At 33.0% G+C, this 144,179-nt stretch overlaps 2 protein-coding genes and 1 pseudogene across 2 annotated transcripts; 2 read left to right on the top strand and 1 right to left on the bottom strand.

Annotated features, from left to right (window-relative positions):
* Positions 1 to 4,356: 4,356 nt before the first annotated feature.
* Positions 4,357 to 4,474, bottom strand: LOC145268869 (5S ribosomal RNA; annotated as a pseudogene).
* A 21,533-nt stretch (positions 4,475 to 26,007) lies between these two features.
* On the top strand, positions 26,008 to 53,236 carry LOC145268623 (regulator of G-protein signaling 1-like). Its single transcript, XM_080124096.1, has 4 exons — positions 26,008 to 26,144; positions 36,765 to 36,831; positions 40,801 to 40,967; positions 52,674 to 53,236. Exons 2-4 carry the CDS (start codon positions 36,777 to 36,779, stop codon positions 52,836 to 52,838), a joined length of 387 nt encoding a protein of 128 aa, XP_079980222.1. The 5' UTR covers positions 26,008 to 26,144; positions 36,765 to 36,776; the 3' UTR covers positions 52,839 to 53,236.
* A 30,206-nt stretch (positions 53,237 to 83,442) lies between these two features.
* LOC145268627 (regulator of G-protein signaling 1-like) lies at positions 83,443 to 122,751 on the top strand. The gene is made up of 5 exons (XM_080124101.1): positions 83,443 to 83,505; positions 85,396 to 85,562; positions 89,103 to 89,264; positions 114,646 to 114,810; positions 122,287 to 122,751. The coding sequence occupies exons 1-5, from the start codon at positions 83,451 to 83,453 to the stop codon at positions 122,449 to 122,451; spliced, it is 714 nt and encodes a 237-aa protein (XP_079980227.1). The 5' UTR covers positions 83,443 to 83,450; the 3' UTR covers positions 122,452 to 122,751.
* Positions 122,752 to 144,179: the final 21,428 nt, after the last annotated feature.

The following is a 144,179-nucleotide window of genomic DNA, read 5'->3' as shown; positions in this document are numbered from 1 at the left end:
AACAACAGCACTTAGCTGGATACTCCACCAAATCAGACGTAATGTGGTTCTAAAATATATTAAAATAAACCGAAGCCCGCAAGAAAAATAAACTACGAGTGTAATTCCTCCTATACTTTTATTCCGCTCAAATAAAGCAGGGGAAATTGTAAATTGCATTGTTATGATTGAACTTATGCATTCATAACCTGAAAGTTTCATCTCTCTGTTTCAGATATTGACAGTGTGAAACTAAAAAATAGTGTTGTAGTGAACTACCTGTGTTACCTACGAATGAACTGATCCATACACAATGAATATCGGAAGAGAAAGCTGCAAAGCAGAAGTCGATATTCGGTGGAAAAACCAAAGTTGTTCATCGGCTGTACAAATAACCCTCATTTTTGTATGTTCCTGTAAACACATCTTGTTACTTTATTCTCGTGTTCTGCTTTCCTTGTGCCCCCTTAATCAGGGTCATAACAGAAAGCAACCCCTCTCATGGGCGTGCGTCAGAAGTAGAGATGCGTCATTGAATCCCTCCATGCAGAAAACATTGAACTGATCAATATCTACCGGCGCCTGTTGAACATTTACTACGCCAAAGCAGTTAATGTCAGCCCAGCTAGGAGATGGGTTTGTCGATTTCAAAATGGCGATAGAGATGTAAGTGACAGCACATGCTCCAGATTTTTATGGCGTAGGCAGAAAAAAGGCTGACATTTAGAATATGTTTGACTGTGTAGAATAATAATTTAGAATATGTTTGACTGTGTAGAATAATAATTTAGAATATGTTTGACTGTGTAGAATAATAATTTAGAATATGTTTGACTGTGTAGAATAATAATTTAGAATATGTTTGACTGTGTAGAATAATAATTTAGAATATGTTTGACTGTGTAGAATAATAATTTAGAATATGTTTGACTGTGTAGAATAATAATTTAGAATATGTTTGACTGTGTAGAATAATAATTTAGAATATGTTTGACTGTGTAGAATAATAATTTAGAATATGTTTGACTGTGTAGAATAATAATTTAGAATATGTTTGACTGTGTAGAATAATAATTTAGAATATGTTTGACTGTGTAGAATAATAATTTAGAATATGTTTGACTGTGTAGAATAATAATTTAGAATATGTTTGACTGTGTAGAATAATAATTTAGAATATGTTTGACTGTGTAGAATAATAATTTAGAATATGTTTGACTGTGTAGAATAATAATTTAGAATATGTTTGACTGTGTAGAATAATAATTTAGAATATGTTTGACTGTGTAGAATAATAATTTAGAATATGTTTGACTGTGTAGAATAATAATTTAGAATATGTTTGACTGTGTAGAATAATAATTTAGAATATGTTTGACTGTGTAGAATAATAATTTAGAATATGTTTGACTGTGTAGAATAATAATTTAGAATATGTTTGACTGTGTAAAATAATAATTTAGAATATGTTTGACTGTGTAGAATAATAATTTAGAATATGTTTGACTGTGTAGAATAATAATAAATTCTGGCGAACAAGCTGTCAAAAAAACGGGCCCCAACTCTAATTAATCCCCGTTTCTTAGTGTTTTGTTCGAATGAAATGAAACTTTGGTCATAACTTGTTTATTATATTGAAAACATCACATCAAAATACAAACTCTTTGGCCTTTTTCTCCGTTCTACATCATATTTTCTAGATGGCCTCCATTTAGCTTTTGTTTTTTTTTTTGGGGGGGGGCACCCTGTATAAATGAACATTTTTTTAAATCCCAGAATGCTGTACATTTATTTTAATTAATTAAAAGTAAAAATGATTTTTTTTTTATGATTTTCATTTTTATTTAATAAAAAAATGTTACAGCAATTAATCGGTTTTGAACAATTTCCATTTTAACCTTACTAAATAATGCTTTCAAATAATGTGGTTAACTGCTAATTAGACTTATTGGTCCATTGTAGAAAAGGGAAATTTCTAATACTACACCGGTTAATGCATTCATTTCCTATGAAGTAGATAATTGGTTCTTCCGATATCTTTATAGTTAGATCACTTACTAGAAAGACACCGGGTACTTAAAGGACTACGTGAAGGTTGTCAATATCCTAAGTGAAAGGGTTTCTGTGGAACGAACTGGTATCGAACTTGGGACAGTCAGGTTGTCACTCAGTTTGAGATATATAAAAGACCTCAAATTAACGCTCAGATATCTATTATCTGATAACGGAATCGTGTTTGCCTCTGAAAAGTGTTTCTTCATCTCTGAGAACTCATCGAAGTAAATTAATCACAGTAGTGAGCCGAAGTCTTGTGATGCCCTGGTGATCCCGTATGCCAATCCATTTTTTTTTGTATGCCCCAAAGACTCAAGTATGAATCCTGGTTATGAAAACATTAGAAAAAAACGTTGTTTGAATATGATTGGACTTCTCCGTTTCCCCTTCTTATTTTGAACGCCACAGAGAAAGAAAGAGAGTATCTTATACAAACTCGTAACATTTTACGTACGTTCGTATTGTAACTTTACCTCCCTACACGTGCATATACGTTTGCCTTTTTTTATATCAGTGTGTGAGTGTGTGCGTGAAGTCGTTTATACGTGAATTCAAGTGTGTATGTCGGTTGCCGTTTATGTTTTATTTTACTTCAGTCAAAGTTCTCAGAAGTCAAGGGGCCCACAACCTGGGGCTAACACTTGAAATCTATATGAGATACATAGATATTCGAATGTTCAATTAAAGTTCTTTATCTCTCAAACACTGAGTTAGTAAAGAAATTGAGAACAGTTTTCCTCTCCTCAATTAACCATTTCCATATGTTGAAGTACATCTTTAATTTTGGTCTCTTGGTCTTACTGGATTCCAGGACAAGAATTTATCAAGTCTGGTGGAGTATCCAGCTTTATGCTCTTACTTGAAGTAACATCACTTGGATAAGGTGCACCATTCCTAATAAAATCTAATGTGAGTTAACCATAGTGAGAAGATCTTATTTGGGCTGCGAATATTATGTGCTTTTGAATATTTGGTCAGGGTCTACTTTAAAAAAATAGTATCACCATGCCAGGTTTTTCTGACAAACCCCTGTATAGAGAGACCTTAGACACTCGAGGGCAGTGTCTAGTAGGCATTCAAGAGTGTATATCTGTAGGTGTCAACTGTGAGTAGACATTTGTTTCCGATTGCCTGGAAGGTAGAGGAAGCACAAGGTAAGAGTGTGTTTATTGTCCCTCTTGTTTCTGGCGTTATTCACCATGTCGCTGCACGCCACTTCGTAGGTGACACGCAATAAATAAATAAATAAATAAATAAATAAATAAAGGAGGTCATATTATACAGGATGGAATGATAAAAGCATCGCCATAAAGAAAACAACAATACAACTATATTTTAAAACTTTTATTGAAAAAAATCAATTTAGGTAACTTGATTATGTAATAGAGCTGACATCTATTCAATGTATCCGCCTTTAGCTTCAATCACTGCCTCAATACAAGCCCGGAACTGGGAGCATGCCTTTTTCACAAGCGCATGTGAGAGTTCGGCGAATACTCTGCGGATAGCAGCGATCAGACTAGTTTGGTGGTGTGGGGGGGTTCATGTTGGTGATGTTCTCAACGTATGACCAAACGAAATAGTCTTAACGAGGGAGGAGAGGGAGGCAGTGAGAGAAAAGTACAAAGTCGTAGCACTTCTTCTGAAGCTAAGCTTGGGTCTTTTGGACTTGTGGGATTGCGCCGAGTCATGATGCCGCACCCAGGGTCTGCCATCGGCCACCTGATCGCACCAAGAAATCACCACACTCTTCAGTATATCCAGGTACACTTTGGTGTTGACTTTCAAGCCAACTTCAAAGATGTGAGGTGGTATTATATGGTCCTTAATTGAGACCACACCAATGACCGTAACCATGGCCGGAAACTTCATTGAGCTGTATCCTCAAACATTGAACCATCCGGATTTGCATTTTGATGATGCTGGCAATGGTCTTGTTGTCATAACTTGGATTGAGTTGTACAGCAGCGCATCTTCGATCTTTCTCGTTGAACATTGTGTCACTTTCAGGCATAATGGAATTTTCCTATCGCTTTTGAGATTTGTACACAATTGGCCAACTAGTAGATAGTCTGCAACAACAAAAAAAAAATGATTTTCATGAAAGGGAAATGGAATCATGCCGTCTTTTCTATGGCGACAATTTTACGTTTCAACCTGTACGTTAACTTCCTAAACTATTGCATAAAATATTATACATTCGTGTCGTCGTCATAAATTCGAGTTATTTTCGTCTGTTGAAAAACTGAATCGGCACTGACTAAGTGATGTGGCAAAGAGCAGTGCTAAACGACTAAAACCAATGCAGGAATAAGCGGAGAGTACATACAGCCCCTGGAATTCTCAAGTTGTCACCTATTTTAGTACTGACCAGGCTCAACGTTGCTTAACTTCAGTGATCTAACGGGAACTGGTGTATCAATGTGATTACGTCGCATAACTCTGATGCCAATGTGTATATAAAACATATATTTAAAAAAGCAGTCATAAAAACATAAACCTTGTTTACTTGAGAGAGAGAAAGAGAGACAGACAGACAGACAGATAGATTAATCTTTTGTTTCGCCTAATCCTGCCACACAGTGCAACCTATCTCATTATGGTTATTTGACGTGGTTTCAAGTGAGGGCCACATCATGCCACCTCACATCTTCGAAGTCGGCTTGAAAGTCAACACCAAACACGTCTTATCTGCTTTAAGTCTCGCCAATCACAGAGGGCGACAAACTTCCTCCTGAAATCACGTGGTTTCGCGACTTTTAGTCAGATGGCACCTCTAACCTTTCCATTCTTACACGGCCTTCGTTTTGTAACAGTCATGCTTGGAGGGTTGGTCTACTGTGACGTCTGTTTGCCGGATAATTATAAAACCTTCTACGATTTAATTTATTTTTTGCAAACAAGTTTTCGCACGGGCATGGCCTTCGCTGCGTTTACGTCAACGCAATAAAATTCTATGCGCATATTTTAAAGTATTTTGTTTTTGTTTCCATTAGAAATTCTCTCACACGGACAAGAAATAAACGAGAAACGAACGCACGTAAACAACAGAAATAATACTAGCGTTTATCAAAAATGAGGGGGAAAATAACATATGCTTCTCCAATGTTCACAGTAATGTCTATATAAAGGTAGGTATTTGTATACAGTAATGTCTATATAAAGGTAGGTATTTATATACAGTAGTGATGGGACGATTCTAATATTTTTCCCGATTCCGATACAATTACCGATTCCGCACCTTATTTCCGATTCCAATAAAATTACCGATTCCGATTCCGATTCTTATACATCCTTAAATATTTAACTATAAAGTTGTTATTTTTCCTGATTACCATAAGAAAACACGTGTATAATATGCACATATTTTATCAAACATAAAAACACTTGTGTGTGGGGGGGTGATTTATAGATTTTAGCTTTATTCGTAGTTTAAAATCAATAAATATTTATTATTTTATTATTACTAATAGCAGTGAAAGGTTTTGTTTTAAACAGAATCAAATAAAAAAGATAATTAAAAGAATCGTTTTTGGCATCGGAAAATATACATAAATTTTTTCCGATACCGATTCCGATACCCCAAAAAGTTCTGATTTTTCCGATACCCGATTCTGATTCCGATTAATCGTCCCAACACTAATAAAGTCAAACTTCACTCCGTGAACGTCTCGGAACTGGAGTCATTCGGATTTCAAACAAAAAATCTAAACCGAACATGTATCGGTTTTTTAACCAAATTTCGATCCTTGAACCATGTGGACGGAAAAAATAATTATGCTTCGTCAGTGTTTGTGCTAATGTCGTATAATAGGCCGATCGTTGTGACAAGTGCAATATATTGGGAATTGGAGCTCATTGTTTTTAGATTAGAATTTATTAGCACAGCCAGGTTTTTTGTTTATAAAAAAAAGTGTCATGAATAAATTAGAGAGTTGGATCGAACAGGAAAAGCAATCGTTGCCATGACGTGATGTGGTGGATCGCTACGTCACATAACGATTCATTGAATATGATTTGGGCGGAAGATGCGAGTAAGAGAGTCTGTTTTGAGGAGTTAGAGTGAGTATATCGAAAAAGTCTGTCTCTGATTCCCCGAGAGAATAGATCGTGGAGGCGACAAGATAGAAATAAATGGCGGCTAAAACTATAGCAAAATAGAGACCAAAAAAAAAACTTCTTTTAAGGATGAGAAACGATGACTAAATAAACCTGAATTGTCCAGAAATAAATGAGCCTTGTGTCTGTGGCTGTGCATTGAGAGAGATTTTGTTCCATATGTGATGAACGGCAGAATACAAACCACTCAAGGACACGACCAAGAGGGGCCAGAGCAGGATATAAAAGGTACGTTCGGTATCATTTTTATAAACCTCCAAAATGGTCGATGTGCCGTAATTAGGAACATTGACGCAATGCGACACTAAACATTATCTATACAAAGTGAAATATATGTATATATTTCTATATATACTGTTAGATATGAGCATATGTATATAAAAATTGTTGATATTTACTTAAAAACACGCACGCACACACACACACACATACACACATATATATATATGTGTGTGTGTGTGTGTGTTTTTAAGTAAGTATCAACAATTTTTATACCTTTAGACACTAGTCTTAACATCAGTGTAGGAGGTGTTAATTACTGCTGGTTAGGAGATTCGTCCCCAGTCACAAAGTCACCCTTGACTTCGAATACCGGCGACTTCTCTCCTAACTAACACATTAATGGAAGAAAACTAAGTATATGCGAATGCTATATCGGTGGGTATTCACAGTAAACAATCATGAGAGTATTCAACGACAGGCAGTCGGAATGGTACGTTTTCGCTAAAGTTAACTGTTTTTACCTCGATTGCCTAAAAAGACTCAACTTTAATTTTTAAAGGATATTTATAACTATAATATTTTAAAATGACTTCTAACAATTTTTTATACCCAAAGACATTAGTTTTCATATCTATGCGGTCATCAGTGTGGAAATGATAATTACTGCTTGTCATGAAATTTGAACCTTATCAACAAAGCCACTTTACTTCGTATGGTAGCTTCCAGCCGAAAAAAACGTACATGGGCATATACAGATGCACTTATATACCCAAAGTATTAATTTATAAATTTATATATATTATAACAAAATAGACCTTATAGGAAATTAGACAGACGTAGTTCAAATATAATTAAGAGACATTTTTTATGAACATGATAAAATCGCGATGCTATGTAGTTGAAAATTTTATATATACAAAATTATTTTCATAAACTAATGAATTCGTAATATATATTCAAGGCAACATGGTGAGGAGCATGTACACAATTTATATACATGCTCTTTGTAAAAAATTGCGTTCATGTGAATTTATATACATGCTCTTTCTTAGATTGGAGGTCTTCCTCTAGGGTTTCTGCCGTTTCCTTAGATATGTGTTCATTTGTTTTTTTCCGGAAGTTTGTACAAGCATTTAAAATTGTCGTATACTCTTGAAAATTCAGTATATTATTGTTATACATATGATATTACTGACCAATTTTTATTTCGGGTTAAGAGTAACAGCTATTGAAAGAATTGGAATATACCCTACTTAAGCCTGATTGTCACAGTTTGGGAATTACAAAAATGCAATCTGGACGTGAGGGCATTTTAGAAGAACGATATGCAATAAAATTCTGTTTTAAACAGAAGAAAATGCCACAGAAACGCATGGGATGCTTCAGACTGCTTTTAAACTATCTTGCATGAATCGAGCATCAGTTTTTTGAGTGGCATAAAAATTCAAAGAAGGCAGGGAGTCTGTGAGGAAAGATGAAAGGTGTGGGAAGAGTAAGGAAGCCAGAACACTAAAGTTTTTTGATGGATAAGGACCATTGCGTGTCCATAAGTATAAAGGTACAGTTTGATGTCCGTGTGGAACTGTACACACAATTATTCGCGAGGAACTTAACATGCAGAAGATTTGCGTATAGTTTGTTACAAGTGTGTTCCGTCCTTTTCAAAGACTATTTGACCTAGATGGTGATCAAGGCCATTCTATCTATAGTCCAGACCTCACTCTACTTATAGTCCAGTATCCTCATGCTACTTATAGACATTGCTTCCTGTGACTTTTGATTATTTCCTATGCTCAAGAAAACATTAGAGGCTATCGTTATTAGATATTTGAGGAGATGATAAAAGAAGCTGTGATGGGGGTCATTGACTCGCTCAAACAAGAAGACTTCCAGAGCCTTCCAAAAGGAGTTAGAACCGTACAACAGGTGCATTGAAGCCAGAGGAGATTACTTCGAATGAGACTAGAGTTTCATGTGTGTACTATTAATAAAAGTGCCAAAACGGAAAATGTCTGGAAATTTATTGAAAGCACCTCGTTGTATATATATATATATATATATATATATATATATATATATATATATATATATATATATATATATATACAGTTGTGCCCGATATTATTCATACCCCCCCTTGAAAATTGAGTTTATTAGGTGTAACTTTGTTAGAATTTATTGTTTACGTCCATATTGATACATATTCTTAATAAACCTCTTCTGATCATTTTCGTCATTTTAAAATCTCGGGATACTTGTAATAAAAGAAATATACAGCTATTTATAAAATCTGCAATGTTCAAAAATAATCATACCCCCTTATTTTTTCAGTATTAATCTAGTTTCTGACTGTTTGTTTCCTGTTTGATTCTTATTTTGAATGCTTTTATACAACCTTTGATTAATTTCATTTCATTTTTTGCATTTTTCAGAAATTAAAATGATATCAACTGAAAACCAATAAAAGAATAAAAATTATTAGAATGGGGAAGAAAAAAGAGCTTAGTAATGATCTTAGGAATAAAATTGCGAATTCACATAATGATGGTTTAGGTTAAAAGTCAATTTCCAAGAAATTTGAGGTCCCTACAGCAACAGTACAGAGCATCATCAAAAAATTCCAGAGCCACCACACAACAAACAACTTGATTGGTAGAGGAAGGAAAAGGAAACTGTCTGCTAGAGCCACCAGGAATATTGTAAGAAGTGTTAATGCAAATCCAACCACCACTAATAAGGAAACTTTAGAAAATCTGGAGTCTTCTGGCATAAAAATATCAAGGCAAACATTGCAAAGGACTCTGCATGAAAATGGTCTGAAAGGAAGAAGACCAAGAAGGACTCCATTGCACACCGGAAAACACCTTGCAGCACGTCTAAAGTTTACTAGGAACCATGTGAATTCTCCAGAGTCCGTTTTCTCAAGTATTTTGTGGACTCACGAAACAAAAATTGAATTGTTTGGCCATATGGATGCTTCTTACGTTTGGAGGAAGAAAGGAGAAGCATACAACCCAAAGAACACCATACCCACGGTGAAACATGGTGGTGGTAGCCTAATGTTTTGGGGCTCCTTTTCGGCTAGTGGTCCAGGTAGTTTGGTCAAGATAGATGGAACCATGAAGAAGGAGCGATATTTGGAGATACTCCAGAAAAACATTAGACAGGATGCGGAGAAGCTCCATTTAGGACCAAACTGGGTCCTTCAACAGGATAATGATCCAAAACATACTGCCAAAATAGTCAAGAAATGGGTTGAGGATAATCAAATTAATGTTTTGGAATGGCCTAGCCAGAGTCCCGACCTGAACCCTATCGAAAACCTATGGCACATATTGAAAACTGAGGTTAAAAAGCGGAAACCTAGAAATTTGAGGGATTTGGAGAACTACTGCATTGAAGAATGGTCAAAAATCAGTGTTGATGCTTGTAAAAACCTTGTTGATAAATATCCAAAACGGTTACAGGCAGTTATTAAGAATAAAGGGCATGCTATTGACTATTAGTAAGAGAGGTATGAATAATTTTGAACTAGTGCCATTATTGTTTTTCTTTGTATAATGTTTCAAACTTGCATAATTTATTTATTTGTTGAGTTTAAATTAAATGCTTATGCTTGATTTATTGTTTGAAATCCCTTTAATATTGTCTACCTTCTGGTTTGAGCAATTATCTTATAGAAATCTCAAAGATCCGAGGGGTATGAATAATATCGGGCACAAGTGTATATATAAAGCTGAACGTCTGTGGGTGTGTGTTGTCACGAATAGGCTCCTATGGTTGACTATTATAGAAAACTGATCACATATAACGATAGATGTATCGATACACAGGAATGGGTACGTTAGATCTACATAACGATGATTCATTAAAATTGTGGGGTCTGCGTACGCGCCTGGCCCACAAATTATGGAAATAAAAAATTTTAAAATTAAAAAAAAAGTTTACAAGTGGCCCCAAAGTATGGAAATAAAAAATTAAAAAAAAAAAACGTTTACAAGGGATTTTGATATAGATGTACATAATAATCCTTTGATAAGTATGTTTTAACTTAAATAGGGATGGTATAATAAAATTGTGGGGTCTGCGTTCACGTCATATCTATCTGCGTAAGTATACTTTGATAATTATGTTTCAGTTTGAAGAAATATGGTATAATAAAATTATGGGGTGTTCGTTCGCGCCTGACTTCCATAGAATGGAAATATGTCACAAAGTTTAACAAGGTTTTTTAACATAGATCCACAGAATATTGTGATAAGTGTTTCAATGTGAACAGGTATGGTATAATAAATTATGGGGTTTATCTATTTTATTTTTTACTGTTATCATATTTTGCTTTGGTTTTGATACCCCCAAATTCGAAGCTATCTCTTTACACCCTTCCTTTTCATAACCTATCATACTTTCATAAATCAGAGTTCATTTTCTGTAGGCTGTTTTTGAACCCAGTCAACGACGGGCACTTTTGCTAGTATATATATATATATATATATATATATATATATATATATATATATATATATATATATATATATATATATATATATATATATGTGTGTGTTTTTATTTGTTTTTTGTTAGCGATACTCTTTGAACGAATTCAATTATTTATACGAAGTGCATTTTTACCTAAATGCGAGTTGGGAATAATTTTCCCTTTGATCAATTTGGTACCCCCTAAATGGGAGAGGCATATATATATTATTTTTAAAATATAATGATCCACTGACACGTGTTTCGTCGTCTACGACTCATCAGAGTGGCTGAATCTAGCGAGATTCGAAATCAGGACCCCATGATAAGAAGCCTAAACCTCTACCTCGGGACCACCTCGCTTGACTACTAAATGTATCAAGCGAGGTGGTCCCGTGGTAGAGGTTTAGGCTTCTTATCATGGGGTCCTGATTTCGAATCTCGCTAGATTCAGCCACTCTGATGAGTCGTGGACGACGAAACACGTGTCAGTGGATAATTATATTTTAATAATTATATTTTAAAAATAATATATATATATATATATATATATATATATATATATATATATATATATATATATATATAGGGGAAACGATAAAGTTGTCGCCATAGAAAAGACGACATGATTCCATTTCCTTTTGATGAAAACCAGTTTTCTTTTTTTGTTGCAGACCATCTACTGGTTGACCAGTTGTGTACAAATGCAAAGAACGATAAAAGCATTCCATTCTGTCTTAAAGTTTAAAAGGGATATCAAAAATGCGTTGCTGTACAACTCATGCTCTCTACCGATCCAAGTTATGACAACAGGACCATTGCCCGCACCCTCAAAATGCAAATTTGGATGGTTCAACGCTTGAGGGTACAACTCAACAAAGTTATGGTTTTTGGTGTGGTTTCAAGTAAGGGCCTCATCATGCCACCTCACATCTTTAGAAATCGGCTTGAATGTAAACACCAAAGTGTACCTGGATATGCAATTTCAAATAGGCCCAGGCTTGGCTTCAGGAGGAGTGCTACGATTTTGTACTCTTCTCTCCCTGCCCACCCCATCTTCGGTCTGAATTGGTGGACTACTTCGTTTGATCATGCGTTGAGGACATCACCAACATGACCTCCCACAATACCAAAGCCAGTCTGATCGCGGCCATCTGCTTAGTATGCGCCGATCTCCCGCCGGCGCTTGTGGAAAAATCATGCTCCCAGTTCCGGGTCTGTATTGAGGCAGTTATTGAGGCTGAAGGCGGCTACATTGAATAGCTCTACTAAATAATCAAATTACTTGAATTGATTTTTTGATAAAAGTTTTAAAATAAAGCTGTAGTGTTGTTTTCTTTAGAGCGTGATGGCCATAACCCTTTAATTGTTGTTCTCTCTTCCGTAAACATGTCATGAACTCGTCGTGTCAGTGATCTGTGAGACGTGAGGCATGTAGCGCTATCTTATTGGAAAAAAAATTGCATTTTGTCTTGTGGTGTCAGTTGGTCGTTAAGAGAAAGATTAGAGAAATTGGGCTACTTTGAAGTGGGCCCCTTAATACGAAAGAAATTTATTAGAGAAAGAGTAGGGAATTGGGCTACTTTTAAGTGAGCCACCCTGAAATATTCGAAAAAAGAAAAATAAATAGATACTTATACTACATCTCAGCAAGGAACAGGAGGATCTGTATGAGTACATAATGAACCACAGAAATAGAAAAAGGTCTAAGGCTACACATTGATTCACGTCTGCGTTTCCGTAGTCTTAAAACAGCAGCTTGGCTAACAAGTTGGTTGTCACATATCATCGTCCGTTTGCATACGTGAAATGTGTTATGTTCCGATCTCTCTATAAGGAGCTTATCTGTCCAAAGCTAAAATATGAGACATCAGTATGGCTACCGCGATATATACGTGACAGTGGAACCATAGAAGCGGTGCAAAGAGCTACGAAATTAGTTCCAGATCTGCTTGATCTGTTTTTACGAGTGAAGCAACTGGATCTTTCAATTTCCGTCGAATTAGAAGAGGGTGAAATATATCTACATGGGGAATATAACGTAGACTGTCTCAACAAGATTTTAGAACCCTTGGGCAATGGGCATTCCTTGTGTTTGGATAAGCGGCGACATCGGAAGAGGTAGATTGTTCTGTTCGAGCACACTTCTTCGAACGTGTGGAAGCAGCTGTCGGTATCTGCAGAGCCACTCAATAGCTTCAAAGTCAGAGTAGACAAACATTGGAGGAATCAGCCGCTTCGCTTTGACTACAAATCTAGATATGATGTGTATTGAGAGATTATAATCTCGAGTGTCGGTATGCGTTCCTTTTCACCGTATATTGTTTTTATTGTATTGTATTGTATTGCATTGTATTGTATTGCATTGCATTGTATTGTATTGCATTGTATTATATTGCATTGCATTGTATTGTATTGCATTGCATTGTATTGCATTGTATTGTATTGTATTGCATTGTATTGTATTGCATTGTATTGTATTGCATTGTATTGTATTGCATTGTATTGTATTGTATTGCATTGTATTGTATTGCATTGTATTGCATTGCATTGTATTGTATTGCATTGTATTGTATTGTATTGTATTGCATTGTATTGTATTGTTTTGTTTTGTTCATCAGTCGTCCCAATACGATTTTATTTGTTTGTTTTTCACGTTACCTGTTTTTCTTCATTGCTCTTGGCTCTTTTAATAACTCATAATTTTATATTTTATAACACTCTGGTTAAAAGTAAAGAGTTTGACCTCATGCATCGTGCGGCTCGTGTTAGGGAAGAAAAAAAGTGAAAATAAAAATGGCCGCCCCCTGGTATTTATGGACTGAAAATCACGTGATGTGACGAGAGGGGGGAGGGGGAATGCAAATGAGATGTGGTTGGGTCTCTCTATAAAAAAACCGTCTTCTTTATTTTGGGCGTCAGTGTGGAAAGTGCAGAGAAGAAGAGAACAGTTGGAGTTGGATTTGAGTTTGAGACTTTTGATCTGAGGTTGAGTTCAAATTTAACGTCTCAACTTTGATGATATATGTCTGAGTATATGATGTGCGTGTCTGTATATATATATATGTATATATATATATATATATATATATATATATATATATATATAATTATAAAATACCTACAGACAATAGTGTTTCATACTTTCGGGAATCGTCAGTGCAGAGTATCACGATTAAAATCGGTCAATAGATTCGAACCCGGCAACGAAGCCATCTTTGACTCCATTAATAAATGGTCGAATCCATTCGGCCACCGTTAACCACGAGAAATATTGTTGAAATATTATGACCTCCTCGATTAGAATCTTTCTTTTCGAGGAGGTAATAAAGTTGCCTTTAATTATCTCTGACATCACTAAGAGCGAAATGAATATAATTAAAAGATGTAGAAATACGGTTTTAATCAGTAAAACGAACAGTGGACCAAAAAGAGCCAGGTGGACCCCTTTGATGTGTCCATGGGTGCCTGGACTCAACAGAAATGATAGACCTTGTGAGCATGTACATTTTATATAATATTAATAAGAATATTGAAGTGGACACCATATGTCTATACAGGAATGATAGCTTTATGGTCGTAAAAAACTCAAACGGCCCAAAATGCGAAAACATATTAAAAAAAAACATCCTTAGAGAATTTAAAAGAATTAATCTTGAAGTTGATATTAACTGTTATATTAAAGTAGTGCATTTCGTTGATGTAATCTTCAATCTATAAAAAGAATCCTACGAGTCACATAGAAAAAATAATGCTAATCCATTATATGTTCACTCGTATCCAATCACCCGAAATCGGTGATTAAACATATCTCAAAATCTATTAGCAAATGAATTAGTGACAACTCCTCTAACAAAGAAATCTTCGATGCCCATAAAAGCTTTCATAATAAATCCCTAGTAGTGAATATAAAAAGACTTAAATAGAATATACCGAGACCTTATCTAATAAAAAAATAACTCTAAAAACAGCAGGAAAAGAAAAAACATTTGGTTTACCCCTTCCTATAACCTCATGGCTAAAACAAACATAAGAAAAACATTATCAAAGTACATTTTCCACCAGGAAACATGCTCCATAAGATTTTTTACAAAAACGCTCTCAAACTAAGTTATAGTTGTAGTGATAATCTTCAAAAAAATTATCAAAAAACACACTAGTAAAATATTTAATAGCAACCAATAATATAATATGCCAGATCATATAGTTGTTTAAACAAGCTGAGTGCCCACTTAAAGGCAATTGCTTGATTACATCTGTAGTATACAAAGCAACTACTGAGGAAAACCATAATGTAAGTGAATATTATATTGTCATGGCTGGTAACACCTTTAAAGATAGATTTTCTGGTCATAAATGTTCTTTTAATAATCCAAAATATAGGAACCACTCGCCACATATTATGAAAATTCAAAAGAGCAAAACCTAACACCAGTTGTGAAATTGGGCATTCTAGGGAAAGCAAGCACATGTAAATCTCTCAACTCACCTTGCTACATGTGCTTAAGTGATTTTTTTTTATTTCCAATGTCAAAGATTGATAAGCTCCTAAATAAAAAAAATGAAATCTGTATAAACTGCAGACACCACAAATCCCACCGTTTTAACCATTTTGATATCCTTTCATAATTGTGAACTATTTTTATTTCATATGAACTATAAAGTGGGCTATATTATGTGTTTTTACACGTCATAAGTACAGTAGACTTTGTTACATACCTAGCATTTTTAGCCTCTACTAGAATTTGCTGCAATTTAACCTCCATGACGCACACATCTACCCATTCTTCTATTAGAACCCTTACTATCTTTTATACCTCCTATCGTTTACTTTTTTATTTTTCTTATTCTATAGTTGTTTTTTATTCTTTTAACTTCAAGTAGATAACCCTCCTCAGCTTTATTATTATTAATTTCAATACCTTCCCACGATTAATTTCTACTATCTGCGTATTATCACCACTAAATCTTTTAATCAAATTTTCTGACTTTAACTTACTAGCATTTTGAAACTCAAACGTGGTAATTTTTAATTCTACCCTTATTGAAATACAATTGCATTTTATTATTATTATTATTTTTAATCTATATTTTATTTTATACTTAATTCTTATATTTATGGTTGCATCGTGTTTTTACTCTTACTTTTTTTTTAATTACATTTTCACCCCATACAAGGCACATTGCCACTTTGGTATAGGGGGCTACTAACAGGGGCAACAACTACTGGGGTACTATGTAGGGATTTGGGCAGCAAGATGTTGGTTCACGTTGCACTTGAACTTCTGCACGTCAGTACAGTTGGGGAAGCAGGGACCTGGAATGGAATTCCAGTCTAGCGGTTCTGGGAAAGAAACTACTGGAGTAGAAAGATCTTTTACATCAATGGATCTCTACAGTGTGGCGGTGGGATTTTGCAGCCTGTCGGGTCTGTCGAGGGTGTTCACGTCGTGGGGGCACAAGTGCTTGCAGTTCGTCAGAGCATTCACCACTATAATACTTGTAGAAACAGGCAGATGGGTGCAACGTTTCGTCGATGGGACAGAGGCTGAAGCTTAGATGCCAGTTCAGGGCCTATCAGGTTGGCGACTCTCTTTTGGACCTTGTCAAGGAGCGAGAGACTAGTAGCAGATGCACCAGCCTAAATATGACAGCAATACTCCATACATGGGCGAATGGTTGCCTTATAGAGGTACAGGATACTTTCGGGTGTTAGTAGTTTTCTAGCACGGTAGAGAGAGTCCTTACTTATTTGATAGCCGCTTACTTCCATTTTATTTCCATACTTTTGATATTTTTTGTTATTCTAATCATTAATCATTTTTACCTTTATTTTCATTGGTATATTCTAGTCGATTTCCTATAAAATATTTAACATATTTTTATTACTTCCCAAATATTATTCAGTTTTATTAACTGTCACTATAACTCTGCTATTTACTACTATTTTCTAATTAATATTTTATTTTATTTTTTTTATTATTTCCTGTCCTTATTTATCTAAATACTAGCAGGGGTGCCCGGCGTTGCTCGGGTGTTTGGAGGTGTATGCTGTGCAAAAAAAGCAAAAAAACAAAAAAATAGTTAATTTTTTTAAATTTGACCCCTATTATGACCCCTTAAAATTTATAGTTTCGGGCTCAAATCACTTTATTAAGTTAGATCCAGGTTCAAGGAACCTATATCTAAAATTTCAAGTGTCTAGACCCAAAATTGTCGGAGGAGTTTGGTAGAGTTCTTAAAGGTCAAATCGTTGAAATTTGACCCCTTAACAGCCAAATTTCTGGCGGACACCCGTCACATCGATTTTCCCAAATCTCAGTACCCGCTATTTCAAATTGCGAGTCTATAGACTAAAAATTGACAGAGTTATTGCGTAGGGAAATGTACACAGACAGACAGACACACAGACACACAGACACACAGACAGACACACAGACACGTTCACTTTTATAGATATATAGACTTTATCTCTTTTTATATTTTCCGGATCATTAAGGGCATTTTTCATAATTTTATTATTATTATTATTATTATTATTATTATTATTATTATTATTATTATTATCATTATTATTATTATTATTATTATTATTATTAGTGTTGTTGTTGTTGTTGTTTTCTATTACTAGTATTTTTATTCTTTAATTTTAATTTTAAATTTCATCATGATAAATATTACTCATTATTAACACGACTGAAGAAAATGTAACTAACAATCTATGCATACGGATTTTTTATATCTTATTAATTGAAATAAATATATTTTATATATGCATATGTATGTTTGTGTGTGCATGCATCTGTTAGCGCATTAATACGTATATGCATGTGTGTGTATATGTTTAGATATAATTCTATGTGTATACATATATATGTGTCTCTCCCTCTCTCTTTTTAACTAACTTCTTCCTTTTTCACATTTCTTGTTTTAACACCATCCCCTCCCCTCTTTCCTAGATAACTCAACTACGTTCATCCTCCTTCCACATCTTAGGACGCTATAACCACACTGACCCCCCTTTCTTTTTTTTTGTTTTTCTTTTCTTGTTTTTTTCTTGTTTTTTTTCTCTTAAGTTTTGTTGTCATTTTCTGTTGTCGCTTTCAATGTAAGGAACCTAATTAACATTTTTTTTTTTTCTTCAATTCTCCCATTTGATGACCAGACTTCTTCAGTGGAACACAAACTTTATTACGTCGCCTTACAAAGACTTGTGGTCCTGGCCGCCACTTGTCTGAAACATTAGCATGTTCAGTGTAGCGACTATGTAATATTGTCTATGTAAATAAAATTTATATATATATATATATATATATATGTGTGTGTGTGTGTGTGTGTGTGTGTGTGTGTGTGTGGCATTTTGTTTATGTGTGTGTAAGTTCATTCCCTATGGACTCTGAAACAGCTGTTCTGAGAGTGTTCTTTTATAGGGAGGAATTTATTTCCTCATTTTCCTAAAGGAATAATCTGAAAAAAATACATGTAGTTCTTTGTATAATAACGTTCTCTTAAAAGGCAAAAAGTCCGGAAAAATCTTCCTACTTCCTTCTTTGAGCCTGGTCCGAATAGAAGTGTTCTTTTCTTTGACTTAGAAAAACTGCAGCTTGAAACGCATCCATTTTCTTCACGCCTTATAAGAACGTTAGTATACTACACTACACGCTATGCACTATGTGTATTTTTTTTTTCAGATTATTCCTCCAGGAAAATAAGGAAATAAATTCCTCGTTATGAAGGAACACTTTCCGAACATTATTTTAGATAATGGGGTATCTTTGTCTGCAGATATTTCAATTAATCTACATTAGAGGACTTTTATTTTAAAATAGACGACATTACAGAATGAGAGCTTAAATTGCAAACAAAGGGAGAAAACTCTTTTCGACTTTGTTAAAGTATTGCGACCTTTATAAAAAAAATCATACGTTGGTTGAAATCTCATATCACAGCAGTAAGTAAAAAAGGGTCTTCTTAACCCGTTTTTCTTTCTATCTATCTTTCGTAATTGTTACCACGCAAAGGACTTTCTTTGTAGCTGACAACTACATCTTAGCAGCAGACAACTCGTGAATGTTTTGGTGGGTCCTAAGGTTCTCCTTTTTCTTTTCCTAATAAAATTGTTTCTTTTTTTTCTATCCACCAAGTCTTTTCTTTACTCATTTTTGTTGCTTTTCTTTATCTTTGTATTGGTAACGCTTGTATACGTCGAAGTGACCTTCATTATTGGAAGTGATGCTAATAATGGAAATTGACAGGATTATAATAATCTTGGTACCGCTTCGCATTGCTATCTACTTGCTGCGAATCAATTTTGGTATGACATCTACACTTACATTGCAATCTACATATCTTGAATCTAATTTGCTACACGATCTACATCTCATATTGCAACCAACACGGTACAAAAGCATGGAAAACTTCTAATTGATTTCAAAGAATGTGACAGGAACCCTAACCTAAACTCTAATTTTAACTCTTACCATAACCCTAACCATAACCCTAACCATAACCCCTAACTAACTTTTAATTCTCGCCTTTACCTTAACTTTCAAAGAAAAAGCCATGTTAAACCATAGCATTTAACGAGAAATCGCCGAAGTCTTAGTAATCTATTCTTTGTAGATATCAAGCCAAAAACAGAATGCAAATATTTTTTTATTTTTTTCTGTGAATTAATTTTGGTATAATATCTACATTTATATTGCAATCTACGTTTCATTATCCTATTTTATTATGCGGTTTACATCTCATGTTCAGATCAACACGATACTAAAGGAAGGAAAACATTTCTCTTAATTGGTGTTGTTTAATAGCCTCTAACCCTAACCATAACCCCATAACCTCTAACCCTAACACTAACCCTAGTTTAACCCTCACCGTTATGCCATAGTTCAAGAACGAAATCGTGCAATCGTTCGGTCAATTATTCAATACAAGTCGTTGAAGTCTATCCTTATTTTCATAACAAGTGCTCGACTAACCTATCTATCTATCTATCTATCTATCTATCTATCTATCTATCTATCTATCTTTCTATCTATCTCCCGTTTAGACCGCCCTCTCTTTTTCTTCCTGTATATATCTATACTCCTATAAATTTGTTAGTTTCTTTTGTGTATTGATGTTCATATTAAACCCCTTTTTTCTATGGTCCGCCATTGCCAAACTTTCACAAAAACACTCATCTAGCTACAACCACTATCAACAATTTCCTTCACTCACTATCTGTACCTAAATCTAAACGCAAATTCCATGAACAAAGCTTCTTTCTTAGAACTGCCCGCCTGTGGAACTCTGTATCCGCTGACCTGCTTTCCAGCTGACTACAATATGGATGCCTTCAAGTCCAATGTAAACAAGTTCTTATTGATCCGCCCTCCTAATTAATTAATTTTACCCCATTTCCACCACTAACTATTAATATGCTGTTGTCTCAGTGACATTCATTAACCCTTATCCTCGAGTGGCTTTCGGGCCTTGATAAGTCGTGACTTCCATGTAAAAGCAGTCTCAGTAATCAATTTCTCGTACATATCAGGCCAAAGTGAAATGTAAGTAGTTTTTCCATTGTAGACATCAAGCCAATGTTTATATTAACCTCTTTCGTAAAATCAATTGTTTCAAATGTAAGTGTTAAACAAAAAATACATCCGTACCAAGTCAATATACAACAGAACGTACAGGCATTCTAAAAGTAATGTCTCCTATTTTTTCATTCTGTTCGAATTAATCAGCTGGGATTGTAAATTTATGACGTAAGTGTTTCATCTCTCTGTTGCAGATATGTGAGACTCTAAGAAAGCAACCCTCGTCATGGACGTGCGTCAGAAGCAGAAATGAGTCATTGAATTTTTGGCAGAAGTGCATTGAGAATAGTGGCGAATAAAAAATTATGGAGCACAAAGTGTCGCTCATTTTAATGGTAACACTCCCGTCTTTGTAGCCCTTTTACATTTTTATTTTAAAAATAGGAGGATTTATTTATGAAACGCCCCTCATAGTTTATTTTTTTTATGGGTAACCTGCTAGTGCATTATGAATTGCAATATAATTCAGTCGTGCATATATATTTATATAGTTTCCGGTTGATTTAATAACATTACACTGAATGGACTTAATTGTATTAGGTTGAAGGCCAGGTGAAGGGCGAGGATTTGCTAATTAAGTACTGTGTGTTACGTCAAACGACGGTTGATCTCGTAACTTTTATAATAATGTCCCTCTTTATCTGCTTCTTGATATTTATGTATGTGTTGGTTTTAGTATTTTTGGTCTCGATCTCCCTATTTTTATCTCTTTTTTAGTGTCTATACTTTTATCTATCTATCTAATCTATTTTTCTCTTTCTCTATAAATATTTCTATCTATTCATCTTTAGCTCCTTATCTGTATCTATATATTTTCTATCCATTCATCTATGGTCCTGGATATGACCTTAAACTATATCCAGTGGTGAGGCCCCAGCTTGCGGGCTTTGGGAAGTGTGGAGACACCCTTTAATTGGCATTGCTCCCAGGTCCACTCTGACCCAGATTGGTAGTACCTGTTAGGGTCTCAACTATGGGTTAAATAGAAACCGACTTGAAAACAACAAATATATTCTATTAAAAATGTTTTCTTCAAAATCTTTGGATTCGGCATTAAATAATCTGAAAAGGGTTGATATGCTGTAAAACAAAAACAACCAACCAACCATTCACTTATCCATATATTTCCATCTGTGTGTGTTTAGATATCTTTATATCTATATATCTCTCTTCCATTTAGATTCCCTCTATTTCTCCCGATATATATATATATATATATATATATATATATATATATATATATATATAGGGATTGTAAAATCCCCGAAACAGTGTTTCATGGTAAACAACTGATGATCCCTGCTAGTTGGTGCAGTGATTGCAGGTGGTTAAATGACTTACTGACTAGATGGTTTTCTAACGAATGATAAAAATATTTTTGTATAGTTTTAAAGGTTAAAAATTTCAAAGACTATATATATATATATATATATATATATATATATATATATACTCTTATTTATAGTATTCTGAATTTTACTAGGCTTATATAATTGAAATTTTGGTTCATATACCAATTAGTTTTAAGTTAAAATGAGATTACTTGAACTGTAAGCTACAAAATTGTCATATTTCATAATTAAGCATTCATTACAAAGTTTTTTAACAAAATCAAGACATCAAGGAATAGATTGATGGCACCAAATAGTGTATTTCATCGTTAGTTACAATTGTTTAAAGACTATTCGGACAAATTCAAACATTATGTCGTTTGAAAATTTTCACAAGAACAGACGTATTAAATAAAAAACATTTTAACAATGAACAATGTGGAATCCATTTCCCTTATAAGTAAAAACATGGGTAAATATTTTACCTACGTCTCATCCTTCCCTAGTTTTAGCCTTGTAGCAAACATGTCTTCAGAGCTCAGCAAGCATTAACGTCAAAGGAAAAAGTAAATCGTAAACTAAACGTTTTGATTTTGATTGTTGATGGTTGCGCACGAGTCATTTTCCTTTTTACTGCTTAAATCATTATTATATGTTGGGTCCAGTATAATATCCTATATAATAATTTGACCGCAGAAATTCAGCTTCAGAACAAAATATCGTAGGTTTGCAACACCAAATGCCACATACAAATTTAATACATCTAGCCTATAAGCCACTACCATATGTAGCTTTCGACCATCATCATAGACACATTCAGCTGTGATATTAAAATGTATCTGAAAATAGTTTGTCAGTTTTATTCGATTTCAGAATTTTTTACATTTATTCCGACCCAACTGAGTCTCACAAAACAGTCATACTCAACGGATGCATGGATTTGCAGGATGATTGTCCCCCACCTTGGAATGGTGCAACCCATTTTTCAAGGTTAAGGTCAAAAGTTAAGTTTATAGCCTATGTATATATACTCTCTTAGATCCCACGTAATTGGACCAACTCTGGTATGGTGATGGTCCCCCACTTGGTGATAGTGCAAATTATTTTGTAAGGTTAAGGTCGAAGACCAAGGTCATAGCTTACATATATACTTTCCTACAGCCCACACCACTGAATAGATATTGACAAAACCTGGCAGGATGATAGTCTCCGACCTAGAGATAATGCAACCATTTTTAAGGCTGAAGGTCAAAGTTAAGGGCGGAACTTTGTTGTACACACGGGTTCTTGCAAAACTGGTACACGAGCATCTTTGCCAGTACATATATATATATATATATATATATATATATATATATATATATATGTGTGTGTGTGTGTGTGTGTGTGTGTGTGTGTGTGTGTGTGTGGTATAAACCCATTTATTTATACCAGCATTATTAGTTATTATTGTGGCAGTAGGTAAGACTCAATATACGGCATAATCGGGTTGACACACTGGGTCTCGTCAGATCACGGAAGTTAAGTAACGTTGAGCCTGGTTAGTACCAGATGGGTGACCAATCGAGAATTCTAGGCATTGTATGTGCTCTCCGCTTATCTCGGCATTTGTTTCCAGTCGTCCTGTACATACACTTCACTTGCCACTGGTATTTAACAATGTCGACTCAGGAGATTTCACGCACAGGCACCCTTTCGTGGGTATCCATAGTCTGTCAGTCTGAAGGAGCCCTATAGGTAAGACTCAAGCAATGCGTTCAGGTAGAAAAAAATATAGAAATAATAGAAAAATTGAATATAAAGAAAAGGTTGTCGAAATTTCCCGACTGTTAGTCAGTCTGTAGTTTCGTGTTGGGTTTTTACACTTGGAGAGTTTGTTTTTTTTATAATGATCAGAAGAGTCCATTACGAATGAATGAGTAAGTCCCTAGAACACCCTCATCAACCTTTACTCCGCAAGTGGTACTAGTATCTTTCCCATTTTGTATCGATACTTAAAGGATCCGTGAACTTTTTTTTTTCTTTCCGATCAATGGCATTCTTGAACTGCTTGTGGTGGTTCCATGTCGAAAGTGTCCCATATCGTTTCATTGACTTGTTTTTCATAAGATGCATATTTTCTTCTTCCGAGAAGATGTCTTTTATGTGTGAATTTAGAATGTTGTTGTTTTTGTATGTTGTGTACAATTTTTTTTTTCTTCTGAATCATAACGCTTCTTAGGCAGAGTAATTGTGTCTGCTTTTGCAACAGTTTTTCAAATACGAATCTTATTGTTCACTGGAACATAGTCTCCGCTCGAAGTACTGCTAATGTATCAGCATTAGGTGTAATCTTATACACTAGTAGAAACTGTTGCCGTTTTTGTTGGTGTGCTGCATAGTTTCTTGAATGCACGTTTCAAAATGTCGAAGAAACGCTCCACCAGCCCGTTTGATCGCGGTTGGCACTTGGGAGTCCTGGCATATTTGATTTGAAAATTCTCACAGAACTCGTAAACTGAGTCTTGTTGTCACTTACTGAGCAGTCGAAAACTCCAAACTGGGCAAATAATTCATGGGGAAAATTAATAATCACCCACGTAGTAGATCTCTTACATGTGAGCAGTTCTGGCCATTTTGTGTAGCTGTCCACTACAATTAGATGATACCAATCTTGCAGTGCCCCTGCGAAATCTATATGAATTCTAGACCAGGATTAGTCTGTTTTGGACTATGACTTAAAAGCGATTGGCGTGCCTTTGTAGTCAAACGATGAATTGACTATGCTTTAGACATCTTTATCTATTATCGGCCAATATATGTAACTACGCGTGAAGCTCTTTATTGTGTTTATACCTGGATGATCCATATGAAAGTCACAAAATTGATTTGGGAGAGAGAGAGAGAGAGGAGAGAGACAGAGAGAGGAAAGAGAGAGAGACTGGTGCTCTCATAACTAATTATTTAGTTATTTGATTAACTTCCTAACTTAACTAAAATCAGTGACGCAAGGACGGGGACATTGAAATAACATTTTCTACTTTGATTTGTAAGAGTTTCTACGTTATTGGCGGCATCTCACTCGTACGTCTTCCACAAAGATACTGATCAGAAAATCTCTGTTTTCTCTCGATTGAAAACGTCATTTTTCATCTCCTCATATATCTGTTTTTTATTGTGTTGTGGAAATAATTGTATATGTGAATCTATTTCTCTCTGTGTGCATGCGTATATATATATATATATATATATATATATATATATATATATATATATATATATATATATATATTAAATACACATTCCAACATATATATATTTATATATAGTTAATACAAGCTTGATAGAAGTGAAATCTTACGACCATGCTATCGGATGCTATGTTCCAGAGCGTACAAGAACTCGACATAGTAGCAAGTACTTTCGACTCATATGAATCGTCCGCAGACACAAATAAATAACAATGAATTATGAAAGTTTGATGAAAAAAAAACATTTAAAACCATTTTAAGATTACCTCTCTACTCTCGTACGTGGTTTGGTTGATGATAGTTTTATCTACTTGGATAATAGTGCTTCGAGGATGAGGGGGGAGGAGCGAAACTTATAGTTTGAAACATCAAAGATGGAAGTGTTTTGAAGTAGTATTTTACGGAAGTCTTTTAGAAATTTTGTATGCTGTTAAGTGTTGGAGGGTGAAGCTTTGTGGGAGGTAAGGCTGCCTTAAATTGTGAGCATGTATAGTTACGTATACGTTTGCATAGTTGCATGTACAGAATTCACTCCTAAACTAATTAACCGATCATTATGGTTTTAAACAGGGATGATTAGCGGAAGGAATGATAATATGGTTTGAAACAGATTTTTATCTTAAAGATAAAAAACATCACCTTTCAAACAAAAGAGTTTCATTTAATTCTCAGCTAGAACTGAAACATGTCTGAATGTGTGTAAAAAAAGGTTGTTATGCGTAAAACTGTATATAAAATAGGTAACTCTATTTATTATTTTGGACTGTTATATAAACGCAGTAAGGATTCAATGGATTAACTACTATGAACACAATCTCATCAAACTTTATATATATATATATATATATATATATATATATATATATATATATATATATATATATATATATACGTGGGTGGGTGTGTATTGGCACTACATTCATAGAATAAAATAAGGACAGATTAAAGAATGCAACGGTCGGACCTTCTCGTTAATCAGCCTTAAAAGGATAATCTCGTCTTTAATGCAGCAAATCTTCGTTGAAAATCGCAAATCTGTGCGTATGTGTGTAAAAAGCTATAAATCTTGAAGGTTTTACGTACACAACCCACACCAACAGCATCTAACGATAGAGGAAGGGTTCTTTCTTGCTAACAACAAAACTGTAAGTACGAAAACCATTTCTTATCGCTTGTATTTAGTTTCATTATTCGGACTACTGTTCTCATCTTAGATGTTACCCTGTACCACAACGGATAAAATTGCTCAGTTTTAAACTAAACTAACTGACCAACTATAGTTGAGGGCGACCAAAAGACTCCCTTTTCATTAGCTGATGCACCGAGATGTAGGGGAGGGTGCCACGCCAATCTCAGGATTTTTCCATTTGCACTTGATAATTTTCTTATAATGCTGGGCATCAAGTACCAATTTTGAAGTTTTTGGTATGACTCGATCGAGGGTTGAACCCCGGTCTCCTGGCCCGTTGCCGAACACTCTTACTATTATGCCAAATGAATCGGTTAGGCTAAGTAATAATCAGTTCTAATTGACACTCTTCTGATGGTTGACGATTCAATCTTCAATACAGCCAATACTAAAAATATAATTACGTATTATTTAACTACTCCTGGTTGACGGAACGGGAGCAATCTAGCCCCATGGATTAAACAAAATGCGTTTTTCGAAATTTCGTATAAAATCCCGAGTTCGACAAGATACATCTAAAGAAGGTCGGTGGATACATCGGCTGAAACTTCATGAGAATAACATCCAAGTTGAGAACAGTAGTCACATGGTCACTTGGACGTAAGGGTCCATTATGTTGGACCATGTTTAGGGGAGATGAGCAAGTTGTTGATATACGTTACATTTAAACTTCTGCATGTCAGTACAGTCACGGAAGGTTCTTACATCAAGTGGTTTCATGTCTTGTCTGGATCGATTTCCATAAAAAATATTCGTGATTAAGCGGCTTCCAAATAATTTACCATTCCAGAAAGTACCTGACTACTGGTACAATTATATACTTTCAGAGGAGTTTGATACATTCTAATCTTTTAATCGAATGTGCTCCGATGAACTCATAGAACTCGTGCACTTTTGACGTACATACTGCAGACAAGCACCCAAATCTCACTATTCACTGCTAAGGTCCCTAGATACAAGAAAGCCTTCTATTCTAATAGTTTCTTTCCTCCTAGACTTTGGAAACCCGTCCCTGTTTTCTACTTCCCTGATTGTACTGACATGCAGAAATTTAAATGTAATGTGAACAAACATCTCGCTACTCAAGTCGCCACAATCCTCTGTTAGACATGATCTCAATTAGTTGCTCTTTGCGTCCAAGTGGCTATATGCCTTGTTTGAGGATAAAAAAAAGTTAAAAAATGAAGTACTATTCCCACATCTGGGGAGGTACTGCTTAGAACATTCTTTCTAGTCTTGACTCATTATAAAAGCGACTTCACAATCCAGAACATGGATGATTTCTTCTGTGTTTTAAAGTTTTTTTCTTTTTCTTTTGTTTTCTTTTTTCACAAAAGACACGTTGCTAATCTTTCCATACTCTATCGTTATTCAATAGTGAGCGTTTAAGTCAACTCTAATCTCAGATTCCTTAACGTGGGACATTCACAGCAAGAACACGAACGTGTCTATCTACTACGATTGTAAAGAACTTACCTCACTTCCTCTCTGTACCTAAATCTAAACGAAATTTGCATGAACAGAGTTTCTTTCCAAGAGATTTCATCAATGGAACACATTATCACAAATTATTTTCGTTGGTCTATAATGTTCAAAGTTAAAAAAAGCATTTTAGTTCGTATTATTTGGACTACTGTTCTTACCTGGAGAACAATTTTCACAACATTTCAGTCGATGTAACCTCCGACCTTCTTCATGTGTATCTTGTCAAACTCGAGAATGCTTCTGTCGAACTATAATTTCGACGGAATTTTAATACTCTAACAACTGCGTCACGGGTCCTGCGCAATGGTTAGGGTATTTGGAAAAGTCAATTGTAAAAGTGATATTCTCCTGAAGGTTGCAGGTTCAATTCTCAGTGTGGGCAACCGAAAAATACAATTGCGAATTATTTGGGACCTATATTCAGTCATGGTTGACGAACAAGAGCATGATACCCCCATAAATTAAATAAAGGATTCCATTCGAAATTCCATCCAAATTCTAAAGTTCGACAAGACATACTTGAAGAAGGTCGGAGGTTACATCGACCAAAACATTGTGAAAATAAAACTCAAGATGAGAACAGTCGTGCAAAGAATCCAAATAATCCAAATAACCAATCCTCATCTCAAAAATTCATAAACGTAACATTTTCGTTGATCTATATTTCTGTGAGTCTGTCAGGTTCTAGTTTGATTAAGTATTTTACTTGGTCTGTCATATTTAAGTTTGAAATAGAATATTCGTCTATCCGCAATGCTTAAGTTTTAAATGGCATTTTCGTCTAACTTGAAACTGCATTTATGTTGGTCTGTCACACACTTAAGGTTGAAAAAGATTTTTGTTGATTTGTCATGAGTTATTTGAATTAGCATGTTTGTTGGTCTGTCATACTTTAATTTTAAATGGTATGTTTTTATTCTGTGACGCTTAAGTTTGAAAAAGCTTTTTTCGTTCGTATGTTATACTTCCGTTTGAAAAATGTTTTTATTTGTCTGTCAGCTGAATTTTTCCGTTGGTCTGTCACACTTAAATTTGAAATAGGTTTTTCCTTGGTCCATTACACTTAAGTGCCTAAATGTTTTTAGTTAGTGTATCACGCTTAATATAAAAATATTTTTTATATATATGTCACACTTAAGTTTGAAAAAGATTTTTCATTATTTTGTCGTGTTATCGTTTGAAATAGCATTTTCCTTGCTCTACAATGCTTTAGTTAAAAAAAAAACAGTATTTGCGTTGGTCTGTCACGCTAAAGTCTGAAATAAAAATTTCGTCAGTATTGGAACTTCCACTTGCAGAGTTTCTTTCCTAGAACTACCCTTTGTAGAAGACGTTGCCGCGGGGCTGCTTCATAGCTGACTACAATAACATTATCGCTTTTACATAAACAAATTCTAGTTTAGTCGTCCCCTTTAGTAATCAATGTCTCTAACAGTTACAAATCCCCTTTGTATTTCAAAGTTTACACATGTCCAACCAAATAACCTTTATCCTTGTGGCATATTGTGGTTTGTAAAAAAAATGACAGCTTTAGTTTGAAAAATCAGTTTTGTTTGTCTGTAATGGTTAAGTCTGTAATAGAATTTTCGTTATCTCTCACGATTAGCTTATAATGACGTTTTCATTAATATTATTTGGCTGTCACTATTTAGCGTCTAATAATATTTTCGTTTGTTTGCCATGCTATAGCTTGTTATATCATTTTATTTTATCTGTCACGCTTGAGTTTGGAGTAGTATTTTAGTTCATTTGTCACGCGTTAGCTATAATAGCATTTTCGTTTGTCTCTAATTAATTAGTTCACGAGCAGTTCAGCCCGGCTTTGCTCGGGTCCTATATACTGTTCATAACTCCATGGGCATATATATATATATATATATATATATATATATATATATATATATATATATATATATATATATATATATATATATATTAAAATGTTTGACTCATGTCCAAGTAACCTACATCTAAAATTTTAAGTGTTTAGACATAAAATTGATCGAGAAGTTTGGTAGACTCTCCAAAGGTCAACTCATTTTAACTTAGACTTCTTGGCAGCCAAAATTTTGGCCAAAAACCGATTAAATAGCTTGCCCTATGTCTGAATACACTTTATGTAAAATTTCAAATGTTTAGACCAAAAATTGGCTGAGTAATTTGGTAGAGACCACAAAGGTCAAATTTTTTAAAACTTTGACCCCAATTTTGACCCCTTAACATTTATTGTTTTGGACTCAAATCAAATTAAAAAGTTTGGTTGAGTTTTCAAAGGTTAAAATGCTGAACTTTGACCTCTTGATAGTCAAATATCTGGTCGAAAACAGATTAAAAAGATTTTCCCAAATCTCAATATCCCTTATGTACAATCTCGAGTCTGTAGAATGAAAATTGACAAAGTAGTACACACACACACACACACAATTTCACTTTTATAGATATATAGATAGTAGCCATTTTTTGCGACGCTTTATCTTATAATAGCATTTCGTTTGTCTATCACACTTAAGTTCAAATAGCATTTTCTTTGGGTGTTACGCTTTTGTTTGTAAAATCAGTTTCGTTTGTTTGTCATGCTTAAGTTTGAAACAGAATTTTCGTTTATCTTTGATGCTTTATTTTTAATGGTAATGCCATTTGTTTGTGACTTTAGGTAAAGATAAGATTTTCATAGATCTGTGATGATTTAGATAGTAATTCGAGACATCTCTCATTGTGTTCCTCTTAGGAAAACAAGAAATACTGAAGGAAAATAAAGATAGAGTGGGAGAGAGAGAACTGAGCACTTTTGTACAGGGAAAGTCGTTTTTTGTCGCTGACATTTTTTGCGAGACATTCAAAGCTCGCTTAAACGACGTTGCATACAATACGTTATTTCGACCGCCCCTGATGGCACAACCACGGTAGGCTCATCGATAAGACAGTTTGTTTTGTTTTGTTTTGTTTTTTTTTTCTGTTTGTTTTTTTTTTGTTTATTTTTTTTTTTTTTTGCTCAACCAAAACCCTTACACACACCTCCACTTTCTTTTCCGCCTTCGCGTCACGGGTTCGAGCCTGCCTGCCTACTACAACATTTTTTTTTCTTTTTGCTCAGCACACGCCTTCAAACACCCGGGCAACACCGGGAACCCAGGCTAGTAAGTAGTAAAATAAAACTTAGTGTTTTCAAAAATCTTGTAAAGACTAATGCAACTACATTTCAATTTATTCAAGTTTTAAAATAGGTTATTACTTCTGGGCCACTACTTCTGGTTTAATGTTTCTTTTTATGTGTATACATGCCCGATATAAAAAGTTTAGGGAATCTACATAAAATCTAAAATTAGTAAGATTATGGAAACCTTTAAATAAACCTTTCGGGGACTATGGAGCTGATTTCGTCAGTGAAAGAGATCGAGTTTCTTAAGCATAATTTGGAAAGCAAATTGTGATTTCAATGTAGGCCTTCCCGTCGGTATTTTCTTTCAAACTTATTTAACGTTTCTTTGGCTTCTCTTCGAATTATAGAATGGAGGGGGCGGAGACAACCCCCCCCCCGGAAAGGGGTAATTTTAGTAAGGCTTTAGAGATATCCTTCATTTGATTTGGATGGTTTCAGTAGCGATAAATTTAAGATTATAGTCTTACATGATTTAGTAAGTCGTAGAGAGTAACCCAAAACGTACTAAACATCCTAGATAGAGCAGGAATGTTTAAACGCGGCGTTGCTTTGGGGAAACACCTTCCTTGTCATTTGGTAACTTGGTGTTGCACAGGAGCCATCTATTTATTAATACGATAACGCGTTATTTTGTGTGTCACGCTTACATCTTTTTTTCTTCCGAGTGACTGTCCTTTAATTGTTATGACCTTTCATTTCTTGTAATAAATAATTTTACCAAGAATTCTTCATTCAAGTTTTTTTTTTTCGTTTGTCACGAATAGGCTCCTGTATTGTTGACTACTATAGAAAACTGATCACATATAATGATAGAAGATGTATCGAGACACAGGAATGGGTATGCTTGATCTGGCATAATAATGATTCATTAAAATTGTGGGGTCTGTATACGCATCTCGTCCATGGAAATAAAAAATTTTAAAATTTAAAAAAAAAAACGTTTACAAGTGTTTTTGATATAGATGTACATAATAATACTTTGATAACTATATTTTAACTTAAACAGGGATGGTATAATAAAGTTGTGGGGTCTGCGTTCGCGCCTAGCTTCGATAGAATGGAAATAGGCACACACTTTAATAAAGACTATTCATATCTATCTGCGTAAGTATACTTTGATAATTATGTTTCAGTTTGAAGAAATATGGTATAATAAAATTATGGGGTGTTCGTTCGCGCCTGACCTCCATAGAATGAAAATATGTCACAAAGTTTAACAAGGTTTTTTAATATAGATCCACAGATATTGTGATAAGTGTTTCAGTGTGAACAGGTATGGTATAATAAATTATGGCGTCTATCTATTTATTTTTACTTCTATCGTATTTTGCTTTGGTTTTGATACCCCCAAATTCGGAGCTATCTGTTTACAACCCTTCCTTTTCATAACCTATCATACTTTCATAAATCAGAGTCCATTTTCTGTAGGCTGTTTTTGAACACAGTCAACGACGGGTACTTTTGCTAGTATATATATATATATATATATATATATATATATATATATATATATATATATATATATATAGTTATCCGCATAAGTACTGTTTCGCTGTTTTACAGCTCATCAGTGTGGCTAGATAGGCAACTGCCTCAAGCCACGATCGAAACCCGACCGCCCAAATGACATTCAAAACTTCTCACTATTTTGCTATACGGCTGTTGCTGTGTGGGTAATTAATTAACGATATTTATATATATATATATATATATATATATATATATATATATATATATATATATATATATATATATACCGGGTGACCCAAAATAAACGTGCCCCAATTCTAATTAGGCTCCGTTTCTTAGTGTTTTGTCCGAATGAAATGAAACTTTGTTCATAACTAGTTAATTATATTCAAAAATCAGATCAAAAGACTAGGGTCTTTGGCCTTTTTTCTCAGTTCTACAGCATATGTTCTAGATGGCCTTCTTTTGCTTTTTTTATTTTTTTTGGGGGGGGGGTGACCCTGTGTATATATATATATATTCTTCATAAGTTTTGGTTTCGGTTTCGATTCAAACTGATGCATCCAAGTCATATATATAAATATATATATATATATATATATATATATATATATATATATATATATATATATATATATATATATTGAAATCACAACTTTATAATATATAAGAGTCGGTTGAAAATTGATTATATAATGTCATATTTAAGCGTATTTTACGACCGGGCTACGCTGGGCATACCTTATGGCTTAGGTAACTACTTTTGCAGTTTTAACAAAAGAGCTACAGTAATATAAGCGCCTCTCCATTTACGCTAAAAATCCACGGAATGCTAACATCAATATATTACATATGAAAGTGTCCGCTGTGGAATTTCCCACAAATTCCGCTAGTAATAAAGTTTTATATTTGGTAGGTGGTACAAGTTACTCCAAAGTGTTCAATATCATAGACAAAGCACGTGTGTTTCTTTGGCGTCTCGTGAAGTCATGAATATCCTAGATAGAGCAATTCTACACAGAGTAAGCGTTTTTAAAAGAAATATTTTTACTGTATTTAGTCATAGTGTTAAATAGGAAAGTACTCTGCGTTGCTCAGCTGTCAGTGTTCAATATCCTAGATAAGGCAAGCGTGTGCAATAATAAAGTATTGTATTTTCACTGTGGTATAAGAATGATGGTGAAGGGAAGACGAGATTCTCAGTTTTGCCCGGGAATAAACTAAAACAAATATATGTTTCATTATATTATTGAGGACGAGGGATTGATAAGTGACATGGTTTGTCCCAGAATAAATTAAAACACATATTTTCAGGAAGAGGTTAAGGAAGAAACTTGGTGTTGTCTGAGAGCAATAACTTTAAAAGTGAAATCTCACGTAAATGAGTTACATTATTATTAATAGTATTATAATTGTTATTATTATTATTATTATTATTAGTAGTAGTAGTAGTAGTAGTAGTAGTAGTAGTAGTAGTAGTAGTAGTAGTAGCACCATCATTATTATTATTATTAATATTACCGTTTTTATTGTTCTCATTATTATTTGTACTCACTAGGAGTTTTAACACAGACCATCACCAATAACTTCTCTCTCTCGCTCAACCTCTCTCAACATGTTGTGAGGTAAGAGTTGAACACTCCCTGACCACACCTCTCCTGAATCGGCACTGCTTGAGTCCAGTGGCAAGGAGAAGTCCACGACGACTGGCAACAATGCCGAGATAATCAGAGAGCACATACAACACCTAGAATTTCCAAATGATCACCCACCTGGAGTTCAGGTGACAACAAGTCTCCCCAGATTTTCGGTACTCTCCATCTCTTTCGATAACCTTTGCAAATGAATTTGCGTTATTGCAACAGCTGTTTACCATTGATATATCGTTGGCAACGGCCATTGGCCTTGACTTGAATTTGGGTGGCAATGTGCCTCCCAATGTCCCAGTCCTCTTTGCACTTATCTAGTGATAGTCTGGTTAGTGCTTTTTCTCTTTGGTTATTCCATCCTCCTTGACCCTTCACGATTATTTGGTGTGGTGCCAGTTGATGCCGACACTACAACTTTTTACGGGATGGGATTTAATTATTATTATACGGTTTCCGTTTTCGTGATTCCATTTCGTGTTCGTCCATCTTTATGTTTCACTCCTATTGCAATTTCTATGTGACCGGTTAACGTTTGTAGCACATGTGTATTAGTTTGGGCGTTAAAGGATTTTCCTTGATATTCCATTCGTTTTAGTATTGTTATCCATTGTATTTTCTTATTCAGTCCCGTGATTCAATCCCTCTCGTACTTTTTTTCGAAGTTTGTAAGGATTGTTCCTATTAGTGGTGTTATCTTTTTTTCTTCAGCTCCCGTATTCCACTCGGTTCTCTGGCCATTTCTGTGTATTTGTTTCGCTTTTCTGTCTCCTTCATATTCACCCTGTGGCCTGCTGAAACAGCGAAATCTCCGATCTGGTAGGGCATTTCTTTCTTGTTAACTATTATGACATCAGGTCTTTTATCTTGGATGTATTTATCTGTGATTTCTGTTTTCAAGTAGTGCTATCGGTTTGCGATTGTACTATTTGTGTGGGTATTCAATATGCAGTTAATGGCATAATTCCCAGGGAACTACCTTCCACGCTTCATCATGTTTATTCATATATTACTTTTAGGCTAGTTTGCTGCTTATTATATGGGTTATCGTTTCGTCTCTTTATCCACAGTCTGTATTTGCTATTTTATTGTGTTTATATATATATATATATATATATATATATATATATATATATATAGTAAGTTATAAAATGTATATGGCGATTAAGCTACACTGAATATTCCGCGTTTCATCCACTCTAGGACTCTTCAGGCTTATGCGCGAATTTTGTTTGTTTTTTATTAATGTTAGTTTATATATAAATATATATATGTGTACACACATATATGCATATATATATATACACATATATATAGACATAAATATATGTGTGATTGTTTATGTATATTCATGTTTATTTTATTTATTTATTTGTTTATTTTCTATTGTTTTGTTAGTTTTAAAACTATTTTGTATCGCTATCCTAGAGTAAATTTTATCTTGTTAACACAGTTGTTTACTATTTCTCTTCTACAGTTTAATAAATGTTGGGGTTCTTTAAAGTACAGGATAGCAAATTTTTCATGAAAGGCATAATCTACATGGCTCGTCTAGGTCCCTACACGTGGTAGCTTGTCTTATTATTTTCCATTCGACTAGCGGCGAATGTCCGCTTTCCTTGAGTTCCCAGTATTTATTTTTGAAATTTTTAAATCTAAGGAAGTCATACCTACATAACATTTCTTGTTATTCGGAATAACTCGGTACTATGACCACAAAAGTACATTAAACAATTAAAAAAAAACACCGTATAAAAACAACACTAGCGAATAAATACTGGGAACTCAAGGAAAGCGGACATTCGCCGGTAGTCGAATGGAAAATAATAAGACAAGCTACTACGTGTAGACATTTAGACGACCCATGTAGATTATGCCTTCATGAAAAATTTGCTATCCTGTACTTTAAAGAACCCCAACATGCTCATTGGCTGATAGGAAGGGTGCGGTGGATACTAGAAAGCTGATTGGCTAACTAAAATCTCAATAGAAGATGTGCATATAAAAACGATATACAACCACAGAATTCGCGCATAAGCCTGAAGAGTCCTAGAGTGGATGAAACGCGGAATATTCAGTGTAGCCTAATCGCCATATACATTTTATAACTTACTGACTAGCTCTACCTACGTATTGAGCACTTTTGAAGTAAATACTTAAAGTTTACACATAAATCTATACTTTCGTATATTAATTTTATGTGAGTAAATTAAGTAGTTATATATATATATATATATATATATATATATAAAGACAAGAAAAAAATATATATATAAATTAAGTTATAAAATATATATGGCGATTAAGCTACACTGAATATTCCGCGTTTCATCCACTCCAGCACTCTTCAGGCTTATGCGCGAATTTTGTGGTTGTTTGTCGCTTTAATAGACGCATCTTCTATTGAGATTTTAGTTAGCCAATCAATTTTCTCGTATGCACCGTGCCCTTCTTATCAGCCAATGAGCATGCACTTATCGGTCAAAGGCCTATTTGACCTCTGGTTGACCTGTTCCTTTGTGTGACAAACAACCACAAAATTCGAGCATAAGCCTGAAGAGTCCTAGAGTGGATGAAACGCGGAATAGTCAGTGTAGCTTACTCGCCATATATATTTTATAACTTACTAACTAGTTCTACCTACGTATTGAGCACTTTTGAAGTAAATACTTAAAGTTTACGCATAAATTTATACTTTCGTTTATTAATTTTATGTGAGTAAATTAAGTAGTTATATATATATATATATATATATATATATATATATATATATATATATATATATATACATACTTATCACTTATCTCAATTTCAGATCTGATCAACCATGCCAAACCCAGGCGCCTGGAGTCGTTCGCTGGAGCTTCTGCTGAAAGATGAGGGTTCGTAATTTTTTTCAATTCTGTCACGTGAGCACAAGCTGCACATGATTCTCCAATTGTACAATAGTTTTTCGCTGTATTTTCTGTCTGTCGCCCCCCCCCTCCTCTCTCTCTCTCTCTCTCTCTCTCTCTCTCTCTCTCTCTCTCTCTCTCTCTCTCTCTCTCTTGGAAAAAAATGCTGGCTATATATATCCGTTTTTTTTCCATTTCATGAGCCCTCTCTCTCTCTCTCTCTCTCTCTCTCTTTCTCTATCTCTCTCTCTCTCTCTCTCTCTCTCTCTCTCTCTCTCTGTTTGAACGTTCTGTTCAAGTATAAAAAGAAATTTGCTATAGATTGGTTACTTACCCATACAAAAAACCTGCTAGTAAAGAATCATGCCCACTCAATTTAAAAAATGGCTGTAGTTAAAAATCGTATCTACCGAGCCAAACGCAATTCATCCACTAACGAAATATTTTATAATGCACTCTCTAACATAGAACAAACCTTTATTAATAACTTCTCAAATTATATCGTCGATCAACAGATTAAACACCGTAATGCCGCCATTACAAAAATAACATTAATAATAATTCTGATTTCGTTTGCCAACGTCTCTCTGGAAAGAGGTGGAATTCATTTCCAGAGGATTTCTCTTAATCCCGGCTTCAAACCAGAAGCTTCAAAGATGAAGGGTTTTCCTAAGGATGTTGGTGGTACATATAATATACTGTAAATATACTTTGGCTAATACACTTCTTATTGATCTATCTTTGTTTGTTGAGTCTTCATTTGTATTGCCTTATACGTTATTTGGTTCAACCTGCAAGCATAAAAGTTGGCGACGAAGATGAACGTCAAACATAACATTCTCCATAAAGTAGATGTGTTGACGCCGCGTTGCACGTTAGCAAAAGAGACCAATGTGCCTAGTAATAGTGTTGTGTGCTAGACAAGAAATTCAGTGTAGCACGAGAGCCAAGTGGTACATGTTAAATCCAATAGTGTTCAATATTCCTGATGGAGTAGGTTATGTAATTATATAGTGTTTCACTGTGAATGTGATATATAATATTATACTTAGCAAGTTGTATATATAATGCTTAATGCCCTGGACAGAACATGTGAATGTAAGAATATATTATTCTTAGTAAACGATGTACGGCTTAATCACGTTAAAACACCGGTTCCCGAAGTTAAGCAACATTGAACCTGGTCAGTACTAAATGGGTGACCATTTGGGACTTTCAGGTGCTGTATTTGTTCTCTGCTTATCTCGACATTGTTTCCAGTCATCTTGGACTTTTCCTTGCCACTGGACTCAAACATTGCCGATTCAGGAGAGTTGTTGTTGGGGATTGCGCAACCCTTGCCTCACAATTACACGCGCAGCTGCCCCTACAGGGGGTGTCCTTTGTCTTTCGAGACTGAACGGAGGCATGCTGAATCGTAAAGTGCTCAATAAGCGAGAGAGAGAGCAGATGTGTAAATATAAATTATTACACTTGTTCAATGGTATATGCCGAATCAGAAGTGATCAATATTCCTTTATTGATCTGGTGTGTCTAATACTACAGTGTTACATTCAAGGAGTGGTATATGCTGAATCGATAGGAGCACAATCCATTGATAGATCAAGTGTGTGCAAAAATACAGTATGACATTTATGTGGTATATGATTAAAAATGTTGTTTTCTACGAGAAGCGTTACAGAAGTAATACATTCTACTTTTTATTCTGCCCGAATGGATTTTTTTATGGAAATCGCTAGATCAAGGCATGGAGCCTGTTGATATAAAGAACTAAAAAATAAAAAAAAAAAGTTGATTATTGCCTTAGTCTTGAAATGGCCAAAACTGTAGGTAGAAAGAAAAACAGTGAGGAAGAAGAGAATTCCAGAACCTTGCAATCCTTTGAAAGAAGCTACTGGAATAAGAAGTTGTATTACAATGAGGTATTAAAACAACGAATTGATGGAGACCAATAGACCAATGAGTCAAACGAGCTGGAACAAAGGAAGCATGGGAAATAAGACAATTCTGAGAAACGCATGCCATAATATTATTTATAGAAAAGACTGAGACTAGCGACATCACGTCTCTGGGAGAGAGAGAGTGAGAGAGAGAGAGAGAGAAAGAAAGAAAGTGTGAGGTAAATCAAATTACAGATACGGTTCTGCAGTTTATCAAGAATGTTCAAACGGGACACAGATTCCAAATATGACAACAGTACTCCAAACATGGTCTGATAATAGATTTGTAGAGACAGAAAATAGCCTCGGGTGTGAGAAAGTATTTATGAGGTGAAACCAAAGTTAGGGTTGGCACGCGTATCCTCATATTCTAGACTGTCATGCTGGACTTAGGGTCAATGTTGGGGTTAAAGAAGAGCATGTTTTCGTCCGCCGCCAAGTAATTAATTTTGAAATCATTTTGGATATTTGTTTTGAAAAAAAAATTTACAAACAAAAGTGAGTAAACTGGATAGTTTCTCTCTAAGCCTTCCCTAACAAGACTATTCGTTTGAACAAGCTTTCTATCAGTTATTTATATTGTTCCTATTTGTTTTGCCTCCCTACGAGACCGGGTTAGACACCAGGTTCATTTTTTAATGTGGCGAAAAAATTGTCTCGTGAGGGATTTCTCCTCCACTGAGAGAGAACTGGAAATTGAAGTGCAGCAACTGAAGAACAGATACTACACTTTAAGTTATATATTTTTATTCACTCCTAAGGTTTACAAACAAAACAGAATCTATCTATATATCTATAAAAGTGAAAATGTCTGTCTGTCTGTCTGTCTGTCTGTGTGTGTGTGTCTGTGTGTGTGTGTCTGTGTGCATTTCCCTACGCAATAACTCTGTCAATTTTTAGTCTACAAACTCAAAATTTGATATACAGGGTACTGAGATTTGGGAAAATCGATGTGATTGATTTTCAGCCAGAAATTTGGCTGTTAAGGGGTCAAAGTTCAACGATTTGACCATAAATGTTAAGGGGTCATAATAGGGGTCAAAGTTAAAAAATTGACCGCTTTTTTTTTTTTTTTGCTCAGCACACACCTCCAAACACCCGAGCAACGCCGGGCCGAAATATTAGTATATCTATAAAATTGAAAATGTCTGTCTGTGTGTGTGTGTGTCTGTGTGTATGTGTCTGTGTACATTTCCCTACGCAATAACTCTGTCAATTTTCAGTCTACAAACTCGAAATTTGAGATACAGGGTACTGAAATTAGGAAAAATCTTTGTAATTGGTTTCCGACCAGACATTTTGCTATTAAGGGGTCAAAGTTCAATGATTTGACCTTTAAGAACTCTACCAAACTCCTCCGACAACTTTGGGTCTAAACACTTGAAATTTTAGATATAGGTTCCTTGGACATGGATCCAACTTAATAACTTGATTTGAGCCCAAAAAAATAAATGTTAAGGGATCATAATAGGGGTCAAAGTTAAAAAATTGACCGCTTTTCTTTTTTTTTTTTTTTTGCTTAACATACACCTCCAAATACCCGGGCAACGCCGGGCTGAAATGCTAGTAAACAAAAAATTAGGCAAAACACGACTCAAAATTTTGGGAGGGCGTTTTTATAGTCATCTTCGTCACTATACATTTGCTTGTCTATGCTGATCCGAGCTAAAGCTCACCACAATACCTCAAACACACCGGGGGTCGTCCTACCAAAGATTCACAAATCACATCGTGTGTGTGAGTTTTTTTTTTTTTATTAAAAAATAAAATAAATTGATAATCATAAAATTTTATAAAAAGTCGTTTGTTTAATTTTATTTCATTGACTTAGGATGGGGGGGGGTCCAAAAAATATTTTTAAAAATAATAATAATAAAAAGCACTTTGATCTTGACCCGAAGGGGAAGAACATTAGAATATAATTTCTTATATTGTTATGGAATCATGTTTGTCCATTCTTCTTTGAGTGTCGCTTACGTGGTCAGTCTCATGTTCTTGCTTTTCTTATTTATTTTAGAGGGCATCAAGTTTTACCGCAATTATTTGAAATCCCAGAACTGTGATGAGAGTATTGATTTTTGGAAGGTTGTCGAAGAATATCGATCGAACACCCAAAAGGACCAACTTGAAAAACAGTCGAACCACATTTTCAAAATGTTCATATCCAACAATGGCCGACGTACTGTAAGTAAAATTTGCCTTGATAAATTTTCTTGAACAATTTCTTAAGCATTTCTATAAAGAGGATTATCAAACATTTATTTGGATCACGGCAGCCGGGTCTGATTGTACTGGCTGTCAAGTGTATGATTTTAAACCAGCATGTACTTATGCAAGCAAACAGATATAGAACAAATGAAGTATGCATGGTCTCCCGTGAGTGCACAGTGAATGAGACATAAAAAATGACTAAGTTCAGCATTTGCCTCTTCCCTCATTTAGCTCCAAAAGTCCCCAGGGGATGTAAAATCCTGGTGAAAATGAACAAACGGTGCAATTTTAGGCATTAACATATGTAAATTTGAGTTCTACGCCATGCAAAAAAAGAAATGATTAAGTCCATCATTTGCTTCTTCCCCCATTTAGCCCCAAAAGACCCCAAGGCCTTAACATATTTAAATTTTAGTTCAGCACCATGCAACACGGAAAGGTTTGGACAAATATGGTAAAATAGTCCCAGAAATCGAGTGTTTTTATTAGCCCTAAAAGAGCTCCTGGCGCACATCCAAGAGTTATCGCAAAGTATAGACAAACAAAATTATATAGAAATCAGTTTGTTACAACTTTACAGAAACTTTTTACAAAAATCCACCGCATCAATTTTTTAATAAGCACAAAAGTGTCAATTTAAGCCATTTTAACCCGAAAGGCACCTCTAGGGGGGGGGGCAACCGAAGTTTTCCCGGAAACTTTGTTCTGTTACTTATCATGTTTGATGTTTGTGCAAAATTTCAAAAATTCCAAGGCGTAGTTATTGAGAAAAATGTGGACAGACGAACGGACGAACGGACGAGGGTAAATTTGCGGATCCACCCTACTTTTGTCGGGAAACCAAAAATGTATTAATGGATCTGAGAAATTTTGACACATTTTAATTATAGAACAGTAATGATGTTTTCATATATATATATATATATATATATATATATATATATATTCATATATATATATATATTCATATATATATATGTATTCATATATATATATATATATATATTCATATATATATTCATATATATATATATATATTCATATATATATATATATTCATATATATATATATATATATATATATATTCATATATATATATATATATATATATATATTCATATATATATATATATATTCATATATATATATATATATATATATATATATATATATATATATATATATATATATATATATATATATACTAGCTGGACGCCCGGCGTTTCTCGGTCGTACAATATGCTTAAACATTATATTTTAATTTATGCAGATTGCGTATGTAATGATTATAGAATCAGTCTCCTATCAAATATTATATATTACAGGGAATAATTTGCCCGGTGGACTAGTTCGCAAAAAAATAAAAATAGATAAGAATAATAATGTTAATATCTTTCATCAAATTCCGTTTGTGTTTGTTTACAATATCATGTCAGCTGATATTTGAGATTGACGACGAACGCCCTGGAAAAGTTACTGATGATAAATGTTTAGTTTTAAAATATGCAAACAAAGAAATGATTTGCTGCGATTTAAATTGGTACCTCTTCTTTTACCGTAAATTGAACTCATTAATAAGAAAAAATTAAAATAAAATGGTGAGGTACATCCGAGTTGAACAGTGGATCATTCGATCCGTAGTCCAATGCTTTACCACTGAGTTATATCTCCAGATGACAATAAATCTGTTTTTTAAGAAGAAATGATTTGCTGAGATTGTCTTTATTTTTTCTTGACTGGTGTAACGTAAAATATTCCCCCTGTAAAAATTTTGGCCAATCAACTCTGGTGTTCTGACTTCCTTATTCCTCCTCCAACACTTTTCATAATCCCTCACAAACCCCTTCCCTTTTTTGAATCACTTATGTCACTCAAAAACTGATGTTCGATTCATGCAAGATGGTCCAAAAGCAGTCTGAAGCATTCCATACATTTTTGTTGCATTTATTTTTTCAAGTTTAAAACAGAATTTTGTTGCATATCTTTCTTCTAAAGTTTCCTCATGTCCAGATTGCATTTTTGAAATTCACCAGCTGTAATAATCAGACTTTATTAGGGTGTATTCCAATTCCTGTTGTAGCTGTTCATTTGAACCTGAAATCAGAAAAATTGGTCAGTCATCTCATAAGATGTACAACAATAACATACTGAATTTTCAAAATTCTACGACAATTTTTAATGCCTGTATAAAAAGTCTGGAAATTTATTGAAAGCACCTCGTAGGTTAGTTTATCTATTCCAGGATTTCCTTTCAGATTCCAGCTATTTTCAGCATTACCGTTTGTTATCTGTCTCAGTCTCTTACTCATGTTCTTTTGGACTGTTCCTTGTCTATTATTATCATCATCGCGACCTTTATTATTATTATTGAAACTTCATCACATAGAGGGTGCCACTAAAACTACCACACACTCAAAGAAAGAAAAAAAAATAACATTCAAAGCTAATGCTGTATCCATTGCTTAGATTATAGCAATACACGAGGGTTGTTCCAAAAACAATGCCTCCAAAATTATTTATTCCGCTGAAAATCTGTTTCAGTTTGTATTTCTCATTTAGTGTCCTACTCTTTCACGCGAGGACTAATATATATATATATATATATATATATATATATATATATATATATATATATATATATATATATATAAGTAATCATTAGATTTTATCACTATTTATTAAAAAATTTTGTTTGTTGTAATTATACATAGTTTTATTCAGAATGTCCATATATATATATATATATATATATATATATATATATATATATATATATATAGAGAGAGAGAGAGAGAAGGAGTGAGAGAGAGGGGGGGGAGAAGAGAGAGACAAAAAAGACAGACATACAAACAGATAGAGGGGGAAAAGCAAGAATATATATATATATATATATATATATATATATATATATATATATATATATATATATATATATATATATGATCACGCTGATAGACCGATTTCCGTTAGATAACTGAAATTGCTCTTCGTGGAGCCTAGTCACTAATAAAATGGGTTACCATTTAAGAGTACTAGGTGCTGTATGTGCTCTCCACTTTCTTTAACATTGTTTTTAGTCGTTCTTTCCACACTAGAATTAAACCAGGCCGACTCAGGAATGGTGTGATTTACTGAGTATCTTAAAGAGCTTAATAAAATACCTAGAATAAAATACGTACGCGGCCGAAATCATGTCAACACAGATTATACTTGTTTAATTAAAACGATTTGTACTGACGAGGTGGATAAGCCTACATCAATTGAATGGTTTGATTTTTTTTATTTTTTTAAGTCGATGTTTCTTATATAGAGAGGATTTAACGCAGTAGATATTTTTTTTTAAACTAAGTATTACGCAGTTAAATCGCTTTTAATCTACGACCTTGTGTGTTCAGTTTGCGTACCTGCCCACCCAAATACAAATACTAGTACTGCTACTACTAACAACAATATTATTAATGTTGATTCTAATACTAATTATACTAATACCCATGATGTCACATATAAAAATACGCACACAAAAAACGACGTTCGGTTGATTTGAGTGAATGTCGCCCATCACCACTACAGGAGGTCATCAGATACAATTTGATCTAAAATCGTTGCAACGCCAAAGTAAAGGGCTTATATTACTTTCTTTTTTTCTTCTTTTTTATTACATTTTCACCCCAAACAAGGCACATTACCACTTTGGTGTAGGGGGCTACTAACAGGGGCAACAACTACTGGAGTACTATGTAGGGATTTGGGCAGCAAGATGTTGGTTCACGTTGCACTTGAACTTCTGCACGTCAGTACAGTTGGGGAAGCAGGGACCTGGAATGGAATTCCAAAGTCTAGCGGTTATGGGGAAGAAACTACTGGAGTAGAAAGATCTTTTACATCTAGGGATCTCTCAGTGTGGGGGTGGGATTTTGCAGCCTGTCGGGTCTGTCGAGGGTGTTCACGTCGTGGGGGCACAAGTGCTTGCAGTTCGTCAGAGCATTCACCATTATAATATTTGTAGAACAGGCAGAGGGATGCAACGTTTCGTCGATGGGACAGAGGCTGAAGCTTAGATGCCAGTTCAGGGCCTATCAGATTTACGACTCTCTTTGGACCTTGTCAAGGAGCGAGAGACTAGTAGCCGATGCACCAGCCCAAATATGACAGCAATACTCCATACATGGGCGAATGGTTGCTTTATAGAGGTACAGGATACTTTCGGGTGTTAGTAGTTTTCTAGCACGGTAGAGAGAGCCCACCTTCCTTGCAGCGGCCCTGGCAATGCCCTCGATGTAATTGTTCCAACTCATGTTTCCTGTGAACGTTAGGCCAAGGAGCTTGAAAGACGTACTCTCAGATAAAGAGTTGTTGGCCATTGCTATACTAAACACATAGATTCGAAAAAGTTGTCAAAAAAACACAAATGTATGACACATAAATATTATCAAAGGCAGGATAAGTTACTTTTCTACATAACTGGATAATTTTTTAGTGTTTTTATTAAATGTTACGTATTTATTCGGCTCGAAAAACAAACAGTGTTTACCGATGTATTTGAAAAATGCAAATAGCGGCGGACTCTTTGTTGAATACGTAAGTTTGGGAAAATGAGTTAAAACTAATAAACTTTACAAAATACTGTTAGAAACCCACCGAGTATATGTCAGCCTATGTTGCGGTAACATATATTGAGTGAATAAATAAAAATAACAGCGATACATCGAGATCATTGCTAAGGCTGCTGCAAAGAAGGTGGGCTCTCTCTCTATCGTGCTAGAAAGTTACTTACGCCTGAAAGTATCCTGTACCTCTATAAAACCACCATCGCCCATCTATGGAGTACTGCTGTCACATTTTGGCTGGTGCATCTGCTACTAGTCTTTCGCTCTTGGACAGAGTCCAAAAGAGAGTCGCTAATCTTATAGGTCCCGAACTGCCTTCTAAACTTCATCCCCTGTTCCATCGACGAAATGTTGCATCCCTCTGCCTGTTTTACAAGTATTTTAATGGTGGATGCTCTGGCGAACTACAAGCCCTTGTACCCCCACGACCAAAATACCGCCGACAAACCCGACAAGCAGCGAAGTCCCACCCCTACACAGTCGAAATCCCTAGATGTAAGAAAGCTCTAATAGCTTCTTCTCCAGAACTGCAAGACTTTGGAATTCTCTTCCAGTTTCCTGCTTCCCCAACTGTACTGACATGCAGAGGTTCTAGTGTACTGTGAACAGACATCTTGCTTCTAAACTCACTACATAGTACCCCTGCAACTTATGTTCCTGATAGTAGCCCCCTAAATCAAAGTTTTGGGTGAAAATGTAATAGAATACAAATCTCATGTCATGGATTGATTTTTTGGTTTTGTTTTTGTTTATTTTTCACTGTAAAGACGTTAAAACAAACTATGTACACGAGAACAATCTATACTCGTCTAATGTTATTTATTTATTTTTGTGTGTATGTATTGATATTATTTTAAGCATTCATCTTAATTAATTCTCTATTAGTTTTTTTTCGGTTTTCTTATAGGATAATCATCTTTAGTTAATTATTACGTGTAATTATATTCATGCAGATATTCTACATGATTTATACTTGCGTAATATTCGCGTAAAAAGGTTATACTAAACAGAGACCTCTTTCTATATAAACTTATGTACGCGTATATATATATATATATATATTTTTTTTTTTTTTAATTTTTGCTACCAAACTCCTCTGTCAGTTTTTGGTCTACATACATAAAACTTTAAATACAGAGTATTCGAACCCACGCGAAACTTTACGTTTGAGTTTTAGCTGGGGAAAATCAGTGCATAATTATGAAATTTAAAAACTGGAATTTGCCAGGTGACGGTCGAACGACGTCATTACGAATACGCATGCGTAACGTAACAGCTATTTGTCCATGTTTTAATTTTTAGCCTTGCAGGAAACATAGCTCTAGCGTTAAAGGAAAAAATAAATCGTACGTTAAACGTTTTGGTTTCGATTCTCGGTGGCAGTGCACGAGTCATTTTTATAATTTTTTAAATCATTACTATATGTTGGGTCCAATATAACATAATAATAAATGCGAAATCTGCATTAATAAAATATCATATTTAAGCGTACGACAGGGCAATGTCAGGCGGCCTGCTAGTAATAAATAAATAAAATAAGTAAAAAAAAAATAATAGAAAATTTAATGCATTTTTGAATTTTTTACATGAATGCTTGTGTGGTTTAGAGTAATCGAACAATTGTTCTCATCATGAGTGTTATCTGCACAATGTTTCGGTAGATGTAACGTCTGGCCTTCGTCAGGATTAAAAATCGCCATGTTTTAACAGGAAAGAACATGGCGACTTTTACACCTGGCGAAAGTCGCAGGTTACATCGACCGAATCGTTGTGCAGATAACACTCAAGATGTCCGATTAATCTAAACAATACATAGATAACATTACTGCGCTATTATTATTATTATTATTATTATTATTATTATTATTATTATTATTATTATTATTATTATTTGTCGTCTGGAAGGACAATTGAAAAGAAAAAAAAACTACAAATCTCCGATGTTTTGGGTGGCCTTCAGACCTCTGCTATTGTAGGTACCACCAACATCATTAGAAAACCCCTTGATCTTTGAAGCTCCTGGTTTGGAGCCGGGGTTGAAGGAAATCCTCTGTAAATGAATCCCATCCCTTTCCAGAGAGACGTTGATAAATGAAATCAGAATTATTATTATTATTATTATTATTATTATTATTATTATTATTATTATTATTATTATTCCCTTAATTTTACACCGTTGTGATATTTACACCGTTTTTTTTTTTCTTTCCTCAAGAGCTTTTACACCAAAGCAAGTGAGGACAGTCAAAGAACGAATTAGATGAAAAGCATCTGGCGTACGCGGTTTACTGAGCCAAACAGAACTGACTTCTGGAGTTCGGTGATGTTGTATCTGATTCCCAAGGAGATCAGCTCTTTCATATGACTATCAGGAATTGAGCCAAGCGCGCCTATGATTATTGGCACGATGGAAGCTTTCTTATTTTACAATGGATATTGCTAGATTGTGAAATTATTATTATTATTATTATTATTATTATTATTATTATTATTATTATTATTATTTCATTCGTTAAAAACTGCTAACAGTTATGGCCCGTAACTTAGAACGAGTGCTTTATGATTATATATGGTTGAATTTTTGCTCATTTTTTTTACAAATGAGTCACCACATATCAAGGCCCATGGGCCACTCGAGGATAAGAGTTACTAAGCGTACAGTGGTCAATGAGACAGTGACGTAGTAATTGTTAATACTGGAAATTTGATAAATTGGATTACTTAAGGGGAACGGCTCATCAAGAATTTGTTTACGTTGGACTTGAAGACGTCCATATTATAGTCAGCCGGAAAGCAGGCAAATGGAAGAGACTTCCACACGTGTTCAGTTTTAAGAAAAAAAAAACTTTGTTCATGGAATCTACGTTTAGGTTTAGGCACGGATAAAGAGTGTTTTCAGCTAGACGAGTGTTTCTCGTGAAAGTTTGGCGAGGAGGTACCATAGATTTAAGCTCAAACGAGCACTTGCCATGAAAATAACGATAAAGCAGAGACAGGCTCGCAACGTCTATTGTGTGAGAAAGAGGTTGCATTAAATACTAATCCATTATTGTGAATTGAACGAATACCATAATACTTAGTTCGCTACACCTTATAATGACAAAAGTCTATACAAACTCTCAGCCAAGTGGGCCCAGTGTAAAGCGCTCAACAGCGATCCCCAATTTGGGAACTCCCGTCTTAGGTCAGCAGATGACTTCTAACCCTGTTGAAACTGCAATTTAACAAATTCTCAGCGTCGCAGGCCTCGTGTCGATCTCCGCTGAAAATCAATTAGCTTCGCATGCAAGCCAAAAAGAAATACAAACTCAAAGGGTTCTAGTCTACTCAAAAGTTAATCCACGAAAATTACAGGTTTTAACATATGTACAATTATTAGTCCGTTTTCATTTCATGAACTCCCTCTTCACTTATTCTCTCGGGTTAGCGGTGGTGGCGACGGACGGGTAAGGGTGATATCTCTTGGTTAGGTTCTCTCTCACGGAGGTCTGGCTTAATCTGCTAATTTCGGCCCAGGCATTCGCTTATATACCAAGGGAAAGGGTTGGTTCGAGCAATCTACTAGACCAATCAGGGTCCAACACGTCAAGCGGGAATTTCTGAATTTTGCGTGCGTGTAACCCTAGCAGACATCATTGCCTGCACATCTGGAATCAAAACTCAATTTCTATTCACACGCCTCAAAAGGTCAATACTGTCACTTTTCCCACCCAGAAAGCCAGAAAGTCTGAGCAGGTGTTCATCAGGCCAAACGAATGTATGATTTCATTTCACATTAATCTGACATTTCCTGTCATTTTTTTTGAAACAATAAAAATATATGTCTGTTTTTACAAAACACAATAAATTCATCCCTTTTGGTAGGTTATCCGCCGCTGTCCGGGATTAAATCAACGTTTAACAGACGATATCAGCATATTTACCCAGCCTTACTCAGAATTTTAGGGGAACTTAATATCCCCAATGGGGAGCGATATCGCTCCCCGAGGCGGTCACGTCATTCCAGTAGTTTCCAAGAAAAGTGAAACGGACAGACTAATAGAAATGTAAGATAGATAATAATAATAATAATTATTATTATTATTATTATTATTATTATTATTATTATTATTATTATTATTATCAGTAGTAGTAGTAGTAGTAGTAGTAGTAGTCTTTTGACATTAGAAACGAATGTCTCTTTTTTAACTTGTAATTTAAAATATAGATGAATATGAATATATTGCAAAGTACTAAAATTCGGTAATTATGGAATAAATATTGTTTGCAAATAGATTTTAGGGCCGTTCTGGAGGGGGATCTATGCGATTCTCATGTATATTCCATGTTCTATTTTTCTATATATCCGCGTGTGCCATTTTACCGTGGCATTTTTACGTAAATTAATTTCCATCATCATTTTACGTTGGTTCGTATTTACGTTATATTAGTACTTTTTTTCTTTTTTATTTATGTTATTAATTTACATAATTGCCTGACACTCATCTTCTTACACTACTGTTACTGCTACTATTATGATTTGAAATATGTTCTAGGACTACCGCAATTTTAAGTAGGAAAATATTTTAAATTTCCAAAAGTCGTAAGTATTTGAACTATTTTCCCCTTTTACTTACGATATTGTTGAAGTTTTACATGTCTGTATGTCGTATCCGTCCCTGATGTGATGTTTCGCTAATTAATACGCTCCCAACCTTTCGATCGAATATGATAACTAATGACAGGTGCGTCTGTTTCGTTCTTATATTCGGCAGATATGGCACGTGTAACCTACCCTGCCGTGACGTTTTTTCTGTTTATTTTTTTCTCTTTAGCTAAGAACAATGCTACAATATTATTGCTAAAACAATAGACCCTCTTCTTCTTCTTTCTTCTTCTTCTCCTTCTTCTTCTTCTTCTTCTTCTTCTTCTTCTGTAACGTAGTACACACGTTTACACGCTTGTTAACATGTAGATACTTGGGACCCAACACGTTATAAACTCCGTCGCAAAGAAAACAAAAAGAAAAATTAACTTGACACCTTTTTCAGTTGAACAACAACATTTATTTACTGGGTACTTTTCCGAATAAGGCCTTGTCTCTTTTTCAAAACTGTTACTCTCGGCTCACGCGTCTACCTCTGTCCTCCTGCACGTAATCGTGATTCTCCTCTGACCTCTGTCCTCTCGAACCTCACCGTGATCTTCAACGTGATCCTTATCCTCAGTCTACAAAGCTTTTCTTCTTTTTATATCTTTTCTTTTCTTTCTTGCCGTAACGTCACTTCGTACACGGCCTGACATTTGCATACATCCGCCATACGCGCGTCTGCGCTCTCTTCTTCTTCTTTTTCTTCTTCTTCTTCTTCTTCTTCTTCTTCTTCTTCTTCCCTAATAGTTTCCTGTGGTGATCACATCCCATTTAAACATCTTCAGTCAAATTCTCTATGTTTCGGAATTGTTTAGATGATGGTTCATAATTTGGATTATTTTGATTATTGTTCTGATCTTGGATGTTATTCTCACAAGGTTTCGGTCGACGTAACTTCAGACCTTCTTCAAGCGCACCTTGCCGAACTCTGGAATTTTTATGCAGAACTCGGTAATCTATCTGTCCAGAACTTCCAAGGGAATCATTTATTTAATCCACTTATGAACATAGCACTTATATCCGTTACGCTACATGACCTTGCGGGCAAATCTAGTATATAAACGTTAAGTAATAACCAATTCTAAGCGATAGTCTTCTGAGGGTTGAAGGTTCGATCAATACTAGGAATACAATTAGGAAATACTGAAAACTTCTACCCGGTGATGGCCAAAGGAATGAGAGCAAGTTGTTTATGGCCAAAGGAATGAGAGCAAGTTGTTTATGGCCAAAGGAATGAGAGCAAGTTGTTTATGGCCAAAGGAATGAGAGCAAGTTGTTTTCCTTCGAAATCCGTACAAATTATCGAGTTTGACATGAAGATCCACCATTTAACCGATGGGCACCTGAAAAAGGTCGGAGGTCACAGCGGTCGGAAGGTTATGAGAAATATCATCTAATATAAGGGCAGTAATCAGAATAATCCAAATAATTAAAATTTTCTAATTTTAAAATCATTTGTGTCAAAATTTCTTTAAAAATTCTAAAATTATCTGTGTCAAAAATGTCTTTAAAATTTTAAAAATTATCTATGTCAAAAACGTATTTAAATACTCTAAATTTATCTATGTAAAAATTTTTTCAAAAATTCTCAGATTATTTTTGTCAAAAATGTCTTCAAAATTCTAAAATTATGTGTCAAAAATGTATTTAAAAATTCTAAAATTATCTGTGTCAAAAATGCCTTTCAAAATTCTAAAATTATCTAGGTCAAAAATGTTCTTAAAAATTCTAAAATTATCTTATATCAAAAATGTTCTTAAAAATTCTAAAATTATCTGTGTCAAAAATGTCTTTAAATATTCTAAAATTATCTGTGTCAAAAATGTCTTTAAAAATTCTAAAACCATTTGTGGCAAAAATGATTTTAAAAATTCTACAATTATCTATATCAAAAAAGTCTTTTAAAATTCTAAAATTATTTGTGTCAAAAATGTCTTTAAAAATGCATAAATTATCATTGTGAAAAATGTCTTTAAAAATTCTAAAATTGGCTGTGTCAAATATTTGTCTAAAAATTATAAAATTATCTGTGCCAAAATGTCTTTAAAAATTCTAAAATCATTTGTGTCAAAAATCTCTTTAAAAATTCTAAAATTATCTGTCTCAATAATGTCTTTAAAAATTCTAAAATTATCTGTGTCAAAAATCTCTTTCAAAATTCTAAAATATCTGTGTCAAAAATCTCTTTCAAAATTCTAAAATTATCTGTGTCAAAAATCTCTTTAAAAATACGTAGTCTTTAAGTGTCTATTTATCATAATCATTGTTGTATTTGAAAGAGTTATCTCCATTACTGCTGTTTATCCTACCTTGTAACGTTAGACTTATTGAACCGATAACCTACAACGTGTCAAAGGTCATCGGAAATCTGTTATACTCAGTTTTCTCGTGTGTCATCTCTTATAACTCTATGTTATTGTTTTTTTTCTTTTCTTTTTTAGGTAAATATTGAACCGATGACTCGATCTAAAATTGCGCTTGACTTGAAAGCGAAACCGACACGCTATATCTTTGATCAAGCTCAGAATGATATCGTCGAATTTATGCGGAAGGATTCCTACCAGAAATTCTTGGATTCGAAAGAATACAAAAACCTCCTTGTTTAAACTGATCTACATCGACCCGTGCGTATCGGCATGCACAATTCTTTACACAAACATCACGACAACGAAAATGACACGTACATATACACGAACACATACACATACACGTACACATACATGAACCCATACGCGTACACATACACAGGCACACACATTTATCCCGTTTTTTTTTTTTAGTATTCACTTCGTAAGGTTGTACGAAAAGAAACTTAAATACAACTTTAACAGATTGACAAATATGAAACAATTTCTGTCTTCGACGGATCTCCCTAGTTATTATCGGAAACAACGCGATGTACACTACGGTGTCGTCCCGGAACATCTGAGTTTTGATCAAGAATACAAATATCATTTATTATTTTGTACATTGTTCTCAAAGATATTAAAGGCTTCTTCATTTACATATTTTATTATCCTTATTTTTGTTGTTTTTCTTAAAAAAAAACAAAGTTTGCATATATTCTTGTTGCTGAAGACATTTGATGAAGAACGTAATGGAACGACAAGTAAATACATTCATGTTTAAAAATAAAAATGTTAATTTTCTTTAAACATTAATATCGTAATAAACTCATAGATGATCCAAATGTCCGTGCAAATCAAAGAAATGAATGAGCCAGACACAATAAGATCTAATTATAATAAAATTTAAACAATAAAAGTTACATCCTTAATATATAAAAAAATAAGCCAAAAAGTGAACATAATAATCGCAGAAGAACCGCAGAAAATAAAATATAAATAACAAATAGGAAATATACTATTTAATTATACAAAGATAAATAATTAGAATCAAATACCAATTTAAAAAATATATAAAAATAATATCAAGTTCTAACTCACACCCCAAAACAAAGAAAACGATTTCCAGTTTCTGCGAAATAGCTTGGCATAATAGAATCGCAACAATCATATAAAATAAATAAATAAAATAAAATAAATAAATAAATAAAATAAAATAAATAAATAAATAAAATAAAATAAATAAATAAATAAAATAAAATAAATAAATAAAATAAATAAATAAAATAAATAAATAAATAAAATAAAATAAATAAACAAAGATCAGTTAAGTATACAACGATAAATAATTAAGCTTAGATATTATTAAAATAAACAAATAAAAACTATAAATAATATTGCTAACACACATATTATATATTTCCGATTTCTGTGGAATAGCTCAATTTCAGAGGAATCGCATTAAAAATTAAATGCATGCATAGTCCCCCCCGTGAGTGCACAGTAAACGGGGCATAAAAATGACTAAGTTCAGCATTTGCCCCCTACCACACATTTCGCCTTAAAAGTCCCCTGGGGACATCAAATCCTAGTGAATACGAACAAACAATGCAGTTTTAAGCCTTAACATATGTAAATTTGAGTTCTGCATCATGCAAAATAAAGAAATCACTTCCATTTAGTCCCAAAAGTCCCCAAGGACTTAACATATTTAAATGTGAGTTCAGCACCATGCAAAACTGCTAAATAGACATATGCAGAAAATTTTGGACAAATATAGTAAAATAGTCCCCAAAATCGAGTAGTTTTATTAGCCTTGAAAGAGACACTTGAAAGAGACACTGGGACACACCCAAAAGTTATCGTGAAGTATAGACAAACAAAATGAAATCAGTTAGTTACAACTTTTCAGAAAGTTTTATAAAAATCCAAGGTATCAATTTTTTTTTAATAAGCACAAAAGTGTCAATTTTAGCCATTTTAACCGGAAAGGTACTCCTAGGGACGAAACCGGAGTTTTCCCGGAAAATCCGTTCTGTTACATTTTTACTCATATCATGTTTAATGTTTTTGCAATATTTCAGAAAATTCCAATGCCTAGTTATTGAGAAAAGTGCGGACAGACGAACGGACGAACGGAGAAGGATGAATTTACAGGTCCACCCTCCTTTTGTCGGGTAACCAATGAACGAATAATATATAAACAGGATAGCAAATAATTATTTGTAAAGAATACAAAGATAAATAATAAAGTTTAAATATTAAAAAAATAATAATGAAGGTTAAATATTAAAATAAAAAATAATGAAGGTTAAATATTAAAAAATTAATGAAAGTTAAATATTAAAAAAAAATAATGAAGGTTAATTATTAAAAAAATAATGAAGGTTTAATATTAAAAATAAAATAATGAAGGTTAAATATTAAAAAAATAATGAAGATTAAATATTAAAAGATAATAATAGAGGTTAAATATTAAAAAAAATAATGAAGGCTAAATATTAAAAAATATTAATGAAGGTTAAATATTAAAAAAAATAATGAAGGTTAAATATTAAAAAAAATAATGAAGGTTAAATACAAAAAAATAACGAAGGTTAAATATTAAAAATAAAATAATGAAGGTTAAATATTAAAACAAATAATGAAGGTTAAATATTAAAAAAATAATGAAGGTTAAATATTAAAAAAAATAATGTAGGTTAAATATTAAAAAAATAATGAAGGTTAAATATTTAAAAAACATAATGAAGTTTAAAATAGAAAAAGTAATGAAGGTTAAATATTAAAAAATATAATAAAGGTTAAATATTAAAAAAATAATGAATGTTCAATATTAAAAAAATAATGAAAGTTTAAATATTTAAAAAAAATAATGAAGGGTAAATATTAAAAAAAATGATGAAGGTTACATATTAAAAAAAAAGAAGGGTAAATATTAAAAAAAAATCATGAAGGTTTAATATGGAAAAATAAATAATAAAGGTTAAATATTAAAAAAAAATGAAGGTTAAATATTAAAAAAAATAATGAAAGTTTAAATATTTAAAAAAATAATGAAGGTAAAATATTAAAAATAAATAATGAAGGTTAAATATTAAAAAAAAATAATGAAGGTTGAATATGTAAAAAAATAATGAAGGTTGAATATTAAAAAAAATAATGAAGGTTAAATATTAAAAAGAAATAATGAAGGTTAGATATTAAAAAAAATTATGTGGGTAAAATATTAAAAAATATAATGAATGTTAAATATTAAAAAATAAATAATGAAGGTTAAATATTAAAAAATAATAATGAAGGTGTAATAGTTAAAAAATTATGGAGGTTAAATATTAAAAAAAATAATAATGAAGGTTAAATATTTTAAAAAATAATGAAGGTGAAATATTAAAAAATAAATAATGAAGGTTAAATATTTAAAAAAAAATAATTAAGTTGAAATATTAAATAAAAATTATGATTGTTAAATATCTAACAATAAATAATGAACGTTCAATATTAAAAAAATAATGAACGTTAAATATTAAAACAAATAATGAAGGTTAAATATTAAAAAAATAATGAAGATTAAATATTAAAAGGTAATAATGAAGGTTAAATATTAAAATAAATGATGAAGGCTAAATATTAAAAAAAATAATGAAGGTTAAATATTAAAAAATAATGATGGTTAAATATTTAAAAAAATAATGAAGATGAAATATTTAAAAAAAATAATGAAGGTTAAATACAAAAAATAACGAAGGTTAAATATTAAAAATAAAATCATGAAGGTTAAATATTAAAAAAAATGAAGGTTAAATATTAAAAAAAATAATGAAGGTTAAATATTAAAAAAATAATGAAGGTTAAATATTAAAAAACAATAACTAAGGTTATATATTAAAAAAAATAATGAAGGTTAAATATTAAAAAAAACTCTGAAGGTTAAATATTTTAAAAAAATAATGGAGGTTAAATATTAACAAAAATTATGAAGGTTAAATATTAAAAAATATAATAAAGGTTAAATATTAAAAATTAAATGATGAAGATTAAATATTAAAAAAATAATGAGGGTTAAAGATTAAAAACAAATAACAAAGGTTAAATATTTAAAAAAAAATAATGAAGGTTAAATATTTAAAAAATTATAACCGTTACATATTAAAAAATAATAATGATGATAAAATATTAAAAAAGTAATGAAGGTTAAATATTAAAAAAAAATAATGAAGGGTAAATATTAAAAAAAAATAATGAAGGTTAAATATTAAAAAAATAATGTAGGTTAAATATTAAAAAATAATGAAGGTTAAATATTTAAAAAAACATAATGAAGTTTAAAATAGAAAAAGTAATGAAGGTTAAATATTAAAAAATATAATATAGGTTAAATATTAAAAAAAATAATGAATGTTAAATATTAAAAAAATAATGAAAGTTTAAATATTAAAAAAAATAATGAAGGTTGAATATGTAAAAAAATAATGAAGGTTGAATATTAAAATAAATAATGAAGGTTAAATATTAAAAAGAAATAATGAAGGTTAAATATTAAAAAATAATAATGAAGGTGTAATAGTTAAAAAATTATGGAGGTTAAATATTAAAAAAAATAATAATGAAGGTTAAATATTTTAAAAAATAATGAAGGTGAAATATTAAAAAATAAATAATGAAGGTTCAATATTTAAAAAAAAATAATTAAGTTGAAATATTAAATAAAAATTATGATTGTTAAATATCTAACAATAAATAATGAACGTTCAATATTAAAAAAATAATGAACGTTAAATATTAAAACAAATAATGAAGGTTAAATATTAAAAAGATAATGAAGATTAAATATTAAAAGATAATAATGAAGGTTAAATATTAAAATAAATGATGAAGGCTAAATATTAAAAAAATAATGAAGGTTAAATATTAAAAAAAATAATGAAGGTTAAATATTTAAAAAAATAATGAAGGTGAAATATTTAAAAAAAATAATGAAGGTTAAATACAAAAAAATAACGAAGGTTAAATATTAAAAATAAAATCATGAAGGTTAAATATTAAAAAAAATGAAGGTTAAATATTAAAAAAATAATGAAGGTTAAATATTAAAAAAATAATGAAGGTTAAATATTAAAAAACAATAACTAAGGTTATATATTAAAAAAAATAATGAAGGTTAAATATTAAAAAAAACTCTGAAGGTTAAATATTAAAAAAAAATAATGGAGGTTAAATATTAACAAAAATTATGAAGGTTAAATATTAAAAAATATAATAAAGGTTAAATATTAAAAATTAAATAATGAAGGTTAAATATTAAAAAAATAATGAGGGTTAAAGATTAAAAACAAATAACAAAGGTTAAATATTTAAAAAAAATAATGAAGGTTAAATATTTAAAAAATTATGAACGTTTAATATTAAAAATAATAATGAAGATAAAATATTAAAAAAGTAATGAAGGTTAAATATTAAAAAAAAAAATGAGGTTTAAATATTAAAAAAAATAATGAAAGTTAAATATTAAAAAAATAATGTAGGTTAAATATTAAAAAATAATGAAGGTTAAATATTTAAAAAACATAATGAAGTTTAAAATAAAAAAGTAATGAAGGTTAAATATTAAAAAATATAATATAGGGTAAATATTAAAAAAATAATGAATGTTAAATATTAAAAAAATAATTAAAGTTTAAATATTAAAAAAAAATAATGAAGGGTAAATATTAAAAAAAATGATGAAGGTTAAATATTAAAAAATAAATAATGAAGGTTAAATATTAAAAAGAAATAATGAAGGTTAGATATTTTAAAAAAGTAATGAAGGTTGAATATTAAAAAATATAATGAATGTTAAATATTAAAAAATAAATAATGAAGGTTAAATATTAAAAAATAATAATGAAGGTGTAATATTTAAAAAATTATGGAGGTTAAATATTAAAAAAATAATAATGAAGGTTAAATATTTTAAAAAATCATGAAGGTGAAATATTAAAAAATAAATAATGAAGGTTAAATATTTAAAAAAAATAATGAAGGTTTAATATTAAAATAAATTATGAACGTTAAATATTAAAAAATAAAGAATGAAGGTTAAATATAAAAACATAATGATTGTTAAATATAAAAAAAACAATGAAGGTTAAATATTAAAAATAATAATGAAGGTTAAATATTAAAAAAAATAAAGAGGGTAAAATATTACAAAAAAATAATAAAGGTTAAATATCAAAAAAATATATAATGAAGGTTAACTACTAAAAATAAATAATGAAGGTCAAATGTTAAAAATAAAATAATGAAAGTTAAATATTAAAAAATATAATGAAGGTTAAATATTAAAAAATAAATAATAAAGGTTAAATATTAAAAAAAAATAATGAAGGTTAAATATTTAAAAAAAATATAATGAAGGTTTAAATATTAAAAAATAAATAATGAAGGTTGAATATTAAAAATAAATAATGAAGCTTAAATATTAAAAATAAAATAATGAAGGTTAAATATCCTAAAAAAATAATAAAGGTTAAATAATAAAAAAACTAATGAAGGTTAAATATTAAAAAATAAATAATAAAGGTAAAATATTAAAAAAAATAATGAAGGTTTAATATTAAAAAAATAATGATGGTTAAACATTAAAAATAAAATAATGAAGGTTAAATATTAAAAAAAAATAATGAAGGTTAAATATTAAAAAAATAATGAAGGCTAATTATTAAAAATAAAATAATGAAGGTGAAATATTTAAAAAATAATAAAGGTTGAATATTAAAAAAATAAATAAGGTTAAATATTAAAAAAAAAATAATGAAGGTATTATATTAAAAAAAATAATGAAAGTTAAATATTAAAAAAAATAATGAAGGTTAAATATAAAAAAAATTAAGGTTAAATATTTAAAATAAAATAATGAAGGTTAAATATTTTAAAAAATAATGAAGGTTAAATATTAAAAAAATAATGGAAGTTAAATATTTAAAAAAAATAATGACGGTTTAATATTTTAAAAATAATGAAGGTTAAATATTAAAAAAAAATGATGTAGGTTAAATATTAAAAAATAAATAATGAAGTTTAAATATTAAAAAAAATAATGGAGGTTAAATATTACAAAAAATAATTAAGGTTAAATATTACTAAAAATAATGAAGGTTAAATATTAAAAAAAATAATGAAGGTTAAATATCAAAAAAAATAATGAAGGTTAAATATTAAAGAAATAATGAAAGTTAAATATTAAAAAATACAATGAAGGTTAAATATTAAAAAATAAATAATGAAGGTTATATAAAAAAAAATAATGAAGGTTAAATATTACAAAAAATAATGAAAGTTAAATATTAAAAAATAAATAATGAAAGTTAAATATTAAAAAATAAATAATGAAGGTTGAATATTAAAAAATGATAATGAAGGTTAAATATTAAAAAATAAATAATGAAGCTTAAATATTAAAAAATAAATAATGAAGGTTAAATATTAAAAAATAAATAATGAAGGTTGAATATTAAAAAATGATAATGAAGGTTAAATATTAAAAAATAAATAATGAAGCTTAAATATTAAAAAATAAATAATGAAGCTTAAATATTAAAAAAAAAAACTCTAAATAATATTGAGTGCTAACACATTTGGAACAAATAAAATAATTTCCAAATTTTGAGGAATAGTTCCATCTACACCAAATCCACCACGCACATTTGAAATTCAAATACACACCTGACGAAGGGATGATAGTATCACAGATATGCCACCTATATATTTCGGGAAGTACGCTTAAACATGATATTTTAATTCGTGCAGATATTATATGTAATATTATAGAATAAATTTATTATTATATATGACGAGAAATAATTTGCCCGGTGGACTAAATCGCAAAAAAATAAAAAATAATAATGATAATGTCATTCATCAAATTCCGTCTGTGTTTGTTTACGATATCACGTCAGCTGATATTTGTGCTTAACGATGAATGTCCTAGAAAAGTCACGTATAATTAATGTTTAGTTTTAAAATATGCAAATTAACAAATGATTTGCGGCGATCGTAAATTGAACTCATTAATATTAATAAGAAAAATTGAAATACAACGGTGAGGAACACCCAGGCGTGAACAGGGAATCATTCGTAGTCGAATGTTCTACCACTGAGCTATATCTCCAGATGACACTACATCTGTTTTAAGAAGAAATGATTTGTTGAGATTTTATTATTTCACTTGTAAACGCGTAATGTAAACTTATTCTTTTTTTATCTATAAGAATGAATGAATAATTTTAAGATCGGACTTTTCAATTTTCGATACTAATCGGATGGATTTCTGTACAAAACATATCTAAGAATACTGCCAGACCTATAAATTAGCTTTATGTGACATTTGCAAAAGATAGGCTCAGCCGTTTCGGAACCTATAAGGAACTCTCTCTCTCTCTCTCTCACACACACACACACACACACACACACACACACACACACACACACAAACACAAACACACACAAAGCGATTTTTATCTAATAGTAGAGATGGAGATAATTAATTCAGTTTAATTTATAATTTCAGACTAATGTACTATTTTCAGTATCTATACGGCATAATCACGTTGACACACCGGTTTTCGTCAAATCACCGAAGTTAAGCAACGTTGAGCCTGGCTAGTACCAGATGGATGACCATTTGGGAATTCTATGCGCTGTATGTGCTCTCCGCTTATCTCGGCATTTGTTTCCAGTCGTCCTGAACATACACTTCACTTGCCACTGGTATTTAAAAATGTCGACTCAGAAGAGGTGTGGTTGGAGATTGCGTACCTCATGCCACAAAAAGTTCATGCCAAAGCACCACTTCATGGTATCTATAGTTTGTCAAAGACTGGAAGAGCCTGTACTATTTTAAGTGCTCTATCCGAACGTGAAGGTTGTGTAGTATCTGTTCTGGTACTATGATATGATCTCAAAAGCATAACCAGCTATTTGCGTTGGAGGGGGGGGGTAATATAGTATAGTTCCCATGCATTATCTTCTTCTTTGCATATATCCTAATATCTTACTTACGCCTTCTGTTCCCCCCCCCCATAACATCCTTATCAATTGGATATGCGTAATTCCGATTTCATAATACTAGGTGTGTATGGTCCGTCATCATAATCCTATAATCCAAATAATTCCGCGCCCAGATCTTTTATCGGAATCCACTTCTTGTTCAACTGGCATTCGTTTGTCATCTGCAGTGACTTGTGATTTCCAACTACCGTCCACACTATCTAGAGAGTTGAGCAGTGAAATGTTTGTTTACATTACATTTAAATTTCTGCCAGTTAGTATAAGCAGGGAAGTGGGAGATAGAGAAGGAATTCCAAAACTTAGGAGTTTGTGGGAAGAAATTATTAGAGTGTAAAACTTTCTAGCAGCTAGGAGCCTTTAAAGTGAAGAGGTGGAAATTTGTTGATTGTCGAGTTAGTTGGGAGTAATCACGTCGAAAGAGGACAAGTGCTACGAGTTCTTCGGAAAACATTCCATTAAAGTACTTGTAAAACATTCACAGGGATGCAACATTTCGGTGATGGGACAGAGATTGAAGCTTGGTTGATTGTACGAGATTTATTACATTGAAGACTTTTTGTGGATCCTGTCTGAGAAGGAATGACTAGTGGTAGATGCACGACGAACCTAAATGTGCCACCAATAATCTATGCATGAGCGAATGGTTGCTTTATATATATATATATATATATATATATATATATATATATATATATATATATATATATTGTCACGGGTGATTAGTTTTCAGAAGATAACCCACATACTCTGCAGCAGCCTTAGCAATGTCTTTAATGTATTTGTCCGAATATACAATCAAGTTTTTTTAAACAAATCAATAATCGAAAATCCTTTGCCTTAAGCAAAGTTCGCGCCGTTTTTATTTTTGATTTTGTTTGGGTTTTTTTCGGCAAAGGTCATCCAATTTTGTCAAGGTCAGAAAAACATCGACACCATCGGTTTCAAATCCAATATAGGGGGATCAGTTTATGATCGGAAAAAATATGGGGCTCTCTTCAGCCTTTTTGTTTTATGTTATTCCCGAAAATTGCGACCGCATGTTTTTTGGATTTTTTTTTTTTTTTTTTTTTACAAATTATTTTTTTATTTATTTACTCATTTATTTTAATTACTAGCAGTTCAACCCGGCTTTGCTCGGGCCCTATGTGCATAACTTATGTAAGATTTCACATGTTTATACCAACATTTATCTGATTAATTTCGTAGAGACCGCAGAGGTCAATTTTTTTTAACTTTGGTCCTAATTTTGACCCCTTTACATTTATTATTTTGGTCTCAGATCAAAATAAAGTTTTACCCATGTCCAAGTTACCTACATCTAAAATTTCAAATGTTTAGACCCAAAATTTTCGGAGGAATCTGGTAGAATCTGCAAAGGTCAACTCTTTCAACTTTGACATTTTAGCAGCTCATTTTCGCCCCCAAACTGATTAAAATCCTTGCCGCATGTCTAAATACCCGTTATGTATAAATTTTAAATGTTTAGATCCAAAATTGGCTGAATCGTTTACTAGACACCGCAAAAATCAAATCTTTTCAACTTTGACCCCCTTGGCAGCTCAAACTGATTAAAAAGCTTGCCCTATCTCTGAATGCCCTTTATGTAAAATTTCAAATGCTTGGACCAGAAATTGGCTAAGTAATTTAATAGAGATCGTAGAGGTAAAATTCTTTTTAACTTTGACCCCAATTTTGACCCCCTAACATTTATTTTGGGGGGCTCAACTCAAATTTTAAAGTTTGATCCATGTCTAAGTAATCTACATTTAAAATTTAAAGGAGGAGTTTGGTAGAGTTTTCAAAAGTTAAATCGTTGACAGACAAATCCCTGGCCGAAAACTGATTAAAAAGATTTTCCCAAATCTCAAATCTCGAGACTCTAGACCAAAAAGTTATTTTTTTTAAATTTTTTTATTCAATTTTCACCCCAAACAAGGCACAGTGCCACTTTGAAGTAGGGGGCTACCATCGGGGGCATAAGTTGCCGAGTATTATGAAGGGAGATGAGTAGCAAGATGTCTGTTCACATTACATTTGAACCTCTGCATTTCAGTACAGTTGGGAGTGCAGAATCCCGGAAGGGAGTTCAAAAGTCTAGCTGTTGTGGGAAAGAAACTATTGTAGTAGAATACTTTCTTACACCTACGGATATCTACTGTGAAGGGGTGGGATTTAGCTGCTTGTCGGGTTTTACGGTTGTTTTAAAAATGGGACGGAAATTTAAATTTCGTTCTGTTTTACGTCGAACTCACCGTTCACATTCGACATGTCAACTTTTCTAGGTTTTAGAGTATGCTGACAACGTTGAGCGTGTTTATTCCGAAAGCCGTTCTTAACATGGGGAGGTTGGGGGTGTCTATTCCAGCAGCCGTTCTTAACATCGGGAAGTTGGGGGCGTTTATTCGTTCAAACCGAAAACCTATAAAAGTTGACATTTCCAATATGAACGGTGAGTTGCTTATGTAAAAAAAATACCAAAAAGATATACCAAATAGACTTTTTCGTTTAAAAATGAAATTATTTCGTTTTGTTGACAAAATTATATATATATATATATATATATATATATATATATATATATATATATATATATATATATATATATATATATATATTTGTTCACTGTTTTGGGGAAAGAATTCCATCAAAGTCCTCGATTACAAAGAAAGAAATCCAATATAAGAGCTTAATATTTATTTAAAACTATACAGAAGGTCAGAAAAACATTGGTACCGTCGGTTTCAAGCCTAACATAACGGGGACCAGTTAATAGTAAATGAGGTTAGGCTCTCGTCAGCCATATCGTTTTCTGTTTATCTTTCTGAGCTCGGAAAGATAAACATGTTAGACTTTAAACCGACATTACCAATGTTTTTCTGACCTTCTGTACAGTTATATATATATATAGTCTAAAGAAGCTTTGAATAAAAAAAAATGCACAAATAAAATAAAAGAATGCAGTTTAAATTCCCAGAAGGAAAAAAATATTAATTTTAACCTATCGCAGACTAAACACCGACATAATCCGACTTCATTTATATCAGGATGAAAAAAAAAGCCTTAACTAAAATATAAAAATATAAAAATAAAGATTTTATAAAAAAGGCAAGAGGAATATCCTTTATATATATATATATATATATATATATATATATATATATATATATATATATATATATATATATATATATATATATATATGTATATATACATATATATATGTATACATATATGTATATATATGTATATATATATATATATATATATATATATATACTGTGTGTGCAAAATCAAAACTTCAAGACAAGGTGTTGATGGCAACAAGAAGTGTATTTCATTTTACGTTACAATTGTTTCAATGTCTAGTTCGACAATTTCAAGCATTATATAGTTTGAAATTTTTCAAAAACCAGCATTTCTTCAGACTTTATGAATAAACACACTTTATGCAATATAGCATTTTTTGAATAGAAAGAAAAAAAGGCGAGGGGGATCTCTAGTGGGAAAAGCATGCGAGAGACATTTACCTTGGTTGTGGTTACGGAAATATTAATGTATCGCCTAATTTTCGTATCCTTATTTAAGAACAGAGTTATGTGAAGTTTTTACGGGGAGCCCTAAGCCATTTAAAAAAAGAAAAAATTCTTTTTAAATATATCCCATTTGTTGGGTTCCTAAATTCCTTTATTTCCCAATGATTGATTTTTTGTAAAAAGAATTTTTAGAAGTTTGGTATCTATATTTATATTATGGCCGTAACAACCTTGTTACGGTTAGTTTTAGTTTCGTATTACTGGCAAGTAATGTTTATATATTATGGTTCTATTGGTACATGGATATAATACGATTTCCGGTTTAGAATTTGATTAAATATGAGAATAAAGTAAAATGGGTGTATTAAATATATATAAACCTTGTAGGGCATTTCGGGTGAAGTGTTCTAATCTATTTACTGTCTGAAGATTAATAGTTATTTTACTTGAAAAATGTTTTTATACCGTATATATATAAAGGATATTCCTCCTGCATTTTTAAAAAAATATTTAGTCATGTGTACACAAAATAATTTTTTAACTTTTATATATACACAGCCATACACCTGTAGCATGTTGTTGTTTTTTTTATATTTTGGTTTAATCCTATACAGATTACAGACTTTTCTTGAAAAATTCTATTTATTAATTTTATATTCTAAGAATATATTCAAAAATTTAATGAATTTATTTTTAGATGTATTTATTTATTTATTTTAAAAATTTTAAATTTTGAACATTTTTAAAACTAACGTAATTCCGTATTCCCTTACATATATATAATTGTTATACCGGCCTTCCTCGAACAGAGGAATTTACACCGATTAGCACTATAAATAGCGCTAGTAATTCCAACACCGGTGAGAGAGATTTGACTGCACTTCAACTGCTAGCCGAGTGCCCAGCAGATATACACGCTTTCCTATCTTTGTACATTATTGCTAATACACTTGTTCCTTAACCGAACTTCGACTTGATTGGTCTTATTTTCACTGTTGTTCCACGACACAAGAGATTGGCGACAAGGAATCGAAACGACTGTCACTGCAGAGAATCACCAAAAGTGATTGGAATAAAGATTCGTAAAATCTTTACGGCAGAACACCTTCGTCATTTCAACAGATATTTGGATACGCAAGGATTAACAGCGAATTAATTACTACAATAGTAATTTGGCGACGGGAAAAAACTTGCTACCAAAATCTACAGCGAAAAATGCGAATGTTGTCAATCATTTAATAATTGAACACACTTACCAAGTGTTTTAGAAAGGGAATAGGGTTCAGTTTTTCTTCACCAGAAGCCATTTTTCCTACGGTAAGAATTTTTTCTGCAAAATTAAATGTCCAAAACCAACTAGCAAATATCGTGTAAGCTTATCGTTATTTCGATAACATCTGAGATTTGAAAAAAAAACACGCTTGACTTTGTCAAGAGAAAAAAAGACAGACCGTGAAAAATAATTATTCGCGTACGTCATTTGTGCTTAGCAAACAAGTAAAGAATCAAATCATTTTTTTGCAAAAGGCAAAGAGGGTAAAAAAAAATAAACTAAAAGTTTTCCATACGAATTCGTCGGATATTTAAAGTGACGGATTTCATTTTTGCTACGTAAAAACGCGTGCAAATAAAAAAAAATGTTAAACAAATGTTATTTCGCTGGATTGTTTCTGGTAAGACTAGAAATATAGCGTTCAACAATTAAGTTACAAAAGGACTGCTAAACTGTTGTTCTTCAAACAAAAGAATTGGGAAAGAACACTTGGTTGATTTTTTTTTACTAAGGAATATTTCTTTAATACAAGCGTAAATTGTAAATTGAATTCGTATGATGGATGCGAAATTCAAAGATTCACTGTTGGAATTGTTCCAATTCTAAGCAGAGTAAAATCTCGCGTTGCAAAAGCAGCAAATTCAACAAGTAGAAAGAGAAGAGAGATTTAAACAAGCATTTAAAGAAAAAAAGGCCTCAACAACAGAAACGCTTCGAGGAAATATTGATGAAAACACAAAGGAACAAAGAAAAATTCTGGAGGCGACACCGTTAACTAAAGCGGACGATAATCATAACGCATTCTCTCAAACAGCTGTGTGGGCCGCTATTAAAAATTTCAATTATAATCCAGAAGACGATGTCACTTTCGTGCAGTACTATAGACGATATGAGGATATTTTTTATATCGGATTGTGGTATCTGGTCAGATGCGAAAAAAGTTAGGCTTTTATTAAGGAAATTGGGAACAGTCGAGCATACAAAGTTCGTGAATTTTATTCTCCCCAAAAAGACCAGTGAGTTGAGCTTCCAAGAAACAGTTACGCTACTTACAGACTTGTTTTCTGCAAAAACGTCTCTTTTCCATAGGCGATATAAATGTATGAATGTTACTAGAAGAAAGGAAGACGACTACACTACTTATGCAAGTATAGTAAAAAAAGCATTGCGACGATTTTAAACTGGAGGAATTATCATCAGATAATTTTAAATGTTTAATATTTGTGCAAGGGCTGATCTTCAATAAAGACGCTGAAATCAGGCGCCGTGTTTTAAATAAACTCGAGAATGAACCGAATTTAAAACTACAAAAACTTAGCGGAAGACTGAACGGTTTATTGCGTTGAAACAAGACAGTCGTGACATAGAGGAAAGCGGAGTGTCGCATATGAAAATGATCCATCAAAAGAAAAATTCGACTTCAAAAAATAACCAGAGAAAGAAACAGGGAAAAGATCCACCTGGACCATGTTGGAGGTGTGGAAATAAACATTGGTACAATGAGTGTCCCTACAAATTCAAACAATGTGACAACTGCCACAAAAAAGGGCATAAAGCATCGCATTGTAGAAAAAAATCTGGTAGAAAAACATCCATTAAACTTACGAAAATTGAACCTGAGGAACAAAATATCCGGAAATATGTACAGGTCAAAATGTTTCAAAACAAAGTAAGGCTACAGCTTGATAGTGGGTCTGACATTTCCATTATTAATGTACAGACATGGAAGAGGTTTGGGAGACCCACTATGATTAAATCACATAAAACGGCGAGAAGGAGAATTATTGACGATTTTTTTTTTCCAGAACAGGGCCAAAAAAGCAAGAATTTTTGTCATGCGAAAATCAAACAACCTCTTTGGAACTGATCTGTTCGAAAAGTTTAGACTATGGGATCTGCCTTTAAGCTAATTTTGCCAAAAGGTTGAGGATTCGAATGTGGAGACAGAAAAACCTAAGAGGGAGTTAAAAGAGAATTTCCCAGACGTATTTTCAGGCGGTTTGGGAAGGTGTACAAAAACGGTAGCAAAATTTGACGTAAAAGTAAATGAACAGCCAGTGTTCAGAAAGAAAAGAAATGTTCCATACGCCGCTATATAACAGATAGGCGGTGAATTAGAAAGACTCGAAAACATGGGTATCATCGGAAAAATTGATCTCAGTGAGTGGGCTACATCAACGGTTTACATCAAAAAGAAGAGTTAGGAGATTCGGGTTTGCGCCAACTTCGTGACAGGCTTGAACAGGGCATTACAAAATCACCATTATCCTGTTCCGAGCCCTGAAGAGATATTTGCGAAACTGAGTGGGGGGAAACATTTTTCTAAAATCGACCTCAGTGGCGCGTACTTACAAGTTCCAGTCGATGAGGAGTGCTCAAAGCTGCTATGTATTAATACCCATAAGGGATTGTACAAGTTTAACAGACTTCCTTTTGGGGTCAAAGTCACCCCTGCGATTTTTCAACAAATTATGGACATTATGTTAAATGGGTTGGATTTCGCAGTAGGGTACCTGGACGATGTGTTAATGAAAAGCACTAGCAAAGAACAACACAAAACTTATGTAAACCAAGTATTCAAAAGGATCCAGGATTATGGATTTGAAGTAAAACAGGAAAAATGTACATTTTTCATGGAGAAAATAAAATACTTGGGGCAAATCATCGATAAACATGAAAGAAGGCCGGATGCAGACAGATCGAGTGCAATAAAGAATATGCCTGCTTCAGAAAATATTGCGTCTTTACAAAGTTTCTTAGGTTTTGCAAATTACTACAATGTGTTTGCGCCAAGTATGTATAAACTAAGGTCGCCTTTAAATGAACTGTTAAGGAAAGACCAAAAAGAAAAAGAAGCATTTCGAGAAATTAAAGAGACTTTAACGCCTGACTTGTTTCTGGCACATTATAATCCCAAGCGTGAAATTATAATTGCGAGCGATGCGAGCTCCCATGGCATAGGAGCATGCATTTTACACAAAATGGATGATGGAAAAGTGAAATGCATAGCACATTCATCCCGATCACTTTTGCCAGCCGAAAAGAACTACTCACAAATTGAAAAAGAGGCGCTAAGCATTATATTCGCGGTAAAGAAATGTCATCGTTTCCTGCACGGTAGACAATTTCTGTTACAACATACGGCGAATAGACTCTAAAGATGGAGTACCATATTTCTGAATTACAATTTTCAAATGGAGTATGTACCATCTAAAAAATTTGGTCATGCAGACGGGTTATCAAGGTTAATACCTAAGCAGACAGAACCATTGGAGGATATGGTAATAGCAGCCATTCAAGCGGAAGTTGAAGTAAAAAAAAATACGTTATGTGACACAATAAGAGAATTTCCAGTAACCCTTGATGAGATTAAGAGTAAGGAAGAGGTGGGCGATTTTATTATATGCACGAAAATAAGAATCAACAATAACGAACTGGATGAAGAAATTTATTCAATTTGCGATAACGTCCTGTTATGTAGCGACAGGGACGTAATTCCTGCGATATTACAGAAAAGAATGATCAAGGAATTCCATGTAGGACATCCAGGTATATCAAGAATGAAAAGCCCTATGCGCTCTTTCGTTTATTGGCCAAACACGGATAAGGATATAGAAGGAAAAATCGGGGAGTGTAGAGGATGCGCATTAGCTATGAAAGCTCCTCCGACTCAATTCGGATCGTGGGCAAAACCGGACCGACCTTGGTCTATGATTCATTTAGATTTGCAAGGCAGCTAGATGGGTTCTACTATCTCATTGTTGTAGACAGCCTATCTAAATTGCCGGAAGTATTAAAATGTAAGAATCCCACATCCGAGGTAACTATCAACTTCCTGTATGAACTATTCACTAGGTTTGGAGTAGTAGACTGCATTGTTACAGACAATGGAACGCAATTTATGTCTACCGAATTTAAACATTTTTGCGAGGATCATCTAATCGAGCCTATAACCATTCCGCCATACTACCCAAGAAGTAATGGACAAGCAGAGAAATTCGTTGACACATTTCAGAGAGCGCTGAAAAAAGCTAGTGGGTCGCCGACGGATAAGTCAGTCCAACAGTTTTTACAAGTCTACAGAGTCACTTCGAATGGAAACATCGAAATGTCGAAGACGCCTGCTGAGGTTATGTTCGGACGCAAGATTAGATCGATTTTTCACAAGTTGTTACCAAACCAGGATAGGCCAAACCTCAAAAAAACGATAACAAAAAAACGGTATAAAGTTGGCGAAAGAGTCTTCTACAAGATTCACAAAAACAATAAGACTTTCTGGGAGTCCGGCATTGTTGAGAAACAAATAGGCAACATGGTCTACATGATTAAGGGACCAGAGTTCGTGCACAAACGTCACACTAACCAAATTCGGAAAAGATACTCGAACAGTGAGGTGACCAGATCGCCCGAGGATGACATCATGGACACAGTGTTTGATACTTTTCAGGTGGCCAAACCAGAGACAGCTCCGGAGAACAGAAGATCAAACAGAAAACGAAAATCAACAGAATTGATTAGAGTGAACTAAAAACAAAAACGTTATTAATCCCAGACGGGATATTTTCAAAGGGGGGTGTTATACCGGCCTTCCTTAAACAGAGGAATTTACACCGATTAGCACTATAAATAGCGCTAGTAATTCCAACACCGGTGAGAGAGATGCGACTGCACTTCAACTGCTAGCCGAGTACTCAGCAGATATACACGCTTTCCTATCTTTGTACGTTATTGTTAACACACTTGTTCCTTAACCGAACCTCGACTTGATTGTTCTTATTTTCACTGTTGTTCCACGACATAACAATAATTGTATTTTATTTAATTGTTATTAATTTTTGTGTTATTTTATTTATTTTTCCTAACCCATTGCTGTGGCAATTTTTGTATAAGAACCAATAGTTGTTTAATAAGCAAAACTACAACTTGGAATTAAAATAAGAAAAAAACTTCATAAAAATAACTTCATTAAAAAACAATGAAATAAATATATTACAAGCTAAAAAAAAAAACCGTGCGGCTGCTGTACGAATGTTTTTTGTAAAATTTTAAAATAAATATTACGCTTTTATATTAAATATTTTTTCTTTGTAATCAGGTAATTTGCTGGGGTTCTTTCCCACAAACACGTATATATATATATATATATATATATATATATATATATATATATATATATATATATATATATATATATACATATGCACACACAAACACACACATAACCTCTATTTCCTATTTGGTTTTATTTCTGATCTGGTTAGGATTACTTTATAAATATTAAGTCTTTAATATTTATAATATATTTTATGTTTGCTATTTTAGATTGTCTTTGTAAACTTTATTTTAATTCTCATATAATTATATATATATATATATATATATATATATATATATATGTTGTTTTGAAAAAAGAAAAACCGAATGAATTTATGAAATGATCAACGTTTCGTCCCTATTGCAGCAGATATCTTCAGGATATTAAAAGAAAAAATGCAAATAATATCCTGAAGATGTCCTCTGCAATAGGGACGAAACGTTGATCATTTTATAAATTCATTCGGTTTTTCTTTTTTCAAAACAACATAACGTCAACCATCGATGGTATTTTTATTTTATTTATATATATATATATATATATATATATATATATATATATATATATATATATATATATATATATATATATATATATAAATGAATATCATTTAACTGAATGTCTTGCCGCACATTTCAGCAAACGGATGAAAAATAATTGTATCGCGAATTCTAAACTTTTGGATTCATTCTTGAATTTATTCTCCACAAATACGAATAATTCATCAATTTTTTTTTTTTTTTTTTTTTTTTTTGCAAACTTCACTTTTTAAGAAATTCCACAAAAAAAATCAGAAGGCGATAATTTCGATGAGCCTGGAGCCCATCAAAACGGGCATTCTCCAACACCCAGGCAATATCAAAACAAAATCCCGTCAAATAAAAATGATTAAGTAATGCAATAAAAAAAAAATTTTAATTTTATTTCTTTTGTGCATAAATTTTGTTATTATCAGAAATGGAGTTTTAATGTTTTTTATTTTTTCGATTATTCGTATTTTTTAATTCTTTGAACTTCTGTTCTCATCTTCATTTTCATAACGTTTTTTGCAATTGTCTGCAAGGACGAGTGGTGTAACTGATTAAAGTACTTGATACAATTCAAGAGATTGAAGTTTCAATCCTCACCCCATGCAGCATTCAAAAATACACTTGCGAATTACTTTACATTTAATAAGTGATGACCAACGCAACGAGGGGGTCCGTTCGAAATTCCGTACCGATTCCCAAGTTTAACTGAAAAATTCTTGAATCTGACAAGACACACCTGAAGAAGGGTTGATGTTACAGCGACCGAAAAGTGATGAACTTAACACTTAAGGTGAGAACAGTGGTCCGAAGAATCAAAGTAACAGAGTTTTCCTGTTATTATTATTTTTTAATAAATGAAAACTTAAAATAAGAAATCAGGTGGCGTCAACTTTGATGAGCATTCAGGCCATCATAGCGAGCCATTTCGCTCAATCCGACACCAAGATACGAGGTGGCTTCCATAAGTTTCCAGACATTTTCGTATGGGCACTTTTATTGATAGTACACACATGAAACTCTAGTCCCCCCCCCCTCCGAAGTAATCTCATCCGGTTGCAATGCACGTGTTGTACCGTTCTAACAACTTCTGGAAGGCTCTATAGAAGTCTGGACTATAGGGATGCTGAGGAACTGTATTGATGCTCATCTTAATCAAATAGTCTGTGATAAGGATGGCGTTGTCGTCTGGTGCATTCGCGCAAATTTTATCAATCTTCAGTTTCTTGCGAAAAATTGTGTGTGCACTTCCTACACTGATATAAAATATGCACTTTTTATCTATAGACACATGGTGGTTTTTATGCATGAAATTCTTTATTTCTTTTTTTTTTATTCAATTTTCACCCCAAACAAGGCACAGTGCCACTTTGAAGCAGGGGGCTACTATCAGAGACTTAATTAGCAGGGGCATTATGAAGGGAGATGAGTAGAAAGATGTTTGTTCACATTACACTTGAACTTCTGCATATCAGTCGAGTTGAGAAAGCAGTGTCCCGGAAGGGAGTTCCAAAGACTTGCAGTTCTGGGGAAGAAACTATTGGAATAAAAGGCTTTCTTGCACCTAAGGATCTCTACTGTAAAGGGATGAGACTTAGTAGCTTGTCGGGTTTGTCGGGGGTAGTTACGTCGAGCAGGTACAAGTGTTTGCAGTTTGTCAGAGCATCCACCATTAAAGTATTTGTAGAACAGGAAGAGGGATGCAACATCTCGTCGATGGGACAGAGGCTGAAGCCTAGATGACAGTTCAGGACCTATCAGGTTGGCGACTCTCTTTTGAACCCTGTCCAGGAGCGAGAGACAAGCAGCAGATGCGTCAGCCCAGATGTGACAACAGTACTCCATACATGGGCGAATGGTGGCCTTATAGAGGTATAGGATACTGTCAGGCGTAAGTAGTTTTCTAGCACGGTAGAGGGAGCCAACCTTCGCCAATCACCTCTGATGTTCTTCCTCCCACACCTCTTATCATCATTCGCAGACTCTCTGCCTTTCTTGACTCTCTTATGCCACTCAAAAACTGATGTTCGATTTATGCAAGAGGGCACAAAAGCCGTCTGAAGCATTCCATACGTATCTGTGGAATTTCCCAAGTTTAAAACAGAATTTTATTGCATAATGTTCTTCTAAATGTCCTCACGTCCAGATTGCATTTTTGAAATTCACCAGTTGTGACAATCAAACTTTAGTAGGGTGTATTCCAATTCCTGCTGTAGCTGTTCATTTGAATCTGAAATCATATAAATTGGTCAGTCATCTCATAAGATGTATCCAATCACATACTGAATTTTCAAGAGTCTACGACAATGTTAAAAGCTATTACAAAAGTGTCTGGAAACTATGTCTTATTAAAAGAAAATGGCGTAAAACAGGTTTTGTTATTGTGAGAAATATAGTTTTGATGTTATTAATTTTTTTTAAATATGAGATGAATTTTTTAAGACCCTCTATATGGAAACAAGTGGAAACACAAGGGGACTACGTATGTGGATTTTAATAAAATCATATTAATACGTGTTAGAATAACCTAGCTCCAAACGGAATTGTACCCATGATTTCAAGGAGAGGGCAAAAGATTAAACGGGCTAGAAAAAACATATTGTCGAACGATGTGAGAATATGATGACGTCACGTTTTTCAAGCAAGGAAATAAAAAAGGTTTCAAATCAGTTTCTTTCGAGAACTGATACGACTGTGATATGATTCCAGAATGTAGAAATGGTCTAAGTTGAAGGTTAGCTCGACATTCTGTCCGCTGCATCGTCCATTTCTTAAGAGCAAGTTAATAAACTAAGAAGTAAATGATAATTAAGATACTTTAATCTCTCTCTCTCTTTCTTTCTCTCTCTCTCTCTCTCTCTCTCTATTTATCTATCCATCTATCTATCCATCTATAAGCGAATTTTCTCCAACAAAACCTTGATGAACTGAGCAATGTCTCTCGTTTCATCCATGAATGAAAAGTTTATTTCGCCCAAGTAAAAAAAAATGAGACAATCGACAACTCTAGACGGTCACAGTCACCCATGAAACTCGGCGATGATGATAAGAAATGACGATGCAGAGAATAAAAAAGCAGCACGTAAACACACCCCGCCCATATGTCGACAAAGGCTTTATTTGATTTCTTAATCGCTCGTGGATGAGAAGATGACTCTCGTTGATCGAACTGTAACACGTGCGATTTCTGGTTGATTAGGATGCAGTCAGAAAGAGTTTTATGATATAAATAACTCATAAATATGTCAAATAAGATAAAGTACATTTATTATATACTATATTCTATAATATTTTTATTATATACTATAATATTTTTATTATATACTATAATATTTTTATTATATACTATATACTATATATTTTTTTATTATATACTATACATTTATTATATACTATATACTATACATTTTTTATTATATACTATATACTATACGGTATAATCATATTTGACACACCGGTCCTCGTTAGATCACCAGAGTTAAACAACGTTGAACCTGGCCAGTACTAAAATGACTGCTGTATGTGCTCTCTGTTTATCTCGGCATTGTTCGCGTTACCTTTCTTTCTTTATTACATACGCAGCCACCTTTACAAGGGGTATCCATTGTCTCGTGAGATTGGACGGAGGCGATATATACTAGTTGTTCTTACTCGCTGTTTCCCGGAATGCAGTAAAAATTTTATTTTTACTTATTTATATATATAGTTTTTTTTTTCTTAATTTCTGCAAAATTAAGAAAAAGTTTTAGCTGTGAAGAAGATAATTCTTATTACATTCTTTAATTGAAATGATGGCATATTAGCTTATTTTCGATGAATAATTAAAAATCCTTTTATATCACCAATTGTCCGAGCTGAACTAAGTAAGTTTTAAATAAATTATAGCGAAGTACGTTATTACTCTGCTAATAGCAGAGTACGAAAATAACAAATAAGAATTGGCTTGTTAGAAATTTCGCTTGATTTGTCAGCTTAAATGCTATTTGGGTCTGATTTTTTTTAAATCCGACAAGCTAATTTTATATGGTATAATGAAGATATAATAAATTATAAATATTTTTTTAAAAAATCAAATTAAAAATATTTTCACAGATAGAACACGTCGGGGAAATTAGTAGGAGGTGGTGAGGTATATATAGAAAAAATGAATATAAGAATAAAGTTTTTTTTTATTTCTTTAATTTTGAGATAGGGATCGATTATGTTGATATTTCCGACTACTGTTTTAATCTTGAGTGATATTTTCACAACATTTCGTTCGATGTAACCTTTGACCTTTCTTAGGTGTATCTTGTCGAACTGCACGGAATTTCGAACAGAACGGTTTATTTAATTCACAAAAATAGCATGCTCTCGTTCAGTCAGTCACAACTAGGTAAAATCCTAAGTAATTGATTATTGAATTTTGAGTGTCGCCCGCACTGAGGATTGAACCTTCAATCTCCAGAATAGTTTAAAATACAACTTAATTTTTTTACCACTACTTTAGTCAACTACACCACGGGTTTTTGCGGACAGAAAAATTCTTGAGTTCAACAAGACATGCCTGAAAAATGTCGGAGATTACATTGCTGGAAACGTTGTGAAAATAAAAAGATGAAAACAGTAGTCTGAAGAATCCAAATAATACGAAGAATAAAGTTGTCGTCACTTGTTCATATCTACGTTGATAAAATAAATTCTCCCAAATCTAGAACACGTGGCGCAATAGATCAACTTGGTTATCTATAATATAAATCTCACCTGTCTGCTTAAATGTATGTATATATGTATGTATGTCTGCCTAAAATTTTCGACAGATTTTCACGAGATCGGTATCATTTTGAAGCTCGACCCTTCGGACGCCAAGTACAAGAAATTGGTCAAAAACATTAATTCCTTCACTCTCGACTGGGCAGTTTTCTACAAGGAGGGGTCGCTTTTTTTCGCCGATATTTCCGAAAGTCATCCCCTCTTCTCGATTGTCTAACCTAAATTAAAACCTACGTCACTTCCGGTTTGGCAATAGGCGTAATAGCAAAGACGTCACGTTTTGTTTTTTTATTCATGTTCTTTTCCTCCTTCGCAGTACGGGTTCGAGCCTGCCTGCCTACTACCACTTTTTTTTTATAAACACACACCTCCAAACACCCGGACAACACCGAGCACCCAATCTAGTCTATATATATAAAAGCGAAAATGTGTGTGGAGGGTGCATGTCTCAAAAAAAACTTCTGACACGGGCCACGGATTTTCTCCAGATAGGTATCATTTTAAAGCTCCAACCGACAAATATCGAAAAATTGACCAAAAACATTAATTCCTTCACCCTAAACTGGGCCCTTTTCTACAAGGAGGGTGCCGAAAAAATCGTTCATTCATTTTCTCTCCTCCTGCTACTACGACAATGACGTCATGTTTGACCTAGAAAACGTTGCGGTTAGTTTATGTTTAAACTAACCGCAACGTTTTCTATGTCAAACATGTAGAAAAGGGCGTCTGCAAGTGTTTTTAAAAGGTCAATTTTATACGTACTCAATTTTGTGTCTCTTTGGCGTAGAGGTAACGTGTCAAGCATTTTTTTTCGCCTTAACCTCGATGCTTCGGGTTCGAGCCGTTCTTCCTACTTAAACTTTTTTTCCTCTTTTACGCCATTTTTTCCTTTTTTTTACGTTTGTTCGCGGTTTTGCTTTGTTTTGTTTTTTTCAATTTTTTTTAACATCATGTTTTTTATAATATTAAAACAGGGTTCCCCCCTCTTACATACACACATCCAAACACCCGGGCAACGCCGGGTACCCCCGCTAGTCTATAATAAAAAATCTCACCTGTCTGTTTGAATATATGTATGTATGTCTCGCAAAAACTTTCGACAGACAGGACAGATTTTCACGAGATTGGTATTATTTTGAAGCACGACCTTTCGGACGACAAATATCAAAATATTGGCCAAAAACATAAATTCCGTCACCCTCAACTGGAAGTTATCTATAGGGAGGGGGCCGCTTTTTCCCCGATACTTTCGAAAGTCATCCCCTCTTTTCGATTGTCTCGCCTTTATTAAAACCTACGTTATTTCCGGTTTGGCGATGGGCGCAACAGCTTACACGTCAGGTTTTTATTTTCATTTTATTTTTCTCCTTCGCGGCACGGGTGCGAGCCTGCCTACCTACTGCTTTTTTTTTTTTTTTTTTTTGCTCAACCAACACCCTAACACGCAACTCTTTTTCGCATCATGCGTTTCAGCCTGCCTGTCTACTACAACTTTTTTTTTTTTTTTGCTCAATACACACCTCCAAACACCTGGGCAACGCCAGGCACCCAGGCTAGTTTATAATATAAGTCTCACCTGTCTGTTTAAATGTATGTATGTATGCCTGAAATTTTTAACAGACGCATCGGAACGTGACGTACCGGTATTGTTTTAAACCTCGAAATTTCGGACGAAAAATATCGAAAAATTGGCCAAAAATATTAATTTCTTCGCCCTCAACAAGGAGGCGTCGCCTTTTTCGCAGATATTTTCGAAAGTAATCCACTCTTTTCGGTTGACTGGCAGTGGACGCAACAGCAAAGGCGTCACTTTTTTCACGTTCTTTTCTTCCTTCGTGGTATGGGTTCGAGTCTTCCTACCTACTACCATTTTTCTTTTTTTTTTTTTTTTTGCTCTACACACACCTCCAAACACTCGGGCAACGCTGGCCAACGGTGGCCAACGCCGAGCACCCAGGCTATTCCATTAATAAATCCAATCGCGTTTTGCACTTGATCTGAAGGGATGTCTTTGACTTCATATTTTTTTCTGATCAATTTGTCTTAAAACTCATCACCTGCGACTTTGACAAAAATAATAGAAAACTTTTTTTGCCATATTTATCTGTATATCTGTATTTATCGATTGATTAATTTATCTGTATATCTGTATTTATCGATTGATTAATCCAATCCCCGAAAAAGGAATTAGATTTCTATTTTCTCGACTTTGTATTTCGATTATTCGGATTACTATTAACATCTTGGCACTAAAACACTTCAACATTATATACATCCACCACAAACATCTCCACTACAGAAATATAAACTCGGATAAATACGGCCCGGAGCCTAATATGTAAGATATATGGTCGTGCGTCAAAACAATATGATAAAAATTCGGGCGTGCCTCAGAGATCTATCCTTAGACATTTATTATTCCTGATATTCATAAACTCTTTGATAAATTTGTTGCTCAGATGGGTATATTTGCTGACGACACCACGCTCTATAACAGGCACGAGGATAAAACGAATGGATACATATCCAAGGCAATGACGGAAACCATAGAGGAAGTCCTCCAGTCTGAAGTGGAATGGATACAAGAATGGATGGCAACATTCAATGCTTGTTTCCTTTAATAATTACAAGAAACCTTCTCAACCACCAATAGCTATGGCTAATGATACATTACCTGAAAGTACTTCGTTCACACTCCTCGGCTTAACGTTCATATATATATATATATATATATATATATATATATATATATATATATATATATATATATATATATATAGGTATTTAATTATTATAGTAAAAATAATTATATATATATATATATATATCTTCTAAAACAATAATATATATATATATATATATATATATATATTTAAATAAGGGGGTAGTCACCAACAATGTGTATTTTTTAACATTATTTTATTATTCGTGTCTTGGTTTTTCATTGAGAATTATGTTTAGATCATTGCAATAATGTTTTTAAATCATTGAAATCGTTTTTACGCGTTTCAGACGTTCTGTGAAGCGTCCTCTTCAGAAATTATTTTCAAATGTGTTGGAGATGTAAAAATAGCATTTTCGTAGTTCATTTGAAGTGTTTCCATATATATATATATATATATATATATATATATATATATATATATATATATATATATATATATATATATATATATTATTGTTTTAGAAGCTTGTTTATGAGAAAAAAACACGAAGACTGTTTTAAAGATTTTCGTTTACAAATCGTGAAATTAGGTGATTATTACAGGAACCATTTTTTGAGGCGAAGTTGAATTTAAGTTTTACACATTTTTACCACCGCAACATATTTTGCAAATAATTTTTTTACCACCGCAACATATTTTGCAAATAAATGTTTTACCACTGCAACAAATTTTGCAAATAAATTTTGGTATTTTCGATCCACATGCTGAACTTAGGGTTAAAGTTTGGAGACAGTTGGTCAAGCGATGTATTCTCAGTCCATTTACCTTCGTGGGACCATTCCAATTATAGTTATTTACCAAAAAGACTCCTACAGAAAATATTTTACAATCTTTTTTTATTTCGCCTTCATAATCTAAGCAATATTTTTATGGTTTGGTTAAAAAAAAAATTGCTTTTCTCCAATTTATTGATAATTTTGAAAAAAAAATGTACATATTTTTCTGACAACTCTTTCGAACACATAACTGGATCCTTTTTTCCGGTTTATTCGCATCAAAAAAATAATTGAAATACGCATTTCTGTATATATACAGAAATGCGTATTTCAATTATTATTAGAAATAAATTAAGTTGGAAATAAAAATAAACAATCTCAATCTCTGCTTATTTATCAGCATCTCTTGAAAGAACTCTTCACAAGCTCTTAAGGAATCCCAGGGTTCCGCGGAACCCGGGTTGGGAAACTGTTTTATACACACAAAAAAAATGATAATCACTCAACTGAATACATAAGCTCCTTGGTGGAGTGTAAAAAAGTTAAAAGAATCCAATTGTTTGGCCTTCGTCCTAATCTGCTTGGATACGATTATTTCTAAAATCAACAAACAATAGACAGATACATTCAGGAACATTTTTTAACATGTTTTTTTTTAAACACTTCCACCAAACTGTGACAAATCCGGTTAATTACTACACAACGCTTTTGTCACGGGTTTTATTCGTTGACACGGCTTTCAGTATTACATCGTCCGAGGAGAAGTCCTGGTCTTTCAGAAGAAAAAAAACGGTAAGTAGAGAAAACTTTTTTCGTTTCAATTACTTTACGGCAGTCTTGTAAACCTTTCTCTTCCTATTAAGGCTTCAGGGTCTTACTTCTTAGCTGGATTGTTAGGAGTTCAAGAGATTGGACACTGCTATTGGGGTTTGGGTTAGGGTTTTGTTTGTCTTGATTCGACAATTTTTTCATGACGGGACAGAAGTACATATCTGATCGAACTCGTGAATCTCTCTCTGTCGCACAGAATTTAGAACAAACCCCTTTATTTAACCAATATAGGTAGCATGCTCTCGTTCCATCAATCATGACTGGTTAGGAATCCTAAGCAATTCGTCATTGTATTTTGCGTGTCGCTCGCAGCGAGGGTTGAACTTTCAAAATACAATTGCGAATTAATTAGAATTTAAGCAATACGAAAATATTTTTGTTGCGATGACGTAGTTGCAAACATCGCTCTGAATCATCAACGCATTTGTTTTATCGACTACAAGCAAATGCAACATTGACTTTGAACACAGCTTTCTAAATGACACATGTTCATAAAAATACCCAATATACTGCCTTCTACACTTCTCTATTATCGCACGCAACTTCAATTTATGATGGGACAAAACGAGCTTGTAGTTTTTTATTCAGGACTTTTTTTATCGAATTTGAGCTGCCTTAGCATTCAACATAATCTATGTTCAACTGCGTTTAAACCTTCCAAACCTGTACGGCCGATATATCGATCTTAGCAGCATAGCTAAAAAGGCTATACATCCGATATTTATTAGAAATACGTTATCAAATAATTTTGCTAATCGCCTATCGTCTTTTGGGCTAATTACTTCTTAATTTGGTCGTCTCTCTTCGAAGGCAGAGTTAGACACAAGGTTGTTTTTTTCATGTGAAAAAAATCCAACTCCCCAGAAATTACAATTACAAAACAGAGCAAATACAGACCATATACAACATGGTTTGAAGAGTCATGCAATAAAACCATTCTTAACAAAAACAACAAAGACCTTAAAGAATATGAAAAGTGTTAAAATAATACGAGAAACATCACACTTACATTCGCGTTGCGTACATTTTAACACTTCCAACCTTGCACGGCAGATATATCGATCCTAGCAACATAGTTAAAAAGACGACATAGTCGATATTTCGGTTTTTTAATATGCTATCAAATAATTTTGCTAATCGCGTATCATCATTTTGGCTAATTATTGCTTGAGTCAGAAATAATACCACATCTTAATCGTTGTTCTCGACGGAACATTGATTGAATAGTATTTTTTCCTATCAGAAAGCAATGCCGTCTAATCATGCATCATTTAAACACTAGCTGAATTTGCCAACATCTACAAAAATATAACTGTACCGCCCTTACATTCCAACACCCATTAACAATATTCTAAATATTCGAAGTTATCGGCATTAAAACCCAACAACCTACGATTATAAATTTATGTATTAAACCAGTAACAGCATTTTTAAATATAAGAACATTTTCTTGGCGTCTATTCAGAAATTCTATTGTTTCTTTTTTTCAGTTCATTGTTCCTTTGCTTTTTTCATCTAATGATGATTCGATAAAGAATCGAAAACGTTCGTAATACATATGAAACATGCAACAATTCTTTTGATTTCAATATAAAAAAGATCCCCAGAAATTGAATTGAAAAATAAAAGTTTTTACTAGGTAGGAAAATTATGTTATTTTAACAATGTTTGCATATGTGCGTGTGTTCGTATGTGTATGTATGTATCTGTGTAACTGTGTGTGTATGTATCTATGTACCTCTGTGTGTGTGTGTGTGTGTGTGTGTGTGTGTGTGTGTGTGTGTGTGTGTGTGTGTGTGTGTGTGTGTGTGTGCCATGTCTTTATTAATTTCTGAAAATGCTAGTTTGAGCTTTGGTTTTTGATAAAGTAAAAGTTTTTAAGTAGAAAAATTTTATTCTTATTTTAACAATGTTTGCATATATGTGCGACTCTGTGCGTGCGTGCGTGCGTGCGTGCGTGTGTGTGTGTGTGTGTGTGTGTGTGTGTGTGTGTGTGTGTGTGTGTGTGTGTGTGTGTGTGTGTGTGTGTGTGTGTGTGTGTGTTAGATTCCAGTAACCATGTCTTTATTAATTTCTAAAAATGTTATTTTTATCTTTAGTTTTTGATTAGGTAATTCGAGGTTAGGGAACTGCCAATAGTCCCTCCTCTCTCTCTCTCTCTCTCTCTCTCTCTCTCTCTCTCTCTCTCTCTCTCTCCCTCTCTCTCTCTCTCCTCTTTCCCTCCCTGAAGCATTAAGCAAAGGCGAAATTAATTAATTCACACTATTTTGGCCATTTTTCTAGTTTCAACGGATGTTCGGAATTTGCCAAGATTTTATCAGCGTAAGCTTGGAAATTATTATTTTATTTACAGTCAGTGGCCAACCATGTCGAATCCAAAAGCCTGGCGACATTCTTTGAACTTCCTGATCAAAGATGAAGGTTAGTTTCTTTTTGATTTTTACTAATAAATTATAATTTTATACTAATAGAGATTTTGTATTAATATGTCGCAAGATTAAACTATGCTATTACTTTTATTACTAATATTCTTCATATATGTGTGTCTATGTGTGTGTGTGTGTGCGTGTGTCTGTGTGTGTATGTGTGTGTGCGTCTGTGTGTATGTGTGTGTGTCTGTGTGTGTGTCTGTGTGTGTGTGTGTAAATATATATTTAATAATTAAGTGGTAAGTATTAAAAACCTGAAAAAGTGTTCAATACTATCGTAGAGCAAAACTATGAATATTTTTATCACCGGTTTTTATCTGCTTAGTTACACATGTTTCAGAATCGGGTAAACGATCCGATAATTTCGTCAGACTATACAGATTAGAAATATGTATGGTCTTACGAAATTATCGGATCGTTAAATAAGCGATAAAAAATGGTAATATATATGTGTGTGTGTGTGTGTGTGTGTAAATATATATATATATATATATATATATATATATATATATATATATATATAAGATTCTATGAGAAGATGTTCTACGAGAGTCGTTCCAAAAGTAAAGTTTTCTATTTCTTTTTAACTCAATGAGTTGAAGACCGACGAACATGGAAGTGGTACCATCAAAACAAAAAACATTTTGTGCTCCAGAATTTATTTTTCTACATAGTTACTGTCATTTTCAATACACTTTTGCCTGCGATAAACGATGACCGCACATGCGCATCATATGAGGGACGTTCCCAACGTAAAGCCTCCTTTTAACTCAAAACGTTGAAGTGCTTAAAAGACAGGAGTTATACCATTGAAACGAGCGATTTTTTATTGCTATAGAATTTATTTTTCTACATAGTCACCATCATTTTAAATGCACTTTTGCCAAGAATTCAATTACGCATTTCTGCTTCTGAGGGGCGTCCATGGCAGTGGTTGTTTTCTTAGAGCCTCACACATTAAATATCTGCAACAGAGAGATAAAACTTTCAGATTATGAATATATGAGTCCAGTCATTATAACAATGCAATTTGCAATCCTCTATGATCTATTTGGGCGGAATAATAAAATAGGAGGCATTACTTTTGCAACGCAACTCGTGTATATATATATATATATATATATATATATATATATATATATATATATATATATATATATATATATATATACTAACAAAAGTACCCGTTGTTGACTGGGTTCAAAAACAGCCTACAGAAAATGGACTCTGATTTATGAAAGTATGATAGGTTATGAAAAGGAAGGGTTGTAAAGAGATAACTTCGAATTTTAGGGTATCAAAACCAAAGCGAAATATGATGAAAGTAAAAATAAAATAGATAAACCCCATAATTTATTATACCATACCTATTCACACTGAAACACTTATAACAATATTCTGTGGATCTATATTAAAAAAACCTTGTTAAACTTTGTGATATATTTCCATTTTATGGAGGTCAGGTGCGAACGAACACCCCATAATTTTATTATACCATATTTCTTCAAACTGAAACCTAATTATCAAAGTATACTTACGCAGATAGATATGAAAAGTCTTTATTAAAGTGTGTGCCTATTTCCATCCTATGGAGGCCAGGCGCGAAAAAGCCGGTCAGATGATTAGTTATATCTGGTTAAAATTCTGCACAAGTATCCATATATCCGACACACATTTTTATGTATCCAATGTAAGCCGTATCGCATTCGAGTCAAAATATTAACATTATTCTGATCTCGGTCATAGCATAACTGATTACAAAACAATCAAAATGGCTGACATTTTCTGCATTCATTTTTTGCTATGTTGTGTATTATTTGCACAAAGGAATCACATTGTTCCTATAACCAAGGCATTTTTCCTGCCTTTCTTTTCATTTTAGAGGGATTCAAGATTTTCCAGAAATATTTGAAATCGGAGATGTGCGATGAAAATATTGATTTCTGGAAGGCCGTTGAGAATTACAGATTAAACACTTCCAAAGAGGAACTGGAAAAACAAGCCAACATCATTTTCAAAACTTATATCACAAACAATTCACGGAGATGCGTAAGTAAATGTTTGCGTTCCATTGCAATATAGGGGCCGTTAGAATAACTCGCCTAGTCTGCTGTTTTCGCACAAATATTAGATAATTAGATTGATGGTTTTTAATTGTGTTTATTGGCCTGAAATAAAATTCTCTTTTGCTTTTTAATATATAATAGATGACCTTTGATATTAGCATATACTTTTCTTTATTTACGTCATTTATTTATTTACGTCATTCCTTTACTCGCCTTATTACGACTATTATTGTAGTTTTTTTTTTCCTTTTCTTCTCTTCGTTATTTACGTATTTAGAGTTTAGATGCTTTTAGGACACAACCTAATAAAATAAATAATTCAATACAAGCTTCTGAAATTACAAACACAACAACTTTATAAAATGTAACACAAAAAAAAGGTTTATTAAGAAGAATGTGTACCGGGTGATATGTTCCTGGCCAAAAGCTTATGTGTACCAGGTGATATGTTACTGGTCAAAAGCTGGACTCCGGCTACCTGGTGCTATCACGGTAGTTATTCCAGTGGAATCGTCAATACCGGTTGAAATAACACCGAGGTAGAGAGAGCGAAGAAAAGGGTTTCGTTCCGTTTGGTGTTTCTCCCAGTAAGGAAGAGCTCTTATTCTTCAAACCGGATGCTGGCTGAATTCCTTAGGGGGCAGAAAGGATCAATGCGCCGCATCCCTGATTGGTCAATATGTGGCCAAATAGCACAGGGGAGAGGAATTGATTCGTGACAGAAAAAAGTTCCATTTGTTTCTGCTACACGTATTCCTTTTACTCATCTTCTATTACGATTATTGTCATATATAATATTTTCATTTTCTTCTTCATTCAAGTCATTCATTTATTTATATCTATATCTCTTGCCTTTTATTATAATACTGTTACTTCGACTCCTATTACGTATAGACTTTCTTTTATTCTTTCCCATTATCCGCTTATTCGATTTCTATTACAATACTCCTACTACTACTACTACTACTGCGAGTACTATTACGTATGGTATTTTCCTTTTTTTATTTACGTCATTTATTTATTTACGTTAACTTACTATCCTTCTGTTTTGATATTACAATAATGAATCTTCTGTTATTATGGCTATTACTTCGAGTTGTTTAGTCCCTAAGGAGAATTTGAGTTCTCTCGGCTTATCCCGGATAAGTTTTCGCGTGTATAAATGGTATAGGTATTGTAGAAATGTATATATACGAGGGTCATTCAATAAATAAGGTGATGTTTTTGTATAAGGACTTCTAATACAGATTTTAGTTTACTTTTTATTTATTTTTTTTTACTTCTTTTTCATATGGATTTACTTTCTTTTATAGACACAAGAAAAACTTTATAGTTTTGGCGATTAACAAAGATGGCCGAACAAGAAGCATGCTCAAGAATTGGACAGCGGTCAGTTAGGAAGGTTTTGGATGCCGAAGAGTGTAAACCAGTTGAAAGTCATAGGAGAATATCAACTGTGCATGATGTCCCATATTTCAGTCGAAAAATATCTACAGGTGGGCTAAATTGTTAAAAGAAGGACGGAGCGGTATTGAGAATGAAGACAAGCATGAGAGACATTGAAACGTGGGGTCTTCTGAGGTGATCGAATCAAAAAACGACTCCGTTCAGTCTGACGGAAGAATAACAGTGGATGCCATTGCAAGGATTTTGAGGTTATATGTTGGGACAGCACACAAAATTGTCCATGATGACCTTGGCTATTGCCGGTGGGTGCCAAAGATGTTTACAGCAGATCACAAACGGAGGAGGGTCGAGTTGTTACAGCAGTGTCCCTTCCGCTATGAGAAGAATGGTGATGAGTTTATGTAACGAGACATAAGTTTATCATTGTGAGCCTGAGTCCAAACGGCAGTCCATGGAGTGGAAGCATGGAACTTTCCAGTAAAGAAGTTCAAGTCCCGACAGTTCACGAAGGTGATTTTCACGGTTTTTTGGAATATGCAAAACCCAACCACGATTTCATTTCTTGGGAAAATAAGCACTGTGAACAATAGTAAATATTGTGAACTGCTGAGGCAGGTCAAGAAAGACACAAAGAACAAACGCAGCGGTTATCAATCAGGAGTCATGTTGATTCATGACAACGCAAGGCTTCACAAAGCAGCCCAAACGGTGCACCCCGTAAACGAGCTGGACTGGGAACTGCTCCCTCTTCCCTCTAACAACAGAGACTTTGCTTTTTCGGACTTTCACCTGTTTGTCCATTGAAAGTGTTCATGGGAGGCACGAACTTTGAAAGTGATTATCAAGTCAAAATGTTGTGAGCAACTGGCTGAGATATCAGTCCAAAGATTTTTTTTTACATAAAGAATACGGAAGCTCGTACACATATGGGAAAAGTATTTAACATTACTGAGAGACTATGTTGAAATATAAGAAAAAGTAAGCTTCTATCTGTATTAGAAGTCCTTATACCTAAAATTACCATTGAATGGCTCTCATATTATCTTGCTTCTGTTTTGTCAGTGAGAGCGTACGTATATATAAAATTATGTGTACGTGAGTGTGTACATGTGGTCGCTGTGTTTAGTGGTTTTTACTTTGTCTGCCAAATCTTTAGCGTATACTCTTTTTTATTTATGTTATGTACTTCGTCCTTATTCATTCTGTTACTACTGCTACTTGTTTCGTTTCTTTATTTATGTCGTTTATTTATTTAAATCATTATTTAACTTTATTTCTTGCCCTGCTGCCATTACTATTATTTTAGTTTTTTTTATTCTTTTAATCTATGTATATCGTTCGTCTCTTGTAGTGTTGCTACAACGACTTGTGGAGTAGTGGATAAAGTATTTGGTAAAATTCAATCCTAAGTTACCTCTTATGGCGGATAAAGGTTCAATCTTTAATGCAGGTGATACTCGAAAAATCCAATTGCGAATTACTAAGGATTTCTACTCAGTCGGGGATGATGGAAAGAGAGAATTTTACCCCCGTAGATTCAATGAATGATTCTGTTCAAAATTCCGTGCAGATTCCCGAGTTCGACAGAAAGATTCCAAAGTTCGACAATATACACCTTAAGACGGTCGGAGTTTACGTCGATCAAAACGTTGTGAAAATAACAATGAAGATAAGAACAGCCGTCCAAAGAATTCAGAGTCATTCCCTGTTGTTCTTTATTTACGTTGTTTATTTATTTAGGTCATTTATTTACGTCACTTATCAATAGATGGATTGTAAATAGGATACTATGTTTCGGAAATCATTAGTACCTAAAAAAAAATATTAAAGTTCTACACAGGAATTTTTATTACTCGCTAAGGATTCGTTCCCGGCGGTTTCGAGCAAACATCACAGAAATATAATTCCTTAAAAAATAAAAATAAAAACTAGGTGCCTTTAAGACGTGAACTTCACATATAGTGCTTATCTCTCCATTATTTAAATTTCTATTGTAATAAACCCAACCCTTATCTCTTTATACTAATGTGTTTGGTGTTCTTTCCACTCATCAAACAATCCTATTGTATTTCTCTGTAAAGATACAACATTTACCGCTTCTCCTTTGATTTTGTAGGTAAACTTAAAAGGTCCAACCCGATCAAAGGTCGCCCTTGATATAAAGGCAGGGCCAACCCGCTATATATTTGATGCTGCACAGCGAGAAATATTTGAAGTCATTGAAAGGGACCCTTACCAGCGTTTCCTGACGTCCGATGCCTATCTAAACTTACTAACGTAATCGTTTTGCGCTCGTTTTCAGTTTATACACAGAATGGGCTGATTTACCAATCTTGTTCCTTTATTTTTGGATTTTATGTTTGGAATATGAACTTCAAATGTTTGGATTGCAACCTTTGAACTTTCTGTGAATATTTCTCTCTGGACTTATTTATGACTCGTTATTGACTCGAACATTTTTCTATGTTAAAAGTTTTATATCTTTTTGTACGCTTCTCCTTTCATCTATCGATTTCAGCCATATCTGTTTTGTTTTTTGTTGTTTTTGTTTTATTTTTGTTTTGTTTTTGTTTTTATATTTATGCAAAATGATAACATGTTTTCGCCGGAATTTTATATATTATGCCGAAAGTTGCCGAACAAAAGTTTTTTTCCCCCGCGCAAATGCTGGCGTTATGTGATTATGATGATAATTCAATAAAAAATTAAGTAAAAAATGAAAACTATATTATTTGTTGTTACGAAGAAAATACAATGAATAATTATTGGACAATTATTTACAAAACTTAAAGAAAAAAAACACTCATTGTAAGGTAAGTTTCATGAATGTATATATTTTTTTGAATTGACACACAACTAAACAAACACAGTCAGTAAATTAATTTATTTATTGCGGACTATTATCCTCATCTTTCTTAGATGTTGTTTCACGACGTTGCGGCCAACTATTCCTCTGACCAACCCTGATGATGATGATGATGATGATGATGATGATGATGATGATGATGATGATGATGATGATGATGATGATGATGATGATGATGATTCCTCTGACCTTCGTCAGGTGGTAACCGCGACGGGATAGGAACTCCGAATCTTCTAACTGCATTCAAAGAAAGATGGGGATAATAGTCCGCAATAAATAAATAATACTCATCTCAATAATGAATTCCAATGAAATAATTCAGTGTTGGGCTTGAAGTTTGGCCAACATAGTGAAAAACCAACCAACAAATTCGATCGAAAACATAACTTCCTTGGCGAAGATAAGACAGGGAAATAACAGATAAGTCTTAGATAAATACGTCTGTATGTTGTTAGTTTTTAAATGGACAAAATGAAAATGCGTGTTGTTTTAATGCAACTAAAATATTTATATTGTCTGTACAAAGGTAGTTATTAGAATGCAATAGAATGCAGAGGTATAAGGGGTCAACACAAACCCAAGCAAATTAAGATATATAATGATTGAATATGCAGTGTCGTCTTTTATCAATACAATTCTTATGTATTTCTTTCATTGTGTTCGTATTTGCGTCTGTATGGTCAGATGGAGTTTCTGTACGGTGTGATATTTCGGAAAAATATACCTTCCACAAATATGCATTCGACTAGTTCAAACATGCAAACTATTATACTGCTGCTTTAAAGAACTTGTCTATAAAAGAAGAAATCAAAGAATTTTTTCAAGATTTTGGTCTACAAATTATGACCATGTGACTCTTTAAGAAACCATTAAGGGTCTTGACAGATGCCTCTGTTATTTTAGCTGAAGCTGAATTTAGGATTTAAACATCTATCCGGACATTTTCGGCCACCGTCAGCTAGATTATGCGTTTAAGTTAAGGTTATGGTTTGCACGCAAATTCTGGTATCCTCGATCGACGTGTCTATGTTGGAGTTACATTTTGGAGACCATTGGTCAAGCAATGTAGACGCTAGTCTCTATACAAACAAATAAACGACCTTGATCGTAAACATTACCTCCTTTGCTGTGGTAAAAAAATAATTGTTTAACCTTCGTGTGTAATAATCTGTTTGAATAGGATTAACTATAAAAGCAACAACAGAGTAGGTTATTGTTGTACGAAACATTTTTTTACTTTAAATCTCCAACATATTCGGTCGTCTCATTGTTAACAAGGCTTTCCATATAACAACATCTTAAAAGAAGTGCAGCCTTTCATCATTAAGAAGAAAACAAAAACAGTAAGTAAAAAATGTTGTTTCACTTCTTTCATTTTATGGCATATCAACCCTTTTTAGTTCGTTTTAGTGTCCAACTCTTAAGTATTCGGTTATCGCAGCATCCGAAAAGAAGTTATGTACGGTATAATCACGTTAACAAACCGGTTCTCGTTAAATCACCGAAGTTAAGCAACGCTGAGCCTGGTCAGTACAAGATAGGTTACAAATTTGGGAATACCAGCCGCTCTATGTAGGACGACCTTGACACCTCTTTGAAAGGACTGCAAAAACGTAATATCAGCTGCTCTGACTGCGGTGTACTTGCAACTGGGAGTCGCTTGTGAATTTAATAATCCCTTGACACTTGCTTCTTCGAAGGAAGTTGGTTAAACTCAATAAGGGTGAATTCAATTGCGCTTTTCTAATAATGTTTGATTATTCAATCAATGCGTCATGTTACTAGTGTTTTCACAGATTTATTCATTAATTTACTAAAACTAATCCGTCAAAAATGACGGGGACGAAATATGCTTCACCAGTGTTTGCACTCATATTAGCATAAAAAATGTAAAATTTCTCTCAAGTCCTCAGTTAGCTAAAAATTCACTTACATTAATTTAACATCTCCAGATACCCCGCACATTCTTCGTCTCTAACTTCCTTATATACCAGATACCTTAATATCCTGCCAATTATCCGCTTAGCTAACTGTCGCATTGAAATGTTTGCAACCTAGCCTCCTCATCTGATGAGAAGAATTAGGCTTCGGAATACCTTGGTATAAAGAGCTTATAACCCACTGCAGTTTTAGATTTTCCTTATTAAAAGCATATAGCCCTCCCAACAATTATAGTTTCTCCTTATTTCATCGACAAATAAATCTGTGCATATCAATATATGACTTGCTCTTGTCTATAATGCTATTATAATAAATACTTATTATCATTTTTGATGACTTAATGTTTGACTGTTTTGGTTTTTTAGATTATTTAATATCAAATTCAGTCATTTTGTTATAAATTTTTATGTTTAAAGTGTTTTATATCTTCAAATATTTATTCATGGTTTTTGAAGTTTGGTTTGATTGTTTGTATAGAAAAGAAATTATTATTTATTCTTTGTTTTTGTTTCATAATAGTAGTCTAGCAAAGGGAAAAAGAATAAAAAATAATAACTTATGTTTTCGTGCATTTTAGATCAAGAAGTCAGTATCTTCAGACAGCTTTACCAGTGACCTACCAGGAAAAACACCTACCGTTGACTTTTTACTTTTAATTCATTTCAGCTGGCGGGTTTGTCTGACTTGCTATTTGCTTTCTAAAACTATTTATGATAGTTCATCGTTAGAAAGAAAAAAACAGTAATTTGAGGAAATTTTTTTAAGCTTTTATTAGTGTTGGGACGATTACTTGGAATTGGAATCGCGAATCAGAAAAACTGAAACATTTTGAGGTATCGGAATTGGTATCGGAATCGGAAAAATTGGTGCCTATTTTCCGACGCCGAAATGATTCCTTTGATTGCCTTTATTTATTTGATTTTGTTTAAAGCAAAATCTTCAATTGCTGTTAATACTGATAAAATAATATTTATTGATTTTGAAATACCTGTAAACGTTAACAGCCAAATTTCTGGCCGAAAATCGATCACAAAGATTTTCTCAAATCTCAGTACCATGTATATCAAATTTCGAGTCGGAAAACTAAAAATTGACAGAGTTATTGCATAGGGAAATGTACACACACACATACAGACACGTTCACTTTTATAGATATATAGATATAGATATATATGTATGTGTGTGCGCGCGTGCGCATTCGTGTGAACTTATGCGCTAATATAAAAAAAAACAATTACTTTATATAGTTCGCATTGATTTTCATGATAATCGATTTTCATAGAGAAATGAAATTCAGTATAAAACCTTTTAAATATTTTTTTTAATTTATAATAAATAAATTTTTAATTAATTAATAAACTGACAGATCAAAACTGTGTCATACAGTAATTTAATCGCATGAAAACTAATTTGAACAAATGCAGGAAGTAAACGACCTTGATTTCATTTTTCAATGTCAAAATCATATAAGATGGCGGACTTCATTAGCTATGATTTGGACCAAGTAGCAAGTCTCTACAATAATGTAAACCTAACTTGTCAATGGTATAACTTTCATCTTTTCCGTGACCTTTGATCTTTGACTTCGATATTCCAATCTGAAATCCGTTCTACGATAGACAATGACCGATGTTTTTATTAAGTTTCGTGACTCTTGGTCAAGTGCACACGAACAAATCATAAAACTTGTTCGAAAACATTACTTCCGTTTAGGAGCTAATGCAGAGAAAATAACATATATATTTGATACTAGCAAGGGAACTTGACCTTGGTTCGGATTGAATGATGATCAACGATTTCACACTCCAATATTTTTATTGTCATCGAAATCGGTGAAATTGCCCATTTTTCAATCAAATCGATTGATTGCCTACTCTGGTTAAGGACTCGTCGCTGTAGATTGGGTGCAATCTTTACATACCTTTCGCAATGACTTAGTTTGCAATACATTATAATCTACATTGCACTGTAGAGAACCTACTGTTGATCTTATAAAATTATTTTTATGTATAATAGCTTGAATTAAAGTTTAAAATTAAAAATCAAGTATCATATTTCAATTGTGCTCTAAACAGAAACATTCATTTCGAACGCGTCCCTGTCATATAAAAGAACTCACTGTAGATCTTATATGGCTTGCCTTGCTTGTGCGGTGGTAATGGTTTGAGTTTAAGTTTAAAATGCAAAAGTCAAATACCATGCTTCAATTGTGCTTAAACAAAAATATCAATTTCGAACACGCTCCTGTCATATCAAAGAACCTACTGTTGATTTTATATGTCGGGCCTTTCGGCTTGTGCGGTAATAAAACTTCTCAAATGCACTTGGGATGTTAGGTTGTGTAAAGTGTTAACTTTGATCAAAATCGCTTTTTCCTTCTTTCATCGAATTATTTCGATCATCGTTTATTGGTACTTATCGAAGACACTCCAGTACAAAACTATTTAAGAACACTGTCACGCACGTAAAATACTTTCGTACGAAATTTCATAAAATTTGGCCCGTCCGTTTTTCAGGTCGTAAGGAACGAACACACACACATACACACATACACAACACATACACACATACACACACACACACACACAAAGTTATTTTATATAATAGTAAAGATAAAGGCTTTTCGAGTCATTTAATCCAAACTCAATCAATTTTGTAAAAATTTTCATACTTGAAGATTTCCAAATATATATCTATTATATCAGGTTGACAAGAAAGTTTTTGCGGTTTTTGACTTTTAAATTCACATGAACATATCTCGGCTCAAACAAAAATTTATCGATCAAAATAAGCACCATCAGAATCACCACACGTTTTCCGACACAAAACAAGTGTATTTATGCCAATAACGTAAAAATCTTGCATTCTGGTGGAGATGACGTCGCATACAGTATTTTTGAAATAGTTTTGTTTTTTTAAGCACTCCCACGCAGAAAGTTGTCGAGATACTTGAAAAAGTGGTAGTCAGATGGCGGATGAAGCAGAGTTTCGTAGACCAATTCATTAAACTTCTGCAGACTCAGTTTAGCAACTTGCAATTATGCATTGTCGTAGAGGAGAATTCGTCTTTTTCTCTGGGTGTTGTTGTCGAAGTTTTGATGTATTTCATCCATTTGTTAACAGTACTTTGCTGCCGTAATGGTTTCGCCTGAATTCAAGAAACAGTAATGGATGAGACCGGTCGCAGACCACCAAACAATCAACATGACCTTTTTTGGTGCTACTCTGGCTTCAGAAACTGTTGTGGGGCTTCGTTGGCATCTTCGCCTGAATTCAAGAAACAGTAATGGATGAGACCGGTCGCAGACCACCAAACAATCAACATGACCTTTTTTGGTGCTACTCTGGCTTCAGAAACTGTTGTGGGGCTTCGTTGGCATCTTCGCCTGAATTCAAGAAACAGTAATGGATGAGACCGGTCGCAGACCACCAAACAATCAACATGACCTTTTTTGGTGCTACTCTGGCTTCAGAAACTGTTGTGGGGCTTCGTTGGCATCTTCGCCTGAATTCAAGAAACAGTAATGGATGAGACCGGTCGCAGACCACCAAACAATCAACATGACCTTTTTTGGTGCTACTCTGGCTTCAGAAACTGTTGTGGAGCTTCGTTGGCATCTAAATACTGAGCTGAGCGTCGCCAGTTGTAAATAATCTACTTTTCATTGCAAATCACAACTCGGTCGATAAACGGGCCGTTCTTGTTGCGTAAAATAAGGAAAGATTACACTTCATAACGGGATTTCTTCTGGTTTTTCGGGCAATTCGTGAAGCACCTATTTATCAAGATTTTTCATCTCCCAATCTCTCTCAAGTGGTTATAAATCGTCGTATATGTTACGCCTCATTCAGAAGCAAGTTCTCGAACAGTTGTGCATGAATAGGCTTCGAATTTATCGTTGTCGTTTATATCGTGAGCTGTTTCAGCAGCTTTTCGGCCTAGCTTGAATTGAAATAAGAATTTACATTTTTCTATCTTGTATTAACATTCTGAAAAGAAGACATACTTGTTTTAAAACGATTGTAATGTAAACGATCAGATATAGCGAAAACTGTTCTTTAAAATAATATATAAAGTAAAGTTATAACGAAAACTTATTTGAAAATACATCATTTGAAATCAAAATTAAAAATTCCGCAAGAACTTTCTTCTCAACCTTATATATATATATATATATATATATATATATATATATATATATATATATGAGAGAGAGAGAGAGAGAGAGAGAGGAAAAAGTTCGCAAAAGGTAAATATAGATTAGTATCTATTTTTGCTGGTTAACTCAATTTTTTTAAACATTCGAGAAAGAAAATCGAAATAGAAGTATATGTTCATAGATAAAATGTGTATGATTGTAAATATCTAGTGATATCCAAAAGTTCACAATAGATGGGGCGATTAGTAAATCCAATAAGAGTTCCGTAAGATATTCTTTAGAATCTCTTTTAAAATATCCGGGGTTAGAGAAGGAATCAAAAGTAGAAAAATCTTGTAGTGAAATGCGGGAGTAAAATTCAATCCCTGGATATAATAGTTCTTGTGCAAAGAGGCATATGAAGTCTTTTTTTTAATATAGGGTTCAAATGGAAAAATAGTTAAAAAGTAGAGAATTAGATTTGAAGCGGGACAGTTGGCAAAATAACCTTCCATGGTCAATGTAAATCGGAAAAGAGCGAAAGTCAAAGCAGGGAGGTGTGTTTTACTATCACGCTGTTGTGTATATACTACTAATAAAATTGAACGGGGCAAAGAAGAAGGGTTAGAGAATGAAAGGATTGGGTAAGGGGAAGGGAAAGAAGAGAAGCCTAAAGTAGATAAATAACAAAGAAAAAAGGATCATAGATAAAAGGGAAATTACAGGTCAGGGTGATATAAGAATTATCAGCTAATGACTCGAAGGTGAAGTGAACGGGGTGGAAATAGTTATGTAATTTCGAAGTGGCTATACTTGTATTTTTCCTATGTTTGCAGTTTGAAATTAATACGTTTTTAAAATTAATGATGTTAATACGTTGAGATAAGGTGATAATACTAAACAAATTCAGATATACAAAGTTGGCAAGACTTAGCGCAAGAAGTGTAGGATTTAGATTCGTTGAGTATTGACCACTTAGTGGAGAAGCTTTTGTTTTTATCCCTAAGACTTTTATTAATGTAGAAAGTATTGTACCCTTATTGCTATCAAAATTATCTTCGTTAAGTGAATGGGTATGGTTTGAAATGCGCAGTTTAATTAGCGTGGAGGTTGAGCCAATATAAGTATGGGTTTTAGGGGATGTTCCTTATGTTATTCAGTTAGGATACATGCATAGATTACATCCTTGTGTATATTAAGCTCTATCACTGAGCCTTTTTAATCTGGATAAGGTTGTTGTTCTAAAAATATATACTTCTATATTTATATTTCTGCACTTTCGAATTTGAAAGGTTTAAAAGATTTTTTTTGTTATCTTGCGAATGTTGCTCCTATTACTCTCTATCCTCCATCTATTAATCTCTCTCTCTCTCTCTCTCTCTCTCTCTCTCTCTCTCTCTCTCTACATATATATATATATATATATATATATATATAAAATTTATTTATACAAACATTGATGGCTATGCAAGTTTCTGTAAGATTCTTCCATTATGTTTTTTTATAATTCTTTCCAAGTTATCACCACAGCAATAACTTAATTTTAATGTATTTTTATTGAATATTTTATGTAATATATTATTTGGTGGGAAATGCTTGTTAATAAGTTGTAAAAATTTTGTACCAAGTTTTGTTTTCAACATAATATTAAAGGGGGGGTGAACCAAATTACCTTCCTATTACGATTTCTAGACCTATTTGTGCTATCATTAGTTACTTTATATTTTATATCTATGTCTTATATCCACTATTTTTAAGTGCTGTATTATAAATAGCTTTGCAATCATTGAAAGTTATTTCATCAGATGAGTTGTTACTTATTCTACTTTCAATAAATAACGGTATATGTTTAATAATGGATGGTGGATGGTCAGACTATGGGTGTATAAAGATAGGGTTAGCGTTATCCTTCAGTACTCAATGGCCATAAGGATGGTTTTAATTTACGGACCGCAAGACAAAAACACTAAATTCTCAAGTACCTTATGACATAAAAAGCAAAAGATGGGATAGATAAACTTAAAAAGGGAATATAATAAAAAAGGGAAATAAAAAAGATGTTTATTATCTTCAAAGACCTCACTTGTCCTCTCCCCGCTCATAACCCCCACCTATGTTACATTCTAACTTTGTAAACGAAATAAGAAAATGTTTTTGTTTGAAATGTCAGTTCTGGACGATAATTCTTGGCTTGAAGACGTAATCCCTCAACGCGGGTGATTACAGAAACATGTATGCACATGTCATTAATGTTTGTATAAATGTTTGCACAGTCATTAATGTTTGTATAAATAAATTTAATATACCTGCTCTGTTCACTCATTGAGCACTCTTTGGTAGACACATGTTGTTTCATTGGAAGTACTTCTAGGAAAATAAACTCTACTGGCTATATATATATATATATATATATATATAGATAGATAGATAGATAGATAGATAGATAGATAGATAGTCATCCACATACAGTAGTTTCGCTGTTTCACAGCTCATCATTGTAGCTAGACAAGCAACTACCGCAAGTCAGAATCGAAACCCGATCGCACAAACGACAGTCAGAGCTTCTAACCGTTGCACTATGCGGCTGCTATTATGCGGGCAGTGAATTAACAATGTTTTGACATTGTCCAAAGTACCTAAGCTCAATTTGTTTACACAAAGAGCATCGCTTCATACGCTAATGGTAATTTGTATATCACTTCATATATATATATATCAGAATCCCGAGGCGAATAGGATCACTGATTAATGAATCTTGGGGTATCCAGTCCAGTTTTTTATTTAAATTTCATTCATAAAAATATAATTGTTCAAAATATTTGCTCTTATGAGCAGATGAGCCTACATCGAAAATCCATGGGTTAAGGAAAAAACTCTGAATTGTATTCTTTGTCCAAATAATAAATTTCCATTTTGAAAAATTTTTTATTTTTCTGAATGAAATTTAAATTAAAAAAAAAACCTATATGTGTGTGTGTGTGTATGTGTGTGTGTGTGTGTGTGTGTGTGTGTGTGTGTGTGTGTGTGTGTGTGTGTGTGTGTGTGTGTGTGTGTGTAAAATGTTTTTGACTCCTAATGGAGGTATGAGACGAATGGATTCGCCAATCATTTTTATAACCAACGGCTGTGCTAAACAACCAATGAAAACGTTTCAAAAGTATTATAAAAATTGTCGAATTTTGGATTCAATCAGTTCGCCGTTAACTATGCCACGGACCGCATTTGATTCTTGGTCGCCATATTGGTTACTGATCTGAACTACGCCACCATCTTTGTTCAACACAATGTCTCAAAACTTAACAGGTTATGGGGCTAGTACAATTCCACTACGCCACTCTGTTTTCGAGGATGAAACGATTACCGACTACGTTATAAGGGCAAAAAACAACCGCCAATGCCTTAAAGCTCTCAGGTGAAATAATAAGCGATAGCTTGTTGATATCAATGACCCTCAAAGGACTTCCAGCCGATTTTAAACCATTTACAACTGTTATAACTCAGAAAGACAAACCCATAAATTTCAGCGAATTTAAAGTGGCCTTGCGCAGTTACGAAGAAACTAATCGTATGCTCGTGGACAATAATAACTCCAGCAATATTATGAAGTTCAAAAATGCCTCTCGAAAGCAGACAACATCAAATTACGCATCTCACCGCAACGTATTCCCCAAAAGTAATTTTCCCAAGAAAAAGAATAAAATTATCTGCTATAATTTTGGACGACCCAACCACAAAAGGTTCCAATGTCGATATAAACGCTTTAAAATAGACTCCGTAAAAAACGTTGAGAACTTTGAGGAAGAACATATATTTCTATTCACATGTAACTTTGACAATACCACAAACGGTAAAAATCTCCTTGTAGACTGTGGTACTACTGCGCACGTTATCACCAAGGAATCTGATTTTATTAATTTTGATTCAAACTTTAATCCTCAAAGTCATTTTGTCGAAATTGCCGACGGTAGTCAAATAAATGATATAGCCTTGAAAAGAGGCGATGCTAAAATATCCCTAAAAAATAATAAAGGCGAAATCTGTAACTGTATTCTAACAAATGCTCTGTTCATACTTACATTTAAGCAAGACATATTTTCCATGCAGGCTGCAATCAAACAAGGCGCGAATATACAATTTGGCCAAAATACATCAAAATTGATGTCCCCCAATGGAACTGTATTTGACATTAAAGAAAATGTCCGACTATATTATTTAAAAAGTGTGGGTCCCTCAAAAACTGCCTGTCACGACTTAGAAACCTGGCATAAAATTCTAGGATACTGCAATACAGCTGATATTTAAAAATCGCCAAATGTAGTCGAAGGCATGATAATAATACCTTCAGCCGATCTCCCAAATTGTGATGTGTGTGTACAGGGAAAAATGACAAAAGAGATAAGCCGAACGCCAGACAAAGAAGCTACGATAATTCTCTCGCTTGTGCATTGTGACTTAGCAGGTCCTATCAGCCCGATGGGGAGAAATAATCTAAGGTACATTTTGAACTTTATTGATGATTTTTCCGGTTTAATTATAGTTTATTTTCTAAAAAAATCCGACACTATCCTCGTCACTAAGAAATATTTAGCTGATGTTGCCCCGTATGGTTCAGTAAAATGTATTCGCTCAGACAATGGGACTGAATTTACTAGTAAAGAACTTTGAACTTCTATTAATTAACCACCGCATTAAACACGAGAAATCAGCGCCGTATTCCCCCTTCCAAAATGGCACAGCTGAAAGGGCATGGCGAACCCTTTTTGAGATGTCAAGATGCCTACTTATCGGATCGAAATTAGCGCATAATTTATGGACATACGCTTTAATGGCAGCAGCATATATCAGAAATAGATCGTTCAATAAGAGGCTAGGAAAAACGCCGTATGAAGCGTTTTGCGGTGTAAAACCTAAAATGAACAGAATGCATATATTTGGTTCTGATTGTTTTGCATCAGTAAACTAAATACTAAAAGCGAAAAAGGTACTTTCGTAGGTTACGATAAAAATAGCCCGGCATACTTAATCAAGTTCCCAACTCAAAATGCCATAAAAAGGGTTAGATGTGTAAAATCCAATGATACATACAAAAAATGTCGATCCAGTGGATGAAAAACGTGAAATATTACCTAGCATCTTAATCGATCACAATGAAAATATTAATAACGACGACAATTACAGTAGAACTTCTGGCGAAAATATTAACCAGACACGTCGATACCCAATAAGGGAGCGAAAAAGGCCAGACTTCTTACAAATTGAAAAGATACAAGATTACGCCGTGGATTAATGTTATTCGTTGAACAGCGCACTGGAAAGTTATAATGAGGCGATTAATTCAGAAAATCACCAAGAATGGAAACAAGCTATCGTATCAGAATTGAAAGATTTATCTGAAAATAACACATACGAAATAGTGGCAAAACCAACAGATAAAAATATAATTTCTTCACGTTGGGTTTTTTTCAAAAAAATCACAGCTTCTGGCAGTGAAACTTTTAAAGCAAGATTTGTGGCAAAAGGTTTCTCACAAATTTCTGGAGTGGAATATTTTGCAACATTTTCACCAACGGCAAATTTAACGACAATCAGAATTTTATTACAACTTGCCGCTCAATACAATTTAAAAATACATCAAATGGATGTAAAAAATGCTTATTTAAATGCTCCGATTGACTGTGAAATCTACATTTACCCTCCAGAGGGATTTAAAATGAAAAATAAAAATTGGGTATGGAAATTAAATAAATCGTTATATGGACTAAAACAAAGTGCACACAATTGGAATTTAACACTCCATAATTATTTAATAGAACAGGAATTCAAACAATGTCTCGTAGACGCGTGCATGTATACCAAAAATGTAGGTAATAAATTGTTGATTTTGGTTTTTTGGGTTGACGATATATTACTCGTCTCAAACTGTGACAACACTTTAAAAGATGTTAAAAATGAATTAAATAAAATGCCCGATCTTGGACGACTGTCATGGTTCCTCGGTATAAAATTTACCTGTGAAAATGAAACTATAACAATGAACCAATCACGATAAATTGATTCTGCTCAAGTTCGGAATGCAAGATTGTAAGCCGCGTTTAACTCCCGTCGAAATGGACATAAATAAAAATATAGGGACCGAAGCAAAATCCATAGATAATCGAATATACAGGGAAATGGTAGGAAGCCTCATCTACTTGATGATCGCAGCAAGGCCTGACATATATTACACTGTAACAAAGCTATCTCAAACCTTATCGAAACCGACAATTAAAGAACTTAATCGTGCAAAACAAATCCTTCGTTACCTAATAGGAACCAAGGAACAATCTTTACGATTTAAAAAGTTTACATATCCTCTAAATTTAGAAGGATTTTCGGATTCAGATTGGGCTAACATAAGGATAGAAAGAGTATAGCGGTGTATTGTTTTAGACTGTCAAAGACTGGACCTATGATCTGTTGGAAAACTAAAAAGCAACAAATTGTTGCCCTTTCTACTTGCGGAGCAGATTGTGTGGCTTTCACTCATTCCGCAGAGGGGGGGCAATTTTTCTGAACACCCTTCTAAAATCTATTTTAAAACCAGATCTAAGTAAAAAAAAACTATAGTAATTCATTGTGATAATCAGAGCAATATCTTATTAGCAAATAATTCTATGATTCATCAAAGGTCGAAGCATATTGATATCAGATATCATTTTATAAGGGATGAAATAAGGAAAAAAATCTATTACTCTAACTTATGTGACGTCTGAAAATAATATAGCCGACATTTTCACTAAACCTATAAAGAGAAAAAAATTAAGACATTTTATAACCGGACTTTTTGGAATCTAATTATGAAGAAATCTCTTTTCAGAAACCCAAAAGGAGAAGCATGAACAGTATTTGAGGTGATGTAAAACAAATAAAAGTATTTGTGATTATGTAAAACAAATAAAAGTATTTGTGGTTATGTGAAACAAATAAAAGTATTTGTGGTTACGTGAAACAAATAAAAGTATTTGTTCATATGTGAAACAAATAAAAGTATTTGTGGTTATGTAAAACAAATAAAATTATGTGTAGTTATGTGAAACAAATAAAAGTATTTGTGGTTTTATTTGTTCTACATAACCACAAATAATTTTATTTGTTTTACATAACCACAAATAATTTTATTTGTTTTACATAAGCAAATAAAATTATTTGTGGTTATGTAAAACAAATAAAAGTATTTGTGGTTATGTAAAACAAATAAAAGTATTTGTGATTATGTAAAACAAATAAAATTATGCGTGGTTATGTGAAACATATAACCGTATGTGTGATTATGTGAAACAAAAAAAGTAATTGTGGTTATGTGAAACAAATAAAATTATTTGTGGTTATGTAAAACAAATAAAAGTATTTGTGATTATGTAAAAAAAAGTATTTGTTCTCATGTGAAAAAAATAAAAGTATTTGTTTTTATGTGAAAAAAATAAAAGTATTTGTGATTGTGTAAAACAAATAAAAGTATTTGTGATTATGTAAAAAAAAATATTTGTTTTCATGTAAAAAAAATAAAAGTATTTGTTATTATGTAAAACAAAAAAAGTATTTGTGGTTATGTGAAACAAATAAAATTATTTGTGGTTATGTAAAACAAATAAAAGTATGTGTGATTACGTAAAACAAAACAGTATTTATGGTTATGTGAAGCAAATAAAAGTACTTGTGATTATGTGAAACAAATAAAAGTATTTGTGATTATGTAAAACAAATGAAAGTATTTGTGGTTATGGAAAAATATATAAAGTATTGGTTGTTATGTGAAACAAATGAAAGTATTTGTGGTTATGTGAAACAAATAAAAGTATTTGTGGTTATGTAAAACCAATAAAAGCCTTTGTGGTTATGTAAAACAAATAAAAAATATAAAAAAAATAAAAAATAAAAGTATTTGTGGTTATGTGAAAAAAAGTATTTATGGTTATGTAAAACAAATAAAAGTATTTGTGATTATGTAAAACAAATAAAAGTATTTGTGATTACGTAAAACAAATAAAAGTATGTGTGATTATGTGAAACCAATAAAAGTATTTGTGGTTATCTTAAACAAATAAAAGTATTTGTGGTTATGTAAAACAAAGAAAATTATTTGTGATTATGTGAAACAAATAAAAGTATTTGTGATTATGTAAAACAAATAAGAGTATTTGTGATTATGTAAAACAAATAAAAGTATTTGTTGTTATGTGAAACAAATAAAAGTATTTGTCATTATGTAAAACAAATAAAATTATTTGTGATTATGTAAAACAAATAAAAGTATTTTTTGTTATGTGAAACAAATAAAAGTATTTGTGATTATGTAAAACAAATGAAAGTATTTGTGATTATGTAAAACAAATAAAATTATTTGTGGTTATGTGAAACAAATAAAAGTATTTGTGATTATGTAAAAAAAAATAAAAGTATTTGTGATTATGTAAAACAAATAAAAGTATTTGTGATTATGTAAAACAAATAAAAGTATTCGTGATTATGTGAAACAAATAAAAGTATTTGTGATTATGTAAAACAAATAAAAGTATTCGTGATTATGTGAAACAAATAAAAGTATTTGTGATTATGTAAAACAAATAAAAGTATTTGTGATTATGTAAAAAAAAATAAAAGTATTTGTGATTATGTAAAACAAATAAAAGTATTTGTGGTTATGTGAAACAAATAAAAGTATTTGTGATTATGTAAAACAAATAAAAGTATTTGTGATTATGTAAAACAAATAAAAGTATTTGTGATTATGTAAAACAAATAAAATTATTTGTGATTATGTAAAACAAATAAAAGTATTTGTGGTTATGTGAAGCAAATAAAAGTATTTGTGGTTATGTAAAAAAAAAGTATTTGTGGTTATGTGAAACAAATAAAAGTATTTGTGGTTATGTAAAACAAATAAAAGTATTTGAGGTTATGTAAAACAAATAAAAGTATTTGTGGTTATGTGAAAAAAATAAAAGTATTTGTGGTTATTTAAAACAAAAAAGTATTTGTGATTATGTAAAACAAATAAAAGTATTTTTGGTTATGTGAAAAAAAAGTATTTGTGATTATGTAAACCAAATAAAAGTATTTTTGGTTATGTGAAAAAAAAGTATTTGTGATTATGTGAAACAAATAAAAGTATTTGTGATTATGTAAAACAAATAAAAGTATTTGTGATTATGTAAAACAAATAAAAGTATCGGTGCTTAATTGAAATAAATAAAAGTATTTGTGATTATGTGAAACAAATGAAAGTATTTGTGATTATGTAAAACAAATAAAAGTATTTGTGCTTATGTGAAACAAATAAAAGTATTTGTGGTTATGTGAAACAAATAAAAGTATTTGTGATTATGTAAAACAAATAAAAGTATTTGTGGTTATGTGAAGCAAATAAAAGTATTTGTGGTTATGTAAAAAAAAAGTATTTGTGGTTATGTGAAACAAATAAAAGTATTTGTGGTTATGTAAAACAAATAAAAGTATTTGCGGTTATGTAAAACAAATAAAAGTATTTGTGGTTATGTGAAAAAAATAAAAGTATTTGTGGTTATTTAAAACAAATAAAAGTCTTTGTTGTTATGTGAAACAAATAAAAGTATTTGTGATTATGTAAAACAAATAAAAGTATTGGTGCTTAATTGAAACAAATAAAAATATTTGTGGTTATGTAAAACAAATAAAAGTATTGGTGCTTAATTGAAACAAATAAAAGTATTTGTGATCATGTGAAACAAATAAAAATATTTGTGGTTATGTGAAACAAATAAAAGTATTTGTGGTTACGTGAAACAAATGAAAGTATTTGTGGTTATATATATATATATATATATATATATATATATATATATATATATATATATATATATATATATGATGGACTCTCCCGTCGATTTGTACGTATGAGGTTCGGACAACCCATATTTCTAAAACTCATTTATGCTTTTGCCTCTGATGACTTTTTAGTCCAGCAAGGGACTTGCAGACAAGGCCACAAATAGAACATGAATGTGGATTTAACGCTGCAGATATTGGTGCGGCTGCTAGTCGTTTTTGCTCTTACTCTGTTTCCTTTCAGTGGCCTTAAGCTTTCAGGTTGAAACCTCTCGAGACCTTCAAAACACCTTAATCTCCATCCTTTTCGGTCATTCACCTCATCTTCAAGACTCCTTTATGGTATGTTCACTGCAGACAAGTTACTCTTCAACTTGTCCTTGTACCTAAGCCAAGGACGTCCGACAATTCTTTTACCACCCTCAAATTGACTGTACATCGCAATTTTTGGAATTCTGTCATCGGGCATCCTCAACACATGACCAGCCCACCACAATTGCGATTGAATAAGGAATAATTCAATGCCAGATATTTTGCATTTTGTGAATAATTCGGCATTTGATACCTTATCGCGAGGCTAAGACCACATATGGAGCGTAGACAGCTTTTGTGGAAAACGTCCAGCTGGTTAATGTGATGTCTGTATGGAGTCCATGACTCAGATCCATAAAGAAGAATGGAAAGAACAACAGCACGATAGACAAGGATTTTTGTGTCTAGTCGAATACCCCTTTCGTTCCACAAGCGATGGCGAAGATTTCCAAAGGCAGAAGTGGCCTTAGCAATCCTGTTGACAATTTCATCATCAAGAGAACCGCCCTGGTTCACCTTGCTACCAAGGTAAGGAAAGGACTTGACATAATTGATATCATGACCGTCGACTTTCAGCTTGTGCGCAGGAAATCTGGTGGATTTTGCTTTACGCCTTCAACTTGTTTTGGGGTAGGGTGTGGCTGATGCACTACCTCAGTCTTCCTTATGCTAATTGTCAGGCCAAAGGCCTTGCACGCGGCTGAAAATCGATCAAGAAGAACCTGGGCTTCCTCAAAGGACGTGGCTACCAGTGCGGCATCGTCAGCGAAGAGCAAGTCGCGAATAATTTCGGTGCGAAGAAGAGTCTTGGCCTTAAACCGTTGATGGTTAAATAAGCCACCGGATGACCGAAATTGAAACTTGACACCAGTGTCCAAATCATCAAATGCATGTTTCAGCATTAGTGGAAAGAAGAGCGCAAAGAGAACTGGCGCCATTACACATCCCTGTTTGGTCCCATTCGTAACATCAAATGGATCAGACATCATACCATCTGAGACAACACTGGCCTTCATCCCCTCGTGAAAGGAAATGATCACGTTTTTCTGGAATACCAAGCCTTCTTAAAACTTGCCAAAGAGCATCGCGATTCACAGTGTCGAAGGCCTTCGTCAGGTCAACAAACACCATATACAATTCCTGATTTTTCTCACGGACCTTTTCTGCCACCTGACGTAAGGAAAATATCATGTCAATGGTGCCGCGACCCGACCGAAACCCACATTGGGACTCTGGATACACCTTATCAACGAGACGATTTATGATTCGGTTTAGAATGAGCCTAACCAGAATCTTTCCTGCAATTGAAAGCAGAGATATCCCCCGATGGTTGTCACAGACATTCTTGACTCCCTTATTTTTGTAGAGATGTTTGATGCAGGTCATGTCATATGCTACTGGTACCATGTAACTTGTTTGGTGAGGAGGGCGGCTATCCCCCTGAAGGATTAAAAACAAGACCTTTCAAAGGGCGAATGAACCCCTTTTCGGGGTCAACTGCCAACTAGCATCATGTGTGTATGTATACTTATATATATATATATATATATATATATATATATATATATATATATATATATATATATTTGCGCCGGTACAAAGAAATTACCAGGTTGGTGTCTGGGGGCGCGGTTATACCCCTAAGAGAAGGAAACTCTTACAACACATATATATATGTGTGTGTGTGTGTGTGTGTGTGTGTGTGTGTGTGTGTGTGTGTGTGTGTGTGTGTTTTACATAAGCATTTAATATTTATTGAAAATATTGCATTATTTGTTAAATTAGAAATATAATTTTTATTATTTAATTTACAGAATTCAACGAGTCATGCCTAACCCAAAAACCTGGAGCAAATCTTTGAACTTCTTAATCAAAGATGAAGGTCAGTATTTTATTTCTCTTGATGTTCGATGTAACGAACTATAATCTAATAATAATAGAATAATAGAGATTTTGTATCTGAAGTTGAAACTGCATTTTTACTTCCACAATTACTGATCTTCTTACACATTGTATTAAATGATATTTCTCATTCATTTAAATTATAGATGTTCTATTAAACAAACTAATAATAGATAGGACCTTGGCATTATTCCCTCAAGTCTATATATATATATATATATATATATATATATATATATATATATATATATGTGTGTGTGTGTGTGTGTGTGTGTGTGTGTGTGTGTGTGTGTGTGTACTGGTAGTAGTAACTTATAAAAATATTTATGGCAATTAAGCTACACAGAATATTCTGCGTTTCATTCTTTTGAGAATTCGTCGGCCATAAGTCTGAATATTCTTTGTAGCTTAATTGCCATATATATTTTTATAACTTACTACCTAGCTCTCTATCTATGTATTGAGCACTGTTGAAGTAAATACTGAAAATTTACGCATAAAATTATATTTTCGTATATTAATTTATGTGATTACATAAAGTAGTAATATATATATATATATATATATATACACACACATATGCGTGTGTGTGCGTGTGTGTGTGTGTGTTTGTATATGTTTGTATATTTTGGCGGCAAGTCATCATTCAAGCACGTCTGATTGAATACGACAGCTTTTTTTTCCAATTTTTCTGGATCTCTTTTCAATTCACCGAGCGTTCTTTTTTTTCAGCTGGCATATTATATATTATGGCGCCCAAAAGTTGTTGTTTGGCCATATTCGTCTCAAGCGCTTTCTGTCGGTTTAACCGATCATCGTCAGCTCCTTTATTAACCGGATCTTATTTAATTCAGGTACAAATATATTAACTGTATTCAATAACTAACAAGAAACTAAATAAACAAAAGATATAAAATGAGAAAATCAAAATTAAAAATAAAAATAATTCGCCCATACCCACCCTGCACCCACCTTTATCACCAATGAAAAAACTAACTATAAATACACCAAGCCTCAAAGAAAAAGAAAATGCTCCTAACTATGATCGGTTGAACCGATAGAAAGCGCTTGAGACGAAGATGACCGAACAACAACTTTTGGACTCCATAATATACAATATGCCAGTTGAAAAAAAAAAAACAAAAAAAAACGCTCGGCGAATTGAAAAGATCTCCAAAAAAATCGGATAAAAGAATAACTCTGTCGTGTTCAATTAGAGGTGCTTCAATATATATATATGTGTGTGTGTGTGTGTGTGTGTGTGTGTGTGTGTGTGTGTGTGTGTGTGTGTGTGTGTGTGTGTGTGTGTGTAAATTGTGCTCGTCTGCCATCTTCAATTATCAGCGTGATTATCACTTGGAATAGAGTCTATGATATACTTTGCGTGCGTCCGTGTCTGTGTGTGGGGGTTTGTGTATGTGTGAGTTTGCTCCGTATGTACTCCGAATCGGCTTGAATGATGTTTGTTAATTTTAAACAAATGTAATTTATGTGCCCGGGGATGTTCTTAGATACGTTTTATGTCGGAATGCCTCCGATAAGTATCGAAAATCGACAATTGAAAAATCTGATTAAAGAAAGAACAGTCCGATTTTGATAAAACTTAACATCCTTACACAGTCAAACACCACAAGTGCGTTGGAAAAGTTTTAGCACCGCACAAGCAGAAGGGATCGGTGTATATAATCAACAGTAGATTCTTTGATAAGACAGAGTCGCATTCGAAATTTATGTTTCTGTTTAAAGCACAACTAAACCATGTGACCTGTACTTTTGTATTTTAAACTTGAATTCAAGCAATTATATCAGAATAATTTTACAAACTCAACATTAGATTCTTTACAATGTAATGTGGAATAAGTTACTGCAGAGAGGCATGTAAAACTTCCTTCCATTGCAACGCGGCGGGTCCCCGACTAGAACAGGATATCAATTTCATCGATTTCGATGACAATAAAAGTATTAGAAGTGTGCACTATTCGGTGATCCTCATTCAATGCTGGGCAACGCTGGATCTCCCTGCTAGTAATTCCTAAAGGAAATGAGCTTTGAATATAGCAATCTATTTTTGGTATCCATTCTACTAATGACTGCGAGTAATTTTCTAAGAATTCAGCCATGGCCTTCTAGTTGTGAGTTTAGTACTAATCTACAAACAGATTTGATACATGCAAGTGCAATTGCTACCGGAACAGTAGTAGACTCTCGCAATGAAGCGAGTGATCAGCAGTTTGTTGTTTGCAAGAAACGACTTATCTTGTAGACTTGTATATAACTGTATCTAATATAATCGTGTTTATCGGCTGTTTTCACTTGGTGGTCATTCCTGTTTCCAGATAATTTCGCGTCATACGCAGTGTCGGAGCCTTCTTATCGATGTTTTTTTTTTCTGCGTACACACCTGCGATGCATCATTATCTGAATTCCTCTTGAATCAAATAAACTGTTCAATATAATCAAAACTAAACGTTTAACGACTTAATGTTTCCGGTGTCGCTCGAATGCTTAGCGTCTCACATTTTCGTTATATGAAAACAAAGTTTATATATATATATATATATATATATATATATATATATATATATATAAGTTTAATGGTTAAAGTTAAATTCTGTAGGTCAAAATATAAACACATATATTCGAATTAAGAATTTATTGCTTGACACAAGGAATATATAGAGAGAAGTTATGTTTATTTCCTTAATGTATGGATTTTCAATACTTGCTCATATCATCAGAGGAAATGAAATGCAATTAGCAAAATGTTCAGCTATGAATAAACAAGTATTTTTGCTTTTCAGCACATATATTGAAAATGTTATTTGAATGGTGAATAAGAGTTATAGGAAAAGGAATTTCATACAACCTCGGCAGTCCATTATCAGAATGAATTCAATATTTTCCGGGGTTTTATTGCCAGGTCGGAGGAATAGTGGTCCAGGGGAAAAATGTGTGTGTGTGTGTGTGTGTGTGTGTGTGTGTGTGTGTGTGTGTGTGTGTGTGTGTGTGTGTGCTAGCAGATGTACCCTGCGTTTCCCGGTATTAAAATTAACGTTAAATTCCTTAAAAGAATAAAATACAAAAAACAGAAAGAAGCTGAGACATGTGCATGCGAGTATTGTGTTTTTTTTTTCTTGCAAATAAAAATAAATACTCGAGCTGAGATCCAAACTAAAACCTAAAGACAGCGAGTTAAGTATGATAACAATTAGGTTAGCTTGCCATGATTTTAAAATAGTGTTTTCAAACCTACTTATTTTTAACATAAGGAACCTGAACGAATCACGCATGCGCAGTCGTGAAACAGTTGACAAAACATCTGATGACCTCCAATTTCAATTTTGACTTCCTAGCAGCCCTTTTTTTCCACATGAAAATCGATTAAAAAGTTTATAAAGTTGTCATAATACCCTATATACCAAGTTTCATGTCTGGAGATCAAAAATTCGTTGCAATATATAGGTTAAGAGTTGCCCTCACACACACATACACACACACACTTATATATAAGCAGTTGAAATCGAAACTCGGTCCCGAACAGTTGAAATCGAGATTTGGTCCCGAGTAGTTTAAATTGGGACTTACTCCTGACCAGTTGAAATCGGGACTCGAACCTGACCAGTTGAAATGTGCACCCGTTCGCGATAAGTTAAAATTGGGACTCGACCTCGATAAATTGAAGTCATAACACGGTTCTGACCAGTTGAAATTGAGAATTGGTCTTGAGCAGTTGAAATCTGGACTCGATCGCGACCAGTCACAATTGGGATTTGGCCCCGAGCAATTGAAGTCAGGATTCGGTCTTGATCAGTTAAAATTGGGACTCAGCCCTTAGCAGCTGAAATCTTGACTCGGCCCTGACCAATTGAAATTGGGACTCGGCCTCAAGCAGTAGAAATCTCGACTCGATCATGACCAGTTTAAATTGGGAGTCGGTCTTGAGCAATTGAAATCTGAACTCGTTTCCGACCAGTTTAAATTGTGATTCGGTGCCGAGTAATTAAAATCTGGACTCGGTCCTAACCAGTTGAAATTGGGACTCGTTTATGAAGAGTTGAAATTGGGACTCGTCCTCCAACACATGGAATTTAGACTCTGCTCGAGTCAGTCGTAAAAAGTTGGAATCCGATCGCGGTCGTCAACGAACAGGTCGCGCTAGCTCAACGTTTCGAGTTAGTAAAATGTTTTTTTAAATATTAAAATAAATTTCTACTTTTATATAAATTGTTCTACAGAATTATCTGGGTTTGGACGTTTGATGCGTGAATTGAACACTATTCGCTTATTTTTTACAGCGTTCAATTCCAGCACCAAATCTCCAAGCCCAGATAATTCTCTAGAAAAATTAATTCTATGGAGAAAACCATACCACTAATATCACCTAGAACTCCAAGAAAAAACTCGTTATGCAGACATAGTCGACAACATATCAACCCCTTGATCAAAGAAGATATGCCAATGTTTTTTAACGTGTTTAATACCTTGGAGATGGTTGCTGTGCCAAAACTTAACGGGCATGACCCCAAAGTGACGACACCCTAAGTTACACTCCTCGGCATTGAACGTATCAAAGTTTGACAAAGATAAACTAAGTATTTAAGCTCAGTATGATACTATCGAGGTGTCCCGCAAAATTTTTTAAGAATTTTAAAACAGAGGAAAAAGTTGAACACAAAAAGAGGAAATAAATTTATCAGCAGACCAAAGGTATAAGAAGTTCTTCAGCACAAAAAGGGAACATAAAAAGGGTATTAATAAAGGTGTCGCAGTGAACGGCAACAAAGGACTGAATAATGGAAGTCAATATTTGTAAAGTTAGTTTAGGACAGTTTTAGGAGTGGCACTTATTTTTGCGACAGTATACAACAGTTAGGGACAGTGTGTGAGCAGTTTTGGTTTGCAACGGTTGAGGACAGTTTGCAGTTGTGGATAATTGTAAGTTTGACACATTTAAAGGCTGGTCATGGCTTGACCCAGATCGATAAAGCATTTAGAGCTCGAGATGAGCTGATCGCAACTGACAAACACGACTTTGATAGAACATAGATCTGGATCTTAGCGTGTAAATGGTCAAAGGTTCAACTGACATTTTCAGAATGTGTAAGAGTTTGTGTTTTGTTTTATTTTTTATACTTGTGAGCCTGGATTTACGAGGATTGTACTAAGACCAGTTTAAATTGTTACCTTAGATTTGTAAACAGTTACCATATTCTTCACCTTGGAACTTTAAACTAAAGACGTCACTGGAATTTGTATTATTTTTATTTGATTTGATTTTTATTTTGTAACTTTTTTGGAACATTTTTCTAATCCCATTCACTTTCAAATCGTTTCATTTTATTTTTATTTTATTTGTTTTATTTTTTCTTATTTATATATGTATTTCTGTATTTTGTTTCATTTTATTTTTATTTTATTTGTTTTATTTTTTCTTATTTATATATGTATTTCTGAATTTCCCTACTTACTGTTTCTATCTCCTCCCTTTCTTTTTGTCTTTTCCCTATTATTTCTTTTCTTATTTTATAATTGCCTCTTTTTTAATGATCCCAATCATTTCATAGTGGCCTATATTTTTTTTGATATTAACTACATATATATACCCTTTCTATTTACCCTTATATGTTGTACCTACTTTGAATTACTATGTACCATGTTATCATATTCCTTCATATTCATTTCATTCTTAAATATTATTATGCCAGTTTTTTTTGTTTGTTTTTTGTTTTTTGTGTACTTCTCGCTCTTCTCGGCTTCTGATAAGAAGCATTTAGCTTCGAAATGCAATGGACTAAAAATATTTTTTCTTAAATATTCCCTTCAGTTCTCCTTATTGTTCTGCTGCTGATATTATATATATATATATATATATATATATATATATATATATATATATATATAAGAACAAGTAGTTAATAAAACATGTTAAAAACACTTTGAAAAAGAGTTTTTACACATGTTTTATTAACTACTTGTTCTTATTATAAGCTCTATCTCCTATTTGATTTTATAGAGCTTTTACATCTGGTTGAGATTACTTTATAAATATTAATTCTTTAATATTTATCATTTACTTTAGTTTTACCATCTTGGATCATTTTGGTAAACTTAACTATAATTCTTATTTTATATATATATATATATATATATATATATATATATATATATATATATATATATATAAGCGTATTTAGCGATCGGACATCGTGCTTATATATATATATATATACATACATATATATATATATATATATATATATATATATATATATATATATATATATATATATATAGTAAAAGAAAGATGCGGAATAAAAGTTATATATAACTTTATTATATCAGCAGAATAAGGAGAACATTGCATTTCGAAGTTAAATGCTTCTCAACAGAAGAGGGGAAGAGCCAGAAGTACACAAAATGCATATATATATATATATATATATATATATATATATATATATATATATATATATATATATATATATATGGGGGTGTATTCGTGCGTGTGTGTGTGTGTGTGTGTATTACGTAACTTCTTTCTAATATACTATAACATAATCGTGTGAAAGTTTAATGTGAACTAATTCTGCGAAATAAATAAATCACAATTTTCCTAAAACTAAGACATTTTCCATGCCTTTCTTTTCATTTTAGAGGGATTCAAGATTTTCCAGAAATATTTGAAATCAGAAATGTGCGATGAAAATATTGATTTCTGGAAGGCCGTTGAAAATTACAGAGTAAATTCTTCCAAAACGGAACTGGAAAAACAAGCCAATATCATTTTCAAAACTTATATCACAAACAATTCACGGAGATGCGTGAGTAAATATTTATGTTAAATTGTATTATGAGGATCGTTGGAATAACTTGCCTAATCTGTTTGCTTTTCGCCGAAATATCAGCAAATTTCTAATGTAAACATCATTTTAACGGCAATATTACGTATTGCCATTACAGCACCGTTAATGTGTGTTAAATGCAAAAAAAAAACTAATTTACGTAGGCTGTTTAATTCTATGTTTATTATTAAGTTTATTAGTGGCCTGTCAAGACCGCAGGGAAGAAAATCAAGCAAGATTTTTTTTTTTACCTAAGTAAAATTTATCGCAAACAGCAAAACTAAAGGTGCCTTGCCAGAACTCTATATATACAAATGTAGGCAAATTTTATTGGTTTGAAAATATAAATTCTTTTTTTACCAATTGAAATGAAATTTTAATCATAGATTATAATACTATTATCATAATCTTCAAAAAGACAGCAAATTTTTGTCCCATAGAGCCAAAGATATGAGCATTTCAATATTCAATTTGGCTAATAGTATATATATATATATATATATATATATATATATATATATATATATATACTATATACCTATATATGACTATATATATATATATATATATATATATATATATATATATATATATACCACCTTTTAGGTAATTTTATACGTTCCCAATCATTGACCAGAATTTAACAAATGAAGACTCGTTGGAAAGGTAATGACCTGAATTATGTAGCGCATTAAAGAGGATCATCCATCATCTAAAGCCTATTTTCGGAATTTTTTACAGCCATAAAATGTTTCAGATATAGAAATTTATTTTCCTAGGTTTTCACATGAATTAGAATCTATCTATAATTTTCCACAAACCTCTGGCCTTATGATCTAAAATAATAGCAAGGCGAGACTTAGTTCCAAATATTTCTTATATATTATATCTCCCCTTTTTGGTTTTCTTACATAAAGTAAATATCACAGTGTATGAGAATTATTTGATAGTGGAGATATTCATTATCGTACCCTATTTCCAAAAAAAAGAGGTATATAACATATGAGAAATATTTGGAATCAAGTCTCCCCTTTCTATTATTTCAGATAATTTGAAAACACGGCAGCAAGTTTTAGTCTACCCTCCATCCAGGCCAGAGGTTTTGGGGAAATAAATATACATACACATATGCATGTATGCATATATATATATATATATATATACATATATATATATATGGATATATATATGCCTATATATACATATATATATGTACATATATATACATATATATACATATATATATACATATATATATATATATATATATATACGAGCAAACAGTTAATAAAACATGTTAAAAAATACTTTGAAAAAGAGTTAAAAACATATTTAATCTGAAAAGGAAACACTTGATAAGTGGATAGTCCTTAATCCGCGGAGTTTCGAATAAATACTTTCCTTCTCATCAGAGGGTAGGAATAAGCAAAATGCGGGGTCGGATTTTGCATACAAAAGTATTTGATGAAACAACAAGTAAGTCAAAGATCTTACTTGATAACAAAAAAGTGAAACAGAGGGAATATGGTGAAGAAAAAGGTGATTAAACGTGAATGAATAGTCTGGTGAAAGATAAATAATCCAATGACGGTAAAATCCAAAAATATAACTTCAAGAAAGTTAATTGAATTTCCATTTGCACAAGTAAAATCCAAGGAAATCACGTAATTGGAAGATGGTCCAAAATAATCCAAAGGCTGAAATCCATCGAATAATTCACAAATATGTACAAGGGAAAAGGGGAAAAATTCCAATAATAAAAATTCCAATAATAAAAGAAAAATAAGATATGCTTTTCACGCTGTTGCCGAGGCATAAATATATCTTATTTTTATATATATCTTTATTTTATTTTATTTTATATATATATATATATATATATATATATATATATATATATATATATATATTAGCTTAAAAATAATATTCAAAGACAAAAAATTCTTGCAGGGTTTGACATTTCGAGGTCTTCCAGTTCGCGGAAAGCTGAAAATTGGAAACATTTAAAAGACATTATTTTTCATAATGATTGTTTGAATTTTGTTTTTTTTTTAATTTGTTAATGTCCTCGTCAGATTGTGTTAAAATTACAGAAAGATATCACAAAAATAAAGAATTAATTCAAGTTCAAAATCATTTGATGACTTTTTGGATAGCCAGTATATATATATATATATATATATATATATATATATATATATATATATATATATATATATATATAGAGAGAGAGAGAGAGAGAGAGAGAGAGAGATGCATATTGTCTTGGAAGTTTCTTTAAAACATATAAAGCTATAATAAAATGTGCTTGACTGGAATATTATTTTGTCAGTAAATCGATTAATCTCCCGTATTGTTGATGAATAAATAATAGTACTAATATTCTTGAAGAGATCATCAGTTGTTTACCATGAAACACTGTTTCGAGGATCTGATATATATATATATATATATATATATATATATATATATATATATATATATATAAATGTAAATTTGGTTTGTTAAAAGTGAATAAAACTATATTTCTACGTTACCAATTAATTTGAAATTTTCAGACAGCCCGTCTTTAGAGTCGAGGCACGTTTTTATGTCATTAAAATAAATTTACCTCGCGAATTATTAAAATATCAAATAAAATATAAATATTTTTCGAAGTCGTTTCTGCGAGACTTGTCCGGTTTTATTTCTGGTAACTTCCGTTTCAACTACGACAAGGTAAGTAAAAAAAAAACATAAAAACTTACTCATGCAGAGAGTGATCCGTGCTGAAATAATAACCTTATTATTTAAAAAGCCATTCTTAACATGAGGAAGGAAGGGTGTTTTGTACCTATTCTGTACTTTAACCTTACAATTGAATAAAAACATATCATAAAACTTTAATTAAACGTGGAAATACGATTTTTAAAAAATAGCACGGATCACTCTCTGCATTAGCACACAAAAAAAATAAAATAAAATAATCCCATATTTTAAAAATTTAAATTCATTTATGTACTTACCAATTTTATGTTAAGGCTTTTCAATCATGAAACATTACGTTTTAACTGTTTAGGTTCTTTTCACGGCATTGTTTACATAAAAAAGTTTGTTTTAACTTTTTCTAAACCGTTTCATTTTTACGACATGCCTCAACGTATTATAAACACCCTAACCTCCCCATGTTAAAAAAAACTTCCTTCCATAAACCTCGAAAGCCGTTCGTAATATGGGGAGTTTGGGGTGTTCATTCCGAAAGCCGTTTTAGCATGGGGAAGTTAGGGTGTTTATAATATGCTGTGGCGTGTCGTAAAATTAACAAAGTTGCTATCTATTATTTATTGCAAAAATTGCTTGAAATTTATTTATTTGACAAAAAAAAAATTATATTTTGGTACTCCTCGGGCGTTGAGTTCCATGGCGACCAGCAGAAAAAAATAATAGTCGCTCCCTTAGTCCCCCACCCCACCCCGCACGTAACATATTTTATTTACTCACGTTGTCGTAACTAAACGATTATTTGTCACATTTACAAACATTTATTTATTTATTTATTTTGAAAAAAGTTTTACTTTTTATGAATATTAAAAGAAAAATGGGTACTCATGCAGAGAGTGATCCATGCTGAAATAATAACGCTATTATTTAAAAAGCCATTCTTAACATGGGGAGGGGAGGGTGTTTTGTACCTATTCTGTACTTTAACCTTGCAATTGAATTTAAAAAAAAAAAACACGATTTAAAAAATAGCGCGGATCACTCTCTGCATTAGCACCGAAAAATGTTACTATACATTTATTAATAATTTCTCACTTTTACAAACATTTGATTTTAAATTTCTTTTTAAATGACGACTTTTATCGACTTTTTTTTAAATACCCCCCCCCAAATGCTGTTTATTCCGAAATCCGTTGTTAACATGGAGATGAGGATGTTGGGGGGGGTGATTATAAGGTGGACTTAATCTAAAAAAAAAAAACAAGTTTTTTATGCGCACATAAGCAACTACTTTTTTTATTAACTTTTTTTTTACTTTTTATTTAAAAATTAGTAAATTTCAATGAATAGAATTATAAATCGTTTATCATTAATATGTGTTTTTGGTTTTGTGTTGAATGAAACTTTTTTTTTTCATTACAACAATAATGAACCAATTTAAATCTTCCGGCATGCGTTTAAGGGTTACGAAATTATCAATAAATCGTTTAGTTACTAAGCCAACGTCAGTAAATAAAAAAATGTTACGTGCGCATGCATTAGCCTTGACTAGGGGGGGGCTAAGGGAGCGACCATTAAATAATTATGCTGGTCGCCATGGACTCAACGCCCAAGGAGTACCTAAAGTGGCACTTATGCACTTATGTTATCGTGCTATTTTTAAAAATAGTATTTTCATGTTAAATTCAAATTTTACAATATGTTTTTCTTTTATTAATTTGTTAAGTGAAAGTACAGATAACCCGGTCGGTTTCTAATGTGAGGAAAATCTAGCCCCCCCCCCAAAAAAAAAGGGGTACTCTGGATAATAACAAAACATTAAAATTGCCTCAGTCTCGAAAGATTTCTTCTCTACTGAACGAGGAAAAAAACGACGAAGTGTAGTTCACCTTCTGTTTCTCGCCCCTCTCTCTTCCTCTCTTACTATCTCTCTCTATCCATCTCTCCCTTTCCCTCTTTCAATCTATCTTTCTCTCTATATCACCCTCTCCATCTCTCCTTGAGCCCCTTTCTCTCTCTAACTCCCTCTATCTCTCTCCTTTCCTCTGTCTCATCCCCCTCTGTTTCTAACTGTCCCCCTCTCTCTGTTTATCTATCAATCCCTTTATCTCTCTATCTCCTTTTTCTCTATTTTCCTCTCACTTTCTCTTTTCTATCTATATATCTTCCTCTCTATCTATCCATCTCTAATTCCTCATCCTATTTTAGTCTCCTAAATTAATTACAGTGAATAAGGCATTGTCAAAACATGGATAAATCCTATTTTAGTCACCTAATTTACTGACTGTGAGAATAGAAGTTATTTGGAAATTACTGCTACCTTGAACAGCACCAGAAGTAACTGGTAAAACCTTTCTAATTAAATTGATTTTGGCAGCCATTTGGTAACAAAATGACATAGCCTTAGCCCTTGCTGCATCAGGAATACCTGCGACCTTGCTGCCAAGTAGAAGAATTATTTATTCTACTTTAAAACATTCAATTTTTCAAAAATCTCATGTTCGACATCTCCAAAACATCCAATATGGGGGAAAATATTGCAGAAATGCAAACTTATTGTTTAGGATGAATGCACAATGGTACGCAAAAAATCACTTGAGGCTCTTGGTTGATTCTTGCAAGATTTGCGTGGCAATATCAGACCATTTGGGAATGCAGTAATATTGCTTGCAGGAGATTTCAGACAAATGTTACCTGTTATTCTTCAATCAACACCAGCAGATGAAATAAATGCTTGCCTCAAATACTCTACTTTTTTGTTCCATGTGAAGACATTAAACTTAACTCAAAATATGCATATCCAGTTGCAGACTGTTCGATCCGCACAAAAACTTTTGCATCACTTGTGGGAAATTGGGTACAAAAAAGTGCCAGCTGAGAGTTAAGGGCAAAATTCTTTGACTTTTAACTTCTGTAATTTCTGTAATTTTATTTCATCAAAAGAATACTTAGTTTAAAAAGTTTTTGCAGATATTCAAATTATAAGAATTCCATTTGACTGAGTGAATGAGCTATTCTTGCAGGTCAATACAAAGATACCCATGAACTTAACGCTATTATTCAATGTAAAGTGAGGTAGTCAAATACAAATCCATCGACACTGTTGTGAAAGCAGATAAAGTGGTTAATTATCCAACAGCTATATTTGCCAGGGATGCCACCGCATGTATTGCAACTGAAATTTGGTGTACTAATTATCATGTTGTGAAATATAAACCAATCCAAGCTTTGCAATGGCACATAGCTTGCAGTAAAAAAAAAATTAACAAACAATATCATAGAAACAACAATCTTAACAGGACCTTCCACAGATGAATATATCTTCATTCCATGCATTCCTATGATTCCACCGGATACATCATTACACTTTAGGAAATTGCACTTTCCAATTTTATTGTCATTTACAATAACCATCCACAAAGCACAGGGAACAATCTTTACAATTGTGGGCCTTACAGTTACACACTGACTGTTTTTTCACATGGACAATTTATGTTACGTATTCAAGAGTCACCAAACCGGAAAATCTCTATATCAGCTAAGAAAATGGAACAACAAAAACTGTGTACCCATGCAAAATGGAAATTTAAAGCTATAAGAAACATGCTTTTTCTCATTTTGGAACTTTTTCCATTGCGCCAATTTGAGCCACAGCAACGCGTGGCAGGGTACAGCTAGTATATATATATATATAAGTAGGTTGTAGTTTGCTTGAAGCATTGTTGAAGAAAATTATAAGGTAAAATTAAAAGCCAAGAACAATGCGAGATTTTTTTTTTATATAGAGTAAAATTAAATGCAAACAAAAGAAATAAAGTTCTTTTTTTGTTGTTTGTTTTTTCTTTTGTGTGAAAAAGAAAAAACAAACAACAAAAAAAAGAACTTTATTTCTTTTGTTTGCATTTAATTTTACTCTATATAAAAAAAAATCTCGCATTGTTCTTGGCTTTTAATTTTACCTTATAATATATATATATATATATATATATATATATATATAGAGAGAGAGAGAGAGAGAGAGAGAGAGAGATGGCGAACTTTGCTTTCGTATAAGCCGTATCGCCTGAAAAGATCTCTAGTTGCTGATAACTCATGCTCATGACTGTGTAGCAACATATTACTCTTTATGGTAAAATAACCAAAGAGGATGGATATATATATGTATATATATATATATATATATATATATATATATATATATATATATATATATATATATAGCAAACTCATATAATTAAAATAAAATTCACAATTTTTTTATTAGTTCAGCAAATGTTTAATCAAAGAATATGAATTTTTTTTCTTTAATCCGGAGAGTTTCGAAGTAAAATAACAATTACTACTTACTTAAAATTATTTAACATTTGAGAAATTGTAAGCAAAAGAAATTCTACTATAATTAAAAAAAAATAAGTAAAACGTCAAAGTTTCAAAGTTGGATGGGAAAATAATGTTCGAAGTAAAGCTTTGAAAAAAGATTAGTTGAACAATCGAGTCAAGTGGTAAAATCCGTGAGCAATGAATTCAAAAAATGATTAAATGATTAAATAAGTAAGAAATCAGTGAATTGTGAATGTAAAACATTCCACAAAAAAAATCATATATTATTTCGGATTTTAGCGAAATCACTAAACTTTACTTTCTTCAATAAGTTAACGCGTTAGGTGTTTTGTTGCAACCTTGTTTATTGTAGCCATCTTTAGAAAGACAGCATTTACCGTTTTTTTTTCTTTTTTCTTTGTTTTTTTTTTGTAGGTCAACTTAAAAGGTCCAACCCGGTCAAAGGTCGCTCTTGATATAAAGGCAGGACCGACCCGCTACATATTTGATGCCGCACAGAGAGAAATATTTGAAGTCATTGAAAGGGACCCCTACCAGCGTTTCCTGAAGTCCGATGTCTATCAAAGTTTACTTACGTAATAGAATTACAACGCTTTTTTATCCATCCCAGGAATTTACACCATGGGCCAGTCCACCAATCATTTTCCTTTATTTTTGGATTTTACCTTTGGACTCTGAACTTCAAATGTCTGGATAGTACCCTTGTATCTTTCTGTGAATATTGTGAATATCCCCCATGACTTGTTTTTGACTGGAAAATGTTTGCATGCTTAACGTTTTGATGCCTTGTTTTTCCATGTGCCATTTTTCCTATGTGCCATTTTTACAGGTTGCAGTTCCCTCCATATTTATTTTCTTAGGTGCCTCCAAATATCTTTTTCGGTCTGTTCTGATAAAAATAAAATGAAAATAAATTTTTTTTAAAAGAAAACATAATTTTGCCAGAATGCAATCGACAACAGGGTTGAATTTTTTATTTATTTATTTTTTTTTTCATTTTTCTTTTTTTTATATTTTCCGGTGACTTTTTTTAAATTTTTAGGAAGGAAGACAAGCAAGAGTCCCTAAGCAAAAATAAAATCCTCAAAGGTAACCAACTTCTCAAATCCTCAAAAGGTAACCAACTTCACATATTCACAGATCAAAACATGGCGGAGGAAACACATAAAACGATTTACAATTTAAAATCAAGAAAACCAAAAGTTTTCTCTCCTGAACCTGTTTCCTCAGTTTGAAATCTAAGGTACTTTGTTGATTTATATATTTTATTTCGCAAAAGAAAAAATTTAACACAACAAAATTAGGCACAAGGCCAATCAAAAATATGGTAATCCTTGTCACTGTACCTTATATTTATCTACGATGATTCTAACTAGTGTGTGTGTGTGTGTGTGTGTGTGTGTGTGTGTGTGTGTGTGTGTGTGTGTGTGTGTGTGCAACTCCCCTACAGCACACACCACTAGATTAAAGGCTAAAGGTCGGTACTTTGCTGCATGAGTGTAAACTAAAGTCCTGCGCCAATTGCGGGTATCTTTGTTAGTATATATATATATATATATATATATATATATATATATATATATATATATATATATATATATATTATATATATATATATTATATATATATATTATATATATATATATATTATATATATATATATATATATTATATATATATATATATTTTATATATATATTATAGATATATATATTATAGATATATATAGTGCATGTCTGTGAGTTAGAGAGAGAGAGAGAGAGAGAGAGAGAGAGATTTATTTTCAGAACAGTTTCCGATGGTTAGTTGTTCTACACAAGTCCTGGAGGTGACTGGTTCTGAGTAGACAGTTCTTGAGTTGGAAGCTACAGAGCAAAAGATTGTTCCCGTGTTGTACGAAAAAAACATCTGCAAGTTTGCTAAAGAAAAAGGTTTATTTTTTATGGAGCAATTCTGGTCTCTGATTGGTTGGTAGCAGAACGTGAATTAATTTGATTCGTCAATTCTTAGTAGCATCGTTTATAAATAGAATATCCCAATTGTCAGGGATCATACTCCAATCAAAAATATTGCAACAGAGAGGGAGAGAGAGTGAAAGCGAGGGAGAGAGAGAGCATATTTTTCTGTCATATTTCGACGGAGGATGTCCTATGATTGAAAATAATTATCGGGTATCGGCATTGAATAAACTTGCCAATGTCCTAGTCAGATTGTGTTAAAATAATATATATATATATTTATATATATATATATATATATATATATATATATATATATATATATATATATATATATATATATATATATATATATATATATATATATATATATCGTCTTGGTAGATTTTTTAAAACCTTTAAAACTATAAAAAAAAAATGTCCTTCGCTGGAACATTATTTTTCATTAATCTCTCGTATCGCTGAATAGTTTTACTTACATGAACAAACAATAATACTGATTGTCGTAAAGGGATAATCAGTTGTTTACCATGAAACACAGTTTGGGGGATTTTATATATATATGACTCGTATCGCTAAAAGATGGTGATCTGCCGTAAAACCGCAAGCACAATATATATTTTTTTGTTGTTTACAGGCAATGTCTTTTATTATTCAATCATTCAAAAGTGTTGATATGCCGTAAAATATAAAGAGCAAGCCAAATTAAATTACGTGATACCAGCCATTAAAAAAGATAGGCAGAGAGGTATTTTAGGCCAGACATGATTCCCTACTGACCCGGAATCCTATATAATCACCCACACTCGTTCAGCGCCCGACACACTCGCTCTTTCATATTAAAACCTAGATCATAAAAAACGCACCAGTCTTCAGCTTTTCTGACGTCATCGGTTAACAAAGGGGCTTCTTTAGTTGTCAAGGTTACCGTCCTCTAACCCAATCTCAGATATTTTTGTGAGTTAAAAAATATAATTAAGTAAGAAATCTCATGAGAACAGAGCCGGCTTTTTTTTCTTTTCAGCTTTGATCTAAAACAAACAAAACATTTCTCTGAAAATATCTGTTCCTTCCTTTAGCTATAAATGTTGCTTCTCGCCATGTTCGACAATGACAGTGTTTAATGAGTCATTAGAACTTTGCCAGCCACCGATTAGCATGGATAACAACCGTCTAGTTGAAAGCGCATCATTCAAACTCCTAATTCCAACATTCGCAGGCAACATGAATTGAAAAGGTACACAGAAGACATTACCAAGGCTGCTGCGAAGAAAATGGGCTCCCTCTACCTCGCTATAAAAACACTTACGCCTGATAGTATGTTATATTTTTACAAATTATCCATTCACTCGTGCTCTATTGGACAGGTTCCAAAACAGAGTCTCCAATTTAATAGATCCTGTACATCAAGCTTTAAGCCCTGTACCATCACCGCAATGTTGCCTCCCTGCGCTTGTTTTACAAGTATTTTATGTAATCTGCTCCGACGATCTAATAGCACTAGTGATCATCGACGTAAACAACACCGACAAGCAGTGGACTCCAACGCCTTCAGTATAGAGACTGTTTTCACACACGCAGATGCATTCCATGTAAGGACTGCGGGACTTTTATCCATTGTCTAATTTGACCCAGAAATATGTGAGTGGATATGGGTCAAAGAAAATATTAAACAATAGACAATAGGAAATATTAACCATTCCAATGAGAAAATAATATTTATGTAAATCGTCACAAAGGCAGTCGGTCAGAGAGAGAGAGAGAGAGAGAGAGAGAGAGAGAGAGAGCAAGCTTGACATTTCTTTACTTCCAACATCCACACACACCTCACAGGCTTTCGGAGATGTCAAAACATCAGACATAACTTTAAATCCAGAGCTAATTATTGGTGTGAAATAAAAACAAAATATTATTTTATAAATCAACTGTGTTGTGTTTTACTCGCTGCCAGTGTGTATATATCTTGGACCAGTGACAAAAGTAGATTAAACAATTTTATGGACTGGAAAGCGCATTTTGGAACAACCGGCTACAGCGAATGCATAACACTGGTAATTTGCCTTGTTTGGGGGAATCTGAAAAAAAAAAGCAGTCCAGATATAACTAATCTTATTTTTCATAAGAGTAAAGTCAGATACACAAAAGTAATGTTGAAAGCGATAATTTTGAACTCAAGGCATAATGTTAGAGAAGTAAAAAATTACATTCGAATTAACACAATAGTTATGATTACGTCACAGGATTTGACGTCATGAGATGGAGATACGTAGCAGAGAACCGAGAACAATTCTGATTTTTTTTTTCATTGGTATTTCACGCTTAAGTTTAAAATATAATATTCGTTGGTCTACATGCCTAAATTTTAAGTGGTATTTCAGCTGGTCTGTAAAGCTTAAGTTGCATTTTTTTTACTAATTTTTGGAGTTGTCAACATGACATGAAAGTGGGAAGAAGTCTTTTTCGAAGTTCAGCATAGTTATAGGAGTTGGGCGGGAAATTAAACTAATGGGCTTTATGGCGGGAAATTGAACTAATGGGCTTTATGGCGGGAAATTGAACTAATGGGCTTTATGGCGGGAAATTGAACTAATGGGCTTCATGGCGGGAAATTGAATGAACCATGTCCAGTTCCAATTCTACATGCTGTGACTATTTATGCACTAATGCTTTTGGCGAAGAGTATGAACTCAATATCTACAGCTCTTTCTGCTCAATCACTATAATGCACTAATTTATATATCCACTAGTCAACCTACCCACTCTAATATGTAAAAATAGATATGGCCATGAATGATGGAATCGACTATGCTGATTTCAGATCTTACCGAATCTGTTGTGGTCATTTATGTGCTTATATTCATGCATGTAATTTCAGGAGTCTAAGGAAGGATTTTTCTATATGTTTTTATTGGGGTGAGAATTGATGGCTGATCACTTTTCAGTATCTCATGATATATTTGCTGAGATCTCTAATCATTTCTAAAAATGCATTAGGCAGTTTCAGCAATTATACAGAACAACTTTAGTTCTTCAAAGAAAGGTCGAATTAGAGATGGATGTGTAAAAATAATGTTGAAAACAGTAAGTTTGCACACTAGGCTAGAGTAAGCATCAGGTTAAGTAGTGGAAAATTCCACTAAAAGTTAAACTGTTTAGGGATATACTTTGTTGTCAGCTATTCGTGTAATCCTTTCCTTCCTTATTAGGCTTGCAAAATGAGTTTTACTTTAACGAACGGAAACATTTAATTGTCATTAACATTGTCTTACAGCTAAAAGCCCTAAAGGCTCACCTTGCCCGTAAGCTCTCAGAAAAAAGCAGCTGCCTCCTCGGCCGTCCTACTCCAACTCCTTACCTCACCCCTTTAATGCCGGCTCTAACGGCCTCTCGTTTCCATCTCCCTCAATTCTTTCATCCCTGTCCCAAAATCTTTGTTAGTAGCCACCATTCGACCACCCAGATGTTGATTTCGCGAGACATCTACGGAAGGTAATGGCAGGGCAGTCGCAATTGAAATGTGCTTATCAGCAAATAGTCGTAGCCATTTAAATGCATTACTATAACTAAAAAAAGACACTATAACATGCAGTCCATAGCATGTTTAGATCTATGTCATGAAGTACGACTTACATTTTGACCAGACTGTTTGGAGCCCATAGAGTAAAATGCTAGTGTCGGGGTTTCTGTCAGTCTTCATTTGTTTTGAAGTGATTCTACCTTCCTTTTTTATTATTTTGATTAACTTTTGGCATCGTGACTTCATGCCATGTTTGAAACGATACCCATACGAAATACTAGAATTCTAGAAACTACCAGAACTCGTGGAAATTCCATAATAATTGAAAAGTTTTAAAACACATCTATAATATAAGTCTCACCTTTCTGTTTAAATGTATGTATTATGTATGTATGTATGTATGTATGTATGTATGTGTTATGTATGTATGTATGTATGTATGTATGTATGTATGTATGTATGCTTAAAGCTTTTGACAGACGCGTCGGAACCTAAAAACATTGAGTTAGAAATTTAGATTTTTTCAATGAAAATTCAACAGACAAAATATTTTTGTTACTTTTTTTCTGAATAATTTTTAATATAGATTATAAAGAAATAGATGTCAATTGACTTTCACATTTATTTTTCGATTTTAAAATGAAACAATATTTAAAAAAAAACTTCGTATTCTCTCAACATGACGTTTTTAATTATAAAATAATTAATTTAAAACCGTGAACAGATAGCCATATTTTTGTATGGTTGTTGTTGTTTATTTTGGAGAGGATATGGTTTTAATGATTTTTAACTGATGAAAAGCGATTATTAAAGGGAGACAATTTATTTTCTCGTTAATTAATGTTTGCGATTACGATGGCTTTTTTGTGACACCGGACGTACGAATAAGTACATTAATATTTAGATGCCTTATGTGCTCACTACAAAGGCTGGCCCAAAAAGGTTGTTCATTTAAGTCAGCGCCGCAACGCAGGAACTCTCCTTCAATACAACATCACAACTCCTGTTTAAAAACATATAACAAGTGTTTCTTTTTTGGGTATGTGTTTTTCTATATTGAATAGCAGACTTGAAAAATGAGTTTTACCTGACCGAACCGAAACATGTAATTATCACTAACGTAGTCTTACAGCTAAGTGTGTTAGGGAGAGGCAAGGTGCGAATGAACTGGAAATGGAACCTGGAATTGGATGACCTTGTCCTATGACGCAAGTCGTTTTATGGGTCAGGCCGTTGAATGGAGCAAAGTTCGAACGAACTTAAACCCTGACTGACAAAAATTAAACCCGGGAATGAGATAACGTAATTCGACCGCAGGTAAGACCAAAAGCAAACATCGATAGGGTCAGAATATGGGTCGATGACGTAAATTGGTTAATGGGTTACGAGGTCGAATATCCATAAAAGAGAAATGATAAATAAAAAACAGGAGAGAGACGCGGAGAGAGAAACAAGGCACAGACGACGAGAAACTGCCTGTCACGTTCGCAACCACATCTTTCCCACCACCACCTCTTCACTCCACCGCCGCATTGTGTGAATATGAATGTTTGTCAAATAAACCAAGTTTTGTTTACAAAAGTGTCCCGTTATTCATTGATAAATTAACAGGGTAATTCCAATCAGAGACGCTTACAACAAGCATATGTGTATGAATATCAAACTATCTTTCTATCGATCGAGATATACAAAAATCTCTTATAGTTAAATTACAGGCTTGGTACTAATGCAATAGAATGTGCCCTGGCTCTAGATGAAACACTAAGACTCTTCCTAAGACGAACAACAACAAAACAGAATAGACGTCACCGTCATACCACCCAGTATATAACAAGAGCCCTAAAGGCTCACCTTGTCAAAAACTTTCAGAAAAAACAACTGCCTCCTCGGCCGTTCTACTCCAACTCCTTGCCTCACCCCTTTAATGCCGGCTCTAACGGCCTCCCGTTTCCATCTCCCTTAATTCTTTCATCCCTGTCAGAAAATCTTTGTTGGTAGTCACCATTCGACCACTCAGAAGTTGATTACTTGAGACATCTACTGAAGGTAATGGCGAGGCAGTCTCCATTGAAATGAGCTTATCAGCAAATAGTCGTAGCCATTCAAATACATCACTATAACTAAAAAGACATTATAATATGCAGCCCAGCGCATGTTTACATCTACGTCACCAAATATTCAGTCATAGCAGGGAGTCCATAACAGAGAAACGAGATTACACGTTTCCTCCGAGACCCATGTTACATGGAGAAAAACTAGCAGAAAATCTGTTTAAAACGGAATGCTATTAAAAACTGAAATGCCACTTAAAATTTAAGCATGGTAGACCAACGAATATTATGTTTTAAACTTAAACGTGAAAGACCAACGAAAATACTATTTAATGCATAAGCGTACAGACCAACGAAAATTACATTTAAAACTTCAACGTGACAGACTAGCGAAAATGCTATTTAACATTTAACGTGACAGACCAACGAATGGCATAGTTAAGAGTACGTAACAAATAAAAATGTTGTTTAAAACTTCAACGTGACCAACTGGCGTAGATATTTAAAAAAAACTCGTTATAAAAAACTGTAAGGGTTAAACTTGTAGCTGATATGAAGGGAAAAATCCATAAAAGCTAAACTTTAAAATTACAAACCATAAAACAAAACCTGATCGTCTTAAAAGTGAAGAAAGAAAGAAAAACATAAGATTTTTCTGTCATAATTGACACGCTGTCTTCCCAGTGGGGTTTCGTTCGGTTATTAACTAGACATCGTATTTGAAAAGGTCATTGTTGTCGCGTGTTGTTGAACTCGAACGCAATGGACGGATTGACGCCACGTGAGAAAATGATGTTTGTATTATGCGATGCAGGTGACAATCGTTATGTATTTAATGTCAAAAACGACATTATTTTTGCACCAGCCTAAAATATATTTCATTTTTCGCCCCCATATATATATATATATATATATATATATATATATATATATATATATATATATATATATATATATATATATATATATATATATTAGTGTTGGAACAATTAATCAGAATCGGAAATCGGGAATATCGGATCTTTTGGGGTATCAGAATCGGAAAAATGTTAGCCTGTTTTCCAATGCCAAAACCGATTCCTTAAATTATCTTTTTTATTTTATTTTGGTTTAGGAAATATCTTCTGTTTGTAGTAATAATAAAATAATAAATATTTATTGATTTAAACTTCCAGTAAGACTAACATCTCTAGATCACACCCTCACAAGTGTGTTTTTACGTTTGAGAAAATATAGGCACATTTAAGATATGTTTTTATACTTAAATATTTAGAGATTATAAAGAATCGGAATCGGGGAAGATATTGGAATCGTCTTATCACTATATATATATATATATATATATCAGAGTGGCTGAATAATATATATATATGTATGTATATATATATATATATATATATATATATATATATATATCAGAGTGGCTGAATAATATATATATATATGTATATATATATATATATATATATATATATATATATATATATATTTCGATCATGGGTTGAGGTAGTTGCTTGTCTAGCCGCACTGATGAGTTGTGAAACAGCGAAACATTACTGTATGTAGATGACTATAATGCTTCCTATGTTAGGTTGAGCATTTGGGAAGTGATATACAAATTATTATTAGCGTATGAAGCAATGCTTTTTGCGTAAACAAATTGAGCTTAGGTATTTGGATAATGTCAAAAGCCTTTTTTTTTTCTTTTTTTAGGATTGCTACCAGCAGTTTGGTTATTCTGTCATACTTGAGTTTGAAAGAGCATGTTCATCAGTCCGTCCTACTTAAATTTAAATTAGTATTTTGGCGAATCTGTCGAATTAATTTTTATATAACATTTGATTGAGTCTTTCATATTTTAGTTGTGTTATAATTTTCGTCGGTCTGTCACATTTAATTCAAAATATTATCTCTGTTGGTCTGTCATACTAGTTTTTTGTTGTTGTTTTTTTAATAACATTTAATACATAGATCTGCCATAATCAAATTTGAAAGCATTTTCATGGGTCTGTCATAATTAAGTTGGAAATATCATTTTAATCGGTTGTCATACTTAAATCTGAAATAGCATTTTCGTTGGTATATCAGGCTTAAGTTTTAAATAACATTTTAGTCGATCTGTCATACTTACGTTGTAAATAGCAATCGGATAGTCACACTTAAGTTGAAATATCATTAATGTTGATTTTAAAGAAGAACCAATTAAGGAATTCGCTTTCATCTGGATACAACCATAACTACAATGAAGATGTTATTTTTTGTGAAAATTAAAAATATTTCCAAATTTTCACCAGTTATGGGCAAATAGCTCCACTGCCTCGTGGATGCCTTGGGAAAGGTAAAAGCTAAAGGAGTAAACCCTGACAAAAAAATCTGTTTTGGAATCCCGATCGGCGGATGGTGAACCACTGCAACACCTTTCCGGCAACTCCTGCAGTTGCTCTGACTCCGACCGTATCGGCATGCCTTTCCGTAGCAATTTATCTGTAATGTCGAGAGGGGAGGGGGCTGATAACTGAGCAAACCCATGTCTTCTTATCCTCCCCCCCCCAGCCCTGCATCCGGAAAGGCGACTCCAGCTTCGACTTTTTAGCCACAACAGACACTGCAGTACACCAGACTAGATGCAAAATGCTATTGTCTCATGAGACAGAAATTTGTCATCATGATCTGTTATACTTTAGTTTTAAATAACATTTTTGTTGGTTATTCGTGTTATTTGGATTCATTGAACTACTGTTCTCATCTTGAGTGTGATTTTCACAACGTTTCGGTCGATGTAACTTCCGATCTTCTTCGGGTGTATCTTGTCGAGCTCGGGGATGTTTCTTTCAAACTTGGGAATTTGAATGGAATTTCGAGCGGAATCCTTTATTTACTTCACAGGGGTAGCATGCTCTTGTTCTGTCAGCCATGACTGGATAGAGGTCCTAAGTAATTCGCAATTGCATTTTCCAATCGCCCACACTGAGGATTGAACCTTTAGGAGAATAGCACTTTTTGCAATTGATTTTTCCAAGTACTCTAACCACTGTGCCATGGGGCCAGCTCAAAAATTCAGAAACGTCATTTTTGTTGGTCTGTTAAACTTAAGTCAGTTCCGTTACTCCTTTTTACTCTGTCTTTTAGTTTAAGTTAAATAGACACAATACTTGTTGGTTTTGCTTGCCACTGTCGTCCTTTCTGCAGAAAAGAGACATGTGTTATGTTAAATAAAACTCTTTTTTTATACTTCCGCTTTCTGTTTAGCGGAAGTTTAGCAAGGTCTTATCGGTGTATAGCGAGAAAAAGTTCCTTCTGATTGATATTTACTTTGATCCAATTTATTGTTAAAAATTCTGCATAAAAATAGTCTCTTCTTTTTAAGAATTTATAATAAAAATTTATTATAACCAAATATTTTCTCTATACATTGATTTTTTTCTTTTAAAATGGTTTCATATAATAAAAGATATATTAAAACTTTACATAAAAATCGTCTTGCATTTTTTATATTTTGTAATAAAAATATATTTTCCCGTTGAAATATTTTAAATTTTTCATGACAAATAGTATTTATTTTGTAATAATTGTTTAAATATTTTGTAATAATTGTTTAAATATTTTGTAATAATAGTTTAGTTTACATTAAATACTTTTTACTTTAAACTTAAAAAATATATTTTTTAGAAAATATTAAAATAAAAAAAAGTAAAGACTGCTTTTATGTAAACTTCAAAAATATTTTTTATGTAGAAGTTTAAAATTAAACTGGAATTACTTAAGTAAAAACTAAAAGGATTTTCCTCTGGTAAAACTTCCGCTCAACAATTAGCAGAATAAAAAGGAAACGGTTTTATTTAATACTAGAAGATCTACCCGTCGTTGTCCGGTATTAAACATAAAGTTAATTGCCTAAAAACAATGAAGTAAAAAGGAAAACGGAAAGAAACCAATATTGTATTGTTTTTTCTAAACAGTTCACTTCTTGTAAGTAAAAAAAAAATACTCAAGCTGTGATCGAAACCAAAACCTAAAGACAGTGAGTCATGTACGATAACCATTAGGCTAGCTTCACACAACCTTATAAATGTTTTCAAGCCTATTTATTCTAAACATAATGTGAACGATTCGAAACAGTTGATAGACAGATAAAAATCCGATGATCCGCCAATTACCAATTTTCAATTTTGACCCCTTAACAGCCCATTTTCTGGATGAAACCGATTAAAGAGTTTTCTAAATGTCTGTATACCTTGGATACCAAATTTCAGGTTTGTAGACCAAAAACCCGTTGGGTATATAGGTTGAGACGTGTCCTCACACGTACATTCTCACTTTTATAGATATATAGATAACCGAAACCGGAAGTGGAAAAGACAGACAAATCTTTACTATAACACTATACTTTACGCTAACAAAAACGGATTAATCTGTAAACTAATCCCTTACAAAACTATGAAGTGACCCACCGACTGTTGACATGCCGTAAAACCCACCACCAACCAATCCCCAACCAACTCACCAACCAACCAACTCACTAACAAACTGCTCAACTAGCCAGCCACCCAATCATTTTTGCTTTCTGATAAAGGCAGACCACGTGCCTCTAGAAAAGTCGGTCGGTTCACCTGTACAGGTGTGCTAACGACCTTGGGGGTAAGAGGAAACAGATCGTATGTGTCGGTATCGCTAACGATGAGATCATCGCTGCCGTAGCAGATGCGCGCGCTTGTGTGGTGTTTATAGGCGGCGAGTGATTACGGGCTGGCAGAAGCGAACAGTGACCCCACCCATAGTGCCACTTAGCGAACATTCTTTTGCAGCGGTCGCTAGCCGACAGACCGATTAGCCTTTTGCTAAGAAGTACCTTTCCGTTCTTTTAGTGCTTTTTTTCTCCAGAACCTGCACTAAAAAAAAAACGTTGATTTTCTTATCTGCGCAAATAACATTTCACACCAAAACTCCGACCTCACACCCAAATATTCTTAAGGTGCGTTGGTTCGCTTTGCACGTTTATCGATGAAAATATTTGAAACTTAAAGGTTATACACGGATGAAACAACAGACGAAAACATGTAGACATAGTTTAAACGGATTTGTGACAGACAAACAAAAATGCTTTTTCAAATTTAAGCGTGACAGAAAAATTTAAATCATATTTAAGTATGACGAACCAATAAAGTTGCTGATTCAGTTAAAGTGTGGCAGACCAATGAAAATAGTGCAATAAACCAACGAAGATTCTATTTAAAACTTAATTGTGACAGACCAGCGAAAATGCTATTTCAAGCTTAAAGTTGATAGACCAAAGAGTGTTATTTAAATCTTAAGTGTGACGAACTAACAAAAGTGCTATGCAAAGCTTAAGTGTGACATACAAACAAAAATGATATTTAAAGCTTAAGTGTGACAGACAAACAAATATGTCATGTAAATCTTATTTGTGACAGAGAAATAACAATGCTATTGACAGCTTAGGTGTGACAGACTAAAAAATGCTATTTAATGCAAGTCTTACAGAAAAACAAAAATACTATTTAAAACTAAAGTGTGACAGACAAACAAAAATACTTTTAAAACTTAAGTGTGCCACACAAACAAAAATGATATTTAAAGCTTAAGTTTTACAGCCAAACAAAGGTTATATTTTGAGCTTAAGTGTGACAGACAAATAAAAATGATATGTAAAGATTATGTGTGACAAACAAATAAAAATTATATTTAAAACAGACAGACAAGCAAAAATAATATTTAATGCTAAAGTGCAACAGACAATCAAAAATGATATTTAAAGCTGAAATGTGACAGACAAAAAATGCTATTTGGAGCTTAAGTGTGAACAGTAAAGAAAATGCTATTTAACGCTTAAGTGTCACAGAAAAACAAAAATTCTATTTAAAACTAACGTTTACCAGAAAAACTAAAATTACATTTTAAGCTAAAGTGTGACAGACAAACAAAAATGCTACTTAAAGCCTAATTGTGACAGACAAACGAAAATGATATTTAAAACTAAAGTGTGACAGACAAAATGCTATTTAAAGCTTACATGTGACAGACAAAAAATGTTATTTAAGGTGTGACAGGCAAACAAAAATGCTTTCTAAAGCTAAAGTGTAGCAGACAAACAGAAATTATATTAAAAGTTTAAGTGTGACAGACAGACAAAAATGATATTTAATGCTTAAGTGTGACAGACATACAAAAAAGATATTTAAAGCTTAAGTGTGACAGACAAAAAAAATGATATTTAAAGCTTAAGTGTGACAGACAAACAAAAATGATATTTAATGCTTAAGTGTGACATACAGAAATGATATTTAAAGTTTAAGTGTGACAGACAAACAAAAATGATATTTAATGCTTAAGTATGACAGACATACAAAAAAGATATTCAAAGCTTAAGTGTGACAGACAAACAAAAAAGATATTTAAAGCTTACGTGTGAAAGACAAACAAACATGATATTTAAAGCTTAAGTGTGACAGAAAAACAAAAATGATATTTAAAGCTTACGTGTGACAGACAGACAAAAATGCTATAAAAAACTTAAATATTACAAGCAAACAAAAAATGCTATTTAAAGCTTAAGTATGAACAATAAAGAAAAATGCTATATATATCAATGGACAGGTAATTTTTAAGATTAAGTGTTATAAAAATAAGTTTATTCTATTGTAACAGATTTCGTCGATATTTCTCGTTTTAAAAATATTTTACTTTGTTGCGTTTAAACTTGAAACATCATTTTCCTTGGTCTACCCATGTTCAATTTTAAGAGTTACTTAAGCATTCTACCGTCTCATGGCTGACGAAACGGGCGACTGCATATTGCCTTTGGGATAAAATTTTCTTGTTAGGAAACTTCATGTTCGCCAACGAAGATCGGTAACAAATTCCAAAATGTCCAAAAGCCCATCAAGAATTTTTTTTTTTTTTTAATTTCTATGTAAGGTTTTTATAATTACCAGCCAGACGTTTTTAGTCCGTTTAAAACGAACAAACATTATAGTCGGTTGTTTTAGAATGGGTGTTTTATGTCAAATCGATGATTGAATATGGTTAAATGTGTGCTCACTCTTGCATTAAATACTGATCGCAAACTGTGCATCAAACAGATGCCATAATACATAGTTCGCTGAACCTTATCATAATAAAGGTCTATACAAAATTTTAGCAAGATCGACCAGTAGTTTCCGAGAAACCCTCTAGAGTAAATGTTGTATTTTGGTGACTATTCCCTATTACTCTCAATTAATCCACAGCTGTGCATCGATTTATCTTATCATAACAAAAGTCCATACAAAATTTTAGCCACATCGGACCAGTAGTTTTCTAGAAAAAATGAACGGACAGATTTTATGCCAAAATTCTAGAGTAAATGTGGTAAATAAGCTTCAATCAGTCTTAACTGTGCATCGAACGGATACAATAACATTCAGTTCGCTGCACCTCATCATAACAAAGATCAATACGAAATTTCAGTTATATCGACACAGTTCCTGAGAAAAAGGTGGAACAGACAAACAGACTAAAAAAATAATATAGATATTTTTTTTTTCTTGACAAAATGTTTTTATTCAATTTTAAACATTTTGCCGGCACCTTGCAAACACTGCATTCTTTAAAGATTAAATCGTAATTAAAATCTTGGTTTAATAGTGTAAAAAAAACTTAACAGAACAACAAAAAAAAACTACATTTCAATCTTTTTTTTTTTTTTTTTGCTACGACTAGCACTCATTGAAATGTTCTATTAAAAACCATTCCCGTAAGGAGTTAATGTTTATGTAGTTTTTTTTTTGTTTTTTTTTGTCGTCTTCTTTGGCCTTTCCTGCTGACTTAAGCCTCAACGCACTTCGTATAGACAGCTCCTCTTCTTAAAAGGAACATTCATCACTACTATTACATGAAAGGAACAGTGTGTGTGTGTGTGTGTGTGTGTGTGTGTGTGTGTGTGTGTGTGTGTGTGTGTGAGAGAGAGAGAGAGAGATCGGTCGCAATGTACTCGAAAACGGGTGGGTCGATTATTATGAAATTTCACACAAATGTAATTTATGTGCATGGCAGTGTTCTTAGATAGGCTTTGTATTGGAATGTCTTCGCTAAGTATCAGTAATCGATAATCGAAATAATTCGATGAAAGAAGGAACAGGCGATTCTGACCAAAATTAAAACCTTACACAGCTTAACATCACAAATACATGTTTTATTCGCACAAAAGCCGAGAGGCCTGGCATATAAAATCAATAGTAGATTCTTTGATATGACAGGGGCGCATTCGAAATTAATGTTTCTGTATAAAGCATAATCGCACATGACACTTGACTTTTTCATTTTAATCTTAAATTCAATCCATTATCACCGCACAATCAGTAATGTCAGGCATACAAAACCAACAGTAGGTTCTTTGATATGCCAGATGTGCGTTCGAAATGAATGTTTCTGTTTAGAGCACAATTGACGCATGATACTTGACTTTTTCATTTTAAACTTTAATGTAAGACATTATATAAAAAATAATCTTATAAAATCAGCAGTAAGTTCTCTACAGTGCAATAAGGATTACAACGTATCGTGGACTAAGGCACTGCAGGAACACATGTTAAACTTGTAATCAATCGATTTGATTGAAAATCGATTTATTTCGCGGATTTCGATTATAATAAAAATATGCAAGTGTGAAACATTTATTGATCGTTTTTCGATTCCGGGCAACATCGGGTCTCCCTGCTAGTTTATTCATAATGTGACAATGAAACACAAGAAATGCGGCACAAAGCTGAAAAAGAGGGATGTAAAGTAACTGAGCCTGCCTAACATTATTCAAGTTAACTAGTCGCAATCACCAAAAAATATTACTCGATCACTTTGATATTGTGACCTGAAAGGGTCACTAAGAAAAACACGGACACGAATATGGGTTAGAAACGTAAAATATATCGAAACAAAATAGAATATACAAAGAGCAACAGTCGTAGCACGTATCGCCAAAGTGGCGTATCATGAAGTATTTTATTACTCTTCCACCGCGAGAAGATGTGAAACAATGTCAGAAGATGGGAAAATGGACCAGCGCCCCAAGAGGAGGAGCACTTTGGTCCTACAGTCTAAGTACCCTTCGGCATTCCCCGATGAAGGCGCCTCAGACAACAGACCTGGTAGGGTGAACCTTCTATAGCTACCCAGAACATTAGCATCACTCCAACAGCAAAAAAAGGCCATCGAAATAGTTTCTGTCATACTGATTGTTGAGTTTGGAGCCTCGACTGACGTTTACTATGAAATTACACAGACCACACCTGAAAGTCGCACCTCTCGATCTACTTTTACAATTCGGAAGAGTACATCTCTAGTGCATAGGGGAGTCCCCATAACACTAACCTTCTTGAAATACAATTTATACATGATTATTAAATCATTTCTTTCTGAGAGGTTCATAAGAGTAGTGGTTGATGGGCAGAAATCAGAAGCTCGCAATATTAATACTGGAGTCCATCAGGGGTCCATCCTGGCCCAACTCTCTTCCTGATCTACATCAATGATCTCATACATCACATCCTAAGATCATTCGTAGACATTTATGCTGACGACACTACCATCTATGGCAACACTTTAAAGTCCGTAAACGACCAAGTTCTCCCTAATTCTCTCTACTCTGACCTTAAGCATGTGGTGCAATGGGGAAATAGGTGGCTGGTTTAATTTAATGCATCTAAAACCAAGCTTTTATCTTTCCATCATCAATGCTCTGATCCCCGTCTGGCATCAGATGAAATAAATGGCTTTCGTCTTAGAAAGATTCCCTGTTTTGACAAGCTTCTGGGCCTGAACTGAGATGGAACACGTACGTAAAAAAAAAAAAAACCCATCAAATCTGTTGCCAAGGCTGCTAAAAAATGGTGGAATCGTTCTACCGCTCTATACCTCACTGCTAATGCAATTCTCTACCTGCATAAGATCAAAATACGTCCAAGAATGGAGTACTGGTGCCACATCTGGGCAGGAGCTCCTAGGAGCAGGTTATCTGTCTTCATGGAGTTCAAAATAGAATTTTTAGCGTCGTAAGAAATGCCCTTTTTTTTACATAGGCGTCACCACATCAAGGCCGATAGGCTACTCAAGGATAAGGGTTAAAGAGTGTAGAGTAGTCAAAAGGACAATATAGTAATCGATAGTAATGGAAGTTCGGTCAATTTGTTAACTTAAGTGGAACGGCTCATCAGAAACTTGTTCACGTTGGACTTGAAGACAACCATATTATAGACAGCTGGAAAGCAGGAAAACGGAAGACAATTCCACAGGTGTGCAGTTCTAAGAAAGAAGCTTTGATCATGGAATCTATGTTCAGGTTTAGGTACAGATAAAGAGTGGGGAAAATTATTGATAATGTTTTCAGCTAGTCTAGTGTTTCTTGTGAAAGTTTGGCGAGGGAGGACCATAGATTGAAACTCAGTTGAACACTTTCCATGAAAATAACGATAAAGCAGAGACAAACTCGCAACATCTTTTCTGTGAGATAGAGGTTGCAACGAAGAGAAAAGGACATCTCCCACCAGGCCACGAAGTCTATTTTGAACCCTATCAAGGCAGGACAAGTCTTTTCTAGCAGCTCCTGCCCATATGTGGCAACAGTATTCCATCCTTGGACGTATCTGGCTCTTATATACACTCGTGAACAAAAAAAAATGGGCCATGATTAAAATTGGAACAAAAAAAATGGGCCATGATTGAAATTGGAAAGAAAACAATTCTTAAAATTTTTATCGCTTGTTTGCTAATAATTAGCTGTTATTTAGTATTTTTCAGATTATTAGTATTAAAGATGAGTCCAAGAAAAGTAAGACGACATCTTGACGAAAAAATTAAAAACCGAATTGCAGGATTACGACAGGCAATTTGACTTATTTTCCGCCTTCACGTCACGGCTTCGAGCCTTCCTCCCTACTACAACTTTTTATTTATTTTTTTTTATCAACACACACCTCCAAACACCCGGGCAAGGCCGGGTAAGGCCGAGCACGGCCGGGCAAGGTCGCGCAAGGTCGGGCAAGGCCGAGCAAGGCCGGGCACCCAGGCTAGTTTGATCATAAAATCTGCTATGCGTCGTCATTTTTTTTTCTTCTTAATTGTTAAGTAACTAGATTTTACAAAACGCACAGACACATAGGCGTTTCTCGGGTCATTTTCACAATTCTTACAATTTTCACTACAAATTTAAAATTAAATGTTAGAATTAATATGAAGTCAATATGTAACGTGTTAGAATTAATATGAAGTCAATATGTAACGTGTTAGAATTAATATGAAGTCAATATGTAACGTGTTAGAATTAACATGAAGTCAATATGTAACCTAGTTACATGTCAACACTCGAGGCCCACACGTTGTATGCAGACAGTCGCAAGAATAGAAAGACAAGGGAAGAATTCGACTCACTCTTTTTTCAGTAAAACAACAGACATTTATTTGCATGTACTTTCCAAAATAACGCCTTGTCTCTTGTTCAAAAATTTTTTCGTACTCCAATATGCTTAACAAGACTTTGTCGTGTCGTACACGTGATACCCTGTGTTCGACCGATCATGTTTAGGACGCGTCTGTTCCTGTCGCTCTCGACACATGTGTGTAACACATTTATCTCTCTGCCCTTCTCGGCTACGCCTTTTTTTTCTATAATCTATTTTCTTTCCTTCTTCCTTGCTATGACAACTCGCGTACAGCTCGGTCATTTGCATCCAGCTGCAGCTGTCATTCGCGCGTCCGCGCTCTCTTACAAATATATTAAATATCCAAATGTCTTCAACGCCAAATTAATTTAAAATTAATTGTTTAGATTAATAAAATAGTGTTCAATACTATTAATATTTTTTTTTACCAGGTGCGTTTTAAAGTAATGCCTCCTATTTTTTTATTCGCATGAATAGATCAGAGGGGATTACAAATTGTATTGTTTTGATGACTGCACTCATTCATTCATGGCCTAAAAGTCTCATTGCTCTGTTGCAGATATTGACGATGTGAGTCTCTAAGAAAGCAACCTCTATTCTGGACGTGCGACAGAAGCAGAGATGTATCATTAAATGTCTGGTAAAAGGGCATTGAAAATGGTGGTGACTATGTAGGAAAATAAATTCTGGAGTAAAAGAAAAGTCGCTCGTTTTAATGATACTATTCGCGTCTTCGTAGCTCTTCAACTTTTTGAGTTAAAAAAATAGGTTTTACTTTTGAAAGTAATTCATTTCTTTCTTTTATTATCGCTTATATTTGAATTCGTGGTTCGAAACATAACGTAAATAATAAATCAATGACGTTACAGGAAAGCTATACTTGGCGTTTTAAGCTCACATTTTCGTCAAAATTAGTAAGAGAATCACTTTTATTCATTCATACTAGCAGGACATGTGGAAATTCCACAGTGACATCTTTCACATGTAATATATTGCTGCTGGGCATTCTGTAGACGTTTAGCATATTATTGTAGCTCTTTTGTTAAAACTGTAAAATATTTACCTAAGTAATCTAGTTTATGTAGTGTCAGAATATATCTGGTTATTACGGTCTATCTCTAATATCCTTATAGGAAGCTGTGACATATTTCTATTGTATAAAGCCCGGCACAAACGGAAACCACACATTATTATGCCATCTTTAGACAATACAGATACTACCTTTGGATCCTAGTCAGAAGACCAAGAAGGTATATTTTAGTTTCAAGTACGGCACAAAAGCGACATTTTTTTTTTCATTGCGTCTTCAGTGATCGGGAGATCCTATTTATTAAAAAGTAGGATAGAAGGCAATAACATACAACAAACATTATATTAACGTATCTATATATTAATTTTATGTCCGTAGTATGTTATCACCATCTATCCTTCTTTTTAATAAATAGGATCTCCCGATCGAATAATTTATAATCTGTAAACCGTTACACACGTACGTACATTAAAAGTAATACGGTATTAATATATAGACTAGCAGGACCTGTGGAAATTCCACAGGGGACTCATTCATATGTAATACATTGATGTTCGCATTCTGTAGATGTTCAGTGTAAATGGAGACGCTCTGATATTATTGTAGCTTTTTTGTTAAAGCTGCAAAAGTATTTATCTAAGATAGCACGAACGCCCGGCGTGGCTCGGTCGTAAAGTACGCTTAAATATAATATTTTAATTCTTGCAGATTTCATATATATTATTATAGAATTAATGTTCTATCGACTGAGATTTCAAAATAAAAATATAAATATATGACTTGGGTGCATTAGCTTGAACTGAAACCGAAATAAAATAATATAGTAATCTTGTTTTTTTTCTCTATCTTTATAGTTCAAATAAGAAATTAAACAAATATTTCACAATACATTTCATACATTCTTACACTATCGTTACAATTATTTCGCATACACATTTCACAACATTTACTACTACTAAAATCGCCTCTTTTTAAATACGTTCTCCGAATTTAACAGCCAAATCAGACGTATTTAAATACTAGAACCTGTAAAAACCAATTACATATGGTCATTTACAAGTAAGACAAGGAGAAAGAAGAGGAAGTAAAAACCACTTGAAATAATTATTAACTTTTACTTAAAAACTAGCGGGGGTACCCGGCGTTGCCCGAGTGTTTGGAGGTGTGTGTTAAAAAAAAGCTTTCGCCGGGTGTTTGGAGGTGTAAAAGAAAAAATAAAAGTTTTAGTATGAAGGTAGGATTGAACCCCAAAGCCTTGACGCGAACGTGGAAACGAGAGGGAAAAAACTCAGACATCTTACCATCTCGGCCAAATAGACAGTCGACCCCCGTTGTTAAGTCGTAGATATTATCATTTAGACGTGATATAAAAAGTTTTAAGAATAAGTGACCCCCCACCCAGAAGGCCTCGCAAAAAAAAGCCTTTTGCAGACATACACAAAAAGCCAACATACATACACACACACACACACACACATTTTCGCTTTTATATACATAGATGGAAAAATAAATTGAAAGGAGGGGGAGATAATATATATGCTATATGTTTCTCTACAACACTGCTAAAATGGCTATGAATATAGATTTTCAAAACTTTATATATTATTACAGCATTTCTTATAGAAAATAACAATTTCTCACATTATGTGTCCGAATTTTTGGAATGAAGATTTAACATTCGTATTATTTGGATTATTTGGACTATTGTTCTCGTCTTCAGTTCGCAAGAACCCGTGGCGTAACAGATAAAGTACTTGGTAAAATTCATTTGTAAGTTACACTCTTCTGGGGGTTGAAGATTCGATCCTTGGTGTGGGCGAAAATAACACTGCACATTACTTAGGACTTCTACCTGGTCATGGCTGGCTGAACGAATGTATGCTACTTCCTTCGATTAAATAAAGCCATCCGTTTGAAATTCTGTACAGATTCCCGAGTTCGACAAAAAGGCTTCCGAATTTGATAAGATACACTTTGAGAAGGTCGGAGGTTACATTGGCCGAAACGTTGATAAAATAACAACCAAGATGAGAAGAGTAGTCCGAAGAATCCAAATAATCTTCTCTTCTATCTATCTTCTTTCTTCTATTCTATCTATTCTATCTATCTATATAAATAAAATGAACTCATTTTTCCCGTCTGATTTTGACATTAATAGGATTAAAAATCAAGATATTTCATGCAAATATAATATGCACAAACGGCAGAACAATATCTGAGGTGTGTTATAGGCTTATTATTTCTCGAATTCCTCGATAATCTTAGATTTCTATACTTTTTCTGCTGAGAAGTCACGGCCAAAATCGGTTAAGATCAATG

Source organism: Euprymna scolopes, chromosome 44 (assembly GCF_053919585.1).
Source record: "Euprymna scolopes isolate OS-2025 chromosome 44, ASM5391958v1, whole genome shotgun sequence".
Taxonomy (NCBI): domain Eukaryota; kingdom Metazoa; phylum Mollusca; class Cephalopoda; order Sepiida; family Sepiolidae; genus Euprymna; species Euprymna scolopes.
The sequence above is the reverse complement of the archived record's forward strand: the minus strand, read 5'-3'. Positions and strand labels throughout refer to the sequence as shown.

Coding starts and splice junctions, on each gene's coding strand:
- LOC145268623 (XM_080124096.1), top strand. CDS start 36,777: ATGCCAAACCCAGGCGCCTGGAGTCGTTCGCTGGAGCTTCTGCTGAAA. Junction 36,832..40,800: donor GCTTCTGCTGAAAGATGAGG/GTTCGTAATTTT, acceptor TATTTATTTTAG/AGGGCATCAAGTTTTACCGC. Junction 40,968..52,673: donor CCAACAATGGCCGACGTACT/GTAAGTAAAATT, acceptor TTTCTTTTTTAG/GTAAATATTGAACCGATGAC.
- LOC145268627 (XM_080124101.1), top strand. CDS start 83,451: ATGTCGAATCCAAAAGCCTGGCGACATTCTTTGAACTTCCTGATCAAA. Junction 83,506..85,395: donor CTTCCTGATCAAAGATGAAG/GTTAGTTTCTTT, acceptor TTTTCATTTTAG/AGGGATTCAAGATTTTCCAG. Junction 89,265..114,645: donor CCTATCTAAACTTACTAACG/TAATCGTTTTGC, acceptor TTCATTTTAGAG/GGATTCAAGATTTTCCAGAA.